We start from the raw sequence: 117,217 nt of genomic DNA, 5'->3' as shown, positions 1-117,217 counted from the left end.
GATCCACCAGGTGTCATGGAGGCACCCCCGCTCCCGCCATTGGCACCAGCTTGACCTCGTCATCACCAGAAGAACGGATATTGGCAGCACCCTCCTCACCCGCAGCTACCACAGTGCAGACTGCGACACGGACCATGCCCTCGTGGTAAGCAAGGTGCGCATAATGCCGAAGAGGTTGCACCACTCCAAGATGAAGGGTCGCCCACGCATCAACACCAGTTGTGCCAGCAACCCAGTTAAGACCCAGCAATTCATCAACAAGATGGAAGATGCACTCGGCGAGGGAGTGGCGGCAGATGACATTATCGAATCCAATTGGCCACATCTCCGCGACACCATATACAACTCCGCCATTATTGCTTACGGGAAGAAAGAGCGGAAGAACGCTGACTGGTACGAGGCTCACTGGGAAGAAATGGAACCCGTGATCGAGGCTAAGAGGAAGGCCCTACTGGCTTACAAGGTCACGCCCACTCCCAGTACACTTCAAGCTCTACGGGCTGCCAGGAACAAAGTCCAGAAGACCGCCCGCCACTGTGCCAACACCTATTGGCTAAACCTGTGCAGAAGCATTCAGGAAGCCGCCGATATAGGCAACGCACGAGGAATGTATGAGGGTATCAAGAAGGCAACAGGCCCAATCCCCTCCAAGATCGCCCCCCTTAAGTCCAAGACAGGTGAGGTCATCACTGACCAGGAACAGCAAATGCGGCGGTGGACCGAGCACTACCTCGAGCTGTACGCAACGAAGAACACCGTAACAGACACTGCTCTTAACGCCATCCCAGACCTACCAGTCATGGAGGAGCTAGACACCCCACCTACTGCGGCAGAGCTCGGCAAAGCCATCGACCGCCTCGCTTGCGGGAAAGCACCAGGAAGCGACGGAATCCCTCCAGAAATCCTAAAGAGCGGGAAACCAGTCCTGCTACAGCCGCTCCACCATCTACTCTGTCTCTGCTGGAAGGAGGGTTACATCCCCCAGGATATGAGAGACGCCAACATTATCACCATGTACAAGAACAAAGGAGACCGCAGCGACTGCAACAACTACCGGGGCATCTCTCTCCTCAGCGTCGTCGGCAAAGTATTCGCCCGGGTCGCTCTTGCCCGCCTGCAGACCCTTGCTTCCCGCGTCTACCCAGAGTCCCAGTGTGGCTTCAGAGCTGGCCGATCAACAGTGGACATGATCTTCTCCCTACGCCAGCTGCAGGAGAAGTGTCACGAGCAGCATAAACCACTCTACCTCGCCTTTATCGACCTTACGAAGGCGTTTGATCTGGTCAGTCGAAGCGGTCTCTTCAGCTTGCTACGGAAGATTGGCTGTCCACCACATCTGCTTGCTGTGGTCATGTCCTTTCACGACAACATGCACAGCACGGTGTCCTACAACGGCGCAACCTCTGAGGCCTTCCCAGTCAGCAGCGGAGTAAAGCAGGGCTGCGTCCTCGCGCCTACGCTGTTCGGAATCTTCTTCTCCATGCTCCTCCAATACGCCTTTAAGGACTGCAGCGAGGGTGTCTTCATTCACACCAGATCCGATGGCAAGCTCTACAACCTGGCCCGTCTACGAGCCAAGAACAAAGTCAAAGAGGTGCTCATCCGTGAGATGCTCTTCACCGACAACGCAGCTTTGACATCACACTCCGAAGAGGGACTCCAGCATCTAGTCACTTGCCTTTCCCACGCATGCAAGGAGTTCGGACTAGCCATCAGCCTGATGAAGACGAATGTTATGGCTCAAGGCACGGGGACTCCCCCATGCATCACCATCGACGGGTACACCCTGGAGGTTGTCAACGACTTCACTTACCTCGGGTCCACCATCTCGAGCTCTCTGTCAGTCGACTTGGAGGTCAACCGGAGAATCGCCAGGGCAGCCACAGTTATGGCCAGACTGAACCGGCGAGCGTGGAACAATTCCAGCCTCACTGAGAAAACCAGACTGCGCATCTACCAAGCCTGCGTACTCAGCACTCTCCTCTATGGCAGCGAGACGTGGACCACCTACGCAAGGCACGAAAGGAAACTCAACAGCTTCCACATGAGGTGCCTGCGACGCGTCCTGCATGTCGCCTGGCAGGATAAGGTCCCCAACACCGAGGTGCTGAAGCGAGCCAATATGAGCAGTTTGCATGCAGTTCTTAGCGAGAGACGCCTCAGGTGGCTCGGCCATGTCAAAGAATGGATGCAGGCCGTATCCCCAAAGACCTCCTCTACGGCGAGCTAGCAGAAGGCAAGAGGATGACAGGGCGCCCAAAACTGCGGTTCAAAGACATCTGCAAAAAGGACATGACACAATGCTCCATCAATCTCAACACATGGGAAGTTCAAGCAGACGACCGCCTAGCCTGGAGGCTCGTGGTCAGGCAAGGTACGTCACGTGCAGAGGCTGCGCGCAACGAGGAGGCGGTCCAGAAAAGATCGAGGCGGAAGCAGCGTCAACAGCAGCAACAACGGCCATCTGCCTTCACCTGTAACAAGTGTGGCAGGGATTGTCACTCCCGAGTCGGACTGCACAGCCATTCTCGGCGGTGCAGATAGACTCTCAAGAAGCTACGCCATCGTCTCTCGAGACGGACAGCTGCCGCCGACGCCACCGATTATATACAATTATAGAAAATGACTTGAGAATTCACCTCATAGTTTTTAATGTTTAACTGGCTTTTCTTTAGTAAAGTGATAATGGTTATAAATGCCTTCATTTACCAAAATAAAAAGTCGTTTTGCCTCCAAAAAATCCTGTTTAGTCTGTAAATACAAAAATCTGGCAGAAACAATTGTAAGGGATTCCAAAGATGGCTAAGATCCAGTTCCTGTCCCTTCAAAAGGTTACAGTATTTGGAGGACAGAAGACAAGTAGCTGAAATTGTCAGATTTAGCAAATGTCCCAAATATGGCATGGCACATGCTTATCCTAAAAAAGTATTTGTTGTTTTCTCTGAAATTCAAATTTAACTGGGTGTCCTCTATATTCTATCTGACAACTATAAAAATAGTTCACTCCTATTACCAGTGGCTCAGGAGCAGCAAATATACATTGCTAGATAGATGATTCACAGATCTACTGATATATCGATTTTGAAAGCTAGAAGAGACTTTAGGGCCTATCTGGTTTCATAGGTGAGGCAATAGGGGTCAAATCAGCTGCTAGTTTATATAGCACTTCTATGTGTTATAAAAATCCAGAGAAGTTAGCAGTGACCAATGTCACAGACCAGGCAGAAGCCAGGTTGAAACAGGGAACCTCAACCCCAAAGTCAGCTCTTTCTAGACACTAATGAAACAGTTGTTGCAAGCTTGCCCTTGCCTGATGGTATATCTGGGATTTAATGTCCTCCCTGCAGCCCACGTGCTAGTGATGTAGACAGGAGGCTCCCCTCTTTCCAATCCTGCTTCCCTAGAGAGGGCGTGACAGGCCTCTTGGGAGGGAGTTTTGACATCCACTTCAAGGGCATGTCATCACTCAGGCTAATTACACCTTAGAGCGCTGTGATAAAATTGGGGAGCAGATGGAAGACTTTGGGTGGGTAAGGAGGCTGTTCCCTCCTTGGCACTGTCAGTTGGCAAATACATTTGCATATCCAAAGCACAGAGGAGCAATGAGAAGGTTTTATAAGCCAAGAAATTCACCTTCCGGAGCGGTTGTTCCATTCTGATGGACTTAATAGCTTTGAGTCTGACAGTTCAGTTTTTCTCCCGCCTCTCATCTGCCTCCCCTAGACTTCCTCCCACGCCCGAAACTCTACATGTATTACAAGGCAGAAACTCCAGTATTATTTCTACACGGCGCAGTTCATAATTTGGTATAAGGTTTCTGCAAGTGTCTTAATTTCTCAAACTGTGTGGTCTTGTTGGCTGTGATTACTTCACAAGCCTCTCTCAAATTTGGGTCATTTTCTGCTAAGATGGCTTGTACATCCTTTGCCAGAAGCATCCCCTTTTACACCTTGCTCCTATTTTCTTAGATCTGTGAATTTTTAAAAAGATTTTATTTATTTTTAGAGAGAGGTGAAGGGAGAGAGAAAGAGAGAGAGAGAAACATCGATGTGTGGTTGCCTCCTGCGCATCCCCAACTGGGGACCTGGCCTGAAACTCAGGCATGTGCCCTGACTGGGAATCAAACCTGTGACCCTTTGGTTCTCAGGCCAGCACTCAATCCACTGAGCCACACCAGCCAGGGCCCTAGACCTGTAAATTTTCCTTTTTTTGTTCCTCCAATATGTTAAGTTCTACTTTATTCATCCATTCATGCATATATTCATTTAACAACAACCCAAGGATCTACCATGGGCCACATACTGTGCTAAGGAACTGGGATTGCAACAGTAAATAAGAACCCTCTACTTTATTCATTTGCCCTGGCTGGTTTGGCTCAGTGGATTGAGCGTCGGCCTGCGAGCTAAGTGTCGCTGGTTCGATCTTCCAGTCAGGGTACATCAGAGAGGGAAAACTCTGACTCCAAAAAACCTCCGCTGCCTTGCGGCATACCTCTTTAGGGGAAAGGCTAGGGGAGTAAACCCCGACAGAAAATCCGGAGCCGGAGTCCCTAAGGCGGTTTGACGTTGTAGTCAACACCGGCAACTCCTGCGGCGCACCTGAAGCCAAGCTGTATTGACTCCGTCTTTCCCTTGGACCCTTCAGCTGCGAAGAGAGGGGGGGTCTGCTGCATGGGCAACAGCAGACCCTCCATATCACCCTGCCCAGGCTCTGTAGCTTCAGCTTCACTGGAGAGGACACTCCAGCGTCATCGCAAGATGTCGATTCAACATGGGAGGAGACAGATACCGTGTCACTCCCGAGTCGGACTGCACAGCCATTCTCGGCGGTGCAGATAGACTCTTAAGAAGCTACACCATCGTCTCTCGAGACGGACGGCTGCCGACGACGACGACTTTATTCATCCATTCATGCATATATTCATTTAACAACAACCCAAGGATCTACCATGGGCCACATACTGTGCTAAGGAACTGGGATTGCAACAGTAAATAAGAACCCAGAGATGTTACCCTTTCTTGATAAAGCTTATAGTCCAGTTGGGGAGTCAAATCAAACGGGGATAAAAGGAAAGAAATAAACTAAATGACCTACACAGAGGGTCCAAACAGAGCCTAAAGAGGGGACTATTTCAGAGTGATCAGGAATGGCCTCCTTAAGGGGAAGCATGGAAGCTGAGACCTGAATGGGGAGAGGAGGCAGCCATGCAAATGTCAGACAGAGGGGGGTTCTCAACCAGAGGCGAAGACAGCACACTGCACCGAGGCAGGAAATACCGGGGTGTGTTTGAGGAACTGAAAGAAGGCCAGTGTGGCTGCGGGATGGTGTGAGAGGAGAAGAGGGACATGAGGTGAGACTGGAGAGGCAAGTAGGATAGACCATTTCAGGGTTTTGCAGGCTGTGAAAAGAAGTTCGGGTTTGTTCTGAGAGCAGTGGGAACCCGCTGAATGGATTCACATTGGAACAGTGTGATGTCATGTGTGTCATAAGATTGCTCTTGCTGCTGAGTGGAACCTGCTCTGGATGAAGGCAAGTAGGCCAACAGGAAGGCCTTTGGGGAAGCTGTGGCAGGTGTCTGAAGGAGAGATGGATGGGGGCCTGGCTAGATGGTGGCTCTGGAAAGCTGGTTGGAGAGGAGACGCCAGCACTACGCCTCCTTCTCAGGGAGCCTGATTGTCTGAGTCCAGCGTGCACACATGCGCGCGCGCACACACACACACACACACACACACACACACACACACACACACACACACACACACTCAGAGCCCCATTGCAATGGACATGAAGTTCGCTTAGAAAGTTGGGGCAGTAAACTGACCTTTCTTATGAAACTGCTATTCTTTTTTCTGTACACTAGGCAGCTTCTTTACAGGAGTATGACTTGGGACAATTATGTTCTTTCATAATTATTAGTGGAAAATGGAGGGAAAGAGTTGCTAAGTAGGGTGCTTAAGGGCATAGATAACAGTGGAGCCCAAACTCCATCTCAGATGTCCTACTGCGTACTCCTCATTCCTATACTGCTCCATAGGTCCCATAGCAAGGGGACAGCCACCAGACTTTGCTCAATATTCTACTCTTGATATAATTTTGTCTATCCCACGGGAAATTGCTGGAGTGGTGACACTCCTTTTGTGTCTACAGATGTGAACGTTTAACGTTGGATTGTCATCGGCTTGGTGCAATACCCCTGAAGGCCACCAGGGGGCAAATAATAGTCCATGAAAACCAGCCAGTGTCACTGTTGCGTTTACCCATCCCTCTGTCTGGGCCCCTCTATACCTCTTGGTTCCCTATATTTATGCTTTGTCACTTCTTGTGTCATTCTTTTTAATTTTATGTTCGATTTTTTCCTTTTTTTTTTATTCTTTTTTTCTCTAACCGCGTATCCAGTCTGCTATAGAACTAAAGCTGTTAGTAGTTTGTTGTATGTGTTGAACTGCTCCTGGTTTTCAGTTCTGAAAAAGTACACATGAAACACTTTTTATTTCCCTCCCCTGGCCTTTTGCCACTCTCGTATGTTTGATTTTTACTTATGTGGCCTTCCCAGCTTCATAGAAAAAGAAAGGGGGATCCACTCCTGACCCCGCCCAAAAAACATTACACAAACAAAAGGTCATTCAATTGTTAGGAATTTCAAGAGTAGGGGAAGTTTTAAGAGGTCTTGAGGGCTGCATCCTGTATAAATAACCATCCGAAGTGTGAGGTTCCTGCAGATCTGGGGGGGAAAAGCCACTCCTTCCCTCCCTGACTCCAGTATTTCACATTTCTTACTGTCAGAAGATTCTCCTTAGCGTCCACTCCAAATTCTCTGCCAGTTCAGATTTGTTCCGTCCAGAGGAGGAAGATATATGGAGGGAGCTGCTGGGTGTTTTTTGTTTCTGTTGACCTGAGGGGCTCGTGATCAGTTCCTTCCACGGAGCTGTGCAACAAGCTGAAGTTTCAGGCATTAGCGCACTGAGGACACAAGGTTGACCATCCGCTTCAAACAGAGCTACTGTATTTCTGTCTGCATGAGATGGAGGCGCGCTCTGACTAAATCAGAGAGAAGCAGCAGTCCCATTCATCACGAGGGTAAATTATCCTAATTGAGCGGTTAAGAGAGTGAATGCTTTCTAGGTAGTTTACAGGAAGGGGCCTCCTACTCCTGCACGCAGTAATGGAAAACCACGGGCTGGCAGCTCCATTTGGGAAAGAGCATTAGCATCCAGTCCACTCACTTCGCTGGTCCTCCCTCCCTTGTTTCCTGGAAATCAGGTCCCTCTTAGCAATAAGTTCAATATTCTTTGTGTTTTTATTTTATTTTTCTCTTGTAAGCTCCTGAAAGAGCAGGGACCCTCTTCTTAACCCTACTTGTATAGCAAGGGACGCATAGTACTCAAGCCTTTTAGACTTCCAACTTCTGGCTTGAGGCTCTACTTCTGCCTGATGGAAGTAAACCCCACCTTCCATTGCCCGGCTCCCATTAAACAGATAACTCCAGCATTCCTTCTCAGTACCCCCTCGCGCTTGCTCCAGACATCCTTCTCTGCTGCAACAAAAAGTGATTTGCTTTCGGAAAAATTTAAAGTTCTGTGTTATGCCATCAGTTGGAGAGCTAACATTTAAATGTATTAATTTTCAAAACTATGTATCTTTTAAACACATAGTGCATTCATGTGATTCAAACTCCACGCACACAGGAGCACAACACTGAAATGTTTTCTTCCAGCTAGAAGCAGATTTAACATGAGGTTTATAAGCTTCGACTTCAGGGACCCTCGCTTGCCATAAGCCTCTTCTAAGGTCCTGTGCCTAATTCTGTATTATTTTTGTATTTTTTTTTCCTTAAAAGTGCCCCCCCATCCCCAAATTGTATGAGCTTTAGTGCCTCCAAAACTTGACTCTGGCCCAGCCCCCAACCCTATCACTTAGCCACTGCACTCCCTTCCCAACAGACAACCAATATCATTGTTTTTTGCTTTTTTTTTTTTTTGGTTTTTTTGCATATTTTTCTGGGTATATTTCATGTACATTTAAGTAAAAGCATATTTATCTCTCCATCCTTTTTATATAAGTGGAAACATGCTGTACACACTGTTCTGCACTTTGCTGTTTGTATTTGTCTTGAAGTAAGTTAATTTCTTCATATTTTGGTTTCCTCATCTATAAAATGGAAATAATTGCACCTATCCCAGAGGTCTCCTATTAGAATTAAATGAGATCATGTAAAGCACTCAGCCTACTGCATGGAACATAGTAAGTTATCGATAGATGTAAGTTATTATCCCACTGTTAATATTTAAGATATGCTATAAAGCTGCAGTAGTGAAAACAACGTGGTCCCAATAAATAATAACAGATGAATGAAACCAAAGAAGAAGCCTCTGCAGCCCAGTCTTTATTATTTGTGTGCAAGAAGCCATTGTCTATGGGTGGAATACAAACACTAAGAAGAAAAAGTTTGTCTCGGGGAACTTCAGGTCTAGGGGAAGAAAGCAGACGTGTGTGAAAATGTAATACAAAAAGAATAAATTGCTGTGAGGACTGGTGAGCACCTTGCTGGCCAGCGTTACAGTGATATACAGGGAGTGCAGAACAAGGGAGGCTAAGTTATCTGAGGCTAAGGTATCTGAACTGGCCTTTGATGATAAGTAGGAATTTGACATCCAGAAATAATAAGGAAGATGGTGGTTACGAGGATGATTATATCTGACAGAATCATAAATGCTGAGGAAAATTGGGTTAATCAAATGCAATAATGTTTAAAAGAGAGAGTTGTAAATTGACAGGATGTTTCTCTGCATAGCATGATCTTTGGGGTCCTTTTGACAAGGCGGAATGAGGAAGGGAGAGTCAGGAGTCCCTAGGTGGGGTTGTTATGTGGACTTGGATTGAATTTGGCATGCCAATATAACTCTCAACTGCAATTAAAGCGGGGGGTGGGGGGGCGTATCAATATTAACAAAAGCAATCCCTCATGAGCAAACTCAGTCTAAATCTTCAACTAACACTTTATCAATAACATGTTCTAATTACATCTGAGGCTTTGAAAAGCTGCCTCTGTATGATAATTGCTATAAAGCACATTTTAGTCACAGGGACTGAGTTGCACAGAAGAAATAGTTTATTAAAGAGTATAATTTGATTGCAACTGAAGATCTTGACAATGTTTAGAGCAAAAGGCACCCCAACCCCCCCCTCCTGCCACCGTCCCTCTATATCAAGTGTGTAAGTAACATTACATGTACAAAGTGATCCATAGGCCATCTACCTACTCCCAAGGCCAATTGGGGCTTTGGCATAATTGAGTTCCAAACTACATATTAGATAAAATGGAGCTTCTATCTTGATTCCAGAAATTCAAAAGCCTTATAGTTAAGTCATCTTCCAGATAAACACTGGTTCCAGAGAAGAACCAGTACCCCCAAGACTGTCATTGGACTGAACACATTTCAGATCTGAAGACAGAGCCCCTGAATGTGGCCCACCCGGCTCGTATAGGGTGGGCTGCTTCTGACCATCTGGGACCTCTTTATGTGACTCCCCCTCTCAGTCCCAATTCCCCTTGGTCCCTCAATCCATGCCCAACCAGTGTGTGTTGCTTCTGTGATCAGCAAGTCATTTAGGGAAAAGCCTTTTAATTAAGAGGAGAGCAACATGTTATTAAATCAGATTTATTTATTACCCTGCCATCTGGCCGGAACTCCTCCCAGTCCCCTTCTCCCCCGAGCCTGCGAGCCTGTGTAGGCACAAAAAGGGACAAAGAGAATGGAAAGAGAGGAGATCCGTGTTTGCCTGACCTTGGAACGGACACTCCGCCCCTTCCTGGAAGCAGGGTGAAGATTCTAGGAGGACTTCGCGGGATCTTTTCCGTACTGTAGAAACTGAGTCTCAGTTTTCTTGCCTGTAAAACAGGGACGATGCTGCCTGCCTCAATGCTTGTGAGACGTCGGGCACAATGGTTGGCATAGTGGAGGCGCTGGGGAAATGTAAGTTAAATCCGAAGCCTGTACATTAGCAGCTTTGTTACAAGGGGGGTGGTGTTGATGGTGGCGGCAATGGGTGGCAGCGGTGGCAGGTGTGAGACAGCAAAGAGTTTCCTCCCGGTCAGCCCCCCGCTGGTTTTCTTTCTGTTGTTGACCCATAGGGGCCTACCTCATCCTCTCCCCACAAATATCAGGGGAGCTCAGGAAATCCAGGTCCAGCGCTTGTCTGTCCCCACTCCCAGCCTGGCTGTCCTGTGCTATTCTAAGGGAAATGCCACTGGAGATTTCCGTGTCTGCTTTGGGCACGGTAAGAAGAGGGGCTGAGAGACACTTGGAGTTGAGAGAAGCTAGGAAATGCCACAGAGGGGTGCATTTCAGTAGGTAACAGCTCTGAGAGGACTACACTGGAAGTTGTGATGAAATAGATGCTAGTTCCTAAGAGTACAATCACCACCAAGGTGACAGCTATCAATGAAGACTAATACCGGGATATTGGAGACGTGGTTACCACAAGCAGCATTTCTGTTAGGGATATGATTTTCCACAATAGTAAGCAAATCCTGGTAAAGCCTTGAGCAAAATAGAGTATAATCTTCCTGTAATTTACATGGTACTGCCATTCTTAGTGTATACTGTGTATATTAAAAACCATTTAAAAATTCCTTCTTTATATATAAAACCAAATTACATTCTAAAGCTCAGGTTATAAACAAGTTTCCAGCTCTATAAATATCTAGTGGGACATTTTAAAGTTGTGTGGAGCACAGGGGAAGGCATTTGCAAAATTGTCACACAGATTGCAAATGATCAAGGAGCCCAGGTCCCAGCCTCTACTTGCCAGGAATGGGAACTCTATCCATCATTGTGATGAACCAAAACACTCCACACTTTTCCAAAATGCTCCCTAAGGGCTGATCCTGTGCTAGACTAAAAATTAAAATGTGACTCGTTAAATGAAATGAAATATGTGAATCAAATTAAATTAAATGGGAAAAAAATTAAATGACAACCAAGAAATTTTAAATGTAAAAAAATGCCATGAGACAATCAAGAGCTTTTACACTGAAAGTGAGATGATATGAAAGAATTTTTTGTTCATTTTGCTTGGTATGATAAAATAATTTTATGTAAAAATACAGACAAACATGCATACAATCGTGCAGAAAATAAATCTCAATAGTGACCATCTGAGTACAATATGTCTACAAGCTTTATAGAAAATACTTCCTGGACTGGCTGCTCAGGGAACTTCCTCCATACAATACTAAAGGTGAGCCTTCAGCTGTGGAGTGTGTATCACATATCCTCCTCCTCCCAGAGAATTGGTCTAGGCAGGGCAGGGGGCACACCTGACCATTCAAGCCCATCACATGCCCTTTCACAGGAACTTGTCATTTTGAACTTAGCACAGAGCCTGGGGTGTGAGAGCTGAGTCACATTAACAGCACTCCTAGGAAAGCCACATACAGCAGGTGCAGAGGTCTCCAGAAGCACCCTGCTTCCTGCCCTTCTTGGGGCTCAGCAATTCAGCGCTTTCATGGTTTCTATAAGACACCACAGAATCCTTCCCCAAATTTCCATTTCTCTGCGCTCAAGCCAGCTAAAGTTGAGGGCTATTATTTACATCTAAAGAATCTCAGTAAGATGTTTTCATTCTGGAGACAAATAACATGTTGGGAGAGGATCTACTGATTTAAAATGGACTCCCACAGATGAGGTCCCTTGGAAGTGAGAATTAGAGAATTATTTGGTTCTCAATGTGCTTATATTTAGATGAACCATACCAAGGGGGATACAGTTGAACTGGGCAAAATGTCTGTCTTTGCATTTATTGGAAATTATATTTAAATGGAATAAGTGTGGTAGCCAGTTTCCAGAAGCACTCCCAATGATGCTTGCCATTTGACATTCACATTCTTGTTTAGTCCCCTCCCATATTGAACAGGGCTGACTTGTGTAACCAATAAAATGTTGTGAAATACTGTGTGTGCATATGATTTCTAAGGCCAGACCATAAAAAGACATGGAGGTTTTTACCTTCCTCTGTCCTGGGTCAGAAAGAGGGGCTAGTCAATAGATTTGCACCAGTAAGTGGCTGTGAGTAGCGGAAGCAATTGTATTTGTCTGGTACCAATGTTGTTTTCTCTGTAAATAAATACAATTTTTTCATGCAAAAATAGAATTATACTGCATAGTTTTCCATTAACAATGTATTGTAAAATTTTTCTTATGTCAATAGCACATTTTATTTTGTTCTTAATGGCTACATAGTATTATATTATGCAAATATATTATAATTTATTTAAGCAATGCCTTATTATTAGATTTTTCCATATTTTTAAAATTTTGTACAATACTTCAATGAATATTTTTGTCTCTAAATCTTTGAGCACACTAATAATTATTTATTTAGGATAAATTCCTGGAAGCAGAGTTAGAGGTTCAAAGAATATGACATTTTAAAAGCTTTTGATATATACATATTATCAAGCTGATTTTCAGGAAGTTGTTCAGAATGCCCGTCTCCCAACTCCTTGCCAGTACACAACAGAGTACTTTTGGTTGGCCCAAGTCAAAGAGATTACAAAATGTCTTTGAGTACTATTTCTGGACTGAGATTGAATTTTTTCCACATAGTTGTTAGTCACAGAACATTTCTTATTTGGGGGACTTGCCCATTGATTTACTTTGCCTAATTTACTACTGGATTTATTTTTTTCTTATTGATTTGTGTCAATTTTCTACCTTAGAGATATTAAACTATTATTTGTTTTAGCTATTTTTCTATGACTTTCTCTTGTTACAATGCTTCTGAAGTACAGATTTGGACCCTATCAAATTTTTCCTTTGTGTTTTTTTTTTAAATAGTTTTATGCTTAGAGAGTTTCTCCATCCATTGAAGGAATAAACAATCATGTCTATTTCTCGCCCCCCACCAATGACTTGTATATTTACATTAAGAATGTTGCTTTGTATGCTATCATTCCTTCTGGTAGATTAAGTATGGCTGCAAATTCTTTGCTATTCTTACCTTTGAAAGATAGAGTCTAATTCTCCTCTTCTTGAATGTGGCTTTAGTGACTTGCTCAAACATGGTAGAAATAATGTCCTGGAATTTTTAAGTTAGGTGGAGTATAGTGTCTCCCTGTAAGAAGTCTGACTACCTTAAGCCACCATGTTGGAGAGATTACATAGAAGCACTTGACCATTCCAGCCGAGCCCAGAATTCTAGCCATTTGCACCAAAGCAAACAGAGTATCACCAAGTAACTTCTGTCAACACTTAATGGAGCCCTGCCTAAGATCTTGACCCATAAATTCACGATATGTAACATATATAATTGTTTTAAGCCACTAAATTGTAGGGTAGTTTGTTATGTAACAATAAAGAACCAGAATGTTACCTCTTGCCTCAAGTATTATAACAGCAGATATGAGATACGGGAAAAAGCACTGGAGTTGCAGGAGAAATGGAAGAGTCAAGAGCTTCAACAAGAATATCCTCATCAATTGTTAATGACTGATGATATTAGAAGTAGCAAGGTTTACAGTTGACATGTACTTGAAGCAGAAAAAAAAAGGCAAATTAATCCCACTCTAGCACATTTTGAGAAAAAGCTCTTTTTAAGTAACTGAAACCCATGGAGCGTTTTTAATGTTCCATACGTAGCACTAAGCTCTTGACACAGATTTTCCTCATTTAATCCTCAACAGACTCCCTGTGGGGTAGCTGCCATTACTGTCCCCATTTACAGAGGAGAAAATAAAGGCTTTGGGAGATTCAGAAACATGCTCGTGGTCACAGAGTCAGCACTAGGATTGAATCCTTGTGTGTGAGCCTGCACAGTTGGCTACAAGACTCACCTCTTTTTCAGGGTGAGGCTCTGATATTACTTGCAGAAAGTGCCCTTTTGCCTAGGGACAGATCGAGTTGCCTTCTTACCATTGAGAGGCCTCTAAGTCTATAACATTAGACGATTTAGCCAGACACTCTCCAACTTCTCTTCTAGATCTTGTAAGCCTCTGATTCCTAAAATCCAGCCAAGAGCCTGGAAACATTGACAATGGAAATGAAAACAAGTGGTCCCTCTGAGCCCAAGATTCAGGCACCTTTTCCTACCTGGGGCCCTGGGGCCCAGACACTGGGAGGGAGAGGGTAAAGTCATGGAGGCAAGAAGGTCCTGAGGGAAGGTGTGTCCCTAGAGCAACACAGAGCACCCTCGGGACGCTTTGGTGTTACAAAAGAGTGCTTCAAATCACAGTGGCCTGAGCGAAGACCTCTGCCCTCTGAGACCCTCCGACCATTTCAGAGAGCTTCCCAGAGTGCTGTCTTACCCATATCCAGGGACAAGTCCATGCAGTTATTTCACTATGCCTTATCCTGAGACACTGTCCTGGCAATCGATGCCTCATGCTATTCCTACTGGGCACAGCTGCCCTGTGAAGGCCACTCATTCTACTTCTCTAGCCTCGAGGAAGGTATCATGGCCACCGACCTGCTGCTGAGTCCAAAACAAGAGTCAGCCTCTTCCCTCAGCCACTATAGCATCCCTGAGACAGGCTGAAAATCTCAAGGAGACTTTTCTTTAAGTCTGGGATTAAGGGCAGAACGATAAAAACTCAGAAATACTAAAATCTCCTGCTCATCATCAGGCTCATCCTCTAGATCTGTTTACTTGCTTGGCTCCTGGCTTGCATGGGCTGACAAAGGGTGGCCCGCCCCCTTTCCCAGGAGGCATTCATGCTAGAAATATCCCAGGGCCTTTCCTGGCTTTGGGCTACCAGCCGGAGAGATACCCTACTCCAGGGAAAACAAATATTTTGTATTCTGCAATGTACATTCCTCTTCCTTATATCCTTATATCCAATTAAATTTGTGCCGGGATGATTGACAATGGGAGTATCCATTTGCTTCAAGGACAAGCCCTTTCCCTTCCCCCTGCCAGGTGTGTCTGGCCCAGATAAGACAATCACAGAATGGCGGAACAGGAATCCATTACTTCAGCTGTGTTCTTTAGTTCTAGCCACATGCACTTTGCTAATGAATGAATAAATTATCTGAGCCAATTGAGGTACCCACCTTAATTCCAACCAATAAGGCCTACACCAAGCATCTTAAGTATTCGGAGAGCTTCCCCTTCATGCCAGAGCCTGTAAATTCTTTGCACAACTCCCAACCCCGTGATGGTTACCTTCCCCTCCTTTGACTGTTGTGTGCTCCCCACGCCCAGGATCATTAATCACTCTGCGCCTGGCAGGCTCTTCCTGTCAGCAAGATTCCCTCTGACCCTCCTATCCATCTCTCCCCCTCTCCCCAGCCTCTGACAGAGCAGAGCAAAGGCTCCCACCTGTGGGAATGGGGTGGACAGAATCAATCAACAGCGTCACGCACCTCCCACTGCCCCTCCCTGCACACCACCGTTTCATCCCAATACTTCTCAAGAGCATGCCAGGATTTTTAATTTCCTTCTGGAATTGGCCGAGGGGAAGTGTTGGCATAAAGAAATGGGAAAGAATTTAGGGGCCAGCAACAACAATAATTGGAGAGCCCTGTCGAGCTTGGAAGCACTCTGATGTCTGGCTGAAGCAAGTACAAGGAAAAAAGTTCTCCAACTTGTGATGCAGACTTTCTGGGAGCCCGGGGACCCGAAGGTCTGTGACCTGCTGTTGGCTATTGGCTTCATGCTGGAAAGAATTCAAACATAAGCCAGCATAGAATTTAAAGTGAAAGAGAGTTTATAGTGAAGCAGTAGGACAGAACGAAGGCTACGCCACGGACAAAGCAGCACCTCCCGTGTGATATTTACTTCTTTTATTGAGGTTCATTTAATGGGGTGGAGGGGGTCGTCGGCAGCCGTCCGTCTCGAGAGACGATGATGTAGCTTCTTAAGAGTCTATCTGCTCCGCCGAGAACGGCTGTGCAGTCCAACTCGGGAGTGACACGGTATCTGTCTCCTCCCGTGTTGAATCGACATCTTGCGATGACGCTGGAGTGTCCTCTCCAGTGAAGCTGAAGCTACAGAGCCTGGGCAGGGTGATATGGAGGGTCTGCTGTTGCCCAGGCAGCAGACCCCCCCGCCTCTTCGCAGCTGAAGGGTCCAAGGGAAAGACGGAGTCAATACAGCTTGGCTTCAGGTGCGCCGCAGGAGTTGCCGGTGTTGACTACAACGTCAAACCGCCTTAGGGACTCCGGCTCCGGATTTTCTGTCGGGGTTTACTCCCTTAGCCTTTCCCCTGAAGAGGTATGCCGCAAGGCAGCGGAGGTTTTTTGGAGTCAGAGTTTTCCTTCTCTGATGTGCCCTGACTGGAAGATCGAACCAGCGACACTTAGCTCGCAGGCCGACGCTCAATCCACTGAGCCAAACCAGCGAGGGTTGGTGGAGGGGGTAAGGCATTGAATAAAGGGGAGGAATATTCAGGATTTTTCTGGGAAAGGGGTAGAGGCTTCCCGGAAGAGCCCCACTGGCCATTTCCTGTCCTTATGTGGGCCTTCCCTCTTCAATCATAGTGGTGTAGGGTGTGCCATTTAGTATGCTAATGTGTTGCAGTGAGCACATCACGAGGCCAGGTTATTGCAAGGTGAAATTAGTCGCCATGTTGGATCAAACCGATCTGCTGGCTCTAAGCCATAAATCTGTTGGGGGTTGGTTGTCTTAGCTCCTTGATAGTCCTTTTAGCGCTTATTGGTTACAGCCGTTTTGCCACATACCCTATCTCACTTGGACCCAGATTTCCACAGGGAGAAAACCTAAATAGGAGTGCAAAGAAGGCAAACTATGATGCTTTTGCTTGTAGTCCTCTTTGCCTTGTTTTTGTTAAAGCCTGCTGCCTAATTTCTTCAAAGCCCTGGTCATCTGGGCATGAATGAATGGAGTGGCTGGTGTCTCAGTAGGAGGCAAAATTGCAAAGTAGGCCACTCTTGTCTTCTCTCAGCTCCTGACAGTATTAGGTCTTTGTGCTAAAAAGAGCAGACACAAGGGCCTCCCTTCCATTCCCGGGAAACCTGCTTTAATGGTGACCTGCTGGGAAATCTGCTCCATCCTTTGTCACCTAAAACCTTCGTGGCTTTAATGGCAGGAACTACAGCCTGATTGGGGGTAGGGGGTGTGTCCTAGGCAGTTGGAGAGAAGGTATTTTTAGGCAACCAGAACCTCAGAGAACCCATCAAATCACAGAGGCCCACCCACTCCACCTGTGTGTCAGCTTTAAATTTGGATTCAATTTTTTGGTGGCACAAAAGATATTGTGCCTCCTGCCACTGGGAGGGCCCATCCTCCTACTCTGCCATCTCCAGTTATTCCACCCTCCAGCATCCAGCTGGCTCTGACTCAGCCTGAAGGAGAGCAGGCGGCTAGACCAGCCTCGCCAGACTGGCCATCTGTCCCAGCCGAGGGTGAGGGTCCCTCTAGCCTGTCCCAGAGCTTCCCAGGGCCGCTGATACAGCTGTTCCAGAAAGAAGATTTTGAAGTGTGTGTTCTCATGTGTGTCACTAATAAGATCTGGTTGCTGGGAAAGTCAGGCCAAATGCTCAATTTCTGCATGGACTGTTTCAGAAAATGGAACCCAAGGTTGGGTAGGTAAGGTGAGGAATAGAGGTAGAATAGTCAAGACACATGGCTTCTGGTCTTGGTTCTGCTATTTTGTAACTGTGTGACCTTGGAAATCATTTCTCCTCTCTGGGTCTCAGTTTCCTCCTCTGTAAAATGAGAAAGTGGGATAGGGTGTATCTAAGTTTCCTTTTAACTTTTTCCTTTTTAGATCCAATATCATCTAAAATGACCAAATATCTGTATGGAGCATATAGGCAAAATCCATACCGAGTCAGCAGAATTTTTTTATTGTGACAAGTATTTATATTTGAGGCCCATACTTTAATTTCTTTAATATTTTAGGCAGAAATCGTTTGTTATATTTGGAAAAGTTGACCTGGGAGAGGTTGGGTAGTGCCTCATTTACTTTATTTGGTGTTATAGCCACAGCCCAAGGGTTCAGATTAATTTGAGTGGACTGACATCCAAAGTACTTATACCTTTTGTCTGCTCTGAGGTAAATTTCTGATGCTGGAGGCTCTATTCCTATTCCATCTGTATTAGTTAGATCACATTTTATTGCAGGGAACAGAAAATCCAACTCAGTTGGACTAAAGCCAAGCAAAGAAAATGTATTGTCTCATACGTCTGAACGGTTGTCACTAGAATACATTTCTTCTCTCGCCTCTCAGCTCTGCATCCTCTGTATTTTCTCGTAGTAGGTAGCATTTCCCTTTGTGACCACAAGAGAACATCCAGACACTCCCAGAGTTATTCATATTGAAGTCTACATCAATTGGGGTAATTCAAGCTGCAAACAACAGAAAAGCTGACTCAAGTTAACTTAATCAATAAGGAAACTTTTTACCTCACATAAGAAGAAATACAAAGACATAGTCAGATCCAGACTGGTTAATTAAGTGCCTCAACAATGCCATCAAGGACCCAAGTTTTTCTACTCCTTCACTTTCAATATCAATTCTTTTCTTAGAATGGCTCCCTCATGGTGACATAATGGCTGTTGAAATCCAGTGTCATATATAAACATTGTAATGTGCAGGGAAAAACAACCTCTTCCTCCAGCTCTTTCCTTGGAGAAAGAAAATATTTCCCAGAACTTCCTAGAAGACTACTCATGTCTTACGGAACAGAATTGCCCCACTTATTCATTCCTCAACCAACTGCTGACAAGTGGAATAAAATTACCCTGGTTAGCTTAGATCAGAGGTTTTCAACCAGGAAAGATGTCCCACTGGGGCCATTTGACAATGTCTAAAAACATTTTGATTTTTACAAATGTAGCGGGGAATGCTACTGGCATCTAGTGGGTAGAGGACAGGAATCCTGCTCAACATCCTGGAGTGCATGGGACAGCCCCTGGCAACAAAAAACTATCTTCTCCAAAATGTCAGTGGTGCTGAAGTTGAAAACCCCTTGCTTAGATCATCACCTAGGGAGGAATGACTAGTAGAGAGCCAACCATAATGTCTTCTACAATGTTCTGTCTGGGAAATAGCAACAGTTCTAGCAAATTCTCACTATGTTTTATTGGTCCGACTGCATCACATGTTCATCCCTGAACTAGTTACTGTGTGCAAGAGAAAGAGAGGCAATGATTGGTTTAAGCCCAGGTCATATGTCCCACCTCTGAGCCAGGGATGAGTCAACTCTACCCGAAGACATGAGCTGAGAGCAGGGGAGGAAATGGTGATATCCCAAAGAGGACTGGGAATGGTAATATCCTAGAGAGAACTGACAATCAAGATGAGGTGAATAGTGTTGGACAGCAAGAACAGCAGATGCCCGCCATTCCACTCCTCTCACCAAGAGACTACAGTGGCAGAAACTGTATTTGTACTTGGACTCAAAATAGCAGCTGCAGCAGTGGGAGGTCAATGGAACTGTCTAGGAACACTCTGAGCTGGCGCCTGTGAATTGCTCATTCCACATGGTGAGTAGAAGTCCTGTGGCTTTAATTACCTCTATCCAGGCAACACTTTTCACCTAAAAGGATGCTCAGTCAACCTGGCAAAGTGACATCAGAAAGAACAGAGGAGAGGGATGGAGAGGAGGAGGTGGCAGCTAAGAGAGAGAGAGAGAGAACTGGGGTACAGACAGGTATGCTGTGTGTCCCCAACCCTAGAAGACTTCTATGCCATACAGCTAAACTCTTGGGACTGCATCTCCCAGGCCCCCTTGTCCTCTGGCTTCTGGTTGGCCCTGGTTAATAGTTGGCATTATCAGGAGATGAAAGGGAAGGAGGAGAGATTTGGATATTTATTCCTCCTAATTCCTCCCTGCTTTGTCATGGTTCTGGCAGTGTCTACATCTCGCTATGCTTAGCGCTTCTGTTGGGTGCCCCCCGCCCCCCAAGATGCTACTTTCATTCAGGCTTCATATCACTATCTCCTCCCTTTTCTCCTTCAGGCTCAAAGGTGGCATTAGCCCTTGGTGTTACCTTTTTGGGTGACTCAACACTCCTCATGGGTTCCCTTAATCTTACTTATAAATCTGTATATAGTACCTTCATTAGAAAGTCTGTGAATGTGTTGTTTGGTCCTCCCAATAATCCTGACTGATACAGCAGGCAGGTGACAGATACAAGACCTATTCATGTCAGACTGTTATACCAGGGTATCACAGCCTTGATCATACCCTATGTTCCATGAGGCTAAAGAATAGTCACTCACACCTGTTCCTTTGGGCTTAGACTTCTTGGGAGGCCTAATAGTTAAAATGATGGATTCAAGTGTTATTTTCCCTTTCCCCTTCAAATTCCTGTCAACTTCTTTTCTCTACTATCCATGCAAGTAGAAAGTGCCTGCATTTGACAATGGCAACTACCATTTCTTGGCATTTGAAATATGGATAAATTGTGCTACGCACTTCATATGCTTTATCTCATATAACCCACATGAAAAATTTATGGGTTCCATACTACTGTTTTCCCCATTTTATAGAAGAGGGAACTGAGGCTCACAGAGTTAAGTAACTTGGCCAACATAAAACAACTGGTATGTGGCTATGGTGGTTAATACCAGTGACCACCAATAGTTCTGATTCTCTTCTCCTTCCTGGATACATGGAAAACTGTATTTTCCATCTCTCTTTGTAATTGGAGAGGATGTTGTGTCTAATGTTGCCTGTGGGTTGTGATTTCAAGTGACCGGGTATTCCTGGGCTGACACATCTCAGAGCTGGCATGTGATCTTTAATGTTTGAGTCTTCTGCCATCACTGTCACATGAGCATGCGTGGAGATGGGGGTGGAAGATTCCATAAGGTACAAGCAGCTTGGACTGCTGAGCCACTACATGAGGGCAACTGCCCTGCAGAGTCAAATTTGTATTGTGTCAAGAAATAGAAAATAAGGTGCTATGGTAACTGCAGCTTAACCTAACCTATCCTGGCTGAAATAATGGAGGAGCTGGGATCAAAACCAAATCTTTTTGAAACAAAAGTCATTGTCCTTAGTCACTGAGCAATACTACTCCTTGGCTTATCATCCAAGAAGATTTCTTGGAGATAGAGTGGTGGCCTTAAAAAGATAAGCTAAAAGGAACCTAAGGAAAAAAGTGATATTTCTGAGGACACTTACTAGAGTAATAAAAGATTTAGGAAAGAGATTAGCAGAAAGTCACACCTATCTTTCCTTTGCTCATCTTATCAATAAAAAAAAGAAAGAAAATTAAAAAGTGGATTCCTTAGAAAAACTCTATAGTTAGTGCCTTCAGAATTTTTGTTTGTGGCCAGGGAATTAATCATAGCTGCTCCTCATCGAAAATAATTTTGCAACCCATGTCTAAGGAAGCATGAATGAGAACAGTCTCTGCATTGGAAGAAATGCTCCATATGGCCTTTCTGCCTGCAAGCAGCACAGAATCTTCATTTGGGTCACTGTCTCCCTGTGTGGCTTATCTCTTTCAAGGTTCAATAAAAGCAATTTATTGGTTTAAAAGTATTTGTTAATCTTAACCACTTTCTCCTTTCAGACTTCTATCACCCATTACTCCCAAATCCCAAGGATCAACAGGCCATGTCTTTGTATCTAAGTTTGGAAAGAATCCAGGTAATGAGGCCAGTGTCCCCATATCAAAAGGCACTTTGTGTAATAAATCACAGTCCCTGAAGGTTACTAGGAAACCTGAGTTTGAAGGAATTACATTGGAAACCAAGGTGCTAAAATAACCTCATTTTCTTGACTGAAGAAGATAATATTTTCTAATAAAAAAAGATTGACAAAGTAGGTGGCCCTATTCATATGCCTATGGATGAGAACACAGCGCCTGTCTTACCCATATTCCCAAGCATGTGTACATGGGTCCCCAAACTGGGAACAGCTCTGAGAGGATTTGCTAATTAGCATCATGTTTACACATTTATTGTCAACTATAATTACTTGTTTATTAGCACAGGAGCTTTCCTGTTTATTATAGTCATTATGGTTTGTTAGTAAGAGATAGTGTTCTTGAATTTCACAAGTATGTATGAATTGCACAAATCTTGCCAGCCTTAACCAGGACCAACTCTCAATGAAAATGTTCAGAGAAGATAATCCTTAAGAAAGCATGGGATTTTAGTTTAGTTAATAAGGAGTTATCCTGCCCAACAGAACTACAAACATTCTCCTACACAAGGAATTGGCAACAAACTCCTTCTTAGTTTCCACTAGTCCATGTTTCTCTTCACCAATGTTAATGCCAGGCTTTGTGCTAGGGACCTACTTGGGATGTGTGCTCTCAGTTCATCTTCACCACAACCCTCTAAGGGTCCCATTTTCTAGATAAGGAAACTAAGGCTCAGAGAGGTCAAGTGACCTGCATTGAGGGGACAGGCCTTTTTTTTACAACAAAGCCCTTGCTTTGTTCATTCTACACAAACACTCACACACCCCACTCCCATACATGTTCCCCACATAAGTGAATAGGAAGAAATGCTGGCTGGGCTGGTAAACACCTGCAGGCGTGTCCATAAAGAGGAACGTATGGCAGACAGGACAAGGACTAGGAGGTAGAGGCCTGAGATTAAGGAAGGAGAAGCAGCATGTTAGGAGGGGCGCCAGTGATGGGAAGAGATCATGTTTGCTGAGGAAGTTGAAAAACTCCATGGCTGGCTGGGGATTTGGAAAACCAAAATTTATTTGTTAGGCTGATGTGGGTGGGGTTGGACAAAAAGGACATTAAAATTATTATTAGGTCTCTGGTTATATTTATCTTTTTTGCTTTTGCAGATGCTTAGGGGAAGACAGAGGTTGTGGCACATAAATGACCCCCAGCGAGGAGTTGGGGGTTGCTGCCATTGTAATGGGAATAGCCAACTGTGACTGAGAGTTGACTGTGTGCCAGACACCATGTGAAGGGCTGTCCACAATTTTCTTATTTAGTCTTTATGTCCCTGTACGAGGTTGGTTCTATTTTGCAGACAAGGAAACAGGCACAGAGAGGTTGAGTGAAGAGGCCAAGTTCACACAACCATGAACTACCCGATCAGGTCTCAGTCTCACCCTATCTATACTAACAAAATTCTGAGATGTGCCCACATATTAAGTACCCTTTACTATCTGGGTTCCATTAATGAGAATGCACCCTGGATTTCAAGAGGCAACTTTGTGTTGGTATTTACTTATACACAGCAAAGGGCACAAATCTTAAGTGCATAGCTTAATGGATTTTCACACAATTACCTACTCATGTAACAGCTCTTTTTATCCATAACTATATGAATCTGAAAAGGTGGAAATGATAAACATTGCAGGAAACGTAGGCACAATAAAAAAAATCTTCAGGTGAAATTACTCAGAGCATAGTGGTACGGCATGCATGTGGATAGTATTACAGCCATCTTGTTATAATTCATAGAACCCAAATCTTCCCTATTTTAGAGGGTTATGAATTGAGATGCACAGGTGTGTGAGGTATAAGGTGGCATAAGCCACGATACCATGGGTTTTTTTTTGTGTGTGTGTTTATATCCATTCCGTTTCACATCACATGCACAGATAAATTTTTGTGCTCCTCATATAGGGAAGACTTGACATATCCTGTGAATTTCCTGGGAGAAGAAGGATATATAAATTCAAGGTTTTATTATTGCTATGTTTGTATCCAAAAATCAATATTTCTATCTATCTGGCTATTGACCTACATGTGCATATTGGGTAGCCATTTAAAATAGGCTCTTTTTAAAAGCCACATTGCACTAAGTGGGCTCTCTGTTAAAATGGATTCCATGTGCATGGCTAAAGTTTGCAGGGTGTGAGCATCAATGTGCACATGTGAACTGGGTGAGTTTGTGATATAAATACAGGCCACATTTCTGTTTAGTACTATGTATGTATGTGTACACATGCATTGTAGTCACCTGGAATTCTATGATTAGTCACATGTCACTGGAAGAAGATGATATGTTACCAAAGAGGGCAGGTCAGTGGAGAGCTTTTTCCTCATGATGCTTTGGGACCAGACTGGGATGGACATGGCAGCAGCACCTCCAGAAGAGCCTGGGGTATCTTCAGCTGAGACCACCTCTCCCTTTGTCACAGCCTGACTCTTAACAGGCAACTGCCCTCTCAGCACAATAGAGAATCAGATTCTATCTTTCATGTCCACTGCCTCATTGCAGGCTTTTTGAATATTTAATAATATCATTTGCTTTCCCAGAAAGAGCTAGGAGAAGCCTGCACAGTCACTGGTATAGGAGATGGGCAGCAGAGCTGTAGCAGACAGTCCTTCCCTTCCAGGAGCATCCCCAGCTGAAAACCCCTACAGATGCCTCTGCCAGGTAGAGGAGACCGTGCAGGTGGTTTCAGGCACCAGTCAGCAGCCTTAGAGAGGAAGAGGGAGTGCTGAGCAGGGATCAAGTGACTAGTGCCTGAAGTAAGAAGGAGACCAGGGACTTATTTTCTACTCACATCTGAGAGTTTGGCTTGAGTTCAGGTTATGGCTTTGTATTTCATGGAGTGGTGAAGCCAGAACGAACCACATTGCTCTTCTGATCCCAAGCAAACATTTTACAGACTGGGAAACTGAGGCCCAGATTGTAGCCAGTCCTGAAGTCATACAGCTGATTAGTGGCCAAGCTGATTCTATAACCCAAGACTCTATTTCCATTCTTGGAAGGAAACACAATAAAAGTTTATTTTGCCTTTTCTCACTACTTATTTCTTCCAGTCAACTCATGTGCTAGTGGGTCATTCCCTATCACATTACTCTGTTTAATTTCATTGTAGCATTTGTCATCATATGAAATTTACTCATTTGTTTGCCTGCTTCTCTGTTTTCCACACAGGATATGAACTTCATGAGAGCAAAGCCTTCATCTATCTTGCTCCCTGATGAATTGCTATCACCAGTAATGGTCCAGGTTCCAGTAGTGAATGCATATATATCTTCTCTGCACCTTTTCCATGTCACTATCTTACCTCTTTTTGATATTGATTTGGAACTTGCTCTTTACTCACTCATGTCAGGAGAAGAATATCAACTCCTAGTGGGGCAGTGGCCGGCCCTGGTCCTGTGGTGCCTGATAACTGGAGGGTAAGATCCTGGCTTTGAAATTCATCATCTAAGCCAGTGCTCTCCTGGGTGGAGCTCAAGTGCCACCTGCTTCAGAATCGCCCAATGAACTAGACAAAAAATATATACCCCAAGTCCTATGCTAGATAAATAAGTCAGACTCTCTGGAGGTAAGACTACCCAGGATCTGCACTTTTTTTCTTTTTTTCTTTTTTGCATTACAATTTAACAAGCACCCAAGGTGATCTTTAAGGCACTCAGGCTTGAAAAGGAGCTCTCCAAGGCCTTAAATACAGCCCACCAATTAGCATACCAAAATACTTATTTTTCCTGGTGAGCACTCACATTTACACTTGTATTGTCTTGTGAATATCAGAGAAGGAAAACTCTGACTCCAAAAAACCTCCACTGCCTTGCGGCATACCTCTTCAGGGGAAAGGCTAAGGGAGTAAACCCCGACAGAAAATCCGGAGCCGGAGTCCCTAAGGCGGTTTGACGTTGTAGTCAACACCGGCAACTCCTGCGGCGCACCTGAAGCCAAGGTGTATTGACTCCGTCTTTCCCTTGGACCCTTCAGCTGCGAAGAGAGGGGGGGTCTGCTGCATGGGCAACAGCAGACCCTCCATATCACCCTGCCCAGGCTCTGTAGCTTCAGCTTCACTGGAGAGGACACTCCAGCGTCATCGCAAGATGTCGATTCAACACGGGAGGAGACAGATACCGTGTCACTCCCGAGTCGGACTGCACAACCATTCTCGGCGGTGCAGATAGACTCTTGGGAAGCTACACCATCGTCTCTCGAGACGGACGGCTGCCAACGACAACGACAACGTCTTGTGAATGATCAAACTGTGTTTAAGGTCAGAGTAGAGTACCTTGAGGCACAGCAAGCATAGGCACAGTGACTGATGTAACCTGATCTCTAAAGGGACATACCATCACTTCTGCTGTATTCTATTTATAAGAAATGGTCCAGCTTACACCCAAAAGGAGGAGCTTACACAAGGGCATGAATACCAGGAGGTGGGGATCACTGAGAGCTCTTTTAGAAGCTGCCTACCACACCTTAACCTCAATTTTGAACTACCTTTTGACATGGGACATAGTATGGCAGTCAGATAATAACTGTATATAGGGTACTGTATGTATCTAGTACCTGAAAACTTAATTTAAAAGGCAGGGTTGCTTCCTAGAAACTGCATAGACTTTAGGTTGAGAGAGGTTTCTATTAGCATCTCAACTTTAGTGTTCACCAACAATATAACTTTAGACTTAGTTTCTCAGAGCCACTGTTTTATTTTATACAAAAAATGTGGAAAATACCTAAGTAGTTTTGAGGATCAAAAAATCACTTGGGCAAGGCACATGTAAAATGCAGATTTCTAGGTTGCTCCCCAAGAAATTCTTATTCAGTAAACTTGGGGTGACACCTTAAGAATTTCTATTTTTAATAAGTGCCCAAATATTTCTAAGTACAAATGAAAAAGGTACATAGCTTAGTACATGGTAGCTATTAATAATTTGCATGAGAACAGTAATTCTGCAATTATTTTTGAGAAACTTTATGTTTGAAGAGAGTCAACTGTAATAGAATAGAGGGCAAACTGTATTGAGGATTAGAAGATGTCTAAGTTCTAGTCCTTGTCTGACACTTACTTTGCTGTAGATTCTTAGCCACAGAGTAATCTTTCTGGACCTCTTTTTTTCCCACCCTCTGTAAAAAACCTTTTAGCCTGAGTACTATATGTCTAGGTAAAGAAGAGACAATAGCTGCTAGCATGGGATCCTTTGAGGGCTCCCCTGGTTGGAGAAGCTAATGCAGTGGCCTCCATAATAAGTCTTTTAAAAACTTCGCGTCTCTTAGTATTTCTTCCTGAAGACCATTCCCTGGAGGCTTTCATTCCTCTACTCTTCTAATTCACATGACCCCAGCATCTCTGTATGTAATGAAATATATCTGAAAACAACCTTGTTTAAAAGAATAAATCTATTAAGAAGCTGAGAACTTTCTGGCGTGAAATGAAAAATATTGATTGCCTCTCACCTGTTAGCAGTGAAATCCCATCCAGTTAATTAACTTGCTCAGAGATAAAGTTTATTTGCGCCCTTCACCTTCAGCTCCAAATCTTTAAAACCATTAAAACAAGTACCTGGTCAATACATAAATCTTCTCCCAGAGTGGCGTTCAGGGCCTTCTGCGATCTGGCTGCAGCCAATGTTTTTTATTTTACTTCCAGCTACTTACCTTCAAGTACCTTCCACTCCAGTCAAACGGGAGAACTAATGTCTTCAGCGTTCCCACTGCCACAAATGTGCTTCTCTTCTCTGAATTCTACATATTTTAACTCAGTTCAGATGTCACTTCACGAAAATGGCTTTCCTGGAGTTCTGGTATCTTAACCTTCCACCACCTCACCTAATTGCTGTCAAGATGTAAGCATTAATTACCATCTTATTCTAAACACTCCCAGAACTTTGTATACCTTTGTAGTATTTGTTATTTTGTACCTTCTATTATGATTTTGTAAACATTTATAGTACTAGGCCCTTGAGGATGCAATTCCAATTCATTTTTGTGTTTTCTACGTCTTCCAACACAATGCCTTGTCTATGATTAGTGTTCAGTAAATATTTTTTGAATGCCTAAATGGAGACTCATTGATTTAACATTTTCTTTATTGTGGCTTTTACTCTTGGGGCTCACAACCGCTGTTTCATCATCAGTACAAGGAGACTCTTCACTCAGTAAAGTGCTTTTCAGGATTTACATTATATTTAAAATAGAACTCTCAAGCCTTTCAGTCTTTCTGAAGACAGCCTTGTTGTTGCTCCCCATCCTTAGCAGCTTTCTGCTTCTAGAAATCCTTTTGCTTCCAGTGAAGGGTTGGGAAAGACAGTCTCGGATATTGTCCCTTCCTATGCCTCTGAATACAGGGCCTTATGTGGCTTTTCTAGCTTCTGTCCCAATTTACTTACATGCTATACTTGGAGCTAATATTTCACTAGCACAAAAACCAGATAACAGATTTGGTAAAGCAGATATTCAGTCATGTATGAGAGCCCTCACATGTTTGTATCTAGCTTGAAGGGGAGAAAAATGATAGCTTAACTAAACAAAAAGGCCATTCATTCAGTGTTGATTTTTTTTGATCACCCACCAGACTTTAGACGCTATATAATGTGCTGATGATATAAATATAAACAGTGGTCCCTGCCTTCAAGGAGCTCTAAGTCTTGTAAAGAGAGAATGTATAATGAGATCATTATTATAGAATGTGATTTGCACAATGTTGGGGGGGGCGCTGGGTGATGTGGAGCACAGAGAATTTTCTTTGAGAGCAGGTGGATTTTTTTTTAAACAAAGAAATTACCTTCTGCAGCACAGTGGCCATGCTGATATCAATAATATATACATTATTTTGTACTTATTAATGCAGCAGCATTATCTTCAAATCACTCACTCTAGGCCAGGTTTCAACAGCCCTGGTGGGTGCTGAGGCAGGATTCAAGCAAGCAGCCACAATGGGTTAGCCAAGACCTAGACTTAAGTCCTGGCTCCTGAGAGCTTGTAAGAATGAATCATTCAAGGAGATGGCAGCAAAGGGGTAATTTTCTTTTGATTCATAGGGCTGAATTTCATGCCAGTGATATTTTGGTGCAGTGATTTTGAATGCTATTCTGTGTATGGTTCCACTATTTCTAAAGACATTACCACAGCTGTGTGAATGACTCATGGTATAGCTTGTCCAAGCCTGTGGCCCTGGAGGTGTGTGTGTGTGTGTGTGTGTGTGTGTGTGTGTGTGTGTGTGTGTGGAGGGGGGGGTATTTATGAGGAAAGGCAAGAAAACAATGCAGCAAACATTGAGTATTTTTGCAGACCTCTTTACGTTTTCTTTTCTTTTTCTTTTGGTCTTCACATTTGGGGACTAATTTTTCACTAATTTTTAAAAAAGATTTTATTTATTTACTTATACAGAGAGATGGGAAGGAAGGGAGAAAGAGAGGGAGAGAAGCATCAATGTGTGGTTGCCTCTCACTCACCCCAAACTGGGGACCTGGCCTGCAACCCAGGCATGTATCCTGACTGGGAAATGAACTAGCCACTGTTTGGCTCGCAGGCCAGCACTCAATCCACTGAGCCACACTAGCCAAGGCTATTTTTGTTTCTTTCTTCTTTTTCTTCTTCTTCTTCTTTTTCTACTTTTCTTCTCATTAAAAACTTTTTGAGAGGAATGGGGTAAGGTGACATGAGTCAGATGCAGAAATAAGGAAAGAAATTCAAATCCATTTCAAATTATCTCTTGTCTGTGGCTCAGTGAAAAGCTGGAGATATTGATTAAAATGAAGCTGTACTATACTCTGCAATTGAAAGAGATCTATGGCTTGGAGTAACTAATGATAACTGTGGTGATGGTGGGGTGTTCATAATCTAATCAACAAATATGTATTGAGCACCTACTACATGCCATCACTGACTTAGAAACATGGGATAGAAATAGACCCCTCTAAACTAGCTCTGCAATTTAGATCTTAAATTCTAGAAGAAATTGGCAAAAATTGTACTAGTATTTCCCTCCTTATTTGAAGTCTATCTTTCTCGTGAGTTCCTAGTATTAACGGCTTGTTTTCCATTAAGTTCCAGCATCTGCGCGAGAATCACAAAACTTTACCTCTTCCAAAGCTTGCAGACTGGTACCTGCTTAAGATTTTTATATGACCAGGGAAATGGACTCTGGTTTAGATGTAGAAGTCTGTGTATGTGTGTCGAGGGGGCAAGTGATAGTGTACAGTAAGAAGTAATTCTACGACCGTACTATCCACTGATACTTTTTAGCTGGGGGTGGTGGTGGTGGTGGAATACACGTTAATACCTGCATTGCTCCCCTCCACCCCACTTGCCTTTCTCCCTCTTCCTCCATTTCGTTCCCTCCTCCCTTTCTTTCTAAATCCCTCCCTCTCCTCCTTTCTTCCCCTCCCCTCGGTCCCTCCCCACCCCCTCCCCTCGCTCCGTTCTTCTCTCCTCTGGCTCCCTTTCTCTTGAGCTTCTTTCCGTCTCACGCCCTTTCCCTCTATCCCTCGGCGGCGCGTCTGCGTCAGGCCCCCACCTGCCTGACGCGCGGGGTCTGGGTGGGAGCTGTCCACTCGCCTGGGGTGCTGAATGCAGCGGCGGCGGCCTCGGCGGCCGCGGCGCCCAGCACAGCGGAGATAGCTGGGAGCACTCCTCGCCCCAAGAACATTGTTTCCAGTCCTCGGACGGTCAACTCAGAGCCCACGCCACCTGCCTTCCAGCACCACCCCTTTGGGAACGGAGCCAAGGGGGCAGCAGCCGCGGCGGCGGGTGCTGAGCAACGGCGGAAGACGAGACAACACCTGGCAGCAGCCTGGAACCCGATTTGCTTCCTCTCGCCTTTTATAAGAGAGATATTTATACACGGCTTTGGGGAGCCGCGAGGACCAAGCCGGAGCCGAACGCCGGCTGCATCCCACCTCGGCCACGGCGCCTCGCTTCCCGCTCCCCACCGTCGGCTGGCCCTGCGCGCAGCCCTTACCTCGCTGCATCTGCGAGAGGAGGGAGCAGCAGCAAGCCCAGCCCGCCGGAGGCAGTGGAGAGGAGGGAGTGGCGGCGTGGGAGGGGGCCGCCCTCGGCGGGGGTAGGGGGGCAGAGCTGCCGTGCAGGCCCGGCAGCCGCCCTCCTTCGCCCCCACCCCTCCAGAAGCACTCTTTCCTGATTATTTGAGAACCGAATTCTTCTTCTCCCACGAGTACCATTCCATTTTTTATTACCCCCTTTCTCACTTCCCAGCCGCCCCTATCCCCGCGCCTGCCTCGCCTCTGGGTGCATGGCCGCGCTGCCCCGGCGCGGGGGCTCAGGGCCGGCCCCCCGGGAAGGAGAAGGAGGAGGAGGAGGATCATGAAGCCTGAAGTCCCGGCCGCGCCGGACGGCGAGCAGCAGCCCGAGGACGAGCCAGAGCAGCCCCCGCCCCGGAGACGCCCGGACGCCGACCAGCAGTCGCCGCCGCCTCCTCCGCAGCAGCACCGCCGGCCGCGGGCAGACCCGGAGCCAGACGACGAGGGCGACAACCGCCCGGCGGAGGAACAGGAGGAAGAGATCGCGAGGCCACTCACCCGCCCTGACCTGCCCTTCTTCAGGCCCTTGGCTCTCGCCGGAAGGGACCTTTGATGGAGCCAAGGAGAGGGGGCCTTGGATTTACGGACTGCCGCAGGGGTGGGCTGGGGGGCTGAGATCATGTAACTACTCCTTCCTTCTGTCCCTTCCTACACGCCCCTCTTCTCCATCCCTTTTCTCTGCTCCACTGCCTCCTGCCCCCCCGTACACACCCTTCTTCTAGACGGGATCTGTATGCTCAGGAAGAAGGCGTTCTGCAAGGGTTAAAAGATCTTTTCTTTTTTCTGCTTTCCTCTCCCAGTCTCTTCCTTCCCGGCCTCTGGTCTCCTAATTGGCCTCCCTCTTTCTGTGCAGCCCTCTGGCTGCCAAGGCCAAGCACAAGCCCCTTGCTGGAGCTCACCTGCAATCCCTCCCCTGCCTTCAACTGCTCTCTTAAAGCAACGCTGGTGCTTCTGGGGTTAATTGCCCCAGTTTTCTGCCCAGGAGAGTTAAAACTTGTCCCAACCTCCTCTCTTCTCTTTCCCACCTTACCACCCCCTCCACACCCACACACCCACAACCCAATCTCTTGCTACCTGAGGAAAAACAATCTTCTCTCTCTCCCACATGCCAGTCCTCAATTCTTCACTGAGCTAGTTTGCCCTAATCCCAGCTCAATCCACTCTAGATTTTATTTATAATCATCCCCATCTTTTTATATACAAGAAAAAAGATTTCCCACTGCCCAGGAATTTGAGAACAACCTAATAATCCTCTCCTGGGGGCCTTTCTAACAATTAGACCTTTTTCTCAAGGCCCTAATTGTCCTTTCTCAACATTTTTATCCCCCTGCTCCCACCAGTGCCCTCAGGTCAACGGCAGAGAGGAGGCAAGCTGAGCAAAGCCTAAATTTGGGGTGAGGCGGGGTTGGAGGGCAAGAACTTTTCTTTTGTTGGACTTCAAAGGTAAAGTTCAGAATCAGTGACTTGCAGTCATCAGTCCAGGGGGTTATTTATTTGCTACGTGGAGTGGGTAAAAGAGGAGCCAGTGAGAAAGCAGACTCCCGCATAGCAAAGATACATTGTGGACCCTCCAGAACCATCCTATCGTCTGCAAAGACTCCAGCTGCCCCTCCCGGATTCTCTGCCTCCTTCCACTGGGCACATGCTGATGCCCCTGAGCGGGCTGCTCTGCTGGTGGTGCTGCTGCTACTGCTGTGCCTGGTACCGCTGTGGACTGTGCACCCCGGCTCCCCAGATGTTTCGCCACCAGGGTCTCCTCAAGTGCCGCTGCCGCATGCTCTTCAATGACCTGAAGGTTTTTCTACTGCGGCGCCCCCCTCCAGCGCCCCTGCCCATGCACGGCGACCCCCAGCCCCCCGGTTTGACGGCCAACAACAACACCCTTCCGGCTCTGGGTGCCGGGGGATGGGTAGGCTGGAGGGGCCCTCGAGAAGGCGTGGGCAGGGAGACCCCTCCTCTGCCACCTCCCCCATCTTTGCCACCTTCTTCTGTGGAAGATGACTGGGGTGGCCCAGCCACAGAGCCACCTGCCTCGCTGCTCAGCAGTGCCTCCTCAGATGACTTCTGTAAGGGGAAGGCTGAGGATCGCTACTCACTGGGCAGCAGCCTGGACAGTGGCATGAGGACCCCGCTGTGCCGCATCTGCTTCCAGGGTCCGGAACAGGTGAGACTACCTTTCCCTCTTCCTGCTTCCTTGTGATGAATCTCCAGGTCTTGCAGATTGCTGCTTGCCTACTTGCCCTGGGGAACCATTGTGTCATGTCTAATGTGAGGACTAGAAGTTTTAAGGACTCCTCCATGATGTTTCTTCTGGTTAAGTTTTCCCAAAAGGTGTCTGGTTCCTGGTGGAGCCTGTTTGGTAGCTCAGTTGTATTTCAGTTTTTGCATTTTCTTCCCAATGCTAGTGTCTTCAGTTTCATGCAAAAATTCCTTAAGTGTCCTCAGAATAGAAGATCCAGAAGTCAGAAGCAATGAAATGAGGGAACTTGGTGGTCTATCCACACCTGTTGTGAAGCTATCCTTTTATCTGATGTGTTGCCAGTGACATTTTCCCCAGCCTATCTTCAGTCCCAGATTCAAACTTCTTCCCTCCATGAAAGTGTGCAGAGATCTTGTCCTCTTTCCCTGTTCTATTAGACTGAAACCCAACAAGCCTGTGTCTGATCTTTCATTTTGAGACTACCTCCTCCCATAAGGATAGTTAGTGTATTCTCAACAGTGTGTTTTAGTCACTGCAGAGGAAATGGAGAGGGATTCTAGAGCCAAGAAGGCTACAGTTTGCTAAGATGCTTCTTGGTAGATTCAAGTTTTCCCTAAGGTGAAAGCAGGTAGGTAAGTGGGGTGAGAGCGAGTTTAAGGGAACTAGAGAAACTAGTAGGAAATCTTGTCATATCTATTCTCCTTCTCAGGCCTGAAGCACATCAACTTCGATTGTCCCCTCAACTCTTCCCTTCCAAGATGGGGGATGGCAAGTACCTCATGGACCAGAGTCTTCCCAAGGCTGAGGGTTTTCACTACCCCACTCATTCAGGTTTTCACACATACTTACCCTACCCCCTTTGAGCTCCACTTCCAGTCTAGTGTCTGCAGTGCTGGATAGTATGTGCACATTCTTCTAGAGTCATATCGTGGCAACATTTTCCACAGAATCCCAGATCTGGAAATCTGATCCAGTTCGTCATGCTGGAGAAAGAATATTCATTGCACCCTGGGCTGGATTATGTGGTCACATCAGCCGCTTCTTCAATGACTTCCCAAAAGTGGGGGGAAGACTTTCAGGTGTTCCCTAAACAAATGCAATGCGTCCGAATGCCATGCTGCTGTTCCCAAGTTGTCCTCATTCTTGCTGAGGGCTTGCTCTGTGGGAGGCAGGCCTAGCTGACATTTTCATTCATTTTTTCTTTGCTCTGAATGGAGGATAATGATGATCATCCCTAATTTGTAAGGTCATTCAGGGACAGATGATGACTGGGGCCACCGCCTGGGCACTATGAGGGGGAAGGTGATGTAGATCTCAGGGTGATTAGATATCTCTGAGACGTTGAGAGCTGGATTCCTCCTCCTTGTGGTGAAGATTGTCTAAAGCCCAAAATGAAGCACTGCGCTGAGTTGAGGGGTCCTGTTTGGGGAGCAGGTCCAGGATCCCTGCTCAGTGTCCTTCTTTCAGCCCTTCTCTTCACTTCCAGGGCTGGGCCTCTAGCAGAGACACAAGGCAGAGTGGCTTGGCTGAGAACAGGAGGGATGCCTCACTTTGGGGTACATCTGGTCAAGATCTTGCCCCAATCAGAAGCCTCATCTGTTCCAAAAGAAGGAATTATTTAGCTTTTTAGCTCTTTAAGCTATTTCTTTCTTCTTCCATATGGGCTTGCTCATATCTGTATGTCACAAGGGCTGCTGGGAGTATGGCTTCTGGGAAGAGTACCCTTGCCCATAGAAAACGGCAGGACTTAGAGCCTGTTTTGAATGGCATTTCACCTGCTGTGTGAACTTCAAATCACTTTATGCCTCTGAGCTCCTTTTCCAACTTCTGTGATTTGAAGATACCTTTTTCTGTTTCCCCTCCTTTCCTTATACATTGGGAAGATCCAGGAGATAATGAGCATGAAAAAGCCTTGAAAGGGATTAATATATAATAGCATGTATTGTGATCATGAAAAAGCAGTGTTTTGTTGAGAAAAGAAAAAGAATGAGATCGTAAGAATATTGTGAAACACCCTCACATGCTATAGGGTTGGGTCAGAGACTAGGAGCTTTTCTTTCTTGTTTATTATTTTTATAATGTGTCATAAAGAAACCATTGACTAAAAAAGCTAACACCAAGAAAGAAATGGGCTCTGTTATTATGTGGGAGAAATAGGATATCATGTTGGCATTAAGACTGGATCAAATCCAGTATTTCCTGCATATGATTATTATATTTGGGGGGTTGGCTTTATCTGTCCAGGAGCCAGGAGATTAAAATGAGACTGTGTTAAAGAAGTGTTAAGAGTAATGTGGCCTAGATGTGGGGAACACATTTTCCCATTCTTGTTCATTTTTTCCATAGTGTGTCAATGAAGAGGGGAGACAAAGGGGAAAGAGATGGGAAAAACTTTCTCAAGAAGGAAGAGAGGGAGAGAGAGAGAGAGGGTGTGGGGAGGGAAGCTGGTATTTCAGTATCTTAGTTTCTGTTCAAGGAGGGAGCTGTCCAGCAATTGTCCACAAGTGGGCCTGAAACGAGAGCAGAGTGTCTGTCATCTCAGGGCTGAATGTCTTGGTCTCTTCCCTGCCCAAACAAAAGAACTGAACAGTTCCTCAGTCACTTAACACTACTCCAAGGGCTAAAAGACTGCCAAAAACGAAGATGTGGTTTCTTCCTGCTAGGGACTTATAATGTACGTGGCGAGGAGCAACCCAAGGATCCAGCTAGTACCACATGTTTTTAAAGGGCTTTGCGTCATTCATTCATACATGCATTTAATACCTATGGACTGGGTATCTATAGGGAGCCAGATGCTGTGCCGGGCACTGAGTATCCAGGAGCAAAGAAAACAGATGAGATCTCTGCTCTCCGGACTCCACCTGTCTAGAGGAGATGCAGACATTGACAAATAAACTACTAGATAAAGCAAGTGATCTTGGATGGTGTTGAGTGCCTTGATGAAAGTAAAACAGGAAAATGAGTTAGAAAAGAATAAAAGGGAGGGCTTGAGAAGATGCGGTTATGTTACTACCCCATGAGACAGACCCCCTGAATCATAGGTCTGGGGAAGAGCATTCCAGGTGGAGGAACAGCAGGAGCAAAAGCCTCAGTGTGAACAAGCTGAGCATGTTTGAGAAACAGAAGAGAGGACAGGAGGAGGGAGAGGAACAGGTGTGAACAAATGCTTTGAGCGACAACTTGGCTTCATACTGGAAAGCTGATCAGGTACCCACTTTCCTCCTTTCAGCCATTCATTCAGGTGGGACAGTGGTCAAGGCCCATGAGTGTGTGAGACAAGAGCCCTTCACTCTCCATTTCTAGTTCGCTTTGAGAGGCAGTGAACCTTGGTGGCTAAATCGAGGTCTCTAAAGCCAGGTGGCCCCAGTTTGAGGTCTGAACACATGGCATAACCTCTCTGTGACTCAGGGTCCTCATCTGTAAAACTGGGATAATGATGATAGTCCCCAATTGATAAGGTCATTCTGAGCATCAGATGAGTCAACATGGTTAAAGCAGTGCTATCAGTGTATTGTTGTTGTTTGTTGTCATCTCAGAAGCAAGAGGCTGCTCCTCTTGCCTCGTTTAAAAGGAAGAATGTGGCCTGGCTCCCAGTCTGGCCGGAGGACGGCGGCGATGGTGGTCTGGCTGTGTTAGGAGGTTGTTTCTTGTGTGCTCACAATGCTGTCAGTGCTGCAGTGTTTCTGCAATCAAAAGTCTTTACCAAGTGCCCACCTATGCCTGCTGTCCTGCTGAATAGGGTCTAAAGACACAGGGCTGATGTGGCCCTGCCCTCTGGGAGTTTGACCGTCCCACCCAGACATCACAGAGGCTAACAGAGATCAAGAATACACAGACAGCCGTGGCTGCTGTGGCTCAGTGGATTGAGTGCTGGCCTGTAGATCAAAGGGTTGCTGGTTTGATTCCCAGTCAGGGCACATGCCTGGGTTGCGGGCCAGGTCCCCAGCTGGGGACACACACAAGGCAATCACACATTGATATTTCTCTCCCTCTTTCTCCCTCCCTTACCCTCTCTCTAAAAATAAATAAAATATTAAACAAACAAACAAACACATTCAGTCGCAGATGAATTACAGTAATATTGGGTACAAGAAAGGGATGCATGTTTAAAAGGAGCTAGTGTGGAGGGTGCCTATTCAGAAAGGTGGGTGGGAGAATTTGCTACGCTTTCTCTCAGACAAGGTTTCTTCTCTGTGGCTGCTGAAGACCAAGTGAAATGAAATAGACTTAGGCTGAGGTTAGGAAGCCAGAAGCAGAAGAGATGTGAGACAGAAGGGAGCCTTGACAAAGAGGTGGGACCACCGCCTAGGCTGGGCCAGCTGTGGAGCACCTGGAGGGTGTACAAAGATAAAATCCACATGGCAGTTGTGGTGGCGGGGCACCTGTTGTGAACCTAATGGAAAACAGGAAATGAGTCTGGAAGAGATTAATAGACCTTGTCTACCTCTCTTATCCTTCCTGGGGTCTGCTTCCCTAGAGCTCTATGTTCAGAAGGGGCAAGAGTAGTGTGGAATATTTTATTTTTTGAAAGTTTTTATTTGTATATTCTTAAAGAGAGGGGAAAGCATGGAGAGAAACATCAGTGTGAGAGAGAAACATCAACCTGTTGCCTCTCTTAAGTGCCCCAGCAGGGGACCAGCCCACAACCCAGGCGTGTGCCCTGGCCCAGAATCGAACCTACGGCCTTTTTCTCTGTGGGACGATGCCCAACCAACTGAACCTCACTGGTCAGGGCTAGTGTGGAATTTTTAGTCAGTGTTTTGGGTTCTTGGGGGAGTAAGAGAAGGGCTCTGCAGAGCTTAAGCAAACCTGGAGACCCCAAGATTCAATTAAAACCCTGGGAATGGAGATTAGGTATAGAGTATTTTAGAAGAGAGCCAAAAGGGTGTAATTTTCTTAGCACCATGGTCCAACTTTACATTTCTTTGCACAATTATTTAATTAATATCTGTCTCTACAAAGAACAGACCCATCCCTAACATCCATGGAACCTCAGGCAAGAGTATAGAGGATCACATGGCATAGGCCAAGATATTTGGAAGTACTAAGTTCAGCAAACAAACTGTTCAACGTAATGCATTTTATCCTTCTATCCTGACAAATGTACCCACAAAACATCCTGAAAGACAGGTTTGAATTTAGAACTGTTCGATTTCTCTTAATTTTGTGCCAGCCAAGTAGGGATATCTGGCCCTTGGAGTACAGGCCGCTCTGATTCCGTTTCCGCTGCTGGCTCCATCCTGCACCATGATGAGCCTCAGGCAGTGCATGTGGACCTTCCAGCTGGCTCGAGCAAGCTCCATCCCTGCTGCCCCTTGTCCTGCTCCCATTTGACCTGAAGGAAAGAACCCTGAGGGTTCTGGGAGCAAACTCATGACCCAGTAGGCAGAAATTCCAGATGGTGTGTCTCCTTGACCCTGCAGTCTCCTCGCCGTAAGGACGGGGTGCAGCTGAAGAAGGCACAGAGTGAGATCCTCTACAGCAAGGGACCCTCTTGCCTGGGTCTAAGGGAGCCACTGCAGAGGAGCTGTGGCTTATGTATTTACTCATCATTGGGTCACCAGCTCCCAGTCCGCTGCTTTGCACCTGCTTCATACTCTAACGTATTTGCTGAATGAATGAGCCTCTAGAGCAGGGGTCCCCAACCTCTGTGCCACAGACTGGTACTGGTCTGGGCCTGCTGGGAACTGGACCACACAGAAGGAGGTGAGCTTGAATGCAATGCACTTGAGTCATCCAGAAACCATCCTCCTCCCTCCCCTCCACCTGTCTGTGGAAAAGTTGTCTTTCAGGAAACCAGTCCTTGGTGCCAAAAAAGTTGGGGACCACTACCTAGAGCTCTTCCAGTGGGCAGCTCCACAGGAAAGGGAACTGGGGAGAAGAGAGTACAAGGGAGAAAAGTACTCCCTTGGTATCAAGTGCTGGACATGTGCTATGCAGCAGAGGGGGCATATCTGTTCTGTGGGATCTCCAAAGGCAGGGCCTTGGCCAGTGATAAAATCTCGAGAAAATACAACTTGGGTTTTAATATTAAAAAGCACTTTCTACCAAAGCTATCCCGAGATAGTATAGGCTGCTTTAGAGGGGGCTCAGATGAGTGACTGCGCCTAGTGACCCTCAAGATCCTTTCTGAGCTTGAGAGTTGAAGGTCATTATAATGACATTGCTTGGGGGGGGGGGGGCTGGAGAAAACGTTAACCCAAGCAGAAAGAGATGAGCCTGCACCCCTTTCCAATTCAAGGGGTCACCTTATCTTTGGGTATCTAGTCCCAGTGTCTTCAGCAAAGATCGCAAAGAATAGCCTCTATCCTGTGTTCACAGAAATCCCAAGTTGTTGGCTATCACGTGATTGTGGCAATCATGAATTTATACCATGTGTCTACCACAGTAAGAGAGCAAGCATTTCATGAACAATAGGCAACAGATACCATCATGGACCTAAGGATGCAGAACCAATCCCAGAAAAAGGGAAGCCCAGTTACCCAACCCCCAGAGTCATGAGTGGGCTATTTTCATTTTCACACCTGGGCTTTTCCATGATAGTTTTTCAGTGCCTACTTCAGCCAGTCTTGGCCCTGTTTAATCTGGAAGCTCCAAGGACCCTTTTCTCACTCAGGAGTCTCATCCGTGCTCTAATTCTTTTTTGGGAGGTGACGTAAAGATGTTCAAGCCCCACCCTCGAGTCCCTGGCTATTTCCCAGGTTTAGCTTTCTGTTATGCACACAATGCACATGCAAACACACAGATGAAACATTGTTTGCATTGGCCTCACTTCCACAGACTGAACTAGGGATTGGAGTCGGGGAGACAGCTGGTGTCTTGACAGTTGTGGAGTGATTCTCACCTCAGTTGTCCACAGATCCTCTAACAGTGTGCATCTCAGGATAATCCTTCTTCACTTGCCAGCCTGCATCTCCTTGTGGAGGGCTGGCTCATTTACTGGGTGTGGCTTCTAGCTGAGTCCCCCATACAGAGTGACTTAATAAAGCTGGTAGGACAGGCGTGAAATATGCATCTTCAAAAGAGCCTGGGAGAAGACAGGAGAGATATTGGAAATCTCAATCTCCACGCTGCCCCCCTCTGCGTCCCGCCCCCTGCCAACCCTTCTTTCTTTTCCAGCTGGTATGTTAAAGAAGCCCAGTTGTGGCCTATGAGTTGGGGGAGGGAGAATAGGTTTGAGGTGGGGAATATACTAGAAGGAATGTGGGAATGAGCGAGCAGCTTCTTGTTTGCTGGGAAGGAAGCCAAGTTGGAAGTGAGCCCGGATGGAAAGAAGCTGGCCAGTGAATACTGTGTGGCTGGGGCTGCAAACCATCCCCCTCCAAGATGTATCACGTGCAAGAGAGTCTACATGTGCAACTCTGTTTAGTATGTATGTGACACCACCCTCTGCATATGTGAAAAGTAAAGTTGGGGTGCGCTTGGGACTGACTGCCTCATGACAAAATAAGCAAAATGGAATAAGTTACCATTTGAGTTTCAGGTAGGTACAAACTGTCAGAAAAAAGAGAGGTCTGCAGATCTGGCCTCTGTCCTACTCTGTGATCCAAGCCCACAAGGGGGACACATGGGCTCCAGACTGGGACCCAGCTCATCACCCCCATGAGGATTTCTCCAGGACTCATGCTCAGAGGCGTTGAGGAGGACAGATCCTCATGCAAAGGTTACTTTGGATGTGGTTGAAGAAAATCAACATCAGTTTACCAAAAGAAGCCTCTTGGAGCTACCCTAGCAGCTAGCATAGGACTCTGCATGCAGTAGGAGCTGAGCATTTGTTGATCCTTTCCCCTCCATCCTGGCACATGTTCATTCCAGACTGATAGTGCTATATTTGGCCCCCAGGGCACACATGGTTGAAGGTACACTTGTGTGTGTGCACCTGTGTGTGGATAAATTAAAGCGCTGGGCAAAGGGAATACGGATAATCATTGAGACCCTTTCTACTCTGCCCAGCCTTGTTTTCTGATTCTATAACTAGAAGTAGTGGTGATTCTTGTCCTAGTAGTCACAGTGATCATTATCCTGACTAGAGACCACTTGGCCGAGAGCAGAGCTTTGCTCATTCTATTGCAGGATGATGGGAAGAACAGGGGCTTTGCAGTCAGAAACGCATGGATTAAAATCCCAGTTTGGGCCCTTCCCAGCTGGTGATCTCGGGCAACTTATTTAAACTCCTTGGTCCTAGATTTCCTTGTTTACAAAACAGGAATAAAATTCTGAGCTTGCACACTTGTTGTAAGGCACAGACACACTCTATGAAAGTCCAAGGCACACAGCAGCTGTTCATTAATGGGAATGATGTTTATCCCATTCTCTCAGTGGGGCTCAGAGGCCTGGAGTGCGGCCCCTAGATCCCACCGTTACCTTTCCTACTCCCCTCTTTTACTAAAGCATTAAAAAATCAGACACTGTAAGGAAGGCTGTGCTTTGAGCACAGTAAATCCCCAGCCGTTTTTGTGCTTGACATGAGAGAATCACATTTAGATCCACTATCTCTGTTCAGTAGACTTTTGCCTCTGCACTGAGGACTCAGCCAAACCTCTGTCCTCTCTTGCCTGGGTCCTTCATTCCCAACATAGTCGTCTTTGTCCATCTCCATCGCCACCATGTTCCTGACAGATCTTTATTAAGCGGCACTCTCTTCTTGGCAGGAATCGTGCAGAAAGACACTTTCCTGGGCTCTGAGTCCCGAGAGGGCAGGAGAAGACTTTGTACCCGGAGAAACAGTAAAAGAAGTGGCAGAAAAAAACAAGTTGCTCATGATGTGACAGCAAGATGTTTGTATTCAGGGCCATCCCAAGACCAGTGTTCCTGGAAGCCTGGGATGGGATGGATACTCCTGACAGACATGATGTCAAATAACGTTGATTCTCAAGTGAGAACATTGTTCTTTTCAGTTTGCTCTCATGCCTTATGATTATGTCCAGGATAGAAATCCATCTCATTGGAGTGATAATATGTTTTTAACACCTTTATAACACTTGTCAATCTCTTTTGTAAACAAAGAGAGAAGGCGTCAGGCTCAGAGCCTTTGCATGCTCAGTAATATCTAGCCAGAATCTGTTGCTCTTGTGTTGTCTGTACTTGTGTGTGTTTATTCTTTTTTTAAAATTATTTTTTAAAAGCAGTTTTAGGTTCAAAGTGAAACTGAGCTGAAAGTACAGAGTTCCCACTCCTGCGCCCTACTTCTCCCACCCACTCCCCAAACATCAACATCCTGCTTCAGAGTGGTGCATTTCTTACAATGGATGAACCAACATTGACACATTATTACCCAAAGACCATAGTTTACCTTGGGGTTCACTCTTGGTGCTGTATATTCTAAGGGTTTTGACAAATGCATAATGGTTTGGATCTACCATTATGTCATATCATACAGAGTAGATTCACTGCCTCAAACATCCACCCATTCATCCGTCTCCTCTGACCTGGAACTCTTGGCAGTGTAGCCTGGCCTTTTCCAGGCTGCCATGTAATTGGAATCATGCAATACGTAGCCTTTTCAGATTGGCTTCTTTCACTTAGGAATATGCATTTACAGTTCCTCCATGTCTTTTCATGGCTTGATAGCACATTTCTTTTTAGCTCTGAATAATATTTTATGATATAGATGTACCACAACTTGTCTATTTTTTCTTTTTAAATGATTCTAGTTTTTTTAAATTTATGGTAGTGGCAAAAACTCTCCTTTATAAATAAATTTATTGAAATAAAAATATGAGCCACTTAGAGAAAAAGTGTTAAGTATAAAGAAAATAATAGTAACTAGATGGCACATGAATACATTGAAAAGTGGAAGCGGCTGAAGTTTGGATAACACCTGGGATGCACATTTTACAAGAACAGTTCTGAAATATTTGTGGGACACCAGGAAGGGCTTCAGGAAGAGGAAAAATGCAGAGTCTCAGTCCTAGGGTTGGGCCCCAGAATCTGCATTTACAATTCAGTTTGATAATTCCGAAGTAGGTGACCACTTTAGAAACACTGTAGATGAGGTGGCAGGCAGCTAAATGGGGAGAAGAAATGCCTCCACCAGACCTGAGGTTCCCAGACATACAAAGAACAGGAGTGTGGGCACCGGAGTTGGGGGTGGGGGGGAAGGGCACAGACCATGTGACTAGGAAGGAGGTGACATGTGTCCCTCAGCACAGAGGTAGGAAGGAATGCCTCTTTCATCTCTCTGTCCCTGCCCCAGGGATTGGAGAGCTACAAGTTTCAGGTGGGATAGCCACAAGATGGAAAAATCTAACCCACTCGGGACTGTATGTGCCATGGGAGAGATACAAACTTTACTTGTGTTAGACCCTGAGAACTGTGGGTTTGTCAGTTACCCTGCTCATGTTAATTTCCCTGGTTAATAAAACCATCAGTTCCCACTCCTGAATTATGCTCAGAGTGTATTCTTGAGCAGAGTCAAATCAGAGTCCTCCCTGGGGAAGCCGCAGAGTCCCGGAGTCCCAGAGCAGGACCACAGATGCTGTACAGCTCGCTCCCTCATAGCTCACTGAGAACCACAATGAAGTCCTTCAGCTCTGGAATGACATCACTGTTACCTAAAACTCATTGGCTGGATCTAAAACATAACTCTACCTAAGAGCAATAGGGCTGAGGAAGGTCATCCTCTTGGGTACCTGGACAGAGAGCAATCCAGGCATGAGTGAGCTCCACAAGTCTCTCTCCCTCAACAGTGTTAGTACCTCCCTCTTAGAGTCGTTGTGAGAGTTAAATGAGATAATACACTGCCTGACCCACAGGAAACACTCCATAAATAGTTTTGTTACTATTTCCTCATTTATAAAAGGAGGAGGTAGTACTCAGGAATGTCCAGCTCCTTTCGGTTCTGCTGTCTTCTTTTATGCCACATCAGGTGGAGGAGCCATACCTGGGGCTGGTATAAGTCTCACTCCTCCCTCTACTGACAGAATAAGTCTCCCTGGAAGAATGGACTCAGAACTGGGCCTGAAAGATGGATCAGGGTAAGAATTTGGAAAATAGGAAATGAAGACTGTTCCAGGCATAGAAACAATGGAAGCAAAGAATCAGAAATGCTTTTGGAGAATATAAGCACAGTGGATAAGAACATAGGCTTTTGTAGCTAAGCAGAACTGCTTTCAAATACCAGTGTTGCTGTGCAGATGTATGTTGTTGAACAAGTCACTTACAGACTCAGAATCCTCATTTCCTCCACTCTAGAGTGGGCATGATAGCAGTAGTGTCTGTCTCAGAGGTTGTCGTAAGACTCAAATGATATAATAATGCATGTAAAAATCTTGGCATCGTGTGGAATACAAACATACCATAAATTCACAGTTGATGTTGTTATCTGACCTCACCAGCTTTCTATTGTCTTCTCACTTTTTTTGAGCATTTCTGCCTCAGTGTGTGTATCACTGTGGGCTAGCCTCGGGAGGAGCTGCCAAGATATCACAGGAGTAGATAAAACTAAATATACCCAAGCACTGCTGACAGCCTAAACACAAATTCTCTCACAGCTCTGCATACTATTTTTCAATTGCATATGGAAGCCACTGTGATGAACAGAATCAAAAACATCCTTTTGCCCTGACTGATGTGGCTCAATTGATTGGGTGTTGTACTGCAAGGTAAAAGGTCGCCGGTTCGATTCCCGGTCAGGGAACACGTCTAGGTTGCAGGCCAGGTCCCCAGTTGGGGGCGTGTGAGAGGTAACTGATCAATGTTCCTCTTGCACATCACTGCTTCGCTCCCTCTCTATCTCCCTCCCTTCCCTTCTGTCTAAAAATAAATAAATAAAATCTTTAAAAAAATTTTAAAAAGCATTCTTCACTTCGGTGTAATGTCTTATCAATAAGTATTGTATTCTCAATCAACACATACTTGTGTGTAATCAAGGACTGCTGGGACTTGGACCTAACCTCTCTGTCCAGCCTACAGCCTCATTGCCCTGACTTCTCATCAGATGCTGCAGCCAATCAATCCCCATTGCCTCCCATTCCCCACATACATCCCGTCACCCTCTGCATTTTGATTTCCATTTAAAGACTTTCTTCCTCCCAGGACATCCTTCCCACCGTTCTTCACCAGCCCAAACCCTAACCTCCTCCAAGCCCCTACCTCACATGTCACCTTCGCATCGGACGACCTATCTCATCCTGGTTGGGCTTCCACAGCACTTATTCACCCCTGGCTGCCTTCCCTGCTACCGCCATTGACCCCATTTTCTTCTCTCCCATAGACACGAGCTCAATGGATCGTGTTCCACGTGTCCAGTCCACTTTCATAGTACCCACCATGCCTGGCAGTTGTAGGGTGTAATTATGAAATCAGATTTTGTTAGGTATTTGAATACTATCATGAATCCACTAAAAAAGAGAAAAAAAAGCATTTTTTCCCTTCTAATGAACATTTCCCTCTTTCGGCTAAGGTGGGTACTATGGATGGAATGGTTCCCCCCCAAATTCCATATGTTGAAGCCCTAACTCTCAATATGATGGTAATTTGGAGATAGGGCTTTGGGAAGCTAGTCAGGTTTCCATGAGGTCTAGAGGGTGGAGCCCTCATGATGGGATTTGCATTTTTGTAAGAAGAGACACCAGAGAGCTTGCTGGGTCTGTCTCTGCCATGTGAGGACACAGTAAGAGGGTGGCTACTTGCAAACCAGGAAGAGTTCTCACCAGAACCCAGCCACGCTGGCACCCTGATCTTGGCCTTGTAGCTGCCGGGAGCCACCCAATATGGCAGCCAAAGAGACTAATGCAGTGGGGAGGGCAGATCTATGAAACTTCTGTTTTTAACCATCTCAGTGGCTGACACATCAAGCACCCCCCCCTCTGGCCAAGTCATTTATTCAATACACTGAGCACCCACATACAGTGAGTCCATTACCAGTCCTGGCATGGGGAATCTGTCAGTGACCAGTCAGGGTCCCTGCCTTCAAGGAACTTACCTTCTCGATGCTCAGAAACCTGAAGACAGCAGACAGGACAGAATTGAGGGACATCCTGCAAACAACCGATCAATAGTCTTTGGGAGTGTCAAGGTCGTGAAATAGAAGGAAGACTGAAGGACTGTTGCAGTCTGCAGGAGACCAGGGAGAAATAATAACAAAAATGCAATGTGGCTCCTGTAACAACAACCACAACAAAAGGAAGTTAGTGGGAAAACCACCAAAGTTTGAATGAGATCTTTTGTTTGGTTATGGTATTGCAGCATAATTTCCTGGTTCTGACAGTTGTCTGCTGAATATGTATGATGTTAACATTGGAAGAGACTCAATGAGGGATATATGGAAACTACTATTTTTGTAACTTTTCTGTAAGCCTAGAAGTAGTTGAAAATAAGTTAAAAAGAAGAAACCTGGACATAATCCTAAATTCCCCTTTTTCTTTCCCTTCACCCTTTCTCCACCATGGGTGTGTTTCAATCAACATATTCTTTCACTCCTTTTAATTCCTAAATATCTCTCCAATCCACCCATTTCCCTGAAGCTAAACTGCCACCATGTCAATACAAGCTCCCCCCATTTCTCCCCTGGATGACTAAGCCTCTACTTTGACTCCATGTTTTCACTTTTATTTTCTCCATTCTTTTCTCTACAGAATTGTAGAGTGACTCTTCACTCAAATCACGTTACTAAAATTGCTTTCAATTCTTCTGTGGGTTGCTTCTTTCAGGACCATGCCCAGCTCCTTGCCTTGTATTACAAGGCCATTGATGGGCTAGCCTCCCCCTACCTCTCCAGACTCGATTATTGCCTGCCCTCACCTTTCACCTTCCACTGTATCTTCCTAGAAGTATCGACCTTCTTTCAAGTTCAAAGGAACCATGTTCCCTTTTATCCTAGCCTGCGGAACTCCATTCCCTGTGCTTTGGAAGTTCTCTGCCCCTTCATGTAGACACTTCGTGTCTTACTCCATTAACTTCTCCCATCCTTCAGAAGTCCCTGGCCCCGTGTACGGGTTGGTCACTGCTCCTACAAGTTTCTGTGTGTCCCTACACTCATCCTGGTGATTACAGCACTCACCCCACTGCATTGTCATCGTTCTTGTGTTCCCCTCTAAACTATAATCCCCGAGATGGCAGGTGTCATGTCTACTCAGTGCTGTTGTTTGCCAGCACCTTGCACAGAGGCCAACACACTGAGGACACTCAATGGATTTTTGTTAAATGAAGGAACCAACATCTCTAAGCACTAACTATATGCACAAAAAAACCCCAAAACACTGTAGCTCCTAATTATATGTGTTTATTGGGGGGGGTGGTTTTTGAGTGCTAAAGAAGCAGAAGATCTTATTTTGATGGCATGTATGTGTACCTGTATGGAGGGGGGAAGGGTAAAATCAATTTTAAGTGTTACTTAACATAGGGTTGCCAATTATTCCAGTTTGCTGGGGGGCTGACAAATTTTCCAAGATGTAGGACGTCCAGTGCTAAAACTGGGACAGTCCCAGACAAACTAGGACAGTTGGTCACCCCACAAGAATGCTCCAACTAGCTATACTGTAGACTGCTAAACACAGGACAACAGCCCCCGATACTCAGCGTCTGCTTGCTGTAAGTTGGGAAGCACTTGTTCATTGATTGGCTGACAGGTGCCTGTTTGCACACTCTAGGAGAAAGAAGCCATTAGCTGTTTGCCAGGTGTGATCTCTGAGATCTTACACAGGGTAGAAGGGAGGGCTTAAGATGTTAGATTTCTAGCATGGAGTTTTTCAGACTTTGATGTGCATACGAACCCCCCTGGAGTCCTTGTTGAACTGCAGGGTCTGGAACGGAGCCTGAGGTTCTGATTTATACAGGCACCCAGATTAATGTTGGTGCTTCTGGTCCATAGATTACACTGAGCAGCAAGGAGCTTAGTAGTTCCCATCCTTAGATGGCATATTAGAATTATCTGGGGGCCTTCTACAGTTGCCCAGCCACAAACCCAGACCAATTAAGTCACTCTCTAGGGGTGGAACCAGGCATTAGTATTTTCAACTCTCCCTGTGCAATTCCAATGTGCAGACAGGTTGTTAATTCCAGTGAAGGGAAGGAGAGAAAACTACCCCTTGATTATAAGGACTGATTGATTGGCCCAGATGGGCCAGGCTGTGCTTTCAAGAAATTCATTGGAAGTAGATTCAGAAATCTAAACGAAGGAGCTTATTTTGGAGTGCCTACAGGCAAGATTCTTTTTTAAAAAATCAGGACGTAATGGTTTGTGTTCTTTAGCTATTTAGTAAGGAATCAACAACATCTCTTGACCCCTCGGGGCGATGGAGAAAAGGGAGCCACTACTCTGGAAGTATCTGACAGAGGAGAGCAGGAGTCTTCGAAACCAGCAAATCACAGGTTTCACAGACCAGATCATCTAGACTGGTCCTCCTCCAACTATTGAGAATGTTTCTTATTTCCTTGCTTATTGATGCTTCCTAGCAGCTGTTCCAAACATTTCCCATTCTCATCAAGGGTCAGCCTCATTCTTAGCACGTGACCTTGCCTCCTACTTTACTGAGGAAATTGGGGTCAGCAATTCACATCCCATCATCTGCCCCCTTCTGCCTGTCATTATGCCCTCTTTACTTCTGCAGATGTCTGTCTTTACCTAGTCTCTCCCTTTCTCTACCATTTGCCTCCTTCCCAAAGTGACTACCCCAGTGCTCTTTGTCCTGACTCACCCTGCATCTTCCATCACCACGGGGACTTCACTCCATCCATTGCCACTCCCCCTCGCCACACTCACACACACTCACACACACTCACACACATCCTTCTCAGACGCCTTTTACGATTTCTTCTTCCCTGGGTCTCTCTCCTCTGCATCCAGGCATGCTCAGATCTTCAACAGCTCTTGAAGGTGTAGTGCTCTGTCTTTCATCTCCCCATGCCCACTCCACCTCCACCAATGACAGAAAATAATCCTTGGGAGGTCCCTGATGGCCTAATTTAAGAACAAATGGCCGTTAGAAGCCTTCCCTTCTTGATTCCTTTGCATACGAGACACTTGACTCTTCCCTGCTTGCATGTACGTTTTCCTCTTTCGGTTCTGTCCTTGTGGATGTCTATGTGCAGTGAATGCAAAGACTGGCTGCTCAACATCCATTCCACCTGCTTCTGGTGAAGTTCTGTCCAAACTTTGGGCCATTCCCCATTCGGAGGTCATGAAATCGATTGTATGATGGCGCTTCAACCAGCAATCTCTTTCTCCACCCTCTGCCCCAGCATGAAATAGACTAGAATAGAATAGGAAAAAATTTGAGTACATTGTGAAATGTATGTTTTTGCTGCAGACTAGTAAAAAAAAAAAGTTGAGAAACTTCTGTTCTAGTTTGCCTTTCTGTACTGCCAAACTGGGAAGTAAAAACAACACTTCCCATATTTCTGTAACAGTTCTAAAATCACAGTAAGACCATCTTCTGAAAACTGAGTCCTCCTCCCCAACTCCCTGTATTGATAATTTCTCCAGCATTCCCATCCCCCACCTGGGTTTTTTGTAACCTCTCCCTCTCGCTCCACTCCTACCTAAGCAGCCACTAGGTCCCACTCTGAGGATTGTAGCAACCATCGCTCCTTGCATTTCCCCTGGTCTCGTTTGCTGATTTTACTATTCATACACAGAATATCACGGTAGTCTTCTAACTACTCTCCCAATCCCCCAGTCAGCGACAATCCCAAACTGTCATTTATGAGCTATATGACCTCGGGAATGTTGTTTGACATTTCTGACCTTCAATGTCATTACCTGCAGAGTGGAAATAGTATTTTTCTCACAGGCTGTTTTTAGGATTAAAGGATATATAAAGAATATATATCAAGCTAGGTAAAAGATATAGGTATAAAGAGGCTGGCACAATTTAGGAACTCAGATTTAGCTTAGAGCCTCCGGATTCATCAGCTATTCTGCTACCAAACCTTATATGGCTCCTTATTGCCTAAAGAATAAAATATTTCAATTCTGGTCCTCCAACTTGGCCACAGCCTTCCCTTTAAGCCTTCACTTTCCACAAGACCCCATCCTTCTGGACTGTGGTACACCTCGCCGTTCCTTCCCCAGACATACTTATTCTTGTCTCTGCTCTCTTCCTTGGTGGTGCCTTCTGCCTGGTTGGCCCTTCCCTCTTATCATTGTCACTACAATACAGTCCTGACAAAGGGGATCACAAGAGCCCACCGCCCCCCCAGGTGGTAGCCCCACCGGAGACCTATGGAGGCAGACTGACACCTTCAAGGGCAGAGTGTATTGCTGTGGATGGTCCCCAGCATGCACCTCAGAGCCAGTGTAGAGAAAAAAGTGGCCTCTGGACCTTTTCTGCAGGCATGTAGACAATAAAACCTCCGTCTACCCCCCAACTCTCTCTGCAGGTCCCTGACTTCCCCACCATGACCCAAATTTGCTCCAGACTCTAGAATACCTACCCCATTCCTGCTTCTACATAGATCGTACCCCCTTTCTCAGAACTCCATAGCCATCCCAGGCCTGTCCCAGCCACCTCTGCAGATCTGCCGTTAGCCTCAGCCCATCCACCAACAGGGCAGGTGCCAAGTGGAGCATCAGACCATTGTTGGATCCAAAGGGGGCCTTTGAAGGTAGGCAGTCCTTAGTTCAACTGGCCACCCTGTCTGGTACCAGACAGGTGCTCTTCTGGGTTCCTGCACCTGGTTCTTCTTATCTGTCAACTGGAAGAAATAGCCTGAACCTTATGGGTTGTTGTGAGGATTGCTTAGTTTAACCTGGAAAGTCCAGCATAGCTTTTGGTGTCCTAAGGCTAGAGGGCTCAAACTGGGGGCTCTCGCGGGTTGGGAGGGCAAAGATGGGGGCTGGGTATATAATTCATTTTTAATCAAAAGAACAGCCCTGGCCAGTGTGGCTCAGTTGGTTGGAGCATCATCCTGTAACCGAAAGGTTGTGGGTTGGATCCCCAGTCTGGTTGCATATAGGAGGCAACCAACTGATGATTCTCTCTCTCTTCCTCTATCTCTAAAAGCAATGAAAAAAAAAAAAAAAAGTGTCCTTGGGTGAGGATTAAACACACACACACACACACACACACACACACACACGCATGCACTCCAGAACTTCCTGTTGAAAATTGGAAGATCCAGACAGGATCTTTGGACCCCTTCCTCCCAAAAGACAATTATAAGCTGTTGCCACTAATTATGGGCAGTTTGCTAAAGTTCCTCCCCAGCCCTGTAATGTGACCCTCTGTGTGCATGGTTGATACTCAATATTGCTGTAATACTGCAATCGTCTGTCCCGGCAGGTGACCAGCTGCTGTCTGGGGCTCCACCATCCTGGCCGCCCCAGCTTCTCCCTTGGGACACCCCCTCACCAAAAGGCAGTAACAGTAGGGGATTTCTGGGACTCTTCTCAGGGCTACAGGGCAGCTGATTGGTTGGTACCTGTGCAGCTGCAGTTGTTAAATGTCTTGAAAAACATTAATTCCGGGATGCACTGGAGTTTCTGCCTATGTTTATCTCAAGTCCCCAGCATTGAAAGCAGGGCCTGCCACAGAGTAGGTGTCTGTTGACTGACTGACTCTGCTTTTCAAAAATGTTAGTTTCCTCTCCTTCCCCTCACCCTCCCTTTCTTTGGAAGCCGACAGGAAACCGGTCCACCCTGGATCCTGGCTTTTTACTCAGCTCTCCCTCCACCCTTCAGTTCACACCTGATCACTGGGGCGGGGTGGGGTCTGGTAGGGTCCCTGGCCGGGCTCCTCAGCAGCACACAGGCCTCTTCCAGAAGCCTGGGGCAGAAGAATACAGACAGGGCCTCCCGCCTCGTGGGCAGCCAAAATGCAGTCATGCACGAGAGAGACCGTGGGTGTAATCAAAACCGCTTTATTTCTCAGACAATAGAAACAAACAGAACAGCAATCTCAGTCAGGACCTAGAAGGACCAGCAGGGAGCAGGCAGATTGGAGGAGCTGCGAAATGGTATAAATTAATGGAAATGATTCTGCTGGCACTTCTCACTGCCTGCCTGCCTCTTTGGGAGGGTGCTAGCAACTGCTTCCTTGGGCCCTAAGCAGTTGGGGGGCCTGACACCTGAGGAGGGCAAAAACTTGGAGATTTGATAGCAGGAGGGAGAGCTTAGTTCTTTGTGAAGCTGAGTGACTCAGGAGAGAGGGAGTGGGGAGGGGACTGACTACTGTGGAGCCTGGACAGAACCGTGCAGATGGTCAATTTGAGAAACCAGAAGGCCTGCACCTGAGTCCTGGGGTGCTCCTGGCTCAGTGACCTTGGACATGTCACCTCACCTCTCTGGGCCTCCGTTTTCATATCACTGACTAGAAGGGGATAGGGCAGCTTTGGAGTCCACCCCCCCTCCCCCATACTCTTCTGTGCACATCCCCGTCCCCTTCTCCTCTATTGAAATCATTTGGAGTCATATCTTTCTTCCACAGCTGGGAGCTCTTCCCGAGGGCCAAGAATAATTTTCTTTCCCTGTTTTGGCCGTGGTGTCTTTGGAGCTGAGAATGTGCTTGAGTGAAGGACCCAGGGAGAGACAGAAGGGTGGTCAAGACTGGGGCAGGCAGCAGCCAGGGGGGCTGCTTACAAAGGAAGGGCGAGAGGGATCAGTTGCAATCACTGGCTTTGACCCGATCCAGGTGGGGTTCATTACATTCACGTTCACACGGAGAGGCTGCCGGGAAGGCCCCTCTGCCTCTCCCTCCCCCAAAGACACACCATCAGGGTGAAGGCGAGGAGGGCGGCACCTGTCAGTTCCTGGCTGAGGCTGAACTGCTAGCACTTTTAAATAATTTTGGGTTTCATATTCATGTGTCACCCTAGATTAAAACAACGCAGATGGAAAAGCTCTCCCCCACCCCCGCGGCCCCCGCCCTGATCCCCAGCCCCCCCAGTGGCCCCTCATTTCAGCTGTGAAAATGAAGCCTGGCTCCCAGAGCCCAGGCTGTAAAACCCACCTGGCTGCCTCTGGGATGCTCCCGGAGCCGTCGGTCTGAAGAGTGGGCCCCAGGCTCTCGACTTTCCGCTTCTTTGGTGTGGGGCGCGGGGTCTGAGGTGTGGGACGGAGGGATGCGTCCTCTCTCAGGCTGGAAATTGGGTGTCTCCTTGGGCGGGTGCTGGGGGCGGAGTCCGTGAGGCAGTTGCTGCTGTATTTAAGGAGTTGTTAAAGAATCCCCCCCAGCAGGAGCCCAGAGAGAGGGTGGAAATTGCATAACTCTCTCGGGGCCCTGTCGTCCCCTTTAACACCAGCAGAATCCTGGGTGACAATGGGGTCCCCTGGAGGGTCTCCATGGGATCCCTCGTGATGCCAGCTTTGTACTTGAGAGACGCACCTAAAACCCAGCACCCCTTGTCAGTACCTGCCCCACAGGGGTCGGAGGAATGAGCAGGAGGGCAGATGAGGATTTGGAAAGGACCATGAAACTGCCAGACTCTCCGTGTCAATGCCACTTTGGCTCTTGCTGAAGAAAAACACTCCTCAGCTGAGCAGCTAACAGAGAAAAGTGTGTCTTAAAGGAGAAGGGTAGGGGGTGTGTGTGAAAGAATGAATGGATTTTGTGTTTTGACATATTTACTAAGAAACATGGAAACTGCTTAGCACCTGCTAATTAGAATCAGAGCAACCTGAATTCCCCGCCACGTGCAAGTGCCAAGGGAGCAAGAGCTGGGAAGATGGTGGATGTTCTGAAGGGGGTCTGGGCTTTTCCCAATTGAACATGGAGGAGCAGAGAAAGTGGGAAGGTGGAGATGAGGGCCAGAAGCCGGGACTAAAGAGGGCAGGGTCGGGGAACACTGCCCCTTGGTTTCCTGGCATCTTCTCTTCTGTCAGAAGCCAAGCACCTTCTTCTCTCACAGATGCCAGCATGGTGGGGCATCTATATAACTATAGCTCAGGAACGGCCATACCAAAGGTCAAAGGTTCAAGGTCACCCTGGTGGTCCTTCTTTGTGCTTAAGTCTCACCTCTCTCGAGACTCTCTCCCACCTTCCTCCTCTCTGCGGTGAAACCAGGGGACAGCAAAGAGGTTAGGGACACAGGACCTGGACTGAAACTACCTGGGCCCACCCCTTCCTGCCTCCAATTGCTTGCTATATCTTTGGGAAAATTGCTTTCTGTGCTTCAGCTTCTTGTATTGTCCATGGGAGATGAAAATAGCACCTACCTTATGGGTTGTTGTGAGGATTAAACAGATGATCCGTTTAAAGACCTTGACACTTAGCAGGTGCCCAGTGGATGTTTGCTGTCTTTGGAGTCCAAGTGCCATAAGGATCCTAGCTCGGCTGAGGATTGACTGTGTGACTGTATGGCTGAGGGTCTGTTCAGGAAAGCAGAGCCCATGCCCAGTAGTTCACTGGGGAGCTAGTTATGGAGGCATTGGTGGAGCTGTCAGTCCAAACCGGGGATGTTGAGGCAGAACAGAGAAGCCATGTAGTAAAGCAGTACCATCCCTAAGCTGGAGGGACAGCGGGAGGAGGAGGGCTACTGCAGCCTGGGAATCCAGGCTTCCTTGTGGGATCAGGGACCACAGAGGAGGGTTGGAGGTGGGGGTGCGCAGAGGGCTGGAACTAAGGAGGCTCCATGGCTACTGCTGATGTCGGTACCTGAAGCTGGGAGGGGGTGAGGAACCACCCTGGTTTCTCCCTAATTCCACCCTCCAACCTCCCAGTTGGCCGAACTAGCTGGCAATGGAGCCTGAGAGGCACAGTTTCCGGGGGTCAGTGCCCTGCGACATGAAGCAGAACAGGGCAAGGCCAGGAGTGACCCACACAGGGACCTGGGGCACACTCCTTGCACTCTTGAACTTTAGGGTTCTCAACTGCTTAAGAAGAAGTGGGGAGAAGGTGCTGCTTGACTGACTGGTGTGAGGCTGATGTGAGACAAGGTTGTGGTAAGTATTCCATAACTGCCGGCTCATACTGTTCTTCCCTTCAGGATCCAAGTCAGGCCTTGCTTCTCTGCGAAGGCACCACTGACCTCTGGGATCTTAAACTACCTTGTTCATACTCTTAGTCCAGAGAATCACACTGCAGTACCATTGGGATCAAATATCTGTCTCTTCCACTAGAGGACAGGCTCCTAGGAGCGGCTGCCCCCTCTTGCTTTCCTTGCTCTTGAGTGCCTGTCACTCAGTATTATCGGATGAAAGTTCTGTAGGTCCCCATACAGCATATCATTGTTCAATACAATCTCCAAGCAATGCCAGAGTTCACAAGATATGAATTCCTAGAAGCAGTGAGTCACTAACAGAATTTTAGCAGAGATAAAGGAAAGACCAGGGGAGAGAAGGAGAGGTGTGAAGTTCAAAGCAAATGAGAAGTATGAAGGTTTGGAGAGAAGCCTAGGGGCTTGTTCAAGGTCACAGTCATAGCGAGGATTGTTAGATCTCGCAGCTTCTAAGAGAGTGGGTGAATAAAAATGTTTTTTCTTTATTAAAAGAACACATATTCAGTGTGGAAAATTTAGAAAATTCGGGTAAGCAAAAAGAAGAAAATAAAATTGTCCATCATGCCAACCCACCAAATAACCACAGTAAATATTTTGGAGTTTATCCAGTCACTCATGCACATACGGCATTGTTTCTTACTACAGTAGTGTCAGTCTGTTTCATAGCCTATTTTTTTAAATTTAACAGTAATACTTGAGCAACTTCCCAAGACATTAAATACTCTTTTACAACACAAATTAGAAAGCTTTATAACAGTCCATTGTACACATTCACCGATTTATTTAACTAAATCCCCTAACATTTAAATATTTAGCTTGTCTTTAATATTTTACTGTTTGAGGAAATTTTATTATTAAGAAATCTGTGTAGCCTAACCTTTTTGTACATTGTCATTGTTTCTTTAAGGTGATTTCCTAGAAGTAAAATTACTGGTCAAAGAACCTGCACAGCTCACAGCTTTTAACAAGGATTGTGAAATTGCCTGTTTTTTTTTTATTTTTTTATTTTTTTTATGCATTCTCCACTTGCTATAGAGGAAATGGTTCTGGGTAAACTTACCAACACTGAATTGATCTAATGCTTATTTTACCAAAAAATCAGTTCATTGAATGATCAACTTATCAAAAGTAAGGAAGACAGATAGATGATGATAGGTAGATAGGTAGATGGAGAGATAGATGATAGTGAAAGCCAAAGCCAGCCCATTAAATGACCAATTAACAGAATAAATAATTTAACAAATCTACTGCTCACTATTGTTGTAAAGCAATTTCTCTTGCATGAGGAAGGTTTTCACGTAGTTTTTGGAGATTGCCCTCAAGTGTGAGTGGGCCGACCGGATGTCATTTTATAGCAGTAGCTGAAGAATTACTCAGTTTGTTGAAATGGGGCAGTTTTGTATGTGCATAGCTTTAATAATCAAAAAAATATATTTTTTCATTAGAAACCACAATGCTGGCATTTTAAGTGGGAATCTTTCAGTTTTTACTAATTTCTTTTGAATTCTTTTTTACATCAGTTTCTGTTGCCACACTTTTAACATTTTTATGAGTTTTCAGCTAATTTCTCAATAAGTCCCTTTGATTTATTTCTAGCAATTAGTAAACTATAAACTTAATATGTGATGGGGGTACCACTAAGCTTCCATCTTAGCTTAAAATTGTCCAGCAGTTTTAGAATTAATAACCAATTTATTTTTATCTTTCCTCAGTAATTTTATATTGATGATTGATGTCCATCCAAATTGAGGCTCTCATCATATTGCTCATTAATCAGTTCTGGATTCTTGTGGTGGTGGTTTTTTTCTTTTTCTACTGCTTGCTTTTTCATGTCAAGTCTTCTACTAATTTCTACCAAGTCATCAGATCCCAATTACCTCTTTTTAGAAACCAAAATGTCAAGATTTTATATTAGATGGGACTGTTTCCTCCAATTTGTTTAGTATGCTGGTGAATATCTTTTACATTTTCCCAATTATATGCATTTTTAGCATTCACTTGCTAATCCCCTAAATTGCACATTAGCCTTAATGCCTGTGCAGTAGTTAATTTTTAAATTTCAGCATTTCTGTGATAAAGATTGTTTTGGACACTTTTGCATGTCATTTTCTGTTTATCCAATCTTTACTTATTTGGGACAGTCTTTCATCAGCTCCTCAAATGGCATATCAGCTTTTAAATTTTAATTTCTGGAATTAATTGATATGATTGTTTCTGGTTTTTTTTTTTTTTTTTTCTTGTTTAGCTCATCTTCTGGAGTTTACAAGATTTGGGGCCAGTTAATGTTTTGCTTCTTCATCAGTTACTTCACATTTATGGCTAATATGATAGAAGATTCTGTGATTCTCTTCTGTCATTTATATCTCTTATGTTTTGACCAGTTGTGTACTGAATTATACATTATATAAATTTTCTGTAAATTGCTGCCGAGTTGATGTTATCATTTATTTTTTCCAACATATAAATCATACGTCATTACTAGAAATAGCACATAGCTATTTGAACAGAAGGAATAGTGCTGAAGTTTCCATCTCCTTACCACTCTTCACAGTGCTCAGAATCCACAGGTTATTTTTAGGGTAAATTTGGTCAATGTGTTGACTTATTGAACGAATTGGCTATTTGGCAAATCCACTGTTTTAGCAGATCCTTTTCTGATAAAATGGCCTGATTCTTTGTGAAAATCTATTTCCTTGCATCCTTGCCACTATCTTAGTATTCTATTGCTGCTGGAACAAATGCCTACAAACACAGTAGCTATAAATAGCACAAATTAATTGTCTTACAGTGTTGTAAATACAAGGTCACCAGAGACTATATTCAAGATGTTGGCATATTGTGCTCCTTTCTGGGGGCCTTAGGGGAGAATTCATTTCTGCTCATTCAGGTGGTTGGCAGAGGTCGATTTTTTGTGATTATAGGATGGAAGTCCTTATTTTCTTGTTGGCTGTAAAACGGAGGGCCTTCTCAGCTTCTTGAGGCCACCGCATTCCTTGTCTCATTAATCCCTTTCTTCATTTTCAAAGCTAGCAACTGCTGCTAGTCAGTCTTCCTCATGCTGACCGTGTCTGATCTACTCTTCTGCCTTCCTCTTCCACTTTTAAGGGCCTGTGTGATTAGTTCTGGCCCATCTGGATGACCTAGGATAATCTCTCTAATTTAAGATCAGCTGATTAGGAACCTTAATTACATTAAAAATATGTTTATTGATTTTGGAGAGAGAAGATGAGAGAGAGAAACTTGGATGTGAGAGGGAAACATGGATCGGTTGCCCCTCATATGCACCCCAATCAGGGATCAAACATGCAACCGAGGTATGTTCCCTGATGGAGGATCAAAATGAAATCTTTTGGTGCACATGACGATGCTCCAACCAACTGAGCCGCGCTGGCTAGGGCCTTAATTACATTTGTTGTGTAATATATTCACAGGCTCTCTGGTTTAGGAAATGAATATCTTTGCGGGGCAGGGGAGGGACATGTTCTGCCTACCATGCCAACATTAACTATTGTTAAAAAAGGAAATCACTTCATGGCTGGGTGGCTCAATTGGTTGGAGCATCATCCCATACACCAAAAGGTTGCAGTTTCCATATCCAATCAGGGCACGCACCTAGGTTGAGAGATCAATCCAGATTGGGGTGCGTCTGGGAAGTAACCATTGATGTTTCTCTCTGATATCGATGTATCTTTCTCTCTCTCTCTCATCCTTCTACACTCTCTAAAAAATCAATTTTAAAAAATTCTTGGTGAGGATTAAAAAGAAAAATCACTTTGGCTACGTTTACTTGAGACCTAGATTTAGAAGAGTGAGACAGGAGAGCCAATGGTTGCTTTGGCACAGTTACAAATCATTTGTTAGGCCTAAAAACATTTAAATCTCTTAACTACAATCTTAGTGTAAGCTATTATAACAAAGTACCATAGACCGGGCGGCTTATATACAGCAGGAATTTGTTTCTCACTGTTCTGGAGGCTGAGAGGCTGAGATAGGGTGACAGCACGATGAGATTCTGGTGAGAACGCCCTAACAGGTTGCATTCTGCCATTTCTTTGTATCCTTACTTGGCAGAAAGAGGACAAGAGAGCCCCCTGGGACACTAATTCCATTCAGAAGAGCTCCACGCTCATGATGTAATTACCTCCAAGGTCCTGTCTCCTAATACCGTCACATTGGGGGTTAGGGTTTCAACATGTGAATTTGGGGGTGGGGTGGACATCAACATTCAGTCCATTGCAACCACTTCTGGATGTTTTTGTTATTTTTATCATGGATTTAAATTCTACAAATATTTAAAACCCTATAAATATCATTGGTTTTTTGTGTGTGTGCGCAGTCAATATTCAATCTTACTTATCCACATTCCTACTGTTTGAGTTGTTCCTCATTTCTTCCAGCATTTTCCATAAACAACTAATAGGGGTGACAGCCCCATCCACTGAGATGTAGACAAGATCTCTAATGGTCCCTGGAGCCAAAGATTGGACACATCAGGAGAAACAGAGAAACAGAGCTGTAAGACCTCGGTTCTATCAGCTGTGCAGGTTGAACGACTCATGTAATCCTTCTGAGCCTTGGTTCCTTCATCTCTTGAAAACCAGCTTATGTACCTGCTTCCCTCACCTGTCTTATAGGTAGAGTCAAGGTTGAATGAGATAGCAAATATGAAAACTGTGTAAATTCTGAAGCAGAGATTGTAAACTGATCCATGGGCTGCAAGCAGGCAGTAGGCATTTATTCTTTTTTGGCCTACAAAGAGCTTCCTTTTTTGTAACCAAGCCAATGTTTTTTTAAAAAATTCATTTTTTCACATAAAAATACAGAGATCTGCCTTTCCCTCTGGAAAAAAAAAATTCAAAGATCTGTCAACTGGAGACCTGGCTTCACACCTATGACCAAAGGGCTGGGGCTGAGCAGTCCTCATTCTTTGCTGAAACAGTCTTAGCTGGGTCACACCCTCCCCTTCTCAACATGAACACATGTGCACTCACATCGCCAAGTTCACACATCTCTGCCCGCCTCTTCCCAGTCTGTGGCCCTTGCTAAAGCATTTTACCAATATTAGTTGTTATTACTCATTTAAAAGTCAGAGACATGCGGGGACAGAGATTTCTAGTATTAAGTGTTGTTAAGTGCTGGAACAGGTGATGAGGGAGGTTGTAGAAACATTTTCCCTGGAAACCTAAAAATAAAACAGGTTTGTGCACAGCCTCTCCTAGACAAGGGGGAAGGGCAAAATGACTGCACTCAGTTCCTTCCAGGTTTTAAACTGAGCAGGGGGTGGGGAGGAGCTATTTGAGAATCCATATGTTGGAGGAAAAAAGGGGGGAGATTTTTCATAGATAAATTTATATTGCAATATAATTCAATATTTGGGAACCAAAAGAAGTTACATGACATAGACAAGTGAAAAGTATATCACCTTTGTTTATTAAAAAGATGCATGTGCTTGCAAAAACTTACAATTTCCAAAGGCGCAAAGTAAAAACAAAACTTAAACAGGGAGGCATGGGGTGAATTACAATTCTAACCTGTATCAGGCACATACACTGTACTAACTACCTAACATGGATTAACTGAATCTTTTATCATCACAATACCTCCTAAAGTAGATCATATTGTTATTCCTATTTTGCCACATGCTGAAACTGGAGCCCTGGGTGATGGCATAACCTACCGATTTCTCCAGCTGGTACTTGGGAGATCTAAATCTTGACACCCAGACTGAAGGACACCAGTGCCCAAACTCGCATCCAGATGAGTAGAACATCATCCAGATGATCGCAAAGAAGGGGAAAGTTAATTATTATACACTTAAGTAGGTAGAAGTGACATAAATGTAACTTCCTGGAGTACCAATGTAAACATCTGTTGATGAACTCACTTCGCTTATTCAATTTTAGGTACACTCATTCAGAAAACTCAAGCCACTCCAAGTTACCATGGTGTTCTCATGGGCAGGGTGGTCAAATTCCATGCAAGACTGAAAGGGGACCTTGAAGTCTCAGTAGCTCCTTCTCATGGAAAATTACAACTCCCTTCATCTTAATGATAAATAGTTTTGTTTCCTGAAAGAACACCTCGTGACAAGACGCTTCTATCTTTACAGAATACACTCTGACCCACCCAGATAGACCACGGTCTGTCTCAAAAGCAGCAGTTCTTAATTTGAGCATCTGATGCTTAAATCTGGTTGTTAATCCTCCCCATAGAAAAAGTGTTTATGTATACATATGTGCCAAATACCACTACAGTTTCAGGGGGTTAAGAGATCCCCTGAAGCTCATTCATGGACCCCAGATTAAAAACCCTTTGCTCTAAGTCAGGATGGGGCCATATTCTAGGGACTCCAAGCCTGCCTGCAACTTCTCTGACTTTTCCAGGTATCTTGTCACCAATCACCAATCATATGGTTTTAGTTTTCTTCTCCCCTAATGACTTCATATCCATCTCTTGCTTTCTCCTTGCCTCCTGGTAAGTTGATCCTGGGAAACACATTCCAGGGGAGAGATGCTGGTTCTCATTTCTGTTACTGCTATTGAATGTTTCTACCCATCTTTGGTAATTTATATTTATTCACCAGGATGGACACACACACACACACACACACACACACACACACACACCCCTCTTGTGCACACTTTTAATCAGTCTAGTTCTCCTTTCACTGCTGCCTCAGTTACAGAGACTTGTATAACAGAGTTCTGTTCACAGGCCCACCACTTATGGCTGTGACAGTTGTTACTGGACAAGAGTATCTGGTTTGGGCTGGGGGAACTGGTCACTTGGAGTGGAAATCTAGCCCATGCCTCACTGCTCAAGCTGGGTGCCCTGGCCCAAGGCTGGATCTTCCTGTAAGAATTGGCCTCGTTTTCTAGCTTAAATCAGTGCAGTGGATGGGACAGTGGCAGCTCTGCCTGATTAGCAGGGTCACCAAGGAGTCCAGAAGACACAGAGCAGAGGATAAAACACCAGCATCCCTATTCTGGTTTTGTATCACCAGTCACTTCATCTCTTCTTTCTCCTCAATGAATAAAAATTTCAGTGTGCCCAGGGCTACATTCTCTTAGAAGAATAAGACTTGAAGGATTTATTTCCTATACTGCTGCATCTCCATTTCACAGGATTCAGGTTTCTGTTATGGCAAGTTGAGAGGGAGAGAAGATGGGAATGGCTGGATAATTCTATGAGCGTTTGCACTCACCTCTTTGCCTACTTACCTCCTAGTCATCATTCATATCTTGGCTTAAGTATCCTTACATGCTCTTATAGCTCCACTTAGCTCTCTTGCATTGGATTTACCAACATTGCAACTTAATACTTATTCTGGATAATATTGAATATTATAATATATAATTAAATATGTATATTATTAAATATATACATGTCTCAGAAAGCCATAAGGTTCAGGGAATGGGAACCATTCTATTATCTATCATTGCATTCTTATTGCTTGGAACATGATAGATGCTTAATTAAATATTTGTTTGAATGAATGAGTGGGAGGTAGTTAGACCCGTTTGTGGGAAGCCTTAGACTTTTGAATGAAGAGGTAAAGCCCTTCTATGAACAGTAGGAAGCCTATTTCCTAGACTAAATGTCCCTTTTGTCTTACCCCAATCTTCTATGTTTGAACTGTGTATCACAGTGCTAGTATTCCAACATAATCATTCCTCTCCAATCTTACCTAACTTCAGAGAAATTTTTTCAAAATCTTACTTAAAGGAAAAGGCTACACTATACATCTTCGTCTGCCCTGAGAAGTAAGTTGTGTGGTGGTTTTAAAACATGGCCGTTGGAATCAGGTAGAGCTGGGTTTCAAACCTGGGTTGTCCACTTGCTGGCTGTGTGATTTTGAACAAATTGTTTAATGTCTCCTAGCCTCAGTTACCTTAATCTGTAAACTGGGGATAGTATCTTCTTCATAGGACTAAATTAATTAAGCTCTATGAAATGTTTATCAGAGAACTTCCCCCTAGATGCTCAATCAGTAGGTGTTTGTTTACTTATTAAGAAGGCTGAATGCTCATAAGGGAGGTGGAGAATTAAGTACCCACAGGAACTGGGCCAAAAAGAGTTAACATTTGACATCTGCCTTTCTTATTAATTTCCCAGAAAAGACGAAAGGAAGAATACCTGTACAGCTGATAAAATTTAAGATTTGTTTAATGTTGAATCCTTTGTGTTCTCTGAACCTACCTTTGTGTCTTACAATGGTTCCAGATTCTAAGTAGCTTTGACACCACCCAGAACACTGGGGAGAGGAACACCACCAAGGCATTGTCAGCTTATACACACACATAGTGTTCCGGATTGGTCAAGTATGGCAGGGGGCAGCCAGGCAACCAGCTTGTTGTGTTTCCCAAAAGGCCAATAGAAGATCTGTAGCTTCTTTGCTCCAAAATCACACGCTCTGCAGGCAAGGCTAGTTTGAAAATTGCAGAACTCCAAGGATGAGTACAGAAGCTCGAATTATATTGATGTGATTCAGGTAGGGCCTGGAGAGTTTCTTATTCCCTTGCTACAGGGAGAACATGTAATCCATGTCAAGAGGTTCAACTCACCGAGTCCACAGCATCTGTGGATGTCTGGAACGCACAGGATGCAACTCTAAGTACTAACGACATTAGCACCGCCCTGTTTCTGAGGTGAAGGGCTTTTTAAAGGAAAGCATGTTCTAGAAGCATTGCAGCAGTCACAAACCTATTTTTCAAAAAAAAAAGAAAAAGAAATTCCATAATCTCATATCCCTAACACAGACTTACTTTCATTTTTGTGTGTTCTTTTTCTAACGTCTTTGTTTTCAATAATCTCTAAACAAGGAGTTCTGATGAATTTCCTTAGTCATATCATTAAAAGTTTAGGGGAGAAAATCTCTTAAACTCTTCAGTGTTTCCCATTCGCTAATGCAAAGTCCCACCCATGACCAACAAGACCCTGGGTGACAAAACCCCTGGCTACTCCTCTGGTTTCATTTCCTGCCATTCTCCTTCACAGTGGCCGCCGGCGCTTTGGGCAAACCAGGCTGCTCGACCTCAAGGCCTTGAAGGCGCGCTCCAGGGGTGTGGAGCAGACTTCCCCCTGCCATTCACACAGCTCCGGCCCTCCCTTCCCACTGCTGCTGAGATTTCACCTCCTGAGGGGGTGCCTTCCTTGATCACCCTCTGGTAGCTTCTGTCACTCCTTACTCTGTTATCCAGATGTACTTATCTGCACAGGACCCGTGACCCCCTGACATACATATTTAGTACCTGTTTGTGGTCTGCCTCCTCTCATTGGGCTGAATCGCCGGAGAGCCAGAGTCGTGTCTGGTCTGTTCACTGCTGTACCCTCAGCACCTAGAGCAGCAGCTGGCCTGAGAGACAGTCACCTGCCCCTGCACTGAGGCTTCTGCTTTGGCACCCATCCCCTCACATTTTGCTCAGTGGAGGTGGCGAGGAGGTGGCCTGCCTCCCTGGATATAACATTCTTTTACGGATGAGCTGTAGCGTAGGTGAGCAACCTCAAATGTAAGCTTGCAGAGCCCGGAGATGAGAAGCAGGGAGATCACTCTGCTTTCTGGGGGTGACGTGTAAGGCGCTTCCTGCTGCGGGAAGGGAAGATGCTCCAATGAGCAGCACCCTATCATTTCCGCAGCTTGTCTCTCAAGTCAGCTGGGACGGCTTGGTGGTATGTGCTTGGCAAAACCCCTTCTTTTTCCTGGTAATCTTTTTTTTTTCTTTTCTTAATTGTAATTAGAACATTTGACATGAGATCTACCTTTCTAAATTTTAAATGCACGATACAGTATTGTTAACTGGCGATGCTATATTGTACAGCAGATCTCTAGAACTTGTTAGTTTTATATAATTGAAACTACACCCAATGAACAGAAACTCCCCATGTCCCCCTCCTACCAGCCCTCAACAACCACCATTGTACTGTCTGTTTCTATTGGTTTTGAATTTTAAATAAGTAGGACCATGTAGTATTTGGCCTTCATGGGCTGGCTTACCTCACCTAGCATAATGTCCTCCTGGTTCACCTCGGTTGTCACATCTGGCAAGATTGCCTTCTTTTTAAAGGTTGAATAATATTCCAGTGTACGTATGTACCACACTTTCTTTATACAGTCATACACATTAGGTTGTTTCCGTACCTTCGCTATGGTGGATAATGTTGCAACTGCTTGACAGGGTCAGATGCCAGTTCCGGGCTAGCACGTGTTCAAGAAGCTTGAGGATTATTTAGCTACAACCCCTCCCTTGTCTTACAAGCAGTGTTCCTCTCCCACGCCCTCACATCCTTCACTTGCTACCCCCTTGGATTCATCGGATGTGCCAGCAAGCAGTCCCCCAAACACGTCCATCCTTACCTTTTAGGCTGGGATTCTCAAAGGCGGGTGCGTAGACAGCCTGCTCCGAATAACCCCAGCTACTTCTAGAATGCCGTTTCCTTGGCAGCACCGCTGACCTTCAGAATCAGAATTTCTCAGACACAGCTGTTTGAGAACTTGTGCCCCAGTCTTCAGACTGGGCTTGGCAGTTTCTTACACTGCTCTTAGTTCATTGCTCTAAGGACATGACTTGGGGGGAGGGGTCTATTTTTTTCTCCTCTGTTCCTCTGGTTCCCTCTCTTCCCTAGCCTCCCACACTCCCAGGACTGCATATTTCTTTTCACCAAGGATGCGATTTCCCTCTTCTACACCTGCAACACCCTTTTCCTAGAAATTCACCTTTCATCTTTTTCCGGAATCAGAGAGCTGCTCTGTTTTGCAAGGTTTTGCATTCCTTGGCATTTGTTTTCATGTTCAAGAAGAACTGGAGAGAGTATAAGGCCCCCTTATTACAAGGGAGTGAGCAGGCAGGACCCCTCAACAGGAAGCACAATTAAAAAAACGTTCCCAGCAGGAAGGCTGCTCTATGGGAGGCACAGAGAGCTGTCAGGACAAGTGGCCTTTCTAATCACGCCTGACATTTCACAGCCCAGAAGGCGAAAGGGCCGCCCTTAGTGACTTGGCTCCCAACTGGGTGATGGATCAGAGCAGGCAAGGGGCTTTGTTTCTCAGGAAAAGGGAAAACGTTGAGCAGGGGTCTTATGTGGATGGTGTGACTGTGTCTGAACCAGGGATAGAAAGGGATTGGAGAAGGATATTACTTCCCCGGGGGAATTAGCCCTGTCCCTGAGGGCTCAGGTGATTTTGATCAAACAGGCCTGCTCAGAGGAAGTGAAACAGACAAGATCATCTTCCAGTCCCTGCTGGCCCTGGGGGACTGTGAGGACTCACTTTTTTCCCACCTCAATATGAACACAGCTTTATTTTTTCTTAATATAAAAAATAACGCCTTCTTGCCCTGGCCCGCGTGTGTGGCTCAGCTGGTTGGAGCATCATCCAGTAACAAAGGTTGAGGGTTTGATCCCTGGTCCTGGTGCATATAATCAATCCCCAGTCTGGGAGGGGCCACATAAGGGAACACCCAATTGATGTTTCTCTCTCACATTGATGTTTTTCTCTCTCCCTCTCTCAAAAAAGCAATAAAAAATGTCCTTGGGTGAGGATTAAAAGATGTTTTAAAAAAATTAATGCCTTCTCATTTTAAAAAGGTCACATAACATATGAAGGTATACAGAAGAAAGTAAAAATTACATGTAAGCCCATCACTCAGAGATAACCATTATTGACACTTCAAGGATATTTCTATGCAATATTTTAAAACAAACATAGCCCTATCCTAAGTACTGTTTTGTAACCTGCATCTTTCACTTAACATCTTGAACACATTTCCATGTCAATAACTTTTAAATTTAACAAAACTGTTGTTTTCTGAAATATAACATGGTTTTGTTTATTTCTTTTCTTAGCTTTAAAAAAATCGTTTTATTACAATTGTCCTAATTGTCCTCAGTTGCTCTACTCTGCCCTGCCCACCCCCCTACTCTGCTCCCACAGTCAATCCCCACCCCGTTGTCCACGTCCATGCATCATTTATACCTGTTCTTTGACTAGAACCTTCTGCTTTCCCCCCTTACCCTCCCCCTCCCCTTTAGTCACTGCCAGTCTGTTCCTTATTCCCATGCCTCTGGTTCTATTTTGCTCATTTGTTTGTTCTGTTCATTAGCTTCCTCTTATAGGTGAGATCGAAGACAAATAACAAAATCATCCTTAATGATTTTGCCATAGTCCATTGTATAAATGAACACCCTTGAGGTTGCCTCAGACTTTTTATCATGATAGAATATATTATAATGAACAAGCTCATAGTTAAATCCCTCTGCAGACCTGAGAGTATTCCCTTATGATAAATTCCTAGAAGTGGATTTGCTGAGTTGAAGAATATGAATATTTTTAAGACTTTTGTTCTCTGTCCTCTAGAAAAGTTATAACAGTGTACATTCCCACCACTGAGGTCAAGAGTACCTGCCTGTCTCTCTACCCACCTCAATTCTGGAGATTACAATCTTTTCAATCTTTGCCAGTTTTATGAAGGAAAAATAGTTTTTACAATTGTTTTTATTTGCATTTTTTATTAGAGGAGTTTAGCAGTTTTTTCTACTTTATTGGCCATTTGTTTCTTGTTTTGTGAATTTCCTTGACCTTCCCCTCTGCCTCTTTAGGAGTGTTAACCTTTCTGATATTTAGTTAGAAGTACTTTCTCTACAGTAAAGATAATAATTTATTGTTATATAAGTTTGCCAATTTACGACATGTCGTCATGCAGTTTCGGCCATGAAGAAATTAAAAGTTCTGATGTGGTCTAATTTCTGCGGTTCCAGCTTTTTTGGAACCATATTTAGAAAGCCTTTCTCTATTCCATGGTTGCAAAAAAAAATTTTATCTGTATTTTCTTCTTGTGTGTTGTATTTCTCTCAACTCTCATGGTTTTTAAAAATAATTTTTTTAAAATTAATTTTTAGAAAGGGGGAAGGGAGGGAGAAAGAGAAGGAGAGAAACATCAATGTGTGGTTGCCTCTTGTGTGCCCCTAACTGGGGACCTGACCTGCAACCCAGTCATGTGCCCTGACTGGGAATCGAACCCACAACCCTTTAGTTTGTAGGCCAGCACTCAATCCACTGAGCCACATAAGCCAGGGCTCTTATGGCCTTTTAAGCACTGCCCCCTCTCTCTGGAATGCTCTTTCTCCTGCAACTGGGGGGCTCCCTTTCATTCCTCAACTCTCAGCTTAACTATCATCTCCCTGGAGAAGCCTTTCCTGGTTACAGAACCTAAAAAAGGTTCTCCCAATTCCCATTTTCTTTCTCTTAGCACCTTATTGTTCTCCTTCATAAGTTTTATCAAGAATTGTAATTACACATTTTATTTACCTACTTATTTGATATTTGCAACTAGGCTGTAAATTCTATGGAGGGCAGAAACCATATTTGTTTTGTATTCCCAGCACCTAACCTGGGGTCTGCCACATAGTAGATATACAAAAGATATTTGTTAAAACTTGTTGAATACTAAATTCATCTAGAATTTATTTTGATATCAGCTATGAACTACAGATCTAATTTAACTTTTAAAAATAATATCTTGTGATTATAACACACAACTGTAGTGCAGACTAGTTGTCTTATAACCCAAATTTCACTTGGAACCAAGAAATGAAACAGCCCCATCAGCTCCTCTCTCTATCAGGTTTTCCCTTTCTCCATTATTGCTTTAGTACTAAGTGCTTCCCATAATGCTTGTTTCAGGGCTATGCCTAGAGTGGATCCTTAATTAATGGTATTTACTGGCTGGTTCAAATAATTTAAATGGCAGGGAAATCAGATATCTTTGATGTATTTCATACAATATTGACATCAGCCTTTGGAAGCCCTGAAAAATCTATGCTCCCTCTATAACCTTCAGAGACTGGATTTCTCCACACCTCTCACACTGTTAGATGGGGTTCCAAATCTAAGGACAATATTTAACAGTTATGAATGGAGATGAGAGAAATGGAGGGTTATTCAGAAACAGTCAGAAAGAGGAAGATTGCTGACGTGTGCTTTTTAAAAAAGTATATTTTATTTATTATGCTGTTAGAGTTGTCCCAATTTTTTTCTCTTTGCTTCCCTCCACTGAGTTCCCCACTTCCCTCCAGCAACCCCCACCCCTTAGTTCATGTCCATGGGTGTGTGTGTAAGTTCTTTGGCTTCTCCATATCCTTTACTAGTCTTAATATCCCCCTGTCTATTTTGTACCTACCGATTATGCTTCTTAGTCCCTGTACCTTTTCCCCCATTCTCTCCTCTCCCCCTCCCAGCTGATAACTCTCCATATGGTCTCCGTACCTATGATTCGGCTCCTGTTCTAGTTGTTTGCTTAGTTGGTTTTTGTTTTTGTTTTTAGATTCAGTTGTTGATAGTTGATCATCACATGTGTTTTTAAAGTTTCCAAGTGTTGCCTTATACCACATTCTATTTGCTCCTTCAGAACTGACCAGTAAAATAGCTGTGGCAGCTTTACAGTCAGGCTCATGGATGCCAGTAATTTTTCCAATTTATGAATGTAATACACTATGCATAATATAATGGAAGAAGTCATAAAAGAATTGATTTTACTCTATTTTAAAACTGTTGTAATGAACTAAAAATGTCCAGATTTATTAATAATCAAGGGAATATGACTTCAAGGAGCAATTAGATACAATTTACCTCTAAAAAATGGAAGAAGTCACAAAAGAGGAACTAATGTTACTCTCCTTAAAAATTGTTTTATGAAAACTAAAAGAATTTCAACTTTCCCAATAATAGAGTTTAAAACCACAATTAGAAACCATTTGCTCTTAATAAATTCATTGTAATATAAACAATTATAATACAAAATGCTGAGTAGAATGTGGGAAGGCAAACGCTTCATTATGCTATGGGTGGGCAAATAAATGGACACAACATTTCTAGAATGCAATTTGCCAGGAAGAAGCAAGAAAGCAACAAATGTCCACCCTATAAAAGGTTCATAATCTTACTTCCAGACATCTCTACTAAAAAGGTTCATCAGTGGTTCATTAAGGTAAAAATGTGAGAAAACCAAAATGTTTGACAATAAGGACATGAAAAATTCAGGATCCAGACATAGTATGGACAATTAGAAAATCATTAACAATAGTGTTTCCATTAATTAATTAATTAATGACATGGGTGGGCTATGCCCCTGAATATAAAAATACAGAGTATGTATGCATGGCCCATGACAAGGATAACAGTGTGGGGACTGACTGTGGGTGTGGGGTGGGGTGGGGACTAAGTGGAGGAGGGCAAAAGGTGAAAAATTGGGACAATTGTAATGAATAACAATAAAAAACTTTAAAAATAAACAAAAAAAGCCCTGGCTGTTGTGGCTCAGTGGATTGAGTGTCAGCCTGCGATCCAAGTGTCACTGGTTCGATACCCAGTCAGGGCACATGACTAGGTTGCACGTCAGGTCCCCAGTTGGGGGCGCGAGTGAGAGGCAACCACACAGTGATGTTTCTCTCCTGCTCTTTCTCCTTTCCCCTCGCTCTAAAAATAAATAAACAAATAAATAATTTAAAAAATAAAAATAAACAGAAAGTAAAAATGCAGTTTGAGTTCAAATATTATTTTTAAACTATATATTTTTATAAGAAAAGGATTCAAAAAGAGGATACAGTGTTAACAGTGATTATCTCTAGCTGGTAGGATTATAGGTAATATTTTGTTTCCTTCTTAATATTTTCCAAATTCTTTATACTGCACTCTATTACTTTTTATTTTAAAAGAGTCTTTTCTCCTCCTTTCCATTCCCATCCCATGGTGGTGTTAATGTGATCTGGGACTACCTTCATTGGAATATGGAATCTAGAGAAAGGAAGTAAGAGCCCTCCTATGTCTCTCTTGTGAGCCTAACACATGTTATGTGCAGGATGAAGACATTAAGAGGATACACCTCCAGCAGTGGGTTAATAAGAGGGTGACATGATGAAGGCACATAAAACTGTAGGATGTGAAAAATGACTAGAATATGGAGGCAGGAGTGGGAAGCCTATGTATAATAACCTGAGGTTATTATGAAGCAAAAAAGCAAACTATTCTGTGTCACCCAGAAAGCAAGACCAATAGCTGCAAATAACAGACAATTAGCTTTGGATTCACTGTAAGAAAGTACCGTCTATTGATTGAAACTGCCCCAGAGTGAAGAGGCAGCCTCGGTGAGGAGGAAAACTCATTGCTGGGGTCATGGCTAGGTGAAGACCTGGTGACAAAATTGAGAGGGGTGTGGCATCACTTGAGTGGGTGTAGTGGTTAGGTGCCCTCTAAGATGTCATAAAGGCCAATGATTCACAAATGGGGAAGAAGGTCCTGGAAATATCATGTAGTCATTTACCCCTTTTTTGCTAGTTCCTCAGTTCCAAGCAGGAAGGCACCACAGCCATAGAGACAAGTGGTGTGTGTTTGTGAATGGGGTGGGATGGGGCTTGGGGATCAGGGAAATGGCACTGTATCAGTTTGCACTCTTGGTTGTAAGTGACAGAAAGCCAACTGAAACTGTATCGAGTAAAATAGAAAGTATATTAAGCCAAAAAACATGGAAGCCAAAGTGAATGGCACTGGGTGCAACATGGCTGGATTCAATGGTGCTTATCTCTAGCAATTTCAATTAATCTTTAAAACTTAATACCTGCTCCCAATTCCAAATGATATCTATGGGTTAATTCAAATTATTTAAATGGCAGGAGAATCAGATTTTAAATTCCATCCCTTGATCCATGAAGCTGAGTCTGGCTGTGTGACTGAAGCCTTTTCCTGTGGAAGCAATTTGGTCTCTGACAGTCTTGAGTTTATGTTGTACTTAACAGCTTATGAACTCAGACTAAAACAGTGCCTTCCTCCAAAACTCAAAATCTTCAGAAAGACCTCCTTAGATGGTTTGGGTCATGTGGCCCATTCCTAGACCAATTACTGTGGCTGCGTTCCACGGTAGTTATCCACTGATTGGCTGGGCTAGGTTATATGTATACACTTGAAACCTGGGTGTGATGGAGACAAGTTAGCCTTATATGGACCTTCTGGATTGAACAGTATATAGAAAGGGAAGTGTCTTATGCCCATTATAGGGATTTCTCTCCTATTTATTTATTTTTTTAAAGATTTTATTTATTTATTTTTAGAGAGAGGGGAAGGGAGGGAGAGAAACATCAATGTGAGAGACATCAATCAGCTGCCTCTTGTATGGGCCCCGACTGGGGGCTGAACCTGAAACCCAGGCATGTGTCTTGATAACCAACTGAGCCATACCAGTCAGGGCAGGAGTTCTCTCTTATTAAAAAAATATATTTTGGAAAAAGAGGTGTACCAGCTGCCATAGAAATCTATTTCACATCCATACCATCTGGTAATTCTGCTTCTCTTCTAACTTAAATTTCTTCTGCATAATTCAGACCCTCCTGGTTCTTTTCCATCTTCAGGGTAGGTTTAGATCAAAACCTCTTCCCTCACAGACACACTGTGAGGATTAATTAGGTTTTCCAGAAACCATCTGTAAAGTGTCATGGGATCTTCAAAACCAGATGCTTTGTAAAGATACATTGCCATTAGAATCAACTCTTTGTTTTTTTGTGTGTGTGTTTTTGTGTTTATGGGGAATGAGTGTGAGGAAGAATCAAAAGGCAAGGAAGTAGAAGTCTACAGTCTTGGGGATTCATTCTGGCCATGTTAACTATTCTCTTACATCTCCAAATACTTGCCTCTGCTATTCACAAGAAGCAATCATGAAGAACAACCCTGATAGGTTTGATTATCCACACCCTTCTTTGAATGAAGTAAAAGTTGGGAATGGTGGGGGTGGGCAGAGTGATTTGTATAATTTGAACCAAACCAGGATCAGTGTCCCAAGGTGGATTAGCAGCTGACTATGTTGAGTGGCTTTCCTTTTTTAGCACGGGGTAATGAGCTATTAATGATCTATAACTGTCTGATTACTATGCAAATGTCATAGTCTGGGCTCCTCTGTCAACCTGCAAACTTCCTTTCTGGGACTCTCAGGGACAAATGGTGGGAAGCACAACGCTTAGTGGGAGGGTTGAACACAGGGTTCAGAAAGTGAAGTTCTGGCTCACAAGCCACACCTGAGGCAGGACCAGGCACACTGTAGGGCTCTCCTGCCCAGTCTGCATACCTAGGTTATATGGGCCCATCGTCTGTCAGCCTTCAGAAAACTGGTTTCCATGGCTGTTGTATTGACAGAAAGCAAGGCCTGGAATCTAGGACAGGAGCTCTATGTTCCTGACTTTTTTCCATTAAAAAATATTTTCCCAAGTTTGAATATTAAAAACATTTAAACATATAGAAAAGTTAGAAGTACAATAAACACCCATATATTCTTTACTCAGATTCATCATCTTGACACATTGTGTACTATCTATCTATCATCTATACATTTATAGGTAGATATCCATTCACAATTTAACTCTATATGTGTATATATGTGTGTATATATGTAGTGTGTGTGTGTGTGTGTATATACATATATATATCTCAAACATTTTCCCCTAAATCTTTTGAAAGGAAGTTGTAGGCTTCATGATACTTTATCTCTAAAGCTTCTTTATGGCCCTCCTAAGAATGGCATATTCTCTTATGTAAGCATAATACAATTATCACCCCCAAGAAATTTGTATTTATACAATGCTAAAAGCTAATATACAATTTATATTCGAATATCCCCTATTGCATCCACGCGGTCCTTTAAGCTGATGTTCTTCTGTCTAGCTCTATCATTTAGGACATTGACATTTTTGAAAAGTGAAGAGTCCAGCCCAGCTGTTTTGTAGACTGCCCCTCAGCTGGGATTTGTTTAATCACTTCCTCATGATTAGACTCAAGTTCAAGGCGTGAATTCTTAGCTGTGTAACCTTTAGCAAGTTACTCAATGACACAAAACCTGAGTTTACTGATGATATTACATACCTCACACAGTCATTGTGAAAACCAAGAAACATACTGTCTAAAGTTCTTAGCACAGGACCTGACAAAAGTCGGTCGTCGGCAGCCGTCCGTCTCGAGAGACGATGGTGTAGCTTCTTAAGAGTCTATCTGCACCGCCAAGAATGGCTGTGCAGTCCAACTCGGGAGTGACACGGTATCTGTCTCCTCCCGTGTTGAATCGACATCTTGTGATGATGCTGGAGTGTCCTCTCCAGTGAAGCTGAAGCTACAGAGCCTGGGCAGGGTGATATGGAGGGTCTGCTGTTGCCCATGCAGCAGACCCCCCCTCTCTTCGCAGCTGAAGGATCCAAGGGAAAGACGGAGTCAATACAGCTTGGCTTCAGGTGCGCCGCAGGAGTTGCCGGTGTTGACTACAACGTCAAACCGCCTTAGGGACTCCGGCTCCGGATTTTCTGTCGGGGTTTACTCCCTTAGCCTTTCCCCTGAAGAGGTATGCCGCAAGGCAGCGGAGGTTTTTTGGGGTCAGAGTTTTCCTTCTCTGATGTGCCCTGACTGGAAGATCGAACCAGCGACACTTAGCTCGCAGGCCGACGCTCAATCCACTGAGCCAAACCAGCCAGGGTATCTGTTAGTACTATTACACATTTAAAAGACTTTACCACTATTTCAGTGTTAATCATTATTGATTACATCTTAACCTCACTGTTTACTTCTTGCTGTGTATTTTCTCTCCTAAAGCAAAAATTGGACTTTATTTTTGCTAATGAGTATACCAAGTACTCCCTGTTCAAGTCTTCCAATTTTCTTACTCTCTTACCTTGTCTCACACATGCCAAGAGATAGATGGTGATATTTTAGGCCAGAAGTATAATTTGGTATAGCTTAAGCATGCTCTCTTCATTCCAGTTCTTCTGTGTATCTTACTAAGATTTTTCCAAATAAAGACTGAATTCCCATTACCCTAGATATTACCTCCTCAAGCTATAAAATGAACATAATTTACATGCCTGTTGCTCCTACTGCCTAGAATTTATGGTATGTTGGGGGGGGGGGTTGACAGGTACTCTCTCCGCATTTTGATATATATATATATATACATATCTATGTGAATGTATGTATATATGTATATGTGAGGTCTTCCCGGAAAAAGTCCAGCCATTGTTAATATAACGAGAACAGTTTGTGTAACATCAATGTAACCTGGCAGCTAAGGAGAGTAGACTAGAACATATATGTGTGAAGAATGATGACTTCACCGTACCAGTCAGTGGGGGCAGTAGACACCACTGAGTGAGCATGTGTAATCACATTCAAAATGACTGACCAATAGAATAATCACTCTGGATTAAATTTTGCATTAAGTCTGAACATTCCTCCATGGAAACTATTTGGATGATTCAGAAGGCTGCAGCTATGGGCAACTGGTGATAGCTTCATCACGACAATGTGCCCACTCATGCATCACCTCTGGTGCAGTTTTTTTGTGAAACATCAAATTACCCAAGTGACTTAGCTCCCCCACAGCCCAGATCAGGTGTCCTGCAACTCCTGGCTTTTCCCAAAATTAAAATTACCTTTGAAAGGGAAGAGATTTCAGACCATCAACAAGAGTCAGTAAAATATAACAGCAGCGGATGGTGATTGGGAGAACTGTGTGAGGTCCCAAGGTACCTACTTGGAAGGGGACTGAGGCATCATTGTCATATGTACAATGTTTTTTGTATCTTGTATCTTCTTCAATAAATGTCTCTAATTTTCATATTACATGGCTTGATACCTCCTGGACAGACCTCATATATATGTATATATGTATATACAAGTGTGTGTGTGTGCGTGCATGTGTAGCATTTTAGTTAATGTAAATGCAAAATTATCCTCACAAAAGTATAAAATAATCATCTCAAATGACTTAGAAGCCTAGTAGCAATAAGAATAAAAGTACTAACTTTTATTATGGGCTAGATGTTATACAAACACATTTACATAGACTATCTGTAACCCTTGCAACGTTCTCACCATTCTCTTTCTTTAAAATTGAAGGAAGGATTTAGAGGGTTTACATAGTTTGCCCTAGGTCGTACAGCAAATGGTAGAAGAAAGATTCTATCTAAAATCTGTTTGACTCTGTCCTCAACATATGTATCATGTTGCCTCTACCCAAAATATAAGTAAATCTGAAAGTCATCTGGTAATTCCAAAAATATTGTAAAATGCAGTCTACTATCTATTCTGGTTAATTGAATAAGCATATTATATAAAAGTTGGTTTTAAAAAGATTATTACCATTTTAACAATTTTCAATGGACTATAGCATGACAAACTTGAAAAGAAAATGAAAAATCATGTTTTATTATGTAGAAGATATTACAAAGAATACTGTTAACATCGATTACTAAACAGAACAGTTCAAAGTAAAATATTTGTTTTATCAGTTTTGTATAAAAGCAAGTTTTCTTTATTTAGCCTGGCAGTGGGTGTAGATTTACTATTACATATGGGTACATCTCAAACCCTGAGGCCCAGCACACCTTAACAAAATGAGTCTACAAAGATCCCTCTTAAGAATCCCATTCTCCCCACTGAACCTGCTTTACAGCTTTCTCTACCATCCTGGGAGTAACAAGAATTCCTTAACTTAATAAGTAATAAATAAGAATGCCTACCAGGTAGAGGGGAAGGCAGATGTACAGTTCAAAAGCTATAGAAAACAGGTGCTGTCTAGATAGAGAAAAGTAAACAGACTGGTTATTATCAAAATGCTTTTGGATCACATCAGTACACACTTTAAAACAACAGCGTGATGAAAATAATCAATACTGAGCTCTATGACTTTCAAGGCGAGCAGCATACTCGACAGCATAAACATTTATAACTTTATGTGAAGATGTATTTATGAAGACGTTGACATTCCCTCTATCATTTATTTGCCCTTCTAGGAACTTTTACAGATCCACAGTTTGGAAAAGTTTCAAACTTCCTTGGTTAATATATGTCTTAGAGTATGCCCCCACTGTAATATTTTGGTAATATACAAATTTGATAAAAACACACATGAAGTCACTCAGCAGCTATGAAAATATATGGAAGTGGGTTCAGATTTAATGGAAGTAGAGGTGTAACAAAATATTCTAAAGTCTGCATGTCTGCCAAATTAGATCTGATGTCCAAACCAAATGATACATAGAATACCATTAATATAATATTCACATGCAAGAACACAAATATGTATACTGAAAAATGCAATGTTCTATAAAATCTTAAAATAATACATCATCTGTAGGTGGCTCAATAATCCTCTAAGCTTTTGCTTTTTCTCCTTTCTCCGTAGGATCCTATTACTACACTACACATTTAAGAGAGTACTTGGTATGAAACAGGTGTTATTCAACACATTTTACAGAGTACTTCATTTAATCCTTACATCATGTAAAAGATCTACAGTCACCTCCAGCAGCATCATTGACATCACTGTCCAGAGCCTGATAGATCCTCTTTCCAAACAGGTTTTCCTCTCCCTGGGAAACTTCCGGAGCCCTGAACCCCATTCTCCTCATCTGCAAATGAGGAATAAGCCCTGCTCTGAATAGTTTACTGGGGACAGTGCAAAGTGGAATATGATAGGAAAATATAGGCAAGCATCATTATTATTTTCTGCATGTGCATACTTTAAAATTATCCTGTTGGGTAACAGACAAATCCAAAGTAGGGGTTAAAAATGATGTTAGCATGTAACAAAAATCTAATTCCTCAGTTCAACTAATGCAATAGTTTTCAAACTTTTTTTTTATCAACAGAACCTAATTTTGAAACAAAATTCATGCAACCCAAATATATTAAGCAGATTAAAATAGATCTACATTCTGGATGCAGATGGAGTGCCCAGGGGCCTTGGGTCACCCCTGAAGAGCCCCTAGGCTCTGAGGAGCCAGGTTGAAACACTGAAGACAGGCTCCAGGTATTGTGATGGTAGGGCCTTCTTAGGGTTGCCCTAGTTCCCCCATTTACATCTCCTCATGGAGTCATGCCATGATTTATCATCTCTTCCTCTTTCCTGGCCAATTTCTGCAAGGAGTAGTAATGTCTCTAGACCCCAATGTTGATTTACTCAGCTCGTTATTAATCATTATTAATTGGTTACATCCTTTCCTGGAAACCACTCTAAATGCCTTGTACTCTGAGACAGACACTGACAGATCACATAATGAGGCACCCATGATGACTTTGACAGAGCAGCCCCAGCCAGGAGCCTCCCAGCATGTCACTTGCACCTGTGCATGTTTCATATCCTAAGCTGAAGACTGAAGGTTCCTGTAGCTCTGCCTTGTCTGTGAACCACCAAACCTCACTCTTAACGAGTAGGGCTCCCTGCGACCACAGGCTCAGGCATTGCTTACATCAGAAGAGCAGGGCCACTGGGTAGGGCAGTAAACTGACATGAACCCGGTTCCTACTGTGTGCCAGCCAGGTCACGTACTTCTCTATGAATCTTCATAATCAATTCCATGACACAGACAACAAACCCCACTTAGGTACTTTGTTCAAGGTCATCTGCTGCAGAAGAGTGAAATTCAAACCAGGTCCTTTAGATTTCAAAGACTACATGCTCCCATTCTGAGGGTCATGGACTAATCTATTGTCTTAGGACATCCAGAAATACTGTCTGTGCCACAAGGTATGGAAGACTCACTTCCACAGTGATCTCCTTTCATCCTGCTAATATTGTGTAAGCCAACATATTAATAACATGAGCTAATGCTGATTTGTGTCCTGCTACGTGCCGAGTGCTTTTCATACATTAACAGTCCTCCCCAGCACCCAGTGAGGAAGGTACTATTCATTTTGCATGTAAGGCCATGGAGAAACTGTAAGGTTCAGTGACTTGTACAGAAGACTACCACATAGCTAGTGCTACAGACTGCATGTTTGTGCCCCACCCTCAATTTCCTGTGTTGAAATCCTAACCCCAAGGTGATCGTATTGAGAGGTCTGGCCTTTGGCAAGTGATTAGGTCATGTGACTGGAGCTCTCATAAATGGGATCAGTGCCCTTATAAAAAATAAAAGAGGCCCCCGAGAGCTCCCCTGTTTCGTCCACTGCGTGAGGACACAGTGAGAAGATGGCCATCTATGAACCAGGGAGCGGGCCTTCACCAGACAACCGACTCTGCTGGTTCACTTCCCAGCCTACTTGGGTTTCTCTTATGAGAAACAGGTGTTTGTTGTTTATAAGACGCCCAGTCTGCGGCATTCTGTTATCGCAGCCCGGATCAACAAAAACAGCTGGTAAGGGGAGGAGCTTGGATTTAAACCCAGGGAGTAGAGCAATAAGGCTGTTAATGATGGTGCTAACGTTGGACAGGGGTTAATTACTGGCTCCAATTTGCAGACAAGAGAACTGAAAGGTTCCGAGACATTGGGTGATCTGTTCTGGATCACATGGCATTCATTACAGGGGGTTGCAGGATAATGTAGACAAGAGGCCCAAAGTTGGCCTAGGAAATAAAAGTGGGTTCTTTTCCACTGTTTGGAATCAGAGGTAGACCAGCACGACAGGAACTGCCAAGGTAGAGCAGGTATGCCCAAGGGTTAAAGTCTGGAGACAATTTTGAAGTCAAGATAAGTAATAGTTGATAAGAAGACAAAGCATGGTGGTAACTTGGGCCAGATATATTTATTCCAGGTAAATCCCTGAAGCAAGGGACGAGTGAAAAATCCTGGTGGGTCTTCTTTTGAAGGGGCTGTAATTCCATCTCTGGTTAGTCTAAACTCTTTAAGATTTGCAAAGTTCAGAATTACAGTTAACCATTAAAAGTTGTGGCCACATCTGGAAGGGATCTGACTGAGCAAGCCTGAATCAACTTGGAAAGAACCACATGTGGGATATGGGAGGAGCTTCTGGAGGAAAAGTGACAGATGGACTGAGAGGGTCGCTGCTGGGTGCCTTTGTCATCATGCCCATAAGGGAGACTTTCTTCCTTTGGTCTTTCCTCCTGAAATGGCTGTCCTTCTTACCAAGACATGTACAAAAATGTTGATAGGAACATTTATCAACAATAGAGTGGGTAATATGTTATGATATATTCATACAGAGCCAATAGTCTATAGCAAATGAGAAAGTTCAAATGATTGCTGTATGTAACAATCCGAACTCACTGGTAACCGTGCTCTACTAAGTCCCTACCAAGGGCTGGGGTGGGGCATAGGCAAGCCTTCATGGCTTGGTCAATAGTGCGTCGGGTCAAAGCTGAGCCAGGCCGAACCCAGGAGAGAAACATGTTCATCAGTAGGAACTAAAGCAATCACTACGCCCAATAGGGAAGGCTGGCAGGCACAATCTGGTGAAGGCCAGAGAGCCAAGGTGGAATCAGGAGTAGGTGTGGAAGGACCTGGCCAGTAGACAAACTGGGAAAGATTAGGAAGGCCTGGGCACCGGAGGAGCATGGCAGAGTAGGCATGGTAGGATGCCTTTGCCATTGGCCAGATAAGGAGGTTGAGACAAGACAAACCCTTTGCCCGGAGTACCTGGATGAACGGAGGCATGCCTGGTTTTAAAATGGAGCAAATGTGACCTTTGATGCTATATCTATCTTCTGTCTTAGTCTGCTTGGGCTGCTATAACAATACCACAGGCTGTGTGGCTTGTGAACAACAAACATTTATTTCATTTCTAGGGGCTGGGAAGTCCAAGATCAAGAGGCGGACAGATTCAGTGTCTGTGAGAACTTGCTTCGTAGTTTATAAACAACTATCTACTTGTCCCCGTATGTTGGAAGGGGCAAGGGAGCTCTTTGGAGACTCTTTTATAAGGGCATTAATTCCATTAAGGAGGGCTTCATCCTCATGACCTAGTCACTTTCCAAGGCCTCACATCCAAATACCATCACATTGGGGGTTAGGATTTTGACATATGAATTGGGGGGGCACAGAAACATTGTAAGTCTACAGTCTCACCTGAGTCCAACTTCCAGACATGTGAGCGAAGCCATTTGGACCTTCCAGACCAGCCGATCTGCCAATCACACGCTGCCCAGTGGCCACACGATGCCCCCACGGAGCAGAAGTGCCCAGCCGAGCACCGTCCGCATCTCTGACCCACAGAACTGCGAGAGCAGTACAAGTGGTGGCTGTTTTCAGCCACGGAGTGTTGGATGGGTTGCTAGGCAGGAATCGATAACTGGAATGCTTGCGTGCGCTCTCTCGGCACAGGCACCCAGAATCTGCTATCCCCCTTTTCTAGAATGTCATTCTCTGCTCTCTGTGTAGTTAGTGCCTGTCTTTCAGCCCTCAGCCCACATACGGCTCCCACAGGGCAGCCTCCTGTCGGGTCACCATGTCCTCCTTTTCACAGCATTTGTCAAAGCCACAGTTTTACATTCGTCTGCATGATTATTTCATGAATTTTGTCTGCCGACTAGACCATAAGCAGGGACCAGGGTCTGTTTTATCTGCCACAATGTCCCCCAGCGCCTTGCATGGCACTTGGCACATAATATGTGTCAACATGTATTTCATGAATGAGGGAAGGAAGGGAGGAAGGAAGGGAGGGGGAAGGAAAGAAGGAGGGAAGGGAGACACTGAGAGGTGATCTTCCTGCACCTTGTTTGATCCATGATGTAAGCCTGTTTTCAGTAGAGCTCTCACCGGGCCGCTGTGTGCACAGAACAAGGCCATCTGGAATGTCCTATTTTCATGTCAGTGCACCCAGCTCCCCTTTTGTTTTAAATACTGGCATTCTTCATAGGATAGAGTTGGAGAAAAGGTTCCAGCTCTTTAAAAAAGTACGTTTAAAAACCACTACCCAGACCTGCCCCTCTGTCAGCTACTCTTGCTCCCTCCCATCTCCCCCTCCCTTCTCCCTTTCTCATAGAAACTTCCACAGAACAAATGCCTGGCAAGGGTTTAAGCATAGAAGCCCCTCTCCCTCCTTCTCTCTCCCTCCATTTCCTTTCCTTCCCCTCCCCCTGTAACTGTAAAAAAAAAAAAAAAAAAAAGGTGACTGTCTGGCTGTGTCCCACTGAATAGATGCATTTGTGCTAAGTGAATAAAACAACACATGGATATTTCCTCCTGCCCCGGAGGCAGAGCCCCCCCCCAGTCCCCCCCCCCAGTCACTGTGAGTGGCTGGGCTGAGAGGCCTGCCTCCTGGGGCAGCAGCCTGCCACCCTGCCCTGGGCAGGACCCATTTGTTCACACACCCACGCGCAAACACACACACACACACACACACACACACATGCCTACTTCATTCAGGTTTCCACTGGAGCTTGGAGGCGCACATGGATGTGAACCTACAGAGGCTCCATCTAAGGCAGTGCCAATAGGAGTTCCTCCTGGGGGGGGGTCCCCTGGGATGGTTGTGGGAATCACCGGAGAGAGGAGGAAGTGCATCCCACTGCTCTGGGGGGAGGCCCAGAGCCAGAAGGCAGTCTGCTATGCTTTGTTTGTCAGAAGCTCAGAGGGGGTGTGTGAGGGTGAGTGTATGTGAGAGAGAATAGGAAGTTTGTAAGAGCAAGGTGAAAGGTCGTAGGAGTTGTGTGTGCAGCCGGGGGACATAGTATAATTATGAATGAAGAGACACACTGTGGTACAGTAAGAAAAAAAGAAAGCTCTTAACACACAAAAGCTTAGTTTTCAATTCCCAGGCTCATCACATAGTCACTGTATGACACTGGGCAGATGACTTCCCCTCTCTTAGCCTCCATTCACCTATCTATAAAATGGGAATAATAACACTCCCCTTTCAGCATGATTATTTGGTGCCCGTATGTTCTAGGCAGTTGTTAAACTACCCCTGTTCTTATGGGCCAGAACATCTTTACTCCGATGCTCTTTAGAAACATGCACTACAAGAAAGCTGATAGTGGCTAAAAATTGCCCCTAGTAAAATGTATTACTTATTTAAAAATCTGGCAGAAGACTCACAGCTTCTTGGCAAAATTTGGATCTTTAAACTTTGACCCAGAAAAAATTAAATTTGGCAGGATTATAAAGACCACAAAATTTTCCATGACAGAAGCTATAATTAGTGAATTTTAATGCACATTTTACTTATACTCATATTGTACTTATAAAATGATTTAGCCCAATGAAAAATTGTAATAACATTAAGTGAGAAATAGAAAAAAATGAAAACAGTTTAACTTCTCTATATTAAAAAAGATTGATCAAAAACTAAATTGGCTTAATGGAATTCTCTTTGGAAAAATGCATTCTCAAGGAGAATTTATCAAAGCATATATAATTCCCATTAAAACTTTGCAATTGTAAACATGACTCACAATGCCCTTGGGGTCCAGATGGGGCAATGAAAACAATCTCTGCCAGGATCATAATGATGAGGACAATGACTATTAGAAAAAATGTTTAGGTCAAAGAAGGATGTAGTGCAGTTAGGCAGGTGCGTTGGGATATCCTGGTAAGAAAGCACGTTTAGATATAGGAGATACCAGGTTAAGATGTGTGGCTCTTCTGCCTCTATTATTTAGGGTTTATACCCTATAATTCCTTTGAGGGCTTCAGGCTAAAGAGAAAGGGATGAGTACAGGGAGCTGGTTGGCGATGACCAGCCCTTGATTCCTTCTGCATGATTGATCCACCAAAGACACCTAGGACACTCCCAGAACAAGCTGCTCATTTTCCACATGGGCTTATGATGACTGAGCTGGGAGGTGGTAGGCTAAAAATGCGTGGAATCAAAGCTCTCAGCCATAGATCCTAAGTTTGTATGTGCGATGTCTGCTGGCGTGGCTAGGGCAGTGAGGAACCTTCCATTCCATACCCTTCTGGGGGAGTTTTTTAGCTTTCCTTAAGCAGCCGAGGTTGACTCTTTTATCCCATGTTCCCTTCGTCTCTGCCTCTCGTCCTTTCTTCTTGCTTCTGACATTTTTTGTGTGAGGGTTACAGTGAAGGCAAGAGAGGTGATGTTCATGGTGAATAGGGATAGAAACTGATTGCAGAAGAGGGAGGAGGAGCAGGTGATGGGGAACACTGTTACAGAGGTGATGGGAAAGGGCACTTGGGCCATGTACCATGACCACATGAATATTCAGACAAACCCATAATGTACAGCCTGAAACATACATCTGTCTATCTCCTTTTCTGATTCCACATGCATACTTTTTACCAATATGGTTACACATCACCATATATTTTAATCATCCTCTAATATCTCACCATAGTTTGCATGCAGCCTTGGCCTCCTGTAGCTTTAAATCTGATATTTATTATTCCCCAGCAAGCAATCACTGATTAAAGCCATTAAAAAATACAGTGGGTAGCTTTGCGAAGCAGTGAGCTCCCTGTTACTGAGAAGCTGGTGAATGGTTAGGGATAGCACAAGTGGGTTGCTGCTTGCTTGTTGAGTTGAATGATTTCCATGAAGGCTATGAATGTTTTCCACACTGTTCGAGAGTCTAAGACAAATTTGGCTGATAGGGATTTAAAGAGTAAAGACAAAGCCAACAGAATAAAAACCAAAATAAGTAATATTGACCTTACATCATATACATGTCCTAAGTATTCATTTCCTTTGTTGGCTGAGGGTGTAGGGAGAAGTAGGAAGGAGGAGGGAAGGGGCCAGCAGTCCATAAGAGGAACACGCCTGCACCCTGCGAAGTTGGACTAAGGGGAGCCATTGTATTTGCCCTTGGTCATTAAACTTCTTCCTCCACGATGAGATCTAGTATTAATTTTGCAAATTTGGGACCTTGATTTAACAACCTTTTATTCTGAGGGATAATAATCTCAAAAGACATAATTTAGGCCAAAAATCTTGTAAGAAAGTAAGATAGAGATCAGAAAGCTGACTGATGTTTATAGAAGACACTCATTTTCAATACCTATAGTGCTTATGTCCCCATGTCAAGGTACTTCATTCTAGGCTCTGATATTGCAGAGAAGCCAAACAAAAGATAGAAAGTTTACTTAGTGACATGGGGCATGAAAATGTGAATCAGATTATCTTTAAAAGTAATTTGGGGCAAGCAATAGAAAGCTACCCTTTTATACTCTAAGGAGCAAATCTTTCCAGTGCCCTGAGGACACCCACGGCTATATAGCCCTCTTTGGCTGTGTTGCAGAAGCACGCCCCTAAATTGTGCTCTCTGGTTCCTTGCTTCAGAGTTCTGGGAGGGACAAGGGGTTTCCACTGACTAGTGGTGCCACTTCCAGTAGACTTCTTCATCTGCTCATGGAGTGTGCTCACTTCTATCATAAGGAGCTCCTGCTTCTATGCCCTTTGGCCTAGTTTACCTTCTAACAGTTCCTAAAATCTCATGTTGAGTTGTTTTGTAACTTCAGGTACAAAAAAGTCCAAAACATTCCGAGACTTATAGAGATTATTTAATCCAATGCTTCATTTAAACAAGGAGAAAACAGAGGTCTTGAGACCTTTCTGGGATAATAGCATTTTCAGCAGAGTCTATCCCTAGTCAAGTGGCCAGTCATACCTTTCAGTACCTTGGGTAGCAGAGAAAGAATGGGAGCTGTCTCTACTGACCCTGCCAATCTATTAGAGAAACAGGAAAAGTAAAAAAAATCATCCCTTGAAAGGAGGAGCTGGCTTGTACTTCTTTAAATAGCTGCTCTGTTAATTTCCCAAACATTGGTGGTCCCAGTTAGGAGAAACCAGGTACAGGAGCCTGGGCACCCATGCGTGGCCTGGGGATCAGATTGAGAGAGGGGGCAAGGGTTGTTTTCAATAATGAGAGGCCTTTCTCGCTTCTGAGGGTATGAATCAGTGTCATCTTCCTTGGGCTCTTTTCCCCAAAGGTCAAAGACTTCTGTCTGCTTTTTTAAAGAGACGAACTTCTCACCATTTCAGAGCAGATGCTGTTATTGGCCACTTCTTTCATTCTGACTCTATCAGAAAGAGGTCTTATCCCCCAGTGAGAAGACAGGAGGTAAGACTGGGCAAGGGGTGGTGAGAGAGAGTGGAAGTGAAATTGAGTTGTTTTGTTTTTGTTTTAAAAGCTTGTCTTCGTATTTTTATAAATTATAAAATTTCATTTTCAACAGTCTCCTTCAATGCATTTCCCTTTCTCTAACTAAATTTGTGATAAACTTTCAAGGAACTTGACACTAACCATCAGAATATACAATAAAAACAAAACTGGTTAGTAGTTATAAGTGATGGTTTATCACTTTAAGTTTTAAAGTATTAATAAAGTTATAAAGTATTAATGAAGTTTTAAAGCACTGAAAATTCTGAATTTTATTGAGCCATAATCTCAAAAAATAGTTTTCTGAAAGCATCGATTTTGCTTGCATATTTTTTGTTTTGCTCTGCTTTCTGCCACCAGGTTTATCTTATCACTAGGTTGACAGAGCACAGTGGCCAATGAGCAGCTCCAGCCCCCTTCACTGGTACTCATGGAAGCACATTTATTGAGTCATGCATTATTTTAAGCTGTCTGCCTCATGTTACACTTTCCAACAGTCCTATTACTATTGCCTTCATTTTACTGATGTGAAAACTAAGGCACAAGGAGGTTAAATAACTTGTCCAACAGTCTTCAAAAATTACAGCGTGCATCATTGCATGTTTATATGGCCTTATTTTCATAGTCACACCTGCTGACATACACATGCAATCACATGTTATATGTGTGTGCTATGGGTTGTCATGGCCGAAAGAGCACACATGTTGCCTTAAGAACATATTTTCCTCTAAACATTATTGCATTAATTTGAATGAAAATATATGAACATTGCTCTGAAACAACAGAACAGAAATGCTGTGCCATTGCTTCAAACCACACAAATGGACAAATGGACACACACATGTGCATCCACATGTGTGCACACACACAGAGACACACACAAACACTCTGGAAGGTTGAGCTTAAAGTTGGAGACCTCTCCAAAGTAGGGGCTACTGGTCCTCTTGGCTGTACAAGTTACAGTAAGTACATAGCACTTTTCTCATGAAAGTCAGAGATGCACAGAGATAAGAAGGTTCATAGGCAGAGTGCTGCTCCTGGGCTGACCACTCCAAGGGCACCACGCAAGAGGGTCCTTGACCTTGGTTGGAGTCCAGCCCTGGACCTGGGACTATGGGTTCGCATCTGGGAAGGCCCCTGAATGTGGAGGGTCTTGACGGCCCTGTGCCTCCTCAGGGCCTTTTTCTTGAAGCTTCTATTACCTGCTTCAGGGGAGAGGACCAACTCTTTCATGAACCTCCTGCCATGATGCTTTCACAGCCAATTAAAATTCTATTCCATTCCCAGCAAGGGAGCTGGCAGCCTTGGATCTCAGCAGGGGGATGAACTGACTGCAATTAATGTCTCTTCTGGAGCCTGATTAGCTAAGGAGAGGCTAGGATACTTACTCTGTCCCCAAGGCCACCTTTAAATTAGGAAGTGGAGGTTTCCCCATCCCATGGCCTCTATTTGGTCATCAGTTAATGCAAACATGTTAACCTTTTCTGTGGAGCTGAATCAAAGAGCCAAGAGACCATCTCTCACCTGGACAGTCCCAGGAAGAAAGGGAGGACAAACCCCTTGGTTGCCTTAGTACTCAAATTCCAGATTATTAGAATGAATCAAGGGCCTAGGCAGAGGCTAGGGGTTGGGGATTCAACAGAAACCGCAGGTATAATGTTTAGCATTATAATGTTGAAGCTTTACATGTAGAAGATAATGCACAGGAATAATACATTTAAGGAAAAAATATTCAAATGATGAGAAAGGAGAAGAGAGGGAAATTAACACATGGAATGTTCACTATGTGCCAGACATTTTTACATATATTATAGCAGGGGATCCTACAAAAACTATATTTTCATGAAGGATAAAACCAATATGGCTCAGAGATGGTAAAGGAAGTGTCTAAGGTCACAGAGCTAATGTGATAGATTGATGGTACCAATAGCCCTAGATCTTTATGCTTCCCAATAGTCATTTCCTTTTGGTAGTTCCTGCTCACATTGACTTTGAGTAGGCTCCATAACTTGCTTTGACCAATGGGATATTAGCAAACTATGTAAGCAGAGGCTTGAAAACTGCTTGTGATCAGGGTTTGCCCTTCCTTGCTGGTGGGAACACTTCCACCATGATGTGAACAAGCCTGGGCAGTCCTACTGGCTGATAAGAGATGTGAACAGAAGGAGACCATCCCATCCTAGATCGGCAGGCCTTTTGCCAACTCACAGATGCATGCATGAACCCAGCCAAGACCAGCTAACCTAGATCAGCAGAACCATCTGGCCAACTTGTAGACTTGTGAAACATAATAAATGGTTTCTTTTAAGCCACTTATTTTTGGGGTTACATATTCAGGAGCATAATTAGTTAGTGGCTAGAGCTGACTGGTACTGGTGTATGGCAGAGACAGAAGTAGTTTGATCTTAAAGCCTGTGCATTGTCCATTGGTCATGGAAAGACAGACAAAGATTGAAACTACAGCAGGAAGACACAGGTTAGAGTATGATGTTTTTCATAACAAAGATGCCCAGTCACACAAGGGTATCACTGGGAGGAATGTAGTATTCCCATATCTAGGTATCTACAGGGAAGTGGTGGGCAATTATCTGGGTGCAGGGTGGTTAATGTGGGACCCTTTGCCCTAGGTGTGTTAGCCATCTCAGAGACTGGGCTATGCTGAGACCCTTGACAAGAACATTCTGAGTCATCCATATCATTCATCAGTTCCCTGGAGCAGAAAAAGCCCCACAGCATCCAGACTAAGGTTCTGCAGCTTCCAGCTGGCGAGGTGCCTCCTGATTCTCTTTCATAGCTGAAACTCTTTCCCAAGAATGTCTGGTTTGCATTGCTGCCAATCCCCAACTTAACTCTGTACCAGTCCTACAGCCACCTCCTGCTCCTTCCCTACAGTGGGAAGAAAGGTGGAAAGGAACAGACTGCCTCCATTTGCTGAGCCTTCCTCCTCAGGGTCACAGCTATGATGCTCTGAACCGTTGCCCATGAGAATGTGAAGAAAGGACAAGACCTTAAATATGGGGCGAGAGCAGCAGGCACTGACGTACTATAATGAATGCATGGAAACTGGTGTCACCTTTCTGAAGACCCATTTGGCAACATGTATCAACAGCCTTAAAAATGTCCATGCCTTTTAATTAGTAATTCCATTCTTGGCTCTTTTAAGGGTTTAGTCACAGATATGACCTATGAAATCATGGATCAACATGAAAAATTTTTTATGACATAATATGAAAGGAAAAATACAAGTTAATAACAGGATGTATGTTTCTGATCTGGGGGAAGTTATGTATGTGGTGGGGAGCTATAGTTATGAAGAAAATTTTGATTTATAATACATCTCTCTATATTTTTAAGATACGGTCTTTTCTCCTCTGACCTCTGGACACGTGGATCCTGGGCTATCTCGGATATAGCAGAAAAACGTACCTTAAAAACCTAAGAGATGGGTGAAGATCTAGAAATAAGTGATGGAAATAATGCATGACATGAGAATGGAATCTAAAAATAGGGCTTTTCAGTGTGGATAGATGGCTGCTGAAGGGAAGATGAATACATTTTTAAAAAATCATGAGGTACAAATGGAGCGGGAACATGGTCTTGGGTTGCCAAATCCCAGAAAATGATTGAAAATAGCATCTTGATTGCTTACTTAACTTCCTTGTTAAATAAAAGGAAGTAATATTTTACATACCAGCCGCTAATGAAGTGAAATGCAGATCTAAAAGCCAGGGCAAAAGCTGAGAATCAGGATGTGTTTAAGAAAGCATGCGCTCGTGTGTGTGTCTCCTGGGCAGGCACCACCTTGACTTCTCAGCACCAGGGCTCAGTGCTCACCCGAGGCCACTGAATGGCTCCTACGTGCAGGAGACTGTGGACTATAGTCTCAGTCTTTTGGTGGGAAACACCAAAATATCTACAAATATCCCCCCAAGCCTTGAGTCCAGAGGCCTGGGCTGTTCTATGAGCTTTAGCCATGTCCTGCATTGGTTCTCATAGAGGGACCTGAAAGGGAAAACTGGAAGGCACTGGGAAGCATGGGAGGCTCTGGGGTCTGCTTTCCTGGCAACATCTCTGCCCAGGAGCGTCCTGTCTGACCAGAGGCTGGGGGAGAAAGAGGAGGGCCTTTGAAGATCCTCTTTCCAAGCCCCAGAAGTAAGGGATATAAAATTGTTCCAAACAAAAAAATAAAATTGCCAAGATGACAGAAGCTACAACCACTTGGAACAGTTTAGCAGAAGCTTGGAGTCAACAGACTGGAGTCTATTCACACGCCATAGTAATTCAAATTCTGCTTAGCACGCTTATTCCTGACAGGGAACTGGAGCCAAGACTTCAGGAATAGTATGCTTCCTTGAGAGGTGAGAAAAGAACTGGGCTGGAATTCCGGCGGCTCTGGATTGGGTCTCACCCGGGGAGAGGCATCAGTCCCATAGAAATGTGGGGTGGACTCTTCGAAGCTCTGAACCCAGAGCGAGAGGGGTCTGTACTTCTTTCCTATTTCAGTGTTGCCCCACTGCAGCACCCTAAGAAGGGCCACTGCCCTCTCTGGCCTTCAGGTTTTTCAGTCTAAATGGAGTATAATCTGAACGAAGCTCATCGTAAAGAAGAAATGCAAGTTCCATACGGAGAAAGAATTGAAAACCATTTCAATGTGTACCGCAATCTCTTTATAAAGCAGGCACAGGAAATTACAGGACGAAGATCGCTTTTATTCCTCTCTTGCTTCCCTTTCCTTACTAAGCTCTTCCTGACAAAGATCATTTTAGCCTCCTTGCCCTGTTTTTATGTCCCCTTCATTCCCGTTCTTCCAAGGGCATCACAAAGCCTTCACATGGCACCGTGATCACACAAGTTCACAACCTTGCCTGAAATGGGGTAGGAGAAAGAGAAGTGATGGCTGTAAACACTTAAAGCTTAATATCTTTTCGTTTACCCCATCCCAGGAGCTGGGAACACATGCCTGTGGGGGAAGAAGGCTTGGGCTGGGTGGTTCCCAAGAGACAGCGAGGCAGCCAGGTGGATGTTAGTTGGGGTATCTTGTTTGTTCTTTCCACCCCCTGAAATAACAGGGCAGAGAGCAGAACCTGCAGGCTCCTGGGATTCATCACATTGTTATTACCTGTATTCAACATCCAGGTGCTCCAGCAAAGACCCCCAGCTCACAGTGGGAGAGAGCAGCCTCTCTTGTTAGGGTGCGAAAAGACTCAGTCAGGATAGGTGGGCGCCTGAGAGACCATAAATAATGACCTACAGTGAGCACACACTATGTATCAGGCAGGGTTTGAAGTACTTCTCCTTATGTATTCTCTCACTGAATCCTCACAAGACCCCAGGAAGACAGGAAGTATCTTTGGTCCCACTTTACCTCTGAGCACACTTGCCAAGGGCACATGGGTAATCAATGGCTGGGCAAGGATTCAGATCAGCCAGCCTCGGTCCACTGGCCCCAGGAACCATGCTATACCACCTCGTGCATGTCAAGTGCTTTGAACCATATCTGGCCCCCAGCACATGCTCTGTAAGTGTGAGCTAGTAAGAGAGGCAACCACAGTAGCATCTGTAAGTCAGTGTAGATGCAGATGTGACGGCATTGGGGCTCCTAGTGGGTAACTTGCCCAATAGCCCTCACTGACTAAGCAGAAGAACCAGGATTTTTTTAAAACATTTTATTTATCTTTTTAAGTATATTTTAAGTATATTCATTGGTTATGTTGTTACAGTTGTCCCAATTTCTTTTCCCTTTGCTCCCCTCTGCCCAGCACCCCCCTCCTCTCCAAGGAACAAGGATTTGGACCCAGCAGTCAAAGCTTGCATAACAGGGCATGGAACATAGTATGTGCTCAATAAGTTCTAGCCATTGGCATTTACTTTTTATCTTTGTATACACAAGAGTCTTACCGTGATATAGGAGACAGAAGGTTTGCTAAGGAGTATTTGGACCAGAGCTTCACAAAACGAGTCTTAGCCAACATGGCCCCAAGAGAGGAAGAGGCAGTTTACATGGAATGAGAATCTCTGGAGTAGCTTCCAGGTAATTCTTATGTACACTAACTTCTGGGGCCCAGGGAATCAAGGTTGAGAGAGCTTAACCCAAGGCCACCAGCCAGAGGGTGGCCCAGCTTTTTCTGCATTGTAAGTCAGCCACACATGAGGTTCTAAGTGTAATTCGGAACATTCGTGAAGTGTAACATGTCATTGTACCTCGTTTACTCTTGTAACATCTGCTGCATCCCCTAAACACACCGAATGCTAGATTAATTACAGCAACTGAAAATTCATTTTTGCAGAATTTCACCACAGCCCTTTCAAATAACATGAAGATTTTACACAACTGAAGCTGGGCATTTCTCTGCCAGTGCAGAGGGACTGGGGAGGGCTGACCCCAGGGGGCAATTAAGTATTCGCCCCTTAACTTGCCACTGACTTGTGCCCTTGGCTCGGCCTGGCTTATGGGAAAGGAAGAGGACACCGTGGCCTGGAATCCATGAAATTTCAGCCTGGTGGCCTGGAACCTGGGAAGGAGGCCCAGCCTGCTCTATGCAAATAGGCCAGTTCTGGCCAGTCAAGGTTTGTCGAAACTATGTTTTTCCGTGGAGTCAGGCAGAGGGGTTTGAGGGTAGACTAGCCTTTAATTGTAGCTCTTCAGTAACGATGGCGATGGTAATGATGAGCTATACAGAAAGACAAACGGACAGTATATTGCACATTTAGGTCATTAGTAATGCAGATATGATTATGAATATACACATGAAATATGACTTTTCTTTCCAGTCCTTGAATAGCTTAGTTTGTTTATTATGCAGAATGGAACTGAATGTTATTTAAATTCAATTATTGTTAGGTTAACTTTTTTCTAGTACCCATTGAGTAAATTTAGAGGCAGTTAGAGGGAATAGGTACATTTGTGTCATACCAGTTAAATTATAGGGAGAAAAACACAGCCATAATAAAATAATTGTCATGAAAGTGAGAAAACATGGTTTGGAGGGTTTGGTTTGAGTCTCTGTGCGTGTTTTCCTTGTCTTTTCTTTTTTCTTTTTTTTCTGATCTGATGAACAGGAAGGCTGGAAATTTTTCCATGAAGAGGGAGGCAGATTATACATGTGTGTATATGTGTCGTGTCTGTGTGTGTATTAAGTAAGCCACTGGTATGTGAGTAAAACTAGAAATAATTATGTGGTTAATTGGATTTCGTATAGATAAGTACAGCTCATTAAGGCCTTAGAACTTTTTCCTATTTAGTAACATAGTAATAGAACTCTTTTCTTGTACATAAAAGCGTCTTGCAGCAATTCTTATTTCCTTCTGCCAATGTTGATAAAGCCACGGTTTGACCTTGGCACTCTTGGGAGGGGCAGTAAGAAGCTTGGGCGGGGCCTGGCGGGAATGCGGCTGGTAAATGCTGTGGTTGGTGGCAGAGCTGAAGGTTGGCCTGGAAGGGCTCTGGGCAGAAACAGAGTTGCCCGTACCTGGTCTGACACAACATGCCGAGAATCGAGGATGGCTTATCCACGTGTAACAGTGGTTCCTAGCGCCACAGGATCTTTGAAGGTCATCTTGCAAATCAGCCTGCCTCCCTTAGATAAGGGGGAAACTTGCTTTACCATTCTTCAGAGAGGCCGGAGTCACCCCCTCTCCCATTCTCTTTGTATCACAACCTTTTCTAGTAAGTAGGCCTTCATGATACGTCATTTTTCTTGATCCTAATACCAGTATATGTTGACTTGTACAGGTTTATGAAACTAAAAAAATCACTGTCTGGTCTTCTGCAGGAAGAACACACTTGGAATCTTCTAGGTTCCCTTCAATCCATTGGCCCCATTGGTGCTCCTCTGCCATCAAACCAGATTACAGCTACATAAATGGTTGGTCAGTTTGGTTGGACCCATGAAGTTGGGAGAAAGGGTTGTGATAGTCCTTACTGTTAGCTGGTCCCCCAAATATGTGAAGTCCACGGAGTGATACACAGAGTTCTTTACTTTCCCTATCAAGCCAACTATCCGTCCTCTAAGTCCAGAGACTGCCTAAGATGGACATTGGGAGCCCCTACTTTCTTTGGCATCTCTCTTTATTCTTTTCTACAATCCCAGAGAACTTTTTCTATTTATCCCACCCCAAAACACACAGATCCCAGGTTCTCCCTGGAGGGGACCTTTTGATTTTAAGGTCCTGTGAGTCTTTACAGTGGAGCATCTACAGGCAGCAGTAGCCTTCCTTATTAATCTAAACTGCAACTAAGAGAAAACTTGAATGCACTACTATGCTTACAAAAGTCTCTGTCTCTTAAATTTTACTTAACAAATGCCTCCTTCTCATCAATTGGTACCCAATGAACACTGCTTGGAATTGAGTTCATAGGAGAAGAAAAAAGGGACAAAGGATTTCTGCCTTTGTGTTTAAATGTTAATAGGGGATCCAGCAGACTGTTCATTAATCAGAGCCAGAAAGGTAAGGATCTGATGGACAAGGCTGCTGGGGTGACAGAGATGCTGTGGTTACAGGAAGCCCGATGGAAGGAACAGGTTTCAGAGCCTTACTCTGCCTTTCTCTTGTACAAGAATAGCTCCTCTGAGTGGTTGTCTGCATATGTAAAACAGGAGAAATAATTATTAGCCTCATTTAATTACTGTGGTGGTAAAGGGTAGAATTTCTATGACAGTATTATTAAAACTGTGAAATGCTTATAACATTAGGATTATTAATAAGAAGAGAATGTTATATAAGGCAGGAAGAAAGGAAAGAAGGATATTGATCCATGTTTGGAGTGGGTGAGAAGATGGGCTTACAGACAAGAAGACCTGCTTTAACCCATATTATAACCTCTTACATATTAACCAGCATTTACTGAAAGCGTACTGTGTGCCAGGCATGTTGCTAAATATATTCTCTTACTTAAACATATTCTCCAATTTCACAGATGAGCCATTCCTTTGTAATAGAAAGGACCCTTGGTGCTGCCAGCAGTCATTCGTTATTTCTCTACTCTGACCATGCAGTCTCTCACAGATGACTATTGTATACCAGTTCTCAGATGTCTGATACCTCCTTCCCCACATGCGTGTCCAGCTCATGGCCGTGTTTCATATTTCCCTGGGAAAATAGAAGAAATCAAAGGAAACTCACCAAATCTATGGTTAGTCCTTAGTTCTCAACCAACTTGGCCCATCATCAGCACCACTTGATGGGATAGATCATCCCCTCTTTTTTGAAACACTGTGTCTGCTTTGGCTTTTGTACCTTTGTGTTCTTATCTCACTGACCTTCCCTCTTGACCTTTTCTACTGGTTCTGTCCTATCGTCCAAGCTCTGACATCTTGGCATCCTCCAGGGAGTGGCCCTGGCACCTCTCCTCTTTCCCTCCTACACTCAGTGCTTGGGTGATTTCACCCAACCTCGCAGCTTTAAATGCCACCTGCATGCCAATGACTCTCAAATTTGTATCTTAGCCTGGACTTCTCCCCCAAACTCTAGACTAATATATATTGCAGTTCCTATTTCATGTCTCCACTTAGACTTTAATAAACATCTCAAAGTAGGCATGTCCGCAGCTGAGCTCCCAATCTACCCTCCAACACCTGCCCTTTCCTCAGTCTTCCCTGTCACCGTTGAAGGCAACTCTCTATTCTTCTCATGGCTCAGGTAAAAATCAGCAGTATTCTTGACTTTCCTTCCCTCATTCACCATATTTAATCCATCCATAAATCCTAATATCTGTATCTCAGAAACATATTCAGAAACTGACCATTTCTCAGATCTTCCATTGCTACCATGCTGGTCCAAAACACCATCGTTGCTCACCTGGACCTGGATTACTGCAGCAGGTTTCTGTATCCCTGCTCAGTCCTTACTTCCTTCTAGATGATTTTCAGTACAGCAGCTGGAGTGATCCCATCAAATGTGGTCAGATCAGGTCATGTCCTCTGCTGAAAATATTCTCATAATTTCCCATCCCATTCACAGTAAATAACCCACAGGCTTCACCTGATTAGTGCCATTTTTGATCCCCAGCACATGTCTGACCTTATCTCCTACTCCTCTTGCCTTCATTCACACTACTGTAGACACACCTGCCACTTTGGTGTCCCTAGGACAGGCCAAGCATGCTTCTGCCTCAGGGCTTTGCAATGGAAGTTTCCTTGGCCTGGAATGCTCTGTCCCCAGACACCTGCATGACTTGCTTCCTTACCTTCCTCGCGTCTTCACTCAGATGTCCCCGTTTGGTGAAGCCTTCCATATCCACCATATTTAGAATTTTAACTCACCACCTCCCTGGTATTCCATTTCCCTTTTCCCTGCTTATCTTCCTCCATAGCATTTGATAGCATCTTAGGTACTTACAGTTTACTTTTCTTTTTTAATTGTCTGTCTCTCCCTACTAGAGAATGTTGGTTAGTTTCATTCATTGCTATATTTCTGACACCCAGAACAGAACTTAAAACACACTAGATCAATAGTTAATGAATGAAAGAATGACTGAATGAGTCCCAGAGAGGTTAAGCAACTTGCTCAGGGTCACATAGATTGTAAGGGCCTGGATACACCCAAGTCTGTCTGAGATTAGAGCCCAAACTCTTATCCACCACACTAGTCTCCATAAAGAGGTCTCTGAACTACACCCAAAGGCTAGTGTTTCTTTCATCTCCTTTGCTTTGATCTCCCCAAAATGTACCCTGCAGCAGGGCTGGGCTGCCTTTGCTTTGCTAGACTAGATTTGCTTCTTTCTGCTCCATGGCAGGGATACCTGGTGTCTGTGTGGGTGGAAGGGTAAGTCTTTGGCTTACCTGCCACTGCCATGACAACCAGGTTAACCTAAGGACTCCAGAAGCAAGTCCCTTCAGATTAAAAGGAGGGAAAAAAAGAAGCATGCCCAAAATAAACAGAAAGAAATCTGTGAATGGAGAAGTTGCCACTGACTGTGTCATTGGCAGCAAGGAGAATCCATCCTGTGCTCTTCCCACCATCCAGTTCAGCCACAGCCCAGGGTGGCGGCTCACTTTGTCCTGCCTCCTGCCTCTAGCATGACCCCACTTAACCCATCCAAGGACTTACCCTGTTCTGTTCAGCATCCCCAGGGATGGGGGCCCCCAAATGCTCTCAGTGACCTCATGATAACACAGAGGATGGTCCTGGGCCAGAAGTCAGAAGATCCATATTCTGGCCCCTTACCCAGCTCAGAAGGGCAGGCTCTTAGATAGTTCTTTAATTTCAACCTCTCTCTGGGGCTCAGCTCACCCTTTACGTAAGGCATGGCTCCCTTTCTTAACTATTTTTTAAAATTCTCACCCGAGGATCTATATTTGTTGATTTTAGAGAGAGGAAGTGGGAGAGAGAAAGAAACAACAATGTGAGAGAGAAATGTTGATCTGTTGCTTCCCATGGGCATCCCGACCGGGGATCGAACCCGCAACCTAGGTATGTGCCATGACGGGGGATCAAACCCATGACCTTTTGGTGTGTAGGACAAAGTTCCAGCCAACTGAGCCACCTGGCCAGGGCAATCCTTCCTTAACTATTTCATGGTAGGAGAACCAAGTAGAACTGGAGTAGAAAAAACTATGAAGTCAAAATCCTTAGGAAAATACAAGTTAGAATTGTAATATTTTCACAAGAGGACTTACCTGTGCCAGGCACTGTGTCCAGCATTTTGTATGCGTGATCTCAGTCAGTCCTTACAGCCACCCTTGAGACACAATGGAAAGATGAGGAAATGCAGCCTCAGAGAGGTTAAGAAACGTGCCCAAGTTTGCACAGCCAGTAAGCAGTGAAGAAGCATTCAGACCTAAGGAGTCTGTCTCCAAACACCATGTTCTTCCCTTCTACCCCACACAGTGTCCCGTGGGAGCCTGGGGATTAGAGAAGAACTGTTTTTTCTTGCCTGTGTCATTCCCAGGACAGTCTCTGGGCCCCAAAGCTCCAAGCAGATCATCAAAGAAGTGTGTGGTACCCTTCGTGTTTAATAAAACCCTTTGATCTGTGGAGTTTGTTGAGCTCCACGGACATTCATAATAATCCTCCTAGCCCAAAGGCTGGGGCCTCAGGAGCTGAGCCGGAGGGGCTGGTCCTCTCCCATCCCCTGGGGCCTGTCCCGTCAGTGTGCCCAGTTCTATGGGGTATGCAGAAACAGCCCAAATCCCAGAGGAAACAATGAGAGAATAACTACCAAACTGTGGGAGATGAAGGGGGAAAGGAAACAAGGTTATATCCTGCTGGAGGGGCCGGTGCTGGGCCGGGGAAGGGGTGGGATCTGGGAAGAAGAGACAGAGAAGAGACCCAAGGGCATAGGCATGGGAGGGACAGCAGGGACCAAGATGCAGAAGGGGAATGAGCAGAACAGTGTGTTGAAAAGCTCGGAGTCTGATGTCAGAAAGAGCTGGCTTTACATTCTGGCTGTGCCACTGGCTGGCTAAGTGACCTTGAGTTGGTCATTGAAACTTTCTCTTCAATAGATGTCCCTCTTATATTGAGAGATGTTTACCACCTCAGTTTCCATGTTCCACCATTTTTAGCCTTTAACAGAATTTCCAGCGAAGACCATTATTAAGTCTAACCTGAACCTGTCTGGCTGCTGGCTCATTTCCACTTCTCTTGCTCTTGAAGAAGCACAGATCTAACCAGTTGAAGATGACGAAGTGTCCAGGTTAAGGCCTCTTAGAGCCCTACTCTCCTCCCAATATACGTAAAAATATACTAAACCATAAAATACAAAACTTGCATGAATGCCAAGGTTAAAATAGCTTCTTCGCAGATTTATTTTTCTTTCTAAAATTCTGGATTGATTCCTTCATCAAAGTTAACTTTTTCTAACAATTTTGGTGTTCTTGCTTTCTACTATTTGTGGTGCCTAAGAAGTCCCTATTCTGCCTTTTGGGTTGTCCAGTCCTAAGGGAAAGAGTAGGGGACCGGGAGGTCCAAGGGAAGCAGCACACCTTTGACCTCTTGGCCATACAGCCAGGCACTGGGACCAGGTCACACCCCTCCCCCACTTCTCAGAGAAGTATGCCGAGGCTGGGTATGTGAGCCCTGGTGGTCCCATATCCAGAGCCATGATGGAGAGCCCAGGTCTCGTCATCAGTCGCAATTCAGCTGTTCCTGCCCCGTCTTGTGGCTGCTGCTTGGGAAGCACAGAGTGTAGCCTTCGCTGTCTCTTGGCACCCTTGCCAGGGACCAGGAGTAATGTCTCTTACCTGATCGGCAATTTGACATAGCTGCTTAACAACCTGATTAATCAAACCCAGCTCGTCCTGTTAGAATAAATGAGCCTAGGAAATGCTGCCATGAATAATGAGGGCTTTTGCTTCTCCCCCAGTACCTCTCCCCATATACCGCCTCCTGTTTCTTTCCCAGAGACACGCAGCGGCTACTCCCTACCAAGGGCTCTTAGGCTTTCATGGGAACTGGGAGTGCCCAGTAATGGGGGCATCTCCTGCCTTCTCTACTCCTCTTCCAGGTGCCACAGGTGCCCACCTGGAGCTGGCCACGTCCTAGAGGAACAAGACCTCTTGTTCATCAAACAGATACACATGTGTTCCACTGGCAAAGCTGGGTAGAGTAGAGTGCTTCAGGCACTGTACTAGGCGCTAAGGATGCAAAGGTGAATAAGATATTGTCCCTGTGAGGGGTAACAGTGTAGTGACCCGGAGACAAATGGGTCAAATGCTATAGCAGATGTGTGGGAAGGGCCTAGAGCCACAGTGAAGATGGTCTGTCAATACTGGAAAAGCAGAGCAGGTATTTTGCCTCCCTGCTTCCAGTTCCCCTGGACCAATCATTCCATCCACTCCCAGCAAGGCCCAAGGCTGCCCAGAGGGACCTGCCGGGCCCAACCTCCTAGTCTCATGGATTCAGGCCTGTCCCCGCCTGCCATGCTTTTATCACTCTGACTCCTGGGGGAGAGGCTCACAGAAAGGGACCTGGGTCTCTGTGAGCTGGTCTGCAAAAGAATGCAAAGCCTTAAGACCAGAGTGTTAAACTTGGGCAAAATGCTCCTCACTATATATGTTTTTAAACTGTACTAGCTGTTAATATTTGAGTACTGGAGATATTACATAACAATTGCCACACAGCCCTGGCCAGTGTGACTGTTTGTTAGCGTGTCGTCCTGTCACCAAAGGGTTGCAGGTTCAATTCCCAATCAGGGCACATACTTGGTTGTGGGTTTGATCCCCAGTCTGGGCTCATAGCAACCTCAGTCTGGATGGGTACGGGAGGCAACCAGTCAATGTCTTTTCCTCCCTTCCTCTCTTTCTAAAAGCAATGGAAAACATCCTCAGGTGAGGACAAAAAATATAAATAAAAATTGCCACATAAATTTCCACATCTACGGCAGGCTGGAGCTGAGTGGCTGTCCCTTTAACTTGAGTCTGAGCCCTCTGTGTCCCATTCCCCACCAGCTAGCTTCCATCACTTGTGTTGTCTGTCTAACCCTGAGAGCATTTGAGCTTGAGAACCCTGGCTGAGCCTTTAAAGAGAAGCCAGCTGAGGATGACACCCGCTTTGGATGGCAGAAGGCTTCCATAGAAATTGACTCACTCATTTTCACAGAAACCCTAGCGGGACCCGGGGCTTTGAACTGTTAGTTGAGTTCCCTGAAGTTGCCTGGATTCCATGGTGGGGAGGCTGGAGTCTCCTCTGTAGGGTCTGGTGCCTTCCAGCAAAGCCTGTGGCCTGCTTTGAGTGGCGTGGTCTGGCCTACCCCAGCCTACCGCCAGTCTGCCCGTCTGCCTGCCCGCCAGACTCTGGGCCTCACCATCCTGTGCCTTTCTCCCTGCAGGGGGAGCTGCTGAGCCCGTGCCGCTGCGATGGCTCGGTCAAGTGTACCCACCAGCCTTGCCTCATCAAGTGGATCAGCGAGCGGGGCTGCTGGAGCTGCGAGCTGTGCTACTACAAGTACCACGTCATTGCCATAAGCACAAAGAATCCTCTGCAGGTAACAACTGGGGGCTGCCGCTGGCTGAGGGCCTGGGGGTGCTGGGTCTCGGGGCTTCCCACACCCCCAGCTTTCCTGCGGGTGGACCATTTCACCTTAGAGTCAGGGCAATTTGGAGAAAAGGAACGAGATGTGTTAGGTGGGCAAGACTGCAGATGGCATTTGGGCAAGAGGAATTGAAATAACTTCTGTGTTTGTCAGTTTTTTCTTAAGCTTCAGCAAGAAGAGGAAAAAAGAATAAGGCAAAGATGGAGAAATAGATATGGAAGGAAAGAGGTGTGGAGAGCCAGATGGAAGAGGGAATAAGAGAGTGATGCATGGATGGATGAATGGATGGGTGGAAGCAGAAAGAAAAGGGCAGGAAAAGAGAAAGGAGGAAAGAAGGGAGGGAGGAAAAGAAAAGAAGAGGAACGAAAAGAAGAAAGGAAGGGAGAAAGACCAGAGGGCAGACGAGAGCAGGATGGAAAGAAGACAGGGGCAGGAGGGGTGAGGAGAAAGACTGAGACAAAGCTAAAGTCAAGGAAAGAAGAATTAAGAAGAGAGAGGTTCAACGGCACTTCCCACACTTTAATGTGCATGCAATTCACCTGGAATCTTGTCAGCATGCAGACATGATACAGGAGTCTGGGCAGGGCCTGAGATTCTGCATTTCTGATAAGCTATGAGGTGATGGGGGTGAGGGGGATGCTGCTGGCCTATGGGTCACACTTTTTGTGACAAGGGACCAGAGAAGAATGGAGAAGAGAGACAGGAGAGGGAGGCAGAGGAAAAGAGAAGAATGGGCAATAAGGAAGAAGGAAAAGGGGAGGGGCTCCTGTGAAGGGCAAGGGCAGGGAGAACCAGGGCTGGGGGTGGGGTCTGCCAAACAGATTCAGACAGAGCTGTACCTGTGAGAACTGAGAGGTTCCCCCATTACTTCCCCCCACCCTGCCCTGACACATCCAACATCCCAGGGGAGGCAGCAGGCCCTGTACCACCCTGTAAATCCTCCAACACAGACAGCTCTCCCTTCCAGGCATGCACCTCTACAGGGCGCTTGGCTTCTGGAAACACCTCCACATGTGCACGGTCAGTTACACTGCCATGTAATCTATTAGCCATCAGGCTAGTGAGGATGGGAACCAGAACAGCTTGCATGATTGTTTCACGCCTCCTCCCTGAGGGGGGAGGGGAGAGTCGGTCCTGCAAGCCCAGGAGGGCTGGTGGTTTCGTGGAGATATCGGGTGCTGGTCTCTGCGTGAGGGGGCGGGGGCAGCTGGAAACGCGGAGCGTCAGTGTCCAGGGCATTTTATTTTAGACACTATGCAGATTGACACGGGCCATTGCCCTCCCAGGGACCCTGGCCATGCTGATGATGTACCAAGGGATCAGAACAAGGGGTGCCTCTCCCTGTGGCAGTTCCATGTTTAGTCGTTCATTTCAGATTTTGCAGTGCCTTAAAGCAGCAGTGTCAGGAGACAGACTATTCCTGGGTGCATTAACTGTACCCCTGTCCTTCTCAACTGATTCAAGCCTTGGAGAAGGGTCAGAGTCCAAACCTACAGTGCCCCCTTGGCTCACAAACAGGCACTGGCCTCTGACTCATAAAATGAAAAGCCATTTAGGGATAACTCTTTTCTGGGGTGTGTGTGGCGGTAGGGGGGAAGGTTATTCTAAGCACATATGTACAGAAAGAAAATGGCAATATTGACAAAATTGATCTATTAATTTATTGTTAGGTTACTACTGTGATTCCATTACTTTTGGAAATGCAGCAACTTGTGCTCAGTAAATGCCATTTCACTTTTCGGGATAGCACCAGAAGAAAGAAGTAGTTTGGACCAGCAGCAGTGATATGTGGTTGTGGCCCAAATTGTCCCCAGTTGTGTGTCCTGGGCTCGTTGGGTCCAGCCAAGTGTGAGACAGCTAGCTGCTTGCTGAACCTCAGTGGGGCAACTTCCCCTCCCACAGCCCAGCCAGGCCACCTGCAGGACAGGACGGAGCAGGCAGGTGGCACTGCAAGTGACTGCCTCTGCTCAGTGTGGGGAGGTTTCTTCCAAGCCCCATATGAAGTCGTGATAAACAGAGGCCATGAGAGTATGTTAGCTCAGCGACCCTCTGCAAGCTCTGGTTCTAGCAGGAGAGCCATTAAGAAAGGGTGTTCATATGCATCATCTCATTTCATATTGAAAACAACCGAGGGCCGTGGGTACTGTTATCATTCCCAATTTACAGATGAGACAGGGGAGGCTCAGAGGGGTCAGCAGTTTGATCGGGGCTACCCTGGTGGAGCAGAGTTGCATCCAAGGGGTCTGACTCCTGGGTCTAGTCCTTAACTTTTACCCCACCGTACCCAGCACTGAGTTTGCTGAGTATGGTTACCTTTAGGAAGCTCCCACCGCCACATGCATAACTGTATTTTTGCTGAAACATAATGAAGAATAGAAATGCTGGCAACCCACATCCTTCAAAGCACTGATTAGAGAGTTATTTCATTTAACCCTCATAATACTCTAGGAAGTGGGACCAATTATTTCCCCTTTTACAAAAGGGAAACTTGAAAGTCTTTATGATTTATTGACTTCTCCTAGGTCACCCTCCCCACGTGGGGGCAGAGCTCAGCTAGAATTGGGTCACCAGCCTCTGCGCTCAGCGCTCCTTGTTGTAAGGAAGGAAGCAGCCAGGCAGACTTTGCGCTCTTCCCCCTTGGTCCGTGCATTCACTGTGCTGCAGAAGCCGGGGACTATCGCGGTGCTGCGGGCAGCATCGGCCCTGGAGCAAAGCTCCGGGTGTCTGGAGGTGGCGGAGCCTGGAACCTTTGGAGCCCTGCTCCCCTTCCCAGCCTCTCCTTGAGGAGTCTGAGGCCCTTGTTCTCTGCTTCCTCCTTGAACTTCTGCTCCTGACACCTCTTGTGGGGTCTCCCATGGGCTGGACAGGAGGAGAGCCTTGGCACTGTCCCGCGCCCCGGCCCTGCTCCTTCTTCATCACGCATCAAGTTGTAGTCAGGAGCCCTGTTTAGTTTCCATAGGTGCCTTGGGGGCTGGTGAAAAGGGGCCCTAGAAAGTAAGGGGACCTTTCTGTGCCTCTGGATTTAGGATTTTTGAAATCCAGAGCAGGAGAAAGTGAAGGTTATCGATGACTTAGTGGTAGAAACAAAAAGCTCGGTCAGGAACCCTCCTCACAGACAGTGAGGCAGGCTCTGTAAAAAGCATTTGTTGTGTGTGAGCAAAGTCTGTAGGATCACTCCATCTTCTGGAAAAATCCCTTGTTATGTGTAACCCTAGGCTGGGGAAGCAGTGGAAAATTTAAAGGCCCAGTTACCCGTAATGGGATGCTATCTGTATAATTAAATGTAAAGGCTGATGTCCTTCATCTAGATTAGCAGGCAGAATGTTTTCCACTGGCTACAATGCCTGGCGGGCCATTGGTCAGTCCTGGCTGCAGCCAGAATCAGTGCTCCCATCCTGACCATTTAATGCATAGTGAGGGCTCACTTTTGGCAGATGGAAGGTAGTCTGCCTTCCCCCCAGTTTAGGCTGGAAGGCTTTCAGGGGTGTTCTCGGCAAGGTGTCACACAAATTCCTACAATCAGGAGATTGTCCTTCCTCCACCTTCCCCAATCTTTCCCTTACAAAACTGTTCAACTTCCTACTTAAAATTGTTCAAAAACATCATATTTACTTTTAAGACAAAGCGAAAGTCTGTGCATATTCTCCAAGATTCCACATGGTCTTTCCTTCTGACATTGCCAGCTGTCTCACCCCACAATCTCTTCAGTCTCTCTGCCCCACTCTCCCTGGCCTTCTCCAGATTTTCATACTCACAGGGCCTTTGCTCACATTCTTCCCTCTGCCCAGACACTCTCCCCTCCACTCTGTCCCTAGCAAACTCCTACGCAACTCAAGCATCACTTCTTCTGGGAAGTCAAATCCCCATTTTGTAGACTTTCACAGTGCCGTGTACTTCCCTTTCGTACTCCTGACAAATTACATTTGTAAATAATTACCTGGTTGTCTGTGTTTTCTAGATTGTAAGCTCCATAAGAGCAGAAATCTTGTATGCTTTTGCTTACCACTTTGTCTCCAGCACCTGGCAGAGTGGCTAGCACATGGAAAATACTCAGTACATATCTGTTGAGTGACAGCATGAATAAATCCCAAACTACCATCCAACTCCAGGCTCATTTAGGCCTCTGTTCCCTAGACCAGCCACAGAATAGCAGAATTTCAGAGCTGAAGCTTGCCCACACTTTAGCCTTCAACCCATCCAGCAGCATTGCTATTAGTATAATACTTTTACTGTTAAAAAATGAAATCTCGATGTTGATCTATAGTCAGTAAATTATACTGTTCTTCTTACCTCTCCCCCACATCCTGTGTCCTCTCCCCGCCCGCTGAATTGGTCATCTCCAGCATGTATATCAAATGGCAGGCCCGGTGTTGTAGGAAAGTACAGAAAGGTCCGTGTCCTCGCAGCACCTGCCAGTGAGAACATCAACAGTGTTGCTCTGAAAAGAACATTCCTGAGCCCTGAAACGCCACTCGCACTAGCTCTGCAATTCCACTTCCTCCTCCCCATTTCTCTGTAGGTTTCATAATCACTTATAAAAGCCTGCCTTCCCAGCCACGCCTGCTCAGAACCCTATCCATACCATGACTTTTGATCATTTGGTGTGATATAGGTTTCTTCCACATCAAAAGCACAAGGTAAAACTCAGGAACTTGCAATAATGGCCACCATATCACTAGTTGGAAAGTCCTGGTATCTGAGCAACAGCTAACCTAGAGTTCTCTTCCCTGCAGTGGCAGGCCATCTCTCTGACAGTCATTGAGAAGGTTCAGATTGCAGCTGCCATCCTGGGTTCCCTCTTCCTCATCGCCAGCATCTCTTGGCTCATCTGGTCAACCTTCAGTCCCTCGGCAAAATGGCAGCGCCAAGACCTCCTCTTCCAGATCTGCTATGGGATGTATGGATTCATGGACGTGGTGTGTATAGGTGAGTCTGCGGGCTTGTCTCTGGGGGAAGTGGGAAGCCATGTGATGGTGAGTCAGACAAGTCCTCCAGGTCCTGCCCTCTGGAAGGTCAAAGCAAGGTTTCAAAGCAGGGATGGCACCAGCCCTGAAACCTGTGAGCTCAGGAGAGGCCAATGACTTAGATTTGAGAGGCGAATGGGGGGGGGGGGGGGGCAGAAAAAGAAGGAAGATTGAAGATTTCCCAGGTGCATCTGTCTTGCCTGGTTGAAGATAAGGATAAGGGGGCTTGCCCCTAAGAAGATTTGTGAAAAGTTGTTTGGTCAGTCTATCTGCCTCAAGCAGGATGCGGCAAGCTTTCCTTTCTGCTGGGCACCCCGTGGCTGTCAAGAAAAACGAGGAACACCTGTGCCTTGAATTCCATTCTTGTCTCAGAAAAATGCCCAGAAACAGTATCAGAGATGCCTACCTCCTTTTCCAGCTTTCCATAAGCCTATACCAATGCCCAAGATTTCTCCAGTCCAGTCGTTTTCAAACTGTATGCGGTCCTGGGCTTCCACACCCTGCTTCGGGAGGGTGCAAATGGAATGCTGCCCATATAGGCTCCGAAACTTCACCTCTGCTTCACCCTGAGCTTCTGTTCTTTTATCTAATGACATATGTTTCCATTTCAGGTAAGATTCTGTTTAAAAGACTTCAGTGTTTAGGAAAAAGCTGGAAATTCACCACTTAGGTTCCTACATATCCCATTCCCAAATCTATGTTCTCCTCTTTTCCATCATGTTAGGTTGGTTGGTGGAGAGCTGGATCTTTTCGTTTTTCCCAACAAATGATTGTGGCTGTCAACTCTGAACTCTTTGTCCAAGTCACCGAGGGGATGGGGGATGGTCCTGGCTTTCCCTGAGTGACGTAAAGCAGGCTTAAGCACTGGTTGCACATCCCGATCCGGAACCCTCAGAGATGATCCCCTCAGCCACTGTGCTGGCAGAACTAGAGATCCACAGCTGTCCTCTCTGGGCACTGGTTTGTGTATTATATCAACATGCTACATTGTCTCATTTGGCAGAAAAACATCTATTAGTTAGAATTTGACTGGGATGATATTAATGTGAGTTTCTCTGGGTTCCTTTAATATCAGAACCAGAGAGGGAAGAGACTTGCATACTGATTACAGTAGCCAGAGACTAGTGATGCTGGAACTTGCAAATTTGTCTAAGCATCTTGCTGCCTCTCTATGCTAGCAAAACCAATACATCAACTCCCAGTTCAAGAGACTTTTTATTACGGTAGGCAGTGAAAGAAACAGACTGCCCAGCTCTAGAGGACTGCAGAAAAGAGAGAACTGTTAATGGGAGGACTTTGACTTTGAGGCATTCTAATTTAGTTCCCTCTTTCACAAAACTGCCTTCCTTCTCCTGCTGAGGCCTGGTTTGTTGATGCCAAAAACCAGTTGTGTCTCCATATGGAGGTATGGGGCTCTGGCATGGAGGGGGAAGCACAGGAGGGCCTTCCTGTAGGGGCCCCTCCAGCTGCCCTTCATTCTCTTTCAGGCAGACTTTTGATCTGTCCGTGATGTGAGCATCTATGAGACATACTTTCCTGTCACGTGGTATATTAGTCAGCTTTGGCTGCAGTAACAAACAACTCCAAGATTGCAGGGCCTTACAACAACAATCATTTATTTTCCATTCATGGGTCTGTGAGATGGCTGTGGTTCTGCTGGCCTTGGCAGGGCTTCGCTTCTGGCTGTGCATTGGGTTTGGACCTGCTCTGGATGTTTCCTCCTGCTGGGATCCACATTAAAAGAGAAGGGGCAACAGGGTTCTATTCATCTCCTAGCCAAGTGCAGGAGCACAAAAGGACTGGTTGACATTTGCAATGCTTTTCAAAACTTCAGCTCAGTACTGGCTTACTGCTCCTTCTGCCCACAGACATTGGCCAGTATACGTTACCAACAAACCTTACATCAAAGAGGTGGTAGGGCAGGGAAGTATTCTCCTCCTCCCCTGCTGGAAGCATGGAGGAGAGAAAGGAGTAGCGGTACTGTCTACCACTCAAGGTTCCACGCATCTGAAGAGTGAGGGAACTGAACAAAGAAGAGATTGTACAATTGAGCAGTACAGCTCCTTTACTTTGCAGTTGGGAGAGCTGGGACTGGAGAAGGGAAGCTCAAGGTTGCTTATGTGGGATTAGAAGCAAGGTCTCCTGACTAGCAGTCAAGTGCTCCTTCTATGAGACCTCTTGTATCAGATAGCAGGAGTCCCACGGCATCACTTACAGGATGCCTGTAGATGCACCTGCCACTTTGGTACACCTGGGCCCACTGATAGGAGGAGCCCTCACAAACAGGCCTGCTCTGCTCCCAGGGGCTCTGAGCCACCCAGCACCCCTGCTCTGGCCTGCCTGGTGCTCTGGTCTCCCCTGCTCATCGTACCTCCTCTTATCTGCCCGCCTCCCCCTGGCCCATTTCTGTCTCTCTAATTCTTTCACTTCTTACATTTATCTTGCACGCAGTAACTCAATTTCTGGGAGAAGCAGAGTGAGCTAAATATTGAGAGTTTTCACATTGTTTTCCTTCCTTCTAAGCTTTTAGGAAAACACAATTTCCCAGATCCATGGCCACACCATGATCTATCCATTCTGCTCTGACAGGCCACGAATGGAAGAGGAATGCACAGGGACCCTCACTGCCATTGGCGCCATCCAAAAGTGGTCAGATACAGTTATCCTTAGACTCTCTCATCTTTCAAATGTTTAGATTGTTCTATCATTTTGTTGGTTAGAACTGGAGCTAACTCAGTGTCAGAGCATGTCCTAGAGGCAAGGATTATTCTTCCCATGTTTTAGATGGTAAAACTCTGAGACTAAATGAAGGATTTGTCTTAGGCTTAGTCAGGCAGCAGAGTAGTACTCTCTGTTCAGTTTTTTTCTAGGAGAGGTTGTCCGCAGGAGAAAATGCTGGGAGACGAGATCCAAACAGGAGTAATATGTGACGGAGAGAAGGGAGAGGAGGTAACAGGAAGTAGCTGAAATGCACAAACAGATTCTTATGGTGGTTGCGATGATGGTGATTTTGTGGATGGTGATGATGATCAGTAGTGATGATGGTGATTTTAAGGGTAAAGTTCAAGTATGGGTCACCTCTTCTGCTCTGCAATGTGCTGTCCAGTTGAGGAAAAACACACAGCACTGCACAAGTGGTTATTGAGTATCAGCTTTTGGGGGACTCTCTGGAAGGGAGAATCAGGTGTAACCTGCAACGTGTACCAGAAGTATCTTCATTTTTAGGCTCAACTAGATATTCAGGCTCACAGAACTACCAGTGAGCACACCTGACACTAGATTCACTTACAGGAATGTAGGACAGGAACCATGGCCTGCACAAGGCAGGTCTGGCTTACCTCTGCAGGTGAGTCCTTGCAGGATACTCCATGTGCTAGTACGGGGCTAGTTTCTTGGCCCCCAAAAATAGCTCAGGAAGGAGATGAGATTCACAATGGTGGCTTCGGGGTCCACCTTGGCATAGTTTCCAGGGTCCCTGCAAAACTCTCTGCTTCCCTTTCCTTATCTGTGAAATAGAATAATAACACTGTCTTCAGAGTTGTTGAGAGGATTGAATAAGAGGATGTAGGCAAAGGAGCAGGCACTCCTAAATATGAGTGACCAAGCTAGGAGACATTTGTAGATTCTGCTCATAGTAGGCACTCAATAAAGGTTTGCCAAATCCAGTCACAGCCTAGAGAACCTGACCCCACATCCTCACATAATTGAGAGTCTGCTGTTATTTGGAGCAGTGCTTCTTCTTGAAGGTTTTAGGATCCCTCACCCATGTCCCCTGAATGAGAAGATCTGATTACATTGAATGTCCTTGTTCCACCTGCCTCCTCTTCCGTCATCTCTAATGACGCTGTCTGCCCCAGCAGAGAAGTTGACAGAGCCTCACAGAAAACAAATGGAACGTTCTTTGCTCCAGTAGGTCAAGTTATTAGAATTTAACAAGAGCAAATTAATTAAGGTCTTTGGCACCAAAAACATTCTTTTTTCATTCTGCAGACCCAAGAGATTGGCCCTCAAAAAGTCAACTTTGCAAAAATGAGGACCTCATCCTCACCCTCTTTGATTTTTTACTTGTAAGTGGAATGGGGTGATGGGGAGGAAGGAGAGCATCCTTTCTGAGCTTGCTCCAAATCTTTGAAACAGTGGAATATGGTAATTAACAAAATTATTTTTTAATGTTTTGTTAAAGCTTCCTCTGTGTGCTGTCCATCCAGGTTTTTTTCCCCTATGATTTAGAGATACCTGGCACCTGACCTTTATAATAAAGGGATTCAAATCCTGATTTTTAGCAAGTGGGCAGGGTGTGTGTGGGGGGGAGGGGGTGGCAGCAGAACTATAAAAACATTATTTTTCAAACTTAATTTTGACTCACATTAACTAAAAATACATGTATGCCACAAAAATTCCTTCCTTTCTTCCCTCCTTTGGGCTGGAAATGACTTGCCTGTCAAACCTTTTAACTCCCGGATTAGGAAACTTTGAAAATATGGCAGAGGCAACATGATGCAGTGGAAGAGACTAGGAAATAGAAGACCTAGGTGTGAAAACCAGATCGGCCATTAACTACCTCTATGAACTCGGGCAAGTTACTTCCTCTTTCTACCACTCAGTTAATACATCTGTAAAATGAGAGGGTTGAACCTGATAACCTCCAAGGTCCTTGCAGGTCTGGCATTCTAGGATTTTGAAGTTACTTCCATCGCGAGAAGGTGTCATCCTCCTCAGAGGTTGACAGCTGTGGCTGTGGGGGAGTCTCAGTGATGGGAGGCCAGGCCAAAAAACCTATAGGCATCAGCCACATAAATGAGTGAGTGAGGCTCAGTCCATGTGCTGTTACCTGCATGTGGCTTACCCAACTTTCCAAATTAGCTATTAGCTCCTGTCTCACCTGCGCCCTCCCTCACCCCCACGGCTTCCCTTGCACGGCCACCTCTCTCCACACCTGAGCTGCTGGGTGCTTGGAGGATGAAGATGACTGGTTTAGAAGCAGATACACCAAGTGAGCTCTGTCTCTCTCCAAGGAGACTCCTTGGGAGGTAATTTGCTTAATCCAGTTGTACAGACAGGCTCAAAATCTTTCTGAAACACCTCTTGAGGACTGTCTTCAGTGCTTGCAGCACAATCTTTGGAACAGACTCAGAGTGGCATGTCTCTGTTGACATGGGTCTGTGACCGGAAATAGCACAATTTAATAAATAAGGTGGATGCTCAAGCTGGCTGATACATTTTGGAGACCACATGGAACATGACCAAATCTGCTTTTCTCCTGTGGCCTCTACCTAGCACTGAAGTTATTTTAGTTAGGGTAACTACAGCAGATATATATTAAAAATAATCCCCCTAATTCAGTGGCTTCATGTAATAGAAGTTCCTGATCAGCAGGAGGTTCTCCTTCACACAGAGATTTAGGGACCCGAGCCCCTTCTGTCCTGTGGCTCCATAGTCTCATAGGGCTTTTGAGTCTTTTATCTCCAGCTAATAGAAAATAAAAGAGAACGTGAATAAAGGACACACACACTTTTTCCCTCAATACCCATTTCTTACACCTTGGCCATGTTTGCATAAACTACTTTTGTAACTTTATAATAACTCCTTTAAAATGAAGTTATGAGATACTTATTTAATAATAGTGATAATGAAATAATACCTAATATTTATTATTCACAGTACCCAGTATTGTGAAAAGTGCTTTATGAACATCGTCTTATTTACTCCTTACAACCCTATGACGTAGTTACTATTATAATGCCCATTTTCTTGAAGTGAAAACTGAGGTTAAGAGGTAATTACCCAAGGTCATACAACTAAAACACGGTTTCATCTGATTCTAGAGCCCGCATTCTTAACCACTCTGTTATAATAATGTAACACATATATTAAAACACATCTTATTATGAATTCAAATAGAAATGACGTATACATACACATATATAATTTCCAAAAAACTATCTTCTCCATAGCTACACTCTTTCTGAAGGGAGCTCCGGCCTTTGAGCACAGAAGAGGAAGCAGCCCAGACACGCGGCACTATTCTGTTTCAGATAAACCTAGGTTTATGTCCTGCTCCATGTACAAGCTGTGTATCTTTGGCAAGACATTGAGCCTCTCTGAGCGCAGTTTCCTTTTCTGTAAATTAGAGATAATATCACCCACCTCATAGGGTTTCTGTGAAAAGTGGACTATATTTGCAAAGCCATTTTAGAGTGAAAGAACATAGTAAGCATTCAATAAATATTGACTATCATCATCCTCATTGTCACCGCCTTCATCAACACCATCCAGAGTGGCTGAGAAATGTGATTCTGTCTATTTGTCCAGACAGTGAGAGCTCTAAGCCTCATAAAGGAACCCCACAGAAAAGAATCCACAGTATCTTAGGGCATAATTCACACACACTTCCATAAATGGACCTCTCGGTTATGCCAATGCAAAGATATTTGGGGCTCCAGGCTATTTCTCTTTCCTACCCAGTCCTACTGAGTTAAACTTACTTCATGTCGAAGAGTCTCAGTATTCAAATGATTTTCCAGCAAAGGTCTTCTCGCAGGGTAAGCAGAGTGACTGGAATGTTCTCACTCTGATGCATTGAGGAACACTCTGTACAGCCCTGCAAGGAAGGGAACTCTTTCAGAAGTCACCTCAATGGGGGCAGCCTTGCCCTGGGCACTAAAATGGCACTGAGAGATGGAAACAGAAGGTGACTTTGCAGTCACCTTCACTAAGTGCTTTCAGCATCCTCTGTCCTTTGAATCTTTGTTGAAAAAGACAGATCACTCAAAGCATTCATCGGACGAAGACTCAAAGCCTTCGAGTCAAGGTGGGCATGCCCAGATGGGGCCCCGAGGCCCTCACCTTGCCAGTGCCTTGGGGAGGCCTTGAGAAGTAGAGCCTGGCTACACTTGTGAGAAGCACAAAGCTGTCCCCCCTGGAAAATACTGGGCAAGGAACATTGCCAGTGGGCCTGTCCCAGCGGTGTCTATGAACCCACCCCAGATAGCTGCTGATACTGAGTTCTTTCCCACACTTGCCTGATAAGTTCTTTGGCACAGGTTCTGACAGGGCTGGCTCCTTCGGGGGTAGCGTCTGAAGGTAAGTGTTTGGCAATGGGGGGCTTCGGAGGTTAGTCTTGCCCTGCACCTGTCTGTAGTTCTGCTGGGGCCGGGTGGGGCAGCGTCTGTCCAGGTCACCACTGAAGGTTCTTGGCGGCGGGAGAAGTGGCACAGGTGTGAGGCTTGTTTCCCCTTCTGTGGAATTGTTGGTTGCTAGAGCTCCTTTCAGTTCCAGCACGTTGTTCGTTGATGAACAATAACTCAGACTGAGGATTGGGAAGAACACTTAGGAGATGGAAGAATAGGTGGTCGTGTTTGGGAATGGGGTTGGCAATGAAGGGGGAAGAGAGAAGAATGGGCATTTTCTATCCTATAATCTCCTCTGGCCCCACAACAATCAAGATCATGTAGCCAGGAGTGTTAAATGTGTGCCTGGCACTGCACCAGGCATCAGCATGCAGGGCTCATTACCTCATTTATTCTTATAATGACCCTATAAGGAAGGGGTATGAGCCCCAGTTCACTCAGAAAAAGGAAGTAACTTACCTAAAGCCACAAGAGTAGTAGGTGATAATGCTCTGATTGTTCAAGGCATGTCCATAGGTAAGTGGACTCTAAACTATGGGGCCTGAAGGTCTTTGGGTCTAGGAGAGGAATAATCCTTTTCTCCAGTTGCCTTACATTTTCATGTCTGAGGATCTTTGAAATTACTTCTAGTTACTTTTTTTGTTCAAAATGTGGAGTCTTCGGAGAGGCGGTGGGTCAAGATAGGGCCATGTTCTAGGCAGTACAATACAGGGGTGGCCCACGCACAGGCAACATCAGCATTGCCCCAGAGCTTCTTCTTAGAAATATGCATTCTTAGGCATCACCCCAGACCTATTGAGTCAGACTCTTTGGGGAGGGGCACCTGGAAATCTGTATTTTAACAAGGTCCCTGGTTGATTCTGGTGCATGCTAAAGTCTGAGAAGCACTGTTGGAGAGTTGAATGCGACTTTTGTGCCATTTCACTAGGATACCAGCAGGAGATGGGGGTGGGGAAGGGGACTCTAGCACTGGGGAGGGGACCAGAGGCTCCTCTCCAGACTTCTCAGTTAGCTTAACTCCATATGTGATGAGAACCAGGTGCTCATAGAAACACACAGTAGGAATGCAGAAAACACCAAATAGAATTGAATTGTATCTCACTGCTGTAGACACAGCAAGGGCTAATGTCCAAGACTCAGCAAGGGAGAATGGGGATGCCATGTCAAGAAGAACTCCCTGACACGGCTGTGGTGAGCTAGGGGCATGGGAGCCATGCAGGTAAGACCACCCACTCACAACGGCCACCTTCCTTCCCATCCTCATGGGCTGAGCAAAGGGCCAGTTTAGCTGGAGATCACGGGGAGAGAGAGGATGACAAATGAAAGGCTCTGATGATCTATGGAGTCTACAGTTTTGTGAGGAAGAGGAGGCTAAAAAGTAGAGAGACAGCCCTGGCTGGTGTGGCTCAGTGGATTGAGCACTGGCCTGTGAATCAAGAGGTTGCAAGTTCAATCCCCAGTCAGGGCACAGGCCTGGGTTGCAGGCCAGGTCCCCAGCTAGCAGAGCATGAGAAACAACCAAACATTGATGTTTCTCTCCATCTCTTTCTCCCTCCCTTCCCCTCTCTCTAAAAATAAATAAAATATATATTTTTAAAAAGGTAGAGAGACATTAAAAAGACAAAGGCAGTAAATCTTCTGGAACTGGATTTTGTACAAATACAGCCCAGGGTTGGGCACCTTGTAGGTGGTTACCAGGTAACTGTTAAATTAAATAGAAAATCCCAGAAAAGCACTCAATCAGAACATACTGGCTTTCTAATACTACCATGCCCTCTAGTTTTCCATTTTCTCCTTCTGCTACTTCTCTGCCTCCCTTCACCAATAGCCTTCTTCCCTCCTATCCTAATTTCAGTCTCTGGCTCTCTCTTTATCCACTGCCATTTCCAATCCATCTTCTTTCCCTTCCATCTCTTCAACCTTGCCCACTTCACCTGCTCCGATCAGATGGGCCCCACCCATTTTCCCCCTATTAAAAAAAACTACCACACAAGGAATCAATAAGTAATTTGTAGAGCAGGAAGATGAAGGAGGGTTAGGAAGTAGATGTGAATGAGGTACTTTTTGCGTTTCCAACTTTTGCCAAACAAGCATTATCTACAAAAACAGGTGCATCTTCCTCGCTTCCAGCCACCTATCCATTAAAATGGTTTAATTACTCTCTGAACACTAGACAGTTAGATAATTAGAAGGCAGCATTCAGACTAAAAATTAGAGCCACCCTACTCAATCAGGATAAAACTGTCTGATCAAGAAGCTAATTAAGAGTCAAGTGTAGCGGCTCTTACTGGAGTTAGCTCAGGGCTTCAAAAGACCCTGCTTCTCTCTCCCTGAGGTCCCTGCACCCTCCATCATCACCGAGGCTGCGTCAGCAGTCTAAGCCTCAACCATACCTTCTGTCCTCGAGGGGCTTGCAATCGAAGGGAAAGAGCATAACAGTGTACACGCAAGGCTGGTGGGATAAATGAACAAATGGACGCTACAGTGCCAAGAGCGCATGGGCATGTGTTCCAAAGGTTGAAAGAAGTGATGAGAGCTGGCACGTTGGGAGAGGGTGAGAGACCGCGTGAACAGGAAGTCTCTTTGTCCAGAAGCAGGCAGATCTATGGGCGGCCCACAGAAGATTTATGAACCCCCCAAAATTACAAGGACAATGCGTGTGTCTGGTTTTTTTCCCAGGAAGATGACCCTTAGCTTCCATGAGATCCTCAAACACATTAGGATCTACTGGGCCCGAGGGAGACTGTCTCTCCTTCAATGAACCCTTGAAGACTTGTTTCACGAAGTGCAATTTCAACAGCTGTTGGAATACTGGAGAAAGGGGGCAGTGGGTAGCTGTCTTGCCTCCTAGAATCACAGTGTGCTGGAGGCTGGAGAGGCTTTGAGGTGTTCCCATCCGGTCTCTTTGCTTTACAGCAAGGAGGATGGAGTGACTCGCTGCTGTTTGCTCCTGTGAATCAGCCCTTTGCCCCAGGGCCAGACCAGCCACCTCTAGATTTACAATTGCTGTGCCTCATCCCCCATCAGGCCACTCACCGACCGTCACAGGTGGCCTCCAAGACCACACTCCCAATATGGACAATCATCCTTTTCTTATTTCACTCATCCCTTAACTGGCCCCATCTTCCCAGCCCTTCCATTGTACCCTCTGGACCGCATGGCCCGTCATTAGCAACCTCTTCTCCGAGTGTTACTTTCATCTTCCTTTCATTGCAACATGACTGTTTCCTGGGGGCAGTGTTTCTTGCATGGCTGTCTCAAGTGGTGCCTGCTTTTTCTCTCATACACAATTCTGTGGGGTCTGGGGATGTCCTTGCTCCCCATTACCACTTCCAAACCACCTCCCTTCCTTTATCCTTCAGAAGCTCCAGCTCCTGCTTTTTTAACTAAAGGGAGACTATGACCTGTTTTCCCTTACCTGGCTTTTGTTGTTCTCTTCTCCCTGCTGCCGCAGGTCTCATCATCCACGAGGGCCCCTCTGTGTACCGCATCTTTAAACGGTGGCAGGCTGTCAACCAGCAGTGGAAAGTGCTGAACTATGACAAGACAAAAGACCTGGAGGATCAAAAGTCAGGAGGCAGGACAAACCCCCGGACCTCCGCATCCCCCCAGGCCAATGCCTTCTCCTCAGAAGAGGAGGCTGTGGACACCCCTGCCCCTGAGGAAGGCCCTGCCCGGGCAGCCAGCCAGCCCTCAGGCCCTCTGTCCGATCACCACTGTGCTTACACCATCCTGCACATCTTGAGTCACTTACGACCTCATGAGCAGCGGAGCGCCCAGGGTGGCAGCCGGGAGCTCGTCATGAGGGTCACGACAGTGTGAGAGGAGGGCCCTGGAAGGGAGGCCATGACCGTGCACAGGAGAGGAGGGCGGGCTGGAAGGGGCTGGGCCCAATGGGATGCTGGTCTGGGGAGCAGGTGTGGGGAGGCAAGGTGACTCCCCAGGGGCCAGAGCAGAGGACAGGCAGAGGGTGGGGGACCTTGGGGGGTCTTGGGGGCAGGATCAGAGCTGGAGTGAGTGAGGCTGGTGCGGTTTTGTGGTTTCCAGTCAGTCAATACCATTGTCCAATCAGAGCAAGGACAACCAATGCAAACTCAACAACGAAGTGCAATATGGACTGAACCTGACAACATACGGCAATGACAGTGGCCAGGTGTACCCACGCACAAAACCCCTGGGAGAAGTGGAGGCTGCAGAAGGCAGAGCTGGCCTTGGGGTGTGCCCACGTGTGCATGTGTGAAGGGAGAAGAAAATGCAAAGGGTGCTGGGAGAAAAGGCACTTGTAGCCTGCCCTGCTTTACCCTTGAGTTTGTTTTGGTTTTGGTTTCTCTCTGCACCATGATCCACTGGCAGCGGGGGAGGGGGGGAGGGAGAGGGATGGGTGTGGGCTGGCAGGGATGACACACAGCTTTTGCAGCCCCAGGGCTCACCTGATGGTCAGGATTTCTAACTCGGATGGTATTAGTGACTCTGGGTGGACGGTGTAGGGAGGGAGATGTTGCTGTGAGCGGCCAGAGGCAGGGGGAGGGTTCCTCCCTTCCAGACCTTCCAAATGGAACTCCCAATTTCAGGTGGGCTCAAGGAGGGCTTAGGTTTGGACATGGATGTCTTTTTGTGCCCT

General features: G+C 45.1%; 1 protein-coding gene across 1 annotated transcript; it reads left to right on the top strand.

Moving 5' to 3' along the window:
- Nucleotides 1–30,639: 30,639 nt before the first annotated feature.
- On the top strand, nucleotides 30,640–116,949 carry MARCHF4 (membrane associated ring-CH-type finger 4). The gene is made up of 4 exons (XM_090283503.1): nucleotides 30,640–32,804; nucleotides 100,299–100,454; nucleotides 105,236–105,428; nucleotides 116,051–116,949. The coding sequence occupies exons 1-4, from the start codon at nucleotides 32,283–32,285 to the stop codon at nucleotides 116,416–116,418; spliced, it is 1,239 nt and encodes a 412-aa protein (XP_090139629.1). The 5' UTR covers nucleotides 30,640–32,282; the 3' UTR covers nucleotides 116,419–116,949.
- The last annotated feature ends 268 nt before the right edge of the window (nucleotides 116,950–117,217 follow it).

This window comes from Furipterus horrens, unplaced genomic scaffold (genome assembly GCF_987537825.1).
Source record: "Furipterus horrens unplaced genomic scaffold, mFurHor1.1.pri manual_scaffold_1, whole genome shotgun sequence".
In the NCBI taxonomy this organism is placed as follows: Eukaryota; Metazoa; Chordata; class Mammalia; order Chiroptera; family Furipteridae; genus Furipterus; species Furipterus horrens.
This window is presented reverse-complemented; position numbering and strand designations above follow the sequence as displayed.

Coding starts and splice junctions, on each gene's coding strand:
- MARCHF4 (XM_090283503.1), top strand. CDS start 32,283: ATGCTGATGCCCCTGAGCGGGCTGCTCTGCTGGTGGTGCTGCTGCTAC. Junction 32,805..100,298: donor GCTTCCAGGGTCCGGAACAG/GTGAGACTACCT, acceptor TTCTCCCTGCAG/GGGGAGCTGCTGAGCCCGTG. Junction 100,455..105,235: donor GCACAAAGAATCCTCTGCAG/GTAACAACTGGG, acceptor TCTTCCCTGCAG/TGGCAGGCCATCTCTCTGAC.